Genomic DNA, 144179 nt, shown 5'->3' with positions numbered 1-144179 from the left:
ACAAATTCCTTTAACTATTGCCAGCTAAGCCATCTAGTCCATTGATTTTGTAAAAACACTCAATTTTAGTTTCCAAATTAAAAAATTTTCACCGTAAAATATTGGAGGACTAAGATAAGATCATCCCTCTCTTAATGAGGATACATCAACATAAGTCATCGTGATCTTTTACAAAAAAATGTTTAAGTCTAAGCAACCTGTCTCTGATACCAAATGTGAATTTAGGTGTATTCCCAAAAGGGGTGAATTGGAAATTTTAAAAATTCTTCGTATATCTTATCTTTAATCTCAGTATTACTCAATCAATCTCAAGTATTTTAGATATTTAGATATGACAATACTTAAAACATGCACAGCAGATCAAATAAATATAAGTGCAGAATTGTAAAGAGAGAGAGAGAGAGAGAGAGAGAGAAAGAGAAAGAGAAAGTGCAGACACCGAATTTCTAATGAGGGTCAGCCAAACCTAGCCTACGTCCTCGCCTTGGACAAAACCCCTAAGGATTCTACTATTTTGCTCCTTAAAATAGGACGGATCTTTCCATTACAATCCACTGCTTACAAGAGGCGCAGCTTCCTCCTAATCCGCTGCTTACAAAAGGCGCAGCTTCCTCCTACTCCACTGCTTATAAGAGGCACAGCTTCCTCCTCCCCAGTTCACAACCCGAACCATCAATACAATAGATTGATAATATTCCTGAACACTCATATGCTTCTCAACAAGCTAATGAGTACAATAAAATCCTAAACACATTTACAAGATATAATTTGAAGCTCAATGAAGTGTATGTGATGCGTTCAATAAAATCTTTTGCAATAACAAATGTATGATCTTTGTATAGAAATATATATGATAAATTTGCTCCAAAGACCTAAACCAAATATACGATATTTGTAAATAAAAATGTATATGTGATAAGTTTTTTCAAAGATCTAAACCCAATGCAATATTTCTCCAAAAATTTATTTTTCAAATAAAATGTGTGCTGGAGATTTAGGGTTTGCTCTCAAATAACTTTTACAAAGATAATAGGATATGAAATATTTGAATAAAAAATATGAACATGAGTGCTTCAAAGATCTAAGCTCTAGAATAAACTTTTCCCAAAAGATTTATCAAATAATGGATATATGGAAAAGTTAGGGTTCTTGCTCTCAATAAAATATTAAATAAAAATATGAGAGAAGAAAAAAATTTTACAATGAAGATTAAATGCCCAAATATAAAACCTTGTATACCAAACCTCAATATCAAAACGTGCTTGTAAGATGTGTGCGTGAATGCTCTTGAAAAGCTGAGAGAATGCCCAAAAGATGTATGAACATGATAGAGTGTTAGCAAGGTATGGAAAATTTATTCAACTAGGGTTTAGGGTTTGACATTTATAAGTATTTTCGGCATCTAAAATAATTTTGGCCGTTGAATCAATCACATATATTTTTAATTAAAAAAATCTACCCGTTTCAGCGTTGGAGCATCAATCCACCCGTTGGACTCGTCGACGAGTGGATACATTTGTCAACGATGAGTGTTCAACACTCGTTCATAAAGTTCGTCACCGAGTGGCCTATCTGGGAAAAATATTGTCCCGATCATTACTAGTCGACGAGGACATACATTTGTCGCTGAGTGGCCTTTATGAATTCGTCGACAAGGACATACATTCGTCACCGAGTGGCCTTTATGAATTCGTCGACAAGGCCAAGAGATTAGTCGACCAGGCCTCTGTTTTCAATCCTATTTTGCCTCTATAATGCAAATTTGTTGGAATTGTGTGATCCCAAGAGGGGGTGAATTAGGTTTTAAAAACTTTTCAACTAATTTAAACATGTCATCAATTCACCATAAATCATATCCCATTCAAAATATACACGTGTATGAAAGACAATTTAACAATGAATACATACATACACGAGTGGTGCAACTCTCATTTAAATTAAATATGTGTCATTGCAAAATAGTTATAATCATGTATGAACATGCATACACAAACTGTATTTAAAGTGCAGAAACTTAAAGAAGATAGGGAGAGAGTGACACAAGATATTTTTTATTGAGGTTCGGCCAACCCAACCTACGTCCCCGCCTTGGGCATACCCCCCAAGGATTACACTATCCCTGCTCACTTAAACGGGTAGAGCAGAAGTCGTTTACATCCTCTCCTTACGAGGCGAGAAAAACTCCAATTCAATTTCCAGACTGAACCAAACCGGTCTTACTTACGGGAGTTAAGACTCCCTAATCCAATTTTCGGGTTGAACCGAACCAGTCTCACTTATATGGCTGAGACTCCCCAGTTCAATTACGAACTGAACCCAACCGATACATGAATAATACTTTTTTACAAAATAATGCTTCTAAATACAAGCAGAGATGTACAACATTAAAGTTCTAAAAGATGTCCTCTAATATGATATGAATCATGCTCAGTAGAGTAAGGGTGCTTTCAAAATCATTTTGCAATCTTTGAATATAATGTGTATGATAGAGACCTCAAAGATTTAAACCCTATATCAAATATATCTCCAAAAATATTTTCAATAAAGAAGTAGGAGAACCTAGGGTCTCGGTGTCTCAAATGATCTTTGCAATGTAAAGGTTTATCAATGAAAGCATGGATGCAAAAATATGTTTCTCCAACAACATATTTACCATGGAAATATTTAGAGAAATCTCAAAGCTTTACTCTAAAACATGTTTTTCAAATATGCAAGCAAGAGAGAGTAAAACACTTGAAAATAAATGCCTAAATAAAAAATGCTCTCTTGTAAAAATGATTTTCAAGAAATAATAAAGAGAGTCGGAGAGTGTAAAAATTTACCCCAAGTAAAAGATTTTTTTAATGAAATCAGTTTGAGGGAACTTTGATTAAGAAATAATTTGAGAGGTTTTTAAAGTTAATCAAAGTTTCTAATCTAGAGTAATGAGGGGGTATTTATAGATTTTCTAAACATTATGACCGTTGGGGACACGCTCGGTATTTTGGAAAAGATTTATTAAAAATTAATGACGTTTTAGCCCTTAAAAAGATTTCCAACCCGAGAGGTTTGGTCGACCAGATTTGAGGTTCGATCGACCATCTCACTATGTTCGGTCGACCGGAAGATTTTTGAACTACAGATTCGGTCGACTGTCTAAAGGCAATTCTGAACCCTCCAAGGTTCGATCAACCAGACTGAGTTCGGTTAACCGAACATTATGAACTTCTGTCGACCAAGTCCTATCGAACTTAGTGGTTTGGTCGACCATGGTGTTGGAACATCCTACGTGTCTGTTTGGTCGACCAGGGCGTTGCTTTACATTTTCAGTCGGTCGATCGAAGGGTCAAAATGTTGACCCTAGGGAGGTTCGGTCGACCGAAGGGCCATGAGTATTAGGGTTCGATCGACCGAACATGCCAATTTGGGCATTTCTTTCTTTTTCTTCTTATAAGCTTGTTCCTTTTCACATGATACTTGAGTCTAAGACAATAGGGGACTTTTTTCATGCATAATTATGGGTCCTAAGGTCAATCTAAGGTTTTGAGAAATAACCCCAAAAATCCGGCATCGGTCGACTTGCCCTATGGTCATTTGGTTCCCTATGGTCAATTTAAAGTTTATTTGAGCATACAAAATATATCATGCTGATGCATGCATTATTACAGACCAAATATAAAAATAAATACATATACAAGTAAAAACAAATGTCTTCTTTATCTTCTTTGCTCTTTAACTCCATGGAATACACCAAATTTATGCTTTAAGACCTGCCTTGGCTTCCATGTTCTCATGATCTTATGCGTGACCTGAATAATACATGTTCATGCACTAAAACACACACATAAGAAACTTGCGGTTTGTCATTATCAAAACCAGGGATCGAACTTAAAAAGTCAACAAAATCCAATCCTAGGATAAAAGTATGTAGATTTTTCATGAAATGCATGAGTCCTAGGGTCAGTCTATTGATCATTTTGAGCTCCCAATTATATCTTATGAAATATGTCAATACAATTGAGGTTAAACACACATTACAACTAAAAATCTGAAGTATTATCATCCTTTTACTATTTTAATTTCATAGAATGTGTCAGGTCGTATGCACTTCAAGTTCCTTATGGCTTCCATAGCATTCGTACCATCCGTGCATGCTAAATAATGATCCTGCTAAAAGGTTCAATGCACAGATGAGATAATTGTGTTTTGTCATTATCAAAACGGGATTGAACTCAAAAATTCAATAAGGATAATGCCCTAGATTCCGGGAAGTCTATAAAAAAAAAAGAAGTTAGCGTTCGCTTATGCACACACATTGAATTAGGAGGGGAGACATATTTAAGATTACATTTAATTAGAGGAGAGAGAAATAGAGCTATGATTAAGCTTGGGAGAACTCAAGTTCAAGGAGAGGAAGAGCCTTTCACATTGAGGAGAAGAAAGCATATTAAGTTCCACACTAGATGTTTTGGTTGTCATGAATCTATCTTATTTTTCTTATTCGACTTGATCAAAAGAAGATTTAAAAGGTATGATTTTTCATCTCTCTTTATGCTTTAGAAATCTTGTTTTGTTGAGATCTAACGCTTTCCTAACTTCAAATTCTAATGAATATCAGGTCCATGTTGATACCCTTGCTACTAGTGAATCTCTAGTTCTAAAAAAAATGAAGGATCCAAGAACAACTTTTCCAATCCTATTGCCAATATTTGCAACTGAGAGAGCCTTTAACCAAGATTCTATAGAAGTAGCTTGGCTTAAGGTGAAGCTCAAAGCCATAAAGGATTGTTTTATGGATCCTCTAAGTTATCCAAATTCTATAAGTTACCTAAGGTTCTAAAGGTAACATATCATCCACAAGCAAAGATTTAAAAAATGTACTTTCTACTACTGAGAGAGTAGAGATTGTCAAATTTAATTATAAGAAGACTCTGCAAGGCTATTGCACTTGGTTGTGGTGGATCAAGCTATACAAAATCTCTGAAAACCATAGCTTGGTTTTCTGTCTTTCCCCTTTTCGTTTTGTCTGAGTTGTATGCCTTGGCCACCTTTTGTAACTCTTCTATATATACCACATAAAGAAGTTTCTCTATTTTTTTTTTCTTTTTTTGGTTTAATGTCGTTCCTTATATGTACTAAATCGCATCGTTCACTTAATTAAAATGGTTTGCTTCGCTCACCTCAAAAAACTGGTAAAGAGTAATGCATCCCTTTATGGGCATCCAGATTAATCGATTAGGGTTCTTTAATGTTAAATAAGATGCAATGCATGTGAATAAGTTATTAAACTGCTCCTAAACTCAAATTTGAATGCTTTAAACCCTATTCAACTTCACCTTACTATTAAACACCATCCTAATTAAATTCTACTAACTCTTTCATCCTAAGACAAAATCGCTTCCTAAGTCACTCAATTTTATCTTCTTAAGATAGTTACGAGTTACTTCAATATAAAAGGTGATTGCATGTATCTAAAAATCCCAAATTTCCTTTCAACTCTAATAAAAATTCTCACAAAATTCAAAAATTACAAGACTTCAAACAATTCCTGAAATTTCAATAATCAAATTTGTGGGATTTGAATTTAAAGATGTATTCCCAAGAGTGGGATGAATTGGGTTAAAAATTTATTAGCGGATTTTTAGCTTAGTTTTACCCTTTTAATTTAGATTACCACAATTACACAAACACAAGAATCTAATCAGTGACTGTACTATACCAATAGCAATCCTAGTTATATATGAATGTGAAATCTGAAATTATAATGCAAACTCAAACTTCAATTAATTTAGTTGAGCAATTAACAGAATCTAATTTTTAACAACGATCAATGATTTTCTCAAGATATAATTTTAGTGATGCAACTGTTGTTTTTTGTCCCACATTGGTAGAATAGTTCCACATTAGTATAAAAAGTTGTTTTGAATTTTTTGTATTATTTGTTTAACATTGGAGAGAAGTGTTTTCTGGACTTGAGGTTGAAGCTACATAAAGAGCTCAACTCTTCATTTGTAAAATACCCCTCAAAGTTGTACTTTGTCAAGAAGTAGTGGATTGATCGTTAACGTCCGAGGACGTAGGTAATTCTATACCGAACCTCGTTAATTTCTTCTCTTGTTCTTTTTAATGTTTTATTATTAGTTTCTGCATTACTTTAGTTTCTTATATATTCAATAGTAATAGTTGTAGTATTGGTGTTTGGCACAAATGGGGTGCCCGGCACAACAATTGGTATCAGAGATAGGTTAAATAGTGTCGATATGGAGGTGTTCCTCTATTAGGATCCTTGATTCCATGTTTGATGCCTAAGAAAGACCTTATCTAAGCGAGTGCTCAGAGACCATTGCTGCTCAGTCGCTCCCTGGAAGTCGGCCTAGTCAAAGTGGAATTTCATAGGATAAAACAGAGTAGACACAGTTGGTACGTACTATTCATCCTAGGCCTTTTGCTTTGTTGCTTGCTATTGAATATATAGAAGATGGCAGAAACTAGTGCAACAGTAGAAGAAACTCTATCCACACGAACTCCAACCCCTTCGGCTTTGACATCATCATCGAAGATGACAGCTAATGTTTGGTTTGAGGTGGAGAAATTTGATGGTACCGATAATTTTGGTATGTGGTAATATGAGGTGATGGACATCTTGTATCAGCAAGAATTAGATATTACTTTGGATGATAAACCAATAGATATGGGTGATAGAGATTGGGAAAAAATCAATCGTCAAGCATGTGGTACGAATCATTCGTGTCTCGCTAAAAATAAAAAATATTGTGTTATGAGGGAGACATCTGCAAAGAAATTGTGGAAGACATTGGAAGATACATTTATGACCAAGATTCTGCAAAATCGACTCTATTTGAAAAAAAAAATTGTTTCGCTTCCAGTATCAACCAGGTATTTTGATTAATGACCACATAAATGCTTTCAATAAAATTTTGGCCAATTTGTTAAATTTGGATGAAAAGGTGAAAGATGAGGATAAAGCCATATTGTTACTGAATTCTCTCCCTGATGAGTATGAACATTTGACCACCACTTTATTCTATGGGAAAGATAAAGTTACTTATGATGTTGTTTGTACTGCATTGATTAGTACTGAATGCAAAAAGAAGGATCAGATGGTCCATAAGGAAACAGCAGAAGCACTAATAATAAGGGGACGTTCTCAGAGTCGTATGCTTGGAAGAAGGAGTAAATCTTATGGGAGAAGTAAATCTCGTGGGAGACTTGCTAAAGATGAATGCACCTTTTGTCGTGAGAGAGGGCATTAGAAGAAAGATTACCCTAAATTATAGCAGAAGAATAAGGACAAAGCACATTCTAATGCCAATTTAGCCAATGATGATGGAAGTGAGTCAGATTTTTCTCTTATTGAAACATCTTCGTCACATTATTTTGGTGAATGGATTTTGGATTCTAGTTGTTCCTATCACATGTGTCCCAATAGCGAATGGTTTTTTAATTTTGAAGAATTAGATGGTGGGGTTGTTTTTATGGGAAATGATAATACTTGTAAAACAACTGGAATAGGATCAATACAGTTGAAATGTCAAGATGGAACAATTAAGACCTTAACTAATGTTAGGTATGTTCCAAGCCTAAAGAAGAATCTGATTTCATTGGGTGCCTTAGAATCTAAAGGGTTCACTATCACTTTGAAAGATGGAATCTTAAAGATTAAATCAGGTGTGCTAGTGGTGATGAAAGGAATAAGGAAAAATAACTTGTATTATTTACAAAGTAGTCCAGTTATTGGCTCAATAGCTGTTGTTTCTGAGAAATATGCAGGTTCAGATACAACCAGGTTATGGCATATGTGATTAGCACATGCAAGAGGAAAATCTTTGCAACAATTAGCTAAGCGAGGTTTGTTAAAGGGTACAAAGGTGTGCAAACTTGAATTTTGTGAGCACTGCATTCTGGGAAAACATATTAGAGTGAAATTTGGCACTACAATCCACCAAACTAAAGGTATTTTAAACTACATCCATACAGATGTATGAGTGCCCACACAAATGGCTTCATTGAGTGGTATGCATTATTTTGTCACTTTTGTTGATGATTTTTCCAAAAGAGATTGGGTGTATTCTATGAAGCAAAAAAATGAAGTGTGTGATATTTTCCTTAAGTGGAAAAAATTAGGTGAAACTCTAACTGGCAAAAAGATTAAACGGCTCAGATCAAATAATGGTAGTGAATACACGAGTGACCCGTTTATGAAGGTATGTCAAGATGAAGGTATTGCTTGACACTTCATAGTTTAAGATACACCACAACAGAATGGGGTGGCAAAGCGCATGAATTGGACTTTACTGGAGAAATTTCGATGTATGTTGTCTAAGGCTTAGTTAGACAAAAGGTTTTGGGCTGAGACTGTTAGATATGCGTGTCATTTCATCAATCGTCTACCATCATCTGCAATAGGGGAAAAAACACTATATGAGGTATGGTTTGGAAAGCCTACTAGTGATTATGATTCTTTACATGTATTTTGTACTATGGCTTATTATCATGTTAAAGAATCTAAGTTGGATCCAAGAGCCAAGAAAGCAATATTCTTGGGGATAAGTGCAGGAGTCAAAGGATACCGTCTTTGGTGTCTAGAGACGAAAAAAAATGATTTTAAACAGGGATGTGACTTTTGATGAACTTGCGATGATGAAAACAATAATACGCAATGAGTCACGAGTTGAAGAGAAGACGAGTGGTACTCAACATCAAGTGGAGGTTAAGACAATTTTGGAAAACCCAGTGAGAAATGAGACTACACAAGGTAAACCTCCAGTTATGGTGGGGAATAGAGTACAAGAAGAGGAGATTTCAATTCGAGAATCTTCACAGCAACAAGAATCAATTGTTTCTCAGAGGCCAAGACGAGAAATTCGAAAACCTACTCGGCATACTGATATGGTGGCCTATGCACTTCCATTTGTGGATGATAATGTTCCTTACACTTTCAAAGAAGTAATGAGGAACTCTAAATCAGTGGAAAAGAGCGATGGAAGAAGAAATGCAGTCTCTTCATCAGAATCGGACTTGGGAGCTAGCCCAGCTACCCAAGGGTAAGAAAGCAATTGGTTGCAAATGGGTTTGTGTAAAGAAAGAAGGATTTCCATATGCAAATAATGTTCACTTCAAAGCTAGATTGGTAGTTAAGGGCTACGCACAAAAGGAAGGCATTGATTATAATGAGGTATTTTCTCCAATTGTTAAACACTCTTCCATTCGAATTTTGTTGGCTTTAGTAGCACAATTTGATCTTGAACTAGTTTAGCTCGATGTAAAAACTACATTTTTACATGGTGATTTGGAAAAGGAAATCTATATGACTCAACCAGATTGATTTCAGGTTGCTGAAAAAGAAAATTAAGTATGTAAACTGGGTAAATAGTTGTATGGTTTGAAACAGTCTCCAAGACAGTGGGACAAACGATTTCATCAGTTTATGATGGGTCAAAAGTACATCAAAAATAAACATGATCATTGTGTTTTTTTTCGCAAACTACAAAATGGATCTTTTTTATATTTACTCTTGTATGTTGATGATATGTTGATAGCTTCAAAGAATATGGAAGAAATCAGCAAGTTGAAAAGTTAGTTAAATCAAGAGTTTGAGATTAAAGATCTTGGTGAAGCAAAGAAGATACTTGGCATGGAGATTTGCAAAGCTAGAATGAGAGGAAGACTGAGTTTGTCTCAAAAACAGTATTTGAAGAAGGTAGTACATAGTTTTGGCATGTCTGAGCAGTTAAAACCAGTAAGCACTCCTCTTGCTCCTCATTTCAAACTTAGTGCATCTTTATCTCCTAAATCAGATGAGAAACGTAAGTATATGTCACAGGTTCCTTATGCAAGTGTTGTTGGTAGTCTGATGTATGCAATGGTTTGTACTAGACCTAATATTTCACAAGTTGTTAGTATGGTGACAGGTATATGCATAATCCGGGTAAAGGACATTGGCAAGCTGTGAAATGGATTTGAAATATATTATGAATACGATTGATGTTGGAATAGTATTTGAGAAAAATAATACTATTGATTAACATGTTGTTGGATATGTGGATTCTGATTTTGTAGGTGATTTGGATAAACGTCGATCAACTACTAGATTTGTTTTTACATTTGCTAATGGTCCAGTGAGTTGGTGGTCTAGCTTACAATCTACCATTGCCTTGTCTACAACAGAAGCAAAGTACATGGCAGCTTTAGAGGCTGTTAAGGGAGCTATTTGGTTATAGGGTTTACTTGAAAATTTGGGAGTTGTTCAGAAGCATATTGTTGTGATTTGTGATAGCCAGAGTGCTATTCATTTGGCAAAGAACCAAGTCTATCATACACAAACAAAGCACATCGACGTTTAGTTTCATTTTATGCAGGATATTATTGATAAAGGTAAGATATTTCTTTATAAGATTGCTACAACTGAAAATCTCATAGATATGTTGACCAAGATTGTGACAACAATCAAGTTCAAACATTGTTTGGACTTGATTAATATCTTGCAAGTCTGAATATTTTTTTAAGGTGCCGATGATGTGGAACTCTAGAAAATGTTGGTGATAGAAAAAAATTTTGAATTTATTGTTAAGGTAGAGATTTGTTGTTTTTTGTCCCACATTGGTAGAATAGTTACACATTAGTATAAAAAGTTATTTTGAATTTTTTTATTATTATTTGTCCCACATTGGAGAGAAGTGTTTTTTGGACTTGAGGTTGAAGATATATAAAGATATCAACTTTCATTTGTAAAACACACCTCAAAGTTATACTTTGTCAAGAAGTAGTGGATTGATCGTCGGCACCCGAGGACGTACGTAATTCTATATCGAACCTCGTTAATTTCTTGTCTTGTTCTTTTTACCGTTTTATTATTAGTTTTTGCATTGTTTTAGTTTCTTATATATTTAATAACAATAGTTGTAGTATTGGTGTTTGGTACAAGTGGGGTGCCCAGTACAATAGCAACTTGTATTATTCGAACACTTACGCTTCAATCAGATAATCAATTATATTTTACCTCAGCAACTTTGCACTTGAATTCAGAGATAATGCTTATTTGATTTTTAGTTTAACAATATAAACCAATCTCCAAGATACAACTTGGTTCAATCACAATCAATCCCAAATATTCAGCAAATTCTCAATGAATATATAAACATATATACACGCAAGTTATAATCTTGCAAGAATTTAAAAAGTAAGGGAAGAAGAGCTAAACACCGGATTTTTTACAAGGTTCGGCCAGCGGCCTACGTCCTTACCTCAAGCAACCCGCTTTGAGGATTTTCCTTTCCACTTCATTACCAGGTGAAGTATCCCTCTCTCCGTTCAAGGTGGAGACACTTCTCTAACGAGAACAACGCTCTCGCTAGGCAACAATTCAACAACCCTGAATCATCAATAACAAAACAAGAAACAATTTTGTTTGTACAAGAAATATACTCTCAGTTAAAGCAGATTTGTACACGTTAGAATTACAATATACTTCAATAAAATTAATAAAGAGATGAAGCTCGAGATTATATCACCAGTAATCTGATTATAGAGTGAGGATTGTGAACAAATCAGATTTTCGTGAGAAATCAGCAAGAACACACAACAACCCTTTTAGAAAACTTTCAGCAGTATAACACTAGATTTTGAATTCATATGTGTGTATGAGTTAACCTAATTTGCGAAAATATAATCTATATATAGAGCAAAAAGATTTCTTACTATTTTTCCCAAGTTTTCTCTAAATTTGGAAACCAATTATTCAAATGTATTATGCAAATGGTTAAGTTGACTTTTTCTTTTTTCTCTTTTTGTAGACAATATGCATAGAACTTTGTATTTAAATTATAAAACTTGATGCATGCATTATATTTTTTTAACTATTGTACAAGTGTAAGACTTATTTTATCATGAAAAAACAAAATTTATTGACTAAAAAGAGATTTGATCGTTTTGATTTTTTTTTTTTTTGTTAATTTACTCGTTGACGTGATAGCTGTCAAATAATAAGGTAGGAAGTGTATATTTTATATGGCTCAATGTTTGTTATGTCAGATTAAAATAGACAAGGAATACATGTAATGGAATAAAAATTTACATGATGAACCTATAGAACTAAAATGATCATACATAAAACTTTTACTGAATAATGAATTATTTATGCTCCAATTGTTTAGTTAAAGGTTACTTTTCAAAGTTTGTTCAAATACTTAGTCTTATTATTTTGTTATTACACATTATTTAAAAATTTTAATATCAATTATTTAATATGTTTATTTTTCAAAATAAAAATTTTAAATATGACTCAATGCAATTCTTGCACTAGATTAGAGAAACTAAAGATAGATTCAATGATTAATACATACAACAATAATTTATACTAGAGAATTTTTTTCCTTTTTTATTTTTATGAAAGGCACTTGTGGTACGCCAAAAAAATAATACTACCACTCCGCATTTATTTTTTTTATCTATTGAACGACAATTTTATCTCGTGATTTTCGTGGCCTCTCATTTTTTGCTTTTTTTTTTTGTGAAAATTTCAGACTTCCCTTGAATTTTGACGAAAATATATGTTACTCCTCTATTATTAAAAATTTTACAAACTTCATATGATGGTGATAAATAATACCAATTTAGAAATTTATTTTATAACTTATAATGTAATTGAGTTTTGCATCTTATTGTGCTTATATTAATTAGATAGTTTGTAAAATATGATTTTTCTTGTCCAAAAAAGAAAAAAAAAATATTGAATTTAGATTATGTATATTATTGCCTTTTTACATGTAAATTTATAGTTTGTAAAATATGATTTTTCTTATCAAAAAAAGAAAAAATAATAATTATATTTAGATTATGTATATTATGATTGCCTTTTTACACGTAAATTTATTTCACGTGCAATGCACATGCTTACAGCTAGTACCTTGAAGAGAGACCCACCAAATATCTATATGCAAAGTTAAAGTTAGGGTTTCATTAAGGCAAGAAAAAAAAATCGTGTCAAATACTTACACCAATTTACTAAAGGGTTCTATTTTCTTACTTTGCAAGACTATATCCTCATAATATTAAAAAGCAAAGAGAGATCCAAGTTTTATGTACCAAGGAACCCCAACCTTCTTGAATTTTTATTTTGTTCAATTTTTTCATAACTTTAACGAAATAGAAAATCCTTATATACCACAAAGGGATTCCTAAAAATTTTGAAAACCCTAGCAAATGCTCTAGAAAATTTAATAATTTTTATACAATTTTCTTGCAATTATATGGATTTTTAATCATTTTAATGATAGAAAATTTTGAAAATAAAAGACAAAAAAAAAGTCTAGAAATAATGCTAACTAAATAAAATAATTCAAAATAAGCATTAAAAAATTTATTTTTGATTTTTGGTTTTCCATTTTTCTTAGTTGTTTTTAATGAAAAATGATAATGACAACAAAAATAATAATGAAGGAGGATAATAATAATAATAATAATAATAATAATAATAATAATAATAATAATAATACTAATAAACATGCTAATAAATTTATGGGAAAAATAATCAATAAACAACTACAGTAAGATGTAGATTTTTCCTTATTTTTAAAGATTTTTTTCTACTTTTTCTTTTGAAATTTAATTAGTTTGAAACTAATTTTATAATATTTAAGAAAATATATATATTTTTTTTTTTTTTTTAAATTTAACATATGCAAGGAAAAGGCTTCGTCTTCCACATCTAAACAAAGGTTCTTAAGGGTCTATTTGATATCATTGTTGTTTTCTATTTTCTATTTCTATTTTTCCATAGTAAGAAAATAGATTATAACAATGTATTTGTTTATTTGTAGGTCCTATTTTGTTTTGTTTTGTTTGAACTTGTAACCCGATTTTTGGCTGCATGTTGGTGTTGTTCTTAGGGAGATTTTTAACGTGTTATTTTTTGTTATCTCTCATTGATTGTCTTGTAACCACGGTATTCTTCCGCCAAAAGAAAGGAGTTATCAATAAATAAATGGAGGTGCCGCTCTTCTTTAAAAAAAAAAAAAAAAACATAATGTATTTATTTATATTATTAATTTTCTATTTTTGTTGCCAGTTTTCCATTGTTTGCCAAAAAATTTAAAACTAGATTTTAAGATTTTCAATTCTTTTTGGAAAACTGTTGACTAAAATTTTAATATCTAGAAATAGTTTTTCGAATTAAATTATTCATTTTTTATACTTTTGAATTAAGATCAAAATTAAATAATCATATGAATTTTAAATATAATTAAAATAAAAATATACATAAATTTTTTAAAAATAATAATAAAGCTAATTATAAAATACTTTTACTATTTTTCATTTGTCATGTCTAATAAAATTTTTTATTATAAAGTAAATTTTGAAAGTACAACAATTAAGTAAAATAATTATAAAAAAATTTATTTTTATTATAGTAATTTTTTGAATGTCTACTATTTGTAATTTTATTTTTTTAATCATATTTTTATAATATTATTTGATTCAAAGATTAAAATGAGCATTTTTCAATTAAGTTTTTAATTTGCATTAGTTTTACAAATGTTAACTAAATAGGTTGTTGGTTTATAATTTTTAGTTTTTGTTTTTGGTTTTTGGTTTTTGGTTTTCTTTTCTTGTTTTTGTTTATCTAAATTTTAACAGTGATACCAAACTATCCCTAAGGAATTCTAGCTATATGTCGATTTAACCTCCATCTCCACCACCACAAGCACCTTCTCAACTGCCAATTCGCCATCGTCGGCACGTCCCTACGATCCACCATGACTAGACAACAACATCAGAGAATCCACCAAAAAAAAAAGGACTTCCATTAACCTCTCAATTCCCATCTCTAATCCTTATCTTTCCCTTTATGCATAACCATTGTTGTAGGTTGGTACGACAATGTTTGTTGCTACCCTCAATTGTTGTAGATTGCCACCTTCATCTGAATCCTCGCTGGTGAACCTTGTGCCCAAGAAAACTCTTAGTGCATCAATTGTGCTTCTTCTTCTTCTTCTTCTTCTTCTTCTTCTTCTTCTTCTTCTTCTCTCTCTCTCTCTCTCTCACCCCTTTATCTATCTCTCTCCCTTTTCCACTTTCTATTAATCGCTAGCTAGTTTGGCCTCCTTTTATGTCATTAGCAGTGGTGCAAGCCAACTATGGATGTTGCCCTTAAATCTTACCTATCTTCGACTTCACTTATACTATAAAATTTAAAGAGAATCTATCCTAGTTCACTTTTTCTTCTTCTTCTTCTCCTTCTTCTTCTTCTTCTTCTTCTTCTTCTCTCTCTCTCTCTCTCTCTCACACACACACACACATACTCACATATATTTGAGTGAATCAAAGAATGATAATCAGGATGATGATAATGGGCATGAGAATGATGATGCTAATGATAGATGGTTCATGAATAATGGGAGTTAAGCATGATGGAGAGAAGATGATTGTCCAAGCTATGCATGAATAGGGTATGGGGAAAATAATAAGCCCAATGACTATGTAGATGGATAAATGAAAGGATACATCATATTCATTAAAGAAGGAAGATAAAAGATGATCTTATGCATACCTCTGTAGAAGAAAAAACATACCTTCTCTAGTTCTTTTGCTCTCAATGTGGTCTCCTCTCTATAAGATTTTTCCTCTCCTCACCTTTGAACGTGTGCTTCCCCTAGGGATTTTTTTAACCTCTCCTAATATCTCAATGTGAATGTGTTTATTCTCCAATATGTTGAACATAAGTATGTCCTTATTGGGAGACTTAGCTTCCTTTTTATGGAGAAAAAGGATCTAAGGTGCTGCTTTTAATTGCCTCCATTCCAAAATAGCCCTTAATATACAAGGGATTTCCTTCTCTTGTCCTAAAAAGGTGATTGGGAACACTTTTTTTTTTTTTCCTATTCTTGATGTAAGGAGGCTATTCCAATCAAGGATATCCTTTTATCTTAGTAATAAGAGTGTTAAAGAGCTCTAAAACATGAAATTGAAACTTTAAAAAGTTCCAAACTCATAACATGATTTGAAAGAAATGGAAGATCCTTATTTAATCGTTCTTGATTTACTTTTTACTCCTTATTTGCATAATTAACTAGGAATCAAACCAAATTTTGGTTAAATTGACCCTGAACAAATAGAGTATCTATAAGAACCCCTCTTTACTTATTTCCTACCATGAATAGTTAGAAGCTTCCTTCCTTATATTCATAAAATAGGAAGCATATAAAAGAAGAAGACCACTATTTTGTTCGTAGGGGCAATTTCACCAATCACAAAGTCAAACAAGAATAAATATTAAAAGAAAATATGAGCTACGAAGGACGAATCATACAAAGATTTAGGAATTAACCTAGCTTTAGCTAGAGTAGAGAGTAAAGGACCATTAGTAGGGAATGAATGATTTAACTAGGGTTATGGAGAAAAAAGCCACTAGAGGGATTGAACAGCTTAGCCACGGTTAAAGATAATGCCACTAGCAAGGACTAAATCACTTAGCTGCCATCAAGATAAATGTGACCACTAATAGGGATTGAGTCACTTAGTCATGGTTAAAGAAAATGGATATTAGTAGGGATTAAATCACTTAGCAAGGTTAAACAATAAGGGTACCATTGATAGGGACTAAACCTCTTAGTTGCGATTGAAGACAAGGCCACCAGCAAATATTCAATTGCTTAGCCAGGCTTCAAGGATGAGGGATCACTAACAAGGACTGAACTGGTTAGTTAAGGTTGAAGAAAAGGCCACTGGCTTAGGCTAAACAACTTAGCCAGGGTTAAAGGATAAGGGAACCACTAGTGTGGACTAAACCGCTTAGTAATAGTTGAATAAAAGGTCACTAGTAAGGATAGAACAACTTAGATATAGTTAGAGGATAAGGAGACCACAAACAAGGATTAAATTCCATAGCAAGGTTAAAGAAAAGGCCTCTGGAAAGGATTGAACTACTTTTTCCATGGTTATAGATAAGAGCACTAATAAGTACTAAACAACTTTTCCATGGTTATAGATAAGAGTACTAATAGTGACCGAACTACTTAGTTAGGATTGAATAAAAGGTCCATTGGTAGGGACTGAACCACCTAGCCAAGGTTAATGGATACAGAAACCACTAATAGGGAATGAACCAACTTAGTCAAGGTTGAAGAAAAGGTTATTGGCATGGACTAAACCGCTTAGCTAGGGTTAAGATAAAAGGGGCCATTGATAAGGATTGAACTGCACAGTTAGGGTTCAAAAAAAGGGTCATTGGCAAGGGTTGAACTTACCATAAGCAGGGACTATACTGCTTAGCTAGGGTCAAGATAAAGGGGACAACTAATAGGGATTGAACCGCTTAGTTGATGTATAATGGGGGTGTGATTATGTGTCAAAGTTGCGTAATTAGGTATTTAAAATCATGAATTAAAGATTGCAATTTCATTTAAATGACTAATTATGTCCAATATTTTAATATTAAGCTCAATTTATAATATTTGAATTCTTTTATCCTATACTTGCCTTAAGTTTATGAGTTTTTATATTTAATTATTGTAAGGTATTTTGGGAATTAAAGAAGTGAAGTTGTCCATGCAAAATGATGCAAAAGGAGTCGTTAAGTGCAAAATGAAGCTAATTGGGCGATTATGGACAGTTTCAACATGCTTTGTAATTTGGGAGTAACTCTCTCATCCGAGCTTTGACTGAGATGATTCAAGATGCTATGGAATGCCAAGAAAAAGATCTAACACTTTCATATTTTGAGTTTTGAGAGATACTAGCTGCATCAAGGTCAAAATCAAGCTTGAAGTTGCTGTACTTGCTATGGCAACCATGCCATGAAGCAAAAGGGGAATCTTGGGCCACCAAAGCACCACATGGCTAGGGCAAAAAGTGGAGAGGAGAATAAGGTATTTTATTGGGGGAAGAGGGAATCCGCACAAGGGAGTTAGAGCAGCAACTCGAAAGAACCATTCAGCCATCTTCTCTCTCTCTCTCTCTCTCTCTCTCTCTCTCTCTCCCTCTTTAACTTTTCCCTTGTTTATTATTTTTTTTTTCTTTACTTTCTTGGTATTACAATAATTTGTTTGAGTTTATTTTCATTTTAGCTTTTGTTTGAGTTTAGTTTATTTTGTTTAAGCTCATGTTGGATTGTTTTTATTTAAGTTAACGATTGGGTTGGAAATTTCAAGGTTGAATATTTATTAAATAAATGTTTTTTTATGCTTTACTTTAAGGTTAATTATTTAAATGTCTTGTTAGATTAATGAAATTGGATTGAGTTATTTTTTATTATTATTTAAGATATTGTTAGACTTATTTTTTGTTTAAGTTATTTTTATTGTGTTAGGTTTATTTTAGTATTAAATGGTTTTTGTTAGATTAATGAAATTCTTATTTTTTTGATTTGTCTGAATATTTAAAGCTTTGGTTTTTTTTTCTTCCATTTACTTGTTGTCATTTAGTTATCGTTATCCTTTTCTTGTCATTTACTTTATACGTGTTAGGTTTGTAGTCTATGTTTTGCGCTGTTTTAATTTCGTCACAAACTCTCAAAAACCCCAGGAAATTGAATCTGAACTATCAGTAAATTTTATTTTATTTTTTTCCGTTTCTTTTACGTGAGTTTGAAATTAATCCACATTCCTTGAGGAGACGATCTAGCCTTTTTTGGGCTTATTATTACACGATAGAACTTTTATACTTGGGATAGCCTTTGCGCTGCTCATTTTAGAGTGAGTCAAGTTTTTGGCACCATTGTTGGAGATTGTCAAATTTAGTTTCAAACTAGTATTTTTCCTTTATTTTGATTTTTTTTCATGAAAAAAAAAAGAGTTTTGAAGAAACTATGGTTGCACCTGCACCACGCACTCTTAAATATTTTTTTCAGCCTACACGAAGCACTACACTATCATGCATTGCTTTACCTAATGATGCACCTAATTTTATAATTGAGCATGAGATGTTGTCAATGATACCTTAGTTCCATGTAATGGATTTTGAGAGTCCTTACCAGCACTTGACCGATTTTGAGTTGGCTTGCACTACTTTTATTACTAAAGATGGCACTAATGAGTTTGTTAAACTTCGTTTGTTTCCTTTCTCTTTAAAGGATAAAGCAAAGATTTGGTTTAATTCTTTGAGACCTAATTCTTTCTCTAGTTGGACTGATATGCAACATGAATTCTTACATAATTTTTTTCCTTTTTATAGAACCCAATTTCTAAAAGAGTAAATAAGTCAATTTATGCAGAAAAGGTGATGAGAATTTCCAAGCTTGTTAGGAAGGTTTAAGGAGTTGATGAACATTTGTCCACGTCATGGGTTTGAGTCTTGGAGGCTAGCCAATTATTTTTACACAGCCCCCATTTCTAAATGGAAACAATTTGTGCAAACCATGTGCAATGGGGAATTCTTTAGCAAGGAACCGGATTAAGCACTCTTATTTTTTGATTACCTAGCTGAAAGTGCCCAACAATGGAATATATGATCTGATCCAGCACCATTAGCAATTCAAGCTCTCAGAGCAATTGGTCATAGAGGAATGATCAGCTTGGTCAATTCTCTTCGCATTTTCAGCAACCTCCCCATACCTATACACCTCCTTCTCAACCGACATATCATCAAACTATTCCTTAGCATCAGTATTAGCCGCATCAGATTTCTCATATATATTCTTTAGCAGCACCCGCTCCACTAAAGAAGTCTCTTGATGATAGCATGGCACAGATGTGTGAGTGTATGTATATGTGAGAGTTCAACCTTTAATTCAAGACAAGATATTCAACACACAATTGATCAAATGAAGTTTAACACAATCCAAATCAAATATCTCAAGGATATTCTAAATGCAAAGCACAATAGATATTTTGGATTGAAGCTGGCAAAAACAATATCAAAGATAATATGCAAGCTTGTGTAAAATAATATTTTTGCAAATCAAAATCCACAAGCTTGATGAGTCTTACAATCAAGATGCAAAGACTCACTAGCTATAAGGGTATTCCCGCTCAAAGATTTATTGTTTAAATCGGGGGGAAAACCCTAACTAAGAACTCTCAATGAAAATAATATACCAATAAGCAAGGAAAGTTTTAGCAATGTAAAACACTCAATAGCACTCTTGGTAACTTGATCCGTCAAGGGAATAGAAAAATAGGGAGTGTATGGAAGTAGTATGGGTTAAATGGGATTTGAAAATTTGAGAGAGTTTTTCCTTAATGATCTTGCTAATCAACCATTAATTTTGCAAATGAGAAGATATATATAGGCAAGGGAAAAATTATGACTGTTGGGGACTCAATGGGCATTATTAGAAAATTTTAAAATAGGTTTAGAAAATTAACCCAATTTACCCCATTAAAAAATCGGTAAAAATTATTTTAACCCGCGAGATCCAAGTGCTCGACTTAAGGTTAGGGCGCCCGAACAGATTCAGTCAAAAATCCAAGTTTTAATGGTTCTGGTGCTCGAAGAAATGGTCAGTCGGTTAAACAAAAGACAGAATGTTTCTGTTCGCGGTTTGGGTGCCCAAAGTTAAGTTTGGTAGCCTGAACTTGCCACTTCGGTCACCCGGGGCATATTTGAATGTGGGATTCGGGCGCCCGAGTTGGTGAAAAGGTGTCAAGTCAGGGATTCGGTCGCCCGTGGAAGATGCGGTCAAAAAGTGTTTGGTCGCCCGAAGCATAGTCAAACTGCTGACTTCTCAACAGTTCGGGCACCCGAGGTGAACTGAACCCCTGGGGTTCGGTTGCCCGAGCTCTCTCAATTGTTTCCTATTAAGTCCATTTTTTTAATTTAATTATTTCCCCTGATAATATACGTGATATTGGGACTATTTTGTGCATTTGTGTAGGGACCTAGGGTCTTTTCAAGTATGCCCAAAAACCTGGCGTAAGTCGAACAAAGGGTGCCCTAAGGTCATTCGGTCCCTATGGTCTTATTGAGCATTTAAATCCTCTCATGCATGCAGATGCATTATTATAGACCATATAAATTATTACAGACCAATTAAAAAAGAATGCAAATACAATAGAGAATAGGTTTTCATTCTTTTGATTCTTCAAACGCCATACATAAAGCTTGATCTTCGTAGGTCGTATGGCTTACTTAAGTTCCTACCAACAATGCATGCTAAGGATAGACCTATTCAAGAAGCTCAGTGCACAGGTGAGTCAACAAAGGGTTTGTACAATATAAAGCAAAGGTTTACAATCAAATATGGCTTAAAAGGATTACAACCTTACCAAATGAAAATCTTTGGATGACTTGAGATTATCCAACACAAGATTAGATCATACCGTAAGTTCTTCGTGCAAGCTTTGAAACCCCGTGACAAACGCAACAATGTAATGGAGAGGAAGTGGTTGTGTGCATGCTAGATGGGATGTCGTGAGAATGAGTGGGGAGGATGATGATAGCGTTGGATAGGATAGTGGTCTCTCACCACCTGATCTCCAAAGAAAATGCGTGGCCACACTACACAATCGAAATGATTGGACAAAGCTATACAAGTTTTAACAAAGAAAATTTTTTTCAATTTAATATCAATACTTAGCTTCTTTTTTGAGTGCTTACAATGGAAGATATAAGCTAACATTGGGGGAAAGGGGTACAAGACATTAAATAGCTAAGCTAGCATGGGGGGACAATACAATAAACACTTAACAATTCCCACACAATCATAGGAGACAAGAAAATTAAAGACTCACAACTTACTAGCACATTAAATGCATTCACAACTTACTAAACTCACACATTAAATACTCTTACAAGTTACTAAGCACACACACACATGCTTATACTTAGTTGACTTAGACTTATTACAAATTAAATTGGAGACTCAAGCATGTGACCAAATGGAGGCCCAATACCGTGTGGAGCTAGTGGAGCCATATGGGGCCCACATGGGTCTTCTTGCTCCAACACTTCCCTTTGAGTCTTCAAACACCTAATAACCTTGACATAAAATATCCAAGCACAATATAAAGTCAAAAAACTAACAAAGTCTTCCATCCAAATCGTAGATGGTCTTCAAATATAATCTTCAATTAACCTCATATGTTGCTGCAAAACAAATTTAATGATAGTGGACATCTGGAGGTCATCCATGTGTCACCATATCAGCAAAGGAGTGGACATCAGAAGGACATCCACATGTCACCAGATCGACAAAGGAGATGGGTAAGGCATGTTGATCCCCATCATTAGTTAGGATTGAAGAAAAGGGCTACTAGTAGGGATTAAACTGCTTAGTAAGGTCAAGGTAATAAATATGGAGTGCTAAGGAGGATAACCCTTCATATCTATGGATGAGAGGATTTAGTAGCCAGAGGATTTACCTATTATATCTTCCTAATGGTGTCGATGATATGTGTTATGAGAGTGTGATGTAGATGTAGATGGTAGGCCATTCTTAAACTAAATGATGCAAATGTTGAGCTTGATGATGATAGGAGATCTATTGGATGGAATAATGGACGCAAATGCAATGTTTAATTTTATACCTTTTTTCCCTCTTAACATTATAAGAATTATATAAATTTGATTCCTGTAAGGATATTGATGAAGAGGAAGCCTTGGTAGGATCTAATGAATTGAATGGGAAATCTATTATAGTATATAAGATGCCCAATGCAAATGACATTTTTTTTTCTCCTTTTTTTTGGAGTGACATAAAACATATGCAAATGAAGATGACAAAAAACATCGATTATTGACTTAAATATGTTGATTATCTTCTTTAAGTCTATCAATCATATTCCACATACAAGGATGGTATTTCATATGAAATATGTCATTAATTGCCTTTGCATGTTTTTTCCATTCAATATCTTGAAACCAATAGGACCCACCTTTCCACACCTTGTGTGAACAACAAATGATTTTACCTAATTAGGCAACTACTTCCCTAATTGTGGGTCTTTAATATGAAGAATATCTCATGAAAAACCTTGGCTTTAACTTTCTTATTGTATGATCTCTCAATGGTTTTGTTTTGTGCAACTACATGTTCAAATACCTTGAGCCTTTCCTCATTTAGGTCTTCCAATTAAACTGGTATGACATGACTATAGTATACTTTACTTGTGCCTCCTTGTTCGCCCCTTCACAAAAAATGCACTCTCGCTTCTAGCAACATATAGCTTGTGTCTAGTAAAGGGTTAAATGTGCAAGGCGTAGTCCATACACTCTAGCAAATGTCTTTACCTTAACTACCATGAAAATGTATGCATAATAAACTATTATGGTTTCCATAAACCAATGTATGGATTATGTGTTTCTTAAAAGGTATAACTACCAACTATTGGTTTACCTCCTTCGCCAACATAGCTTCCACCCACATAGTGAACTATTCCTTAGACAACAAAAAAATAAGGTTATTTGTGACGATTTAAAACCGTCACAAAAAATAAAAAAACCATCGCTAATACTATTAGTCACAGTTTGATCAGTGCTAGGGACGGCTTTAAACTAGTCACCATATCTGTAGCAACAAGTACTTATTAGTGATGAATTATACAAACCGTCACTAATAGTTGAGTATTTGTAACGCTTCGACCCGACATGTGGGCCCGGGGTACTAATTTAGTGACGTCTGTGTACCTGATACCATCTCAACATACAAAATATGCAGCGGAATAAAGAACAATCTCAACATACTATTACCAGAGTCTAAATCGACATATATACCAAGGTTCTTTCCATACTCATTGTTGACCTTATTGGTCACGCCCGGTTTTGATTATGACAAATACTCATTGTATCTAATGAGTAGTTGAGCTTTTGTGCAGGAATCAAGAATGATAAAATCAAGATGTGCACAAAGCAAGAAAGGCTTGAAGACAGTTTCATAAACTCTTAATTGAAATATTTTCCAGTGAAATTGTCTGTAATAGTAATTAGGGTTTTTCGGTTTGTAATAAGCTCACACACATCACATGAATGATTTACTTTGTAAGCTCAAACCGAACCATAGAAAGACCTTAGAGTGTACCTTCGGGCGACCGAAGGTCGACCGACACCAGACTTTTTCGGTGTCTTCAAAATTGGACCCCAAGTGGCCTTATGACACACACATATGCACATATGTTTATTAGGCACTTAAAATTGATTGAGTTGGGTCAATTCGGGACCGAAATGCACACTTGGTGCACTTTTGGTCGACCGAGCCAAACAGTTCAAATTGGCCCGGTCGACCGAAACCGGTCCGGGTCAACTATTTGACCCGGTCCCGGTCGACCGACCCCTTACAGGTCATTTGACCTCGGTCGACCGAACCACCTGGGAGTCAACTATTTGACCCCCCGGTCGACCGACCACTTTTGTACTCCAACAACTAGGTCGACCGAAGCGCCTCGGGAGAATTCCCAACAACTCGGTCGACCGAGCCGTGCAGTTCAAAAAGGCCTCGGTCGACCGAAACTCGGAGATTTCAAAAATCGCCCTACCCGGTCGACCGACCCCTTAGTTCAAAATGCCCTCGGTCGACCGAGCTACTTGAGTCCCGGTCGACCGAGCTACTTGAGTCCCGGTCGACCGAGCTACTTTTGGTCGACCGAACCTCTCGGGTTGTTCCCATTTTTACCGTGGTTAATATTTTTCTAAACAGGGTTAAAATGCATTAAACTCCATTAAACTTTTCTAATAATACCCTATAAGTCCCCAACGGTCATATTTTCTCCCTTGCCTATATATATGCCTTCACTTGCAAAGATTAAGACAGGATTAGCCACTTTGATCAGGGAAAATTCTTTGAAAATCCAAAACCCTATAATACTCATTCTTAAGCCTCCTACACTCATACTTACCTTCTCATACAAATTAAACTCTTTGTAAGTTGATTGAGTGCTAGTCTAAGTAGGTTTGCTCTCCCATTCATATTTGATTGTTCTATTATCCTTGAGAGCTAAACCTTGAGTATTCTTAGGGGACTTTATTAATAAGTCTATCCTAAGAAAACTTTGATAGATCTTCTAAGATTTGCACCTCCATTGCAACATCTTAAGAAGATGGTATTTGTATTTTGGTTGCAAAACATTTTCAAATATCTACTGTGTTATTAATCTTGAAAATATTTGATGAGATATTTGATAGTGTGATAAAATCTTTGTTGCAATATCTTTTGCTGAATACAAAGATTGAATATCCTTTTGCAAACCAAACTTATACGTTGTTAGAGCTTCATATATATATGTGTATTGAGAAAACTTGTTGATTGAAATATATGAAGTCTGTATGATATCTTTGTTTGAGCACTTAGATTAAATATCTTGTGATACAAAGATCATTTAGGTTTGCACTCTCACGCACTCATTACAACGATAGTAAATCTATTTGAGAGTTGACATCTTAGACCACACTGAGCTTACAAATTATTTCATACTTGTGGTGTATATTATTGCGCGAATTTGGGTACATATTTGCTTTACTTGAAAGCACAATCACTGTACCATTTCATTATAATACACTTTGGTTGTATTTCCAGGCACGGGCCTGAAGAGGGAGACTAGCCCTGGAATAGTCCCGGATTGGCTTAGACCCGGTTAGGAAAGCTAGGTGCGTCGTCCTGTTAAGGCGTGTAGGTTGAGGTCAGCCCCGCTAATTGACCTGGTTAAGGTTGAGGTCAGCCCTGTGTTAATTTGACCTGGTTGTAAACGGTGCCGCTCCACCCTTAAGTGAGCTATTAGTGGAATCCTCTAACTTGCGAGCTTGAGGCGGGGACGTAGGCACGGTTGGCCGAACCCCGATAACATATCGTGTGTTCATTTTTATTTCCGCACTTTATATTTACCGCACATGTATGTTATGGGTGAATGATGCGTATGACTTAATTTTCACATTATATTTATCTACGCATTTGGAAATTGAATAGGCATACCCTAGGTTGTGTATATATTGCTATTTATCCAGTTCAACCTAGGTGATAAATTTTAAAATTCCAATTCACCCCCCCTCTTGGGAATATACCAATTCTAACAATTGGTATCAGAGACTCGTTGCACTTGACTTAAACGTTTTTGTAAAAGATCGCAATGGCTCACATTGGTGTATCCCCATTCGTTGAGGGACAGTCACTTTCCAGCCCTCCAGTATTTTGTGGTGTCAACTATACCATGTGGAAAGTTAAAATGACCATTTTCTTGAAATCTATTGACTGGAGGGTCTGGCTTGTAACTGCCAAAGGAAGATGTGCACAAATACATGAAAATGATTTTAATATGATTAGTTCTAATGCCATGAACATGTTACATCTTGCTTTAGATTCTGATATCTTTGTTGAGTTTGTGGCATATCAAAGTGCACAGGAAATCTGGGATAAACTGGAAAAGAAATACGGAAAATCCCAGGAATTAGAAATGGTAACTCCTCTAGATGCTCCAAGTTTAAATGATCAAGAGGAGGTAATTCATGAGCTAGACATCAAAGATGAGGTATATGATTTTTACTCTAGCCCTCCTGATGATTTATGTAATGAATGCTGTATTGGGTCATATACTGAATCATCTGTTGATAATGCTGTAAATGGTTCATGCGATGTTTACTATGAAAAATTCTGCGATGAATCATATGTTTGTCTTTGTGACATATCAAATGCTGGACCATCTGTTGAATATCATGATAAGTTTGATAATGATGTTTGTGATGATTCATATATTAAATGTTGTAGTTTATTAAGGAATGAATCATCGGTTGTACTTCATGATAGCCCTATTGAGCATGCATGCAATGATTCGCATGAAAATGATTGTGATAACCCTTGTGGTGAATCATGTGCTGATTTGAATAGTAAAAGCATGCTATCATATGAAGAACTAGAAAAGACTTTGTTGAAAATCCACAAGTTTCTAGTTATAATCTCTAAGCATGAAATACGCCTAAAGAATGAGAACAAAAGAATAGCAAAACAATTAAAGGGGCTGAAAAATTTAAATGCGATTCTTGAAAAGAAAAAGGTTAAGAAAATATTGAATATTGCATGCTTGAATGAAGAAAGAAATGAGTATTCGAAAATTGCTCTTGAGATTAAAAATGATACGAATAATCATAATCAACCCTTCGGATCTAAAGAGAAAACTTTTTTCAAAAAGGGTTCGGGTTGCTCACATAAAACCAATGATCCAGTCTCACTAAAGAAATATGAATTAAATAAGCACAATCCTTCACGTATATTCTATACTTGCTTATTTTGCAAATTTGTGCGGCATATGTGGTTTAAATGCCTACTAAGAAGCGAGAAAGGACTAGAAAAGGAAATGAGGTGGATAATCAGTGAAGCAAACCTTGTAGGACTTAAAGAAAAGCATACTCAAACTGAAAATGCATTCTTGCTATCCTTTCTTTATTCCTAGGATTAGGAGTTGAGACGATTGTAGTGTCAGGAAGTGAATGTTGTTTAAAACGAAACTCTTAGTACGCAGACTCACTAAACTATCTTGTTATACTAAGAACCTTTATTCCACTTCCAAATGGACATGGCATGTACGCCCGGTATTTAGGTCTAATTGCTTAACCCATGCCATCACATCTGTAGGACACTATCCAATCACCACAGAGCTTAAGTTTAGAAAGGCCACACATTCCTTAGTGCCTGGTGCCTGAAATAGATTGATAAGTCAATTCTCGGTACGCACCTCACTTGAGCAATATTTCTTCACCAAGAACCCCTAAGAATCATGGTTATGCTATTACACATCAAATCTGGACCTTAGGGAGAACTCTGGATCAAAAATCAAGAAAAACTGGGAAATTTAACTGCGCTCGGTCGACCGAGCACTGTAGTTATAAAATGCCTCGGTCGACCGGACCATGTTGACTTTGACCCTTCACGGTCGACCGAACCTTCATGAACAAAATGTCTCTGTCGACCGAAAGTCTTGGTTTCCCCCTGGTCGACCGAAACCTGGCACAATACACCCTTACGGTCGACCGACCATTCTAGTTCATTTTTGCCTCGGTCGACCGAAAGGTGTCGGTACCTGGGGAATTTCAAGCGTCGGTCGACCGTATCTACTCCTGGTCGACCGAGCTGCGATATATATGTTAAATCTCTTCGTTTTCAGCCCATTTGCGCGAGATCCTTGAGAGACTTTACATTCCCTTCTTGTATTTCCTTATATTCTAGCCTCATATCATCATTCCCATGGCACATATTGAAGCCCACGATCTTGCACATGCCGAGGATGAGTACTTTCTCTCTGACAGATGCAAGATGCGGTACATACGGGAGTTCCGTCCCAAGGAGGTCATACTTGGTAAGATACTCGACTTAGTCTTTATGGGTCAATACTTTCAGAATATATTAGACTTGTTCGAGTATCAGGGGTGGAGATCATTTATCTCCTACCAACCTGGGGGACATTACCCAACATTCGTTAGGATGTTTTATGCCAACCTTGGCAATGATGAGAATGGGTACTTCTCCCGTGTGTTGAGGACAGATGTGCGGTTTAACGCACAATATATCTCTGAAGTCCTTGACATTGGCCGTGGCGATTTTCAGTGCCCCGAGGTGGGTAACACCTGGATCCTTGATCAGGGATTTACTGTAGCCACATTCGCCAATTTGACCATGTCTGACCCTGGCACTGCTAGCCAGATCCATCCTCCCCAGTACAGACAGTTCAGCCTAGAGGCTAAGATCGTGCACCATTTGATCACATACAATATCCTGCCCAAGGCGGGATCTAGAGTGCACGTCTCCTTTTTGGATTGCTTTGTCATGTGGTGCCTCTTTGCTCGGAAGAAATTGGACCTGCCAAGTTTGATTATCCGATGGATGATGGCCAAGACGATTGGCCACCGAGTGATCATGCCATATGGAGGTATCCTGAACAAATTGTTCAGAAACATTGGAGTCACGAGGACGAATGTAGCTTCACTGAAGAGGAGACGACCGGCGGACACCTTCTCTGGAGTGACCCTTAGACTAATGGGGTATGAGCTCGTGGGGAACGTTTGGGCGTCCTCTAGACTAGCACATGTTGGGGCCCCACAGGAGCCACCACAGCCTCCACAGCCATCGATGACAGATCTTATGACTGCGATCTCTGGCTTGTCAGACATGTTTGTACAGTTTAGAGGATCGGTTCAGTCTGACTTACAGGATCTTGCATCATCATCCACTGCACTTAGGCAGGAGCTCCAGCAGCACTCCATCTCCACTGATAGCCGCCTTACAGACTTGGAGCAGACTATGACAGCCGGCTTCAGTGAGCTGAGTGATCGCATTCAGGAGATGCAGGATGAGAGAGATCGGATGACGATGGATTTTGACTTTGATGCCGCCGATGGTGGTGATGGAGGAGAGGATGGAGGAGATGATGGAGGGGAGATCTAGACTCCAGAGTTGTCCACAGATCAGATAGCGTGGCCTTGATTCTTTTTTTTGTCTTGTTATATCATCTGATCTGTATTAAATAAAACAGCTCTTTCGCTTTATCTTGTACTCTTATGACATTATTGACATACTATCTTGGTTATTTATGATATATACATATATGCGTCTGAAGTATCTTGACTTGCATGCTCTTGTGATTAATTGTGTATGGTATTGAAATGCAGTTGTTAAGAATTGCCTGCTGGTAGATGATAGGTTCTCGTGTGCCTTACGTTTACAATACTGGTTGTTTGAGAACATTTTTGTGCAGGTAAAATCTGGGAAATGTCCTGTTTACAGCCGGCATGCTGCCGAATTTTCTGTGGATATTTGCCCAAATGATTGAAACATTACTTGTGTGTGCCAAATGTATATATACATGTGAAGTATTTGTTTCATAGTTTGCATACATTTAGGGGGAGCATCTAAAAACAAATATCCATCCTGTCTTGCTCACAAAATATACTGGGATTGGGTGTACTTTAAATCAAGTGTGGCTTGTGCTTAAATGGAATGTCTTAAATTGAAATATGTTCATGTTGCCACTGCTACTTGATTTGCCATATGATCATGCATGTAAATCCAAAAATTTTGGATCACTATGGTTATGATTTTTCTGGATATAAATGAGTATGCGCATAATTGACAAACCAGAAAAAGTTCTCTTCTTTTCAAGCAACTTCCCCCAACTCCTTTTGCACATATTTAAGGGGAATATATATATATATATGCATATCTATATCTAGCTATAAAAGCAAAAACAGAACTCATATTGGATATATTATATGTCTTGCTAGTGTGCTTACTTGTCTACATGACTTGTTCTTTCCATGCATTAAAATTTTACGTCATATCTTAAGGGTGGTGCGTTATATAACTGGCTCATTGATAATATGTGAAAATGCATGTGAATTAGTTAGACTACATTTACGCTCAAACCTTCTTTCTAGTATCATATGCCGTGTGATCCTAACTCAAATCTTCCACGGGTTTTATGATATGTTTCATTGTTAAAGAATTTTGTATATTTCTGGTTTAATCTTGTTTGCTATGTCATCTACATCTTAGAATCACCAGTTATATTGATTGTGTGCACACGTTATACCTTTATTGCACAACCCGTCCAATTCATGCTTAATATTTCACTTGCTAAAATTGGACCATGCTGAATTGTTTGAGTAGTTGTGGATAAACTGTTAGGAAATATAAACTCAAACAGGTTACATTTATACAGGTTTACTTTTGGAAAGTCCAATTTACAAACGGCACTCTGCCAAAATTTTTCCAACATCTTTCCAAGATTCATCATGTATAAGTACACTCATCACTTATTGCCTAGGTTTTTAAATTCAAATGACCCTTTTTGCTGTTGCCAAAAGGGGGAAATGAAAAAGGGCAAAAATAATGGGTTAATGGTTTTATTTAAATACATTAGATGCATATTGTGAGGGGGAGCCTTATTAGGCCTAACCCTATATTTTCGCTTGTCGTATTTGTCATCATCAAAAAGGGGGAGATTGTTGACCTTATTGGTCACGCCCGGTTTTGATTATGACAAATACTCATTGTATCTAATGAGTAGTTGAGCTTTTGTGCAGGAATCAAGAATGATAAAATCAAGATGTGCACAAAGCAAGAAAGGCTTGAAGACAGTTTCATAAACTCTTAATTGAAATATTTTCCAGTGAAATTGTCTGTAATAGTAATTAGGGTTTTTCGGTTTGTAATAAGCTCACACACATCACATGAATGATTTACTTTGTAAGCTCAAACCGAACCATAGAAAGACCTTAGAGTGTACCTTCGGGCGACCGAAGGTCGACCGACACCAGACTTTTTCGGTGTCTTCAAAATTGGACCCCAAGTGGCCTTATGACACACACATATGCACATATGTTTATTAGGCACTTAAAATTGATTGAGTTGGGTCAATTCGGGACCGAAATGCACACTTGGTGCACTTTTGGTCGACCGAGCCAAACAGTTCAAATTGGCCCGGTCGACCGAAACCGGTCCGGGTCAACTATTTGACCCGGTCCCGGTCGACCGACCCCTTACAGGTCATTTGACCTCGGTCGACCGAACCACCTGGGAGTCAACTATTTGACCCCCCGGTCGACCGACCACTTTTGTACTCCAACAACTAGGTCGACCGAAGCGCCTCGGGAGAATTCCCAACAACTCGGTCGACCGAGCCGTGCAGTTCAAAAAGGCCTCGGTCGACCGAAACTCGGAGATTTCAAAAATCGCCCTACCCGGTCGACCGACCCCTTAGTTCAAAATGCCCTCGGTCGACCGAGCTACTTGAGTCCCGGTCGACCGAGCTACTTGAGTCCCGGTCGACCGAGCTACTTTTGGTCGACCGGACCTCTCGGGTTGTTCCCATTTTTACCGTGGTTAATATTTTTCTAAACAGGGTTAAAATGCATTAAACTCTATTAAACTTTTCTAATAATACCCTATAAGTCCCCAACGGTCATATTTTCTCCCTTGCCTATATATATGCCTTCACTTGCAAAGATTAACGCAGGATTAGCCACTTTGATCAGGGAAAATTCTTTGAAAATCCAAAACCCTATAATACTCATTCTTAAGCCTCCTACACTCATACTTACCTTCTCATACAAATTAAATTCTTTGTAAGTTGATTGAGTGCTAGTCTAAGTAGGTTTGCTCTCCCATTCATATTTGATTGTTCTATTATCCTTGAGAGCTAAACCTTGAGTATTCTTAGGGGACTTTATTAATAAGTCTATCCTAAGAAAACTTTGATAGATCTTCTAAGATTTGCACCTCCATTGCAACATCTTAAGAAGATGGTATTTGTATTTTGGTTGCAAAACATTTTCAAATATCTACTGTGTTATTAATCTTGAAAATATTTGATGAGATATTTGATAGTGTGATAAAATCTTTGTTGCAATATCTTTTGCTGAATACAAAGATTGAATATCCTTTTGCAAACCAAACTTATACGTTGTTAGAGCTTCATATATATATGTGTATTGAGAAAACTTGTTGATTGAAATATATGAAGTCTGTATGATATCTTTGTTTGAGCACTTAGATTAAATATCTTGTGATACAAAGATCATTTAGGTTTGCACTCTCACGCACTCATTACAACGATAGTAAATCTATTTGAGAGTTGACATCTTAGACCACACTGAGCTTACAAATTATTTCATACTTGTGGTGTATATTATTGCGCGAATTTGGGTACATATTTGCTTTACTTGAAAGCACAATCACTGTACCATTTCATTGTAATACACTTTGGTTGTATTTCCAGGCACGGGCCTGAAGAGGGAGACTAGCCCTGGAATAGTCCCGGATTGGCTTAGACCCGGTTAGGAAAGCTAGGTGCGTCGTCCTGTTAAGGCGTGTAGGTTGAGGTCAGCCCCGCTAATTGACCTGGTTAAGGTTGAGGTCAGCCCTGTGTTAATTTGATCTGGTTGTAAACGGTGCCGCTCCACCCTTAAGTGAGCTATTAGTGGAATCCTCTAGCTTGCGAGCTTGAGGCGGGGACGTAGGCACGGTTGGCCGAACCCCGATAACATATCGTGTGTTCATTTTTATTTCCGCACTTTATATTTACCGCACATGTATGTTATGGGTGAATGATGCGTATGACTTAATTTTCACATTATATTTATCTACGCATTTGGAAATTGAATAGGCATACCCTAGGTTGTGTATATATTGCTATTTATCCAGTTCAACCTAGGTGATAAATTTTAAAATTCCAATTCACCCCCCCTCTTGGGAATATACCAATTCTAACACTCATATTACATCTCAATCTAGTAAGTCCACAAACTCGGTCCACACGAACATAAATACAAGCCCAAATACATACTAAAATAACTACTCACATTTGAGTTCTTGAAGACACTCACAAAAAGTAACTAAACTAGTCTCCACCCCTTGGATCCCGCTAAACTCGATCTCTGGGATTCCCTATAAAGATATGTTGTACAATAGGGTGAGACACCTCTCAGTAAGGAAGATTAAGTTAATGATAGTGTGTGGCAGCATGCTTTTCAGTGTATACTAGAATCATGCCTCTTTCTTTTACTGAACATAGTATGTATACTCATTTCTTATTTCTCATAACATACATAAATACTGGAAAAATATTTACATTATTACATAAATATACAAATAGGCATAAAAGATACACCCTAGAACTACTCGCCATGTATAAACCCCTGTGGTTAGGGTTGTGCAACCCGAAGGCTGGACAAAAACCCGGGGGATCAACCCAATCCAAGTCAACTCCCTGCTATATATGTCAGCAGGCTTCCGCAAGCTCACTTACGGGTTCGATTGCATCTCGATCAATCGTCTAGGACCACCCAACACCACACGCTCGTAGATGTGGGTGTACGCGGTCAAATGGTGAAACTCTCTCTAGCAACGGTACCACGCTCGCAACACTAGGTTCATAGGTTTCCGAAATCATATTGTGTAATTTAAGTAAATAAAACTATACTTTAAAACTCATTTCATAAAACTCGAGCACTCGTCATTTAACACCACTTGGGCCTCTGCCCTCTCATAAAGTACAATTTCGGGCCTCAGCCCCTTTATTACAACTCGGCCGTTTAATACAAACTCCAACCTCAAAATAAACTTTGTTACTTATAAAACCCGACCACGGTTATTAATACAAACTCGACCTCAACCCTCTCGTAAGTTCCTACATTTCTCAAAACAATTCTAGTATTTCCACAAATAGTTCAGTATTACAAAAACATTTCCTCCCTGGTATTTCCATCATTCTAAAACTAATATTCGCATGCCACGCAATTTTCCATATTTAAAACATAGCTCATAGGCAACCACTGAAAATACTAAATAAATGGTTTGTAGGATCAAACCGAACCTTTTACTATTCATTTCTACTCAAAATATCATATCGTATATCATAAGTTTAGAAACAAGACTTTTGAACGATTGGTTTTCAAAAGAACGACTGAAAACATAAACATACTCACACCATAAATATATCCACCGGTCAAAAACGATAAAACACTATATTAAACATAATCCTCTTACCTAATTTCGAAATAGAAACCGAAACGCTCGAAAACCAAATCCCAACCCTTTTCACCAAATCAAAAATCTAATCCTTTAGAACTATAGATCCTAGCTCCCTGATCCTCGTAGTATCTCTCGATTTTCAAAACGGGCAATGAACGGTGAAGAACTATAGAAAGAGAGAGTGTGTGAACTCGCTAGTTCTAAAGAGAGAAAGCTTTTGGGATTTCTTAGCCCTTAAGCAACGAACATTGATATTTATAGGCCTTTTGACCCAGTCAAACTCATTGACTAATTGGTCCCTCGTCAACGAGCCATAAAAGGTTGTTCGTCGTCGAACCTCCTCCCTCGTTGATGAACCCAAACCTGATATTTTTCTTGTTGATCGGGATCTCTTCATCGACAAGACTCTAAATTCAGCGATGAAGCACTGAAGGGCATTCGTCGACAAGAACGTTGGCTTCGTCGATGAAGCCTACAAAATCCCCTTTTTATACATTTCTTATTTTTACAGGTTTGGGTCTCTACAATCTCCCCTCCTTATAAGAATTTCATCCTCGAAATTTGCAAACTAATACCGAACGTACTCTAACTTACAACTCAGCTCTACAGAAAAGTTAGCAGCCACTCACATAGCGACTCCGACCCAAGTTTATTACATACCCTCACTTATGGTAGAGGAATACTGTGGATACAACATAAGGTCTTATTATATCACACTCTTATACTAACCTCTCTCTCAAATACATGAAAGTAATTAGTAACCACACAACCTACCTTACCTGTCTGGAGCTAACCCTCTCCGAAGAGCCGTGGGTACTTTTGATGTATCTCAGCCTCTAACTCCTAAGAAGCCTCCTCTACTATGTGGTTCCGCCACAGTACTTTCACTAAAGGTGTCTCCTTAGTACGCATCTACTGTACCTTCTGGTCCAGAATCTGAACCGGTACCTCCTTATATGATAATGCGTCTCCGATCTCCAAAGGTTCATAACTGAGCACGTGCGAAGGGTCTAGCACGTACTTCCTCAACACAGATACGTGAAACACGTCATGAACTCTAGATAGTGCTGGGGGCAACGCTACCCGGTAAGTAACTGGACCTATCCTCTCCAGGATCTCAAATGGCCCGATGTACCGAGGGCTCAACTTCCTTTTTTCCCAAACCTCATCACCCCTTTCATCGAGGCAATCTGCAAGAATATCTTATCCCCGATCTCAAACTTCAACTCCCATCGACGATTATCCGCATAACTCTTCTATTGACTCTAAGCTGCTCTAACCCTTTCTATGATAAGCTTAACCTTTGCGGAGGCCTTCTGGATCAGTTCTGATTCCAACACCTGCCGCTTTCCTACCTCATCCCAGTATAACAAAGATCGACATCAGCGACCATACAATGCTTCATATGGTACCATCTCTATACTGGCCTGGTAGTTGTTACTATATGCAAACTCCACGAGCGGTAGATACTGAATCCAACTAATTGTACACAATTTTTTGGCCTGCTTTATGCCCTTTAGAGTACCTAATGCAATCATTGATTATCACAAGCTAAAAATACCCATACCTCTATAAAAAGCCATCTCATGGGGATATATGCTTGGTTCATCCTACAAATTCCTAGATGAATTGTGATAATGGCTAATAATACTTCCTTCAAGCTCAAATGTTTTAGAAAAAGGCTATTTATGCTTCTTTTTTATTTTTTTTAATTGTTTACCTAACATGACATACCTAATAGATTTAATTGGAACCTCATTTTGACCAACAACAAGGGTCTTTTAAATATTGAATGAACTCAATTCTCCATCAACCTATTGACTTGTACTACCAATAAAACTAACTCATTGGTGCAAGTTGGCTCATCTTTATAAGTGGCTATACAAACAATTTACCCTTTTGCATAAGATGGTTATAGGATGACTAGTGGAGTAACTTGAATGCTAAACAAACTCATTTTGTAGGGATGATGATTGGTTTGCTTGTTGGACATCCTCTTGACATACTCCAATATAATTTCATCTAATTTCACAATTAAGTTCTATACAATTGAGAGATAACGCCAAAGCTTTAGACTATTACTGATATATTCCCCTTCCACTTGACTCATCACTAGAAAAGAATCTCTGATTACTTATCGATCTCACCCCATGTGTAGCAAGGTATAAAGTCCTACTATCAAGACTTCATACTCAACATGGTTGTTAATACTCAACATGGTTATAGACATGGTGACCTTTGTCCCCAATAGAAAGGTTATGGTTATTCTAGCTCCAACCCATATTTGGTTCTTGTACATTAGACTGCATACCATTGGGCTTGGATGATCATCCCAATGACAACTTAAGGATATTCAATTTCAACACATAGATAATGAGCTAAGGAGTCGGCCAATACTTGTCCTTTTACTACTTTAAGCCTTTAGACTTCCAGTGCTCAAATTAGATGATAGAACTTAAAAAAGGAAGTGAGAGAAAAGATTAAATCCGGAAAAAATAGAATGAATGTGAGATCCACTTTTGTTCCCTTTCTCCCCTTTATATAATTGGCTTAGGGGTGTATGATAAAATTAAGGATTAAGCACAAAATTCTAAGTATGGTTTTGAATATGCAAATCAAATTTAGAGCTTTATTAAACCCTTGATCACCGAAAGTTTATGTTGTTTGGAAAAAATCTCAATATGTTTTAAAAAACCTAAACAATAAAAAAAATAAATTAAAATTATTCAAACTTTTGTTTCTCTACAACCTCAAAAACCATGATAAGAAACTCAAAAAATCTTCAACTTTTTTCCATCAAATCCAAACTAGAAAGGACAAAAATCCAACAACGAGTTATTTAATTGGATATTTCTTCTATTTTTCAAGTAACCCCAACAATCAAAATACATATTTGCAATCATCAAACAAAAGCTAAAAGAATTCCAATTTTTATGGTTAATCCTGAAGGGAAAAATAGAAATCCCATATCAAGACATATTTGTTTGTTCAGTTCTTTTATTAACAATCCAAAATGTGTATAGGTTGGCAAGCTACAAAGCCAACACCCCTATGGCCCTTTGCTACTTCTTCCTCTTATTATTTTTGAATAGTTGAGCACCAGAGATAGTGGGTGGTGTGTGGTGGTTCTCATTTTGGAGTTTTTTCCAGTTTTATTATTAAAATAAAATAAAATATTAAATAATACTTTAATTGAGAAAAAATTTCCCAAACTGATACTCACGTAATCTTGCAGCTTGATACTGCGAGATTTAAAGTTCCAGCGAGCGGGAAGATGACACGTGGCAGAGCAAATCTCACAGGACCAAGCTGCAAGATTTGCTTCTTATCCAATTAAATCTCGCATGTTCTTCCTGCTAGATTTACCAACTATATATATATATATATATATATATATTTTTAAATTAAAAATGTTTTATATCCAATTAAAAGAAAAAAAATTTTAATTCGACATTAATAACACAAAATGTGTTTTAATTTATAATTGTAAAAAAAATTATAAAATATTTTCCAAGGAAGGCTTTTGAATGTACTCAATTTTTTTGAAAACTGAATTAGTAATTATTTGAAAAAAAATTCAAAAAAATAAGTATTCTTTAAAAATAAATATACTAAAAATACTTATAGTAGATAAAATTATTTTTAGATAAATATTTTTGTAGATAATTATTTTTTGTAAAAAGTTCTTTTCGTTGGGGGCATAAATTATTTAAATCTCAAGGAGTTAATTTTTAAAAAAATTCCTATTTAATTTATAAAATTTGAATTTTTTGAATTATTTATTCATAATTACAAACTATTATCGTAAAATTGAAGTATTAATCAAAAGAACTTGATATTTACAAACATTTTTAGAAAAAAATTAGAAGATATTGATATATTTATGAATCTAATTTTACTTACTTAAAAATTGGCCCCTAGTTAAATAAAAATGAAAAAGTTTTATTTCGACTTATCTTAGTGGGTAAAATCCTTAAAAATCATACTTCACTCGATGTAATATATAGCTACATATATATAACTCATACTCCTATTATTTTGAAAATAATTTTTTATCTATTATTTGTCATAAATTCCTAAAAAGCTCACATTATTATTATTTTTATATTGTCAAGATAAATTAAAACCGAATTTATAATTAGTTTACAAACCAATCAACAAATAGTAATTAAGTGATCTAAATACACTTAGGAAAATAATAGATGTTGTGATACCATTCAAAGTTAAAATAACAAAAAAATTCTATCCATTATCATTTTGGGTTAAGGCTTCCGCACTTTGCATGTTGCAACATATAATTGTTATGTGTCATTTTTAACATTTTGTAGGATTTAGTTCTTTGGAGTAAAGGTCTAATCTTTCACTATTTAGTTAAATAAAAGTTATTTTATTCATCTCAATTTAATTTGATTTTTATATTCACTTGAGTTAATTTTGAAATCCATTAATTTGTACGGTAGTTGGTAAGTCAAATATCGTGCCACAGAAATTTTTTTATTGGACCCAAATAATAACTAGTCACACAAAAAGAAACAAACAACTAAGCAGACAAATTAAATAAATAAATAAACTCAAAGACCAAGTTCAAGAGTATGAAGTGCGCATAAGACACATGACTATATAAATGAAATGAAAATAATCAAATGATATACAAGTCAAATGAAAATAATCAAATCATATACAAGTGAAATAAAAATAATCAATGATATACAAATAAAATAAAAATAATCAATACTATACAAATGAAATAAAAATAATCAATGATATACATACAAATGAAATGCAATGAAAATAATGCTAAACTACTCGGTGCCGCAGCGAGGTCGTCTCCGGGGTCGTGGTGGCTACCGTCTGTGTCTGCCCTCTCCCTGTTGGTCATTTGCATCAGATGTCCTGTCCCGTCGTCCTGGATGTAAATCATCTCCGCCAAGAGGTACTGTGTAATCATCATCCATGCGAAGCGCACGCGATAAGAACTAATATGATGTCTCAGGACGAGAACGAGGCGGCATAGCGGGTGCATCGACCTCCTCCTCCGCTTCAACCACATGCTCAACAGAGGTTCCCGTCTGCCTATCCGCAGCAACACTTATGTAAGAAATGGTTTCAACATATAACTGCACAGTTAAATATGTCGTCCCTACGCAGTGTGCATCCAACACAATGCATTGAGCCGTAGACCATAATCGTCAGTTACGGGAACAGCCTCATGGAGGACTGTATCATGATGCCCTTGCATAGGGAATCTTGCGGTTACCCGCAATGCATATTGATTTGGATCAATATGCAAATACTTGTATATCTTCATATACAATTTAGTTAATTTACACCTATGGCCAATTCGAATAGATCGAACTGACGGAATTCTATAATTAACACCAGTTGGTCCGATTATAATGTCCCCCTCTATGTACAACAATATCGTCACCGGAGTACTGTTTGAAATTCCTGCCATTTAGATCGATACTCGGGAAAGAAAAAAGACCTACGGAAAATAACAATTGTATGTATAAGTGATATGCAAAGTCAATAGTAATCAAGAATTAATTTCTATACGCTCATGAGCATGCAATCTTCCTTAATGTTTCACTCGTCACTTCGAAACAATTTTTGCATGCATGTAATACTTTTTTGGGAAAAGTCCTACAGAAATTTTGCCAACATATCGTCTATAATTTGAACATTTTCTCATTTTTACCATACCCCTGAAACGTTTGCAAACAATGTAATAATCGAATCTGAGCATGCGAGAACCTATAATATCTACCAGTATGCAATTCATATCACTGTATCAGTCATGCAAGAGGCATTCAAATCAATATGTCACTCAAATTTATTATTAATTTTTTGTTGGATTAAGAATTAAATAAGTTATATTAAACATGAGTTGCTTGATTTTTAATTTTTAAATAAAAGCTCTAAACTAAATAAATAATTTTCACCCTTTCACTTTATCACCTAAATACCAACAATGATATGTAACTTAAATAGATGAGAAATAGAATCTTGACAAACTTACATATAAATACAATTTAATTTAAAATAATTAAACTTACATTGCCACGTATTTCTATGTATTCTTCATTAAATTTTGGTAAACAATTTTGTATGTAATAAAGCTTATTTTTAATTTCTTCAGAAATTCTTATTAACTACAATTTGAGAAGTTTTAAGCCATTTATATAAACTCATTTTGAAAAATATAATTCAATTAGCACTTTATCACTTTAATTTACCATAGGATTAAATAACTCAATTGATTTTAAAAAATTATTATCTCAATGCATGCTTCTTATTGTCCTATCCCCCCACAGGTACCATATTTTTATATAATTTATTACTACCACTATGCACAATATGACCTAGAATTATGAATAAATAAAATAAATAAGTTTTTTAGAAAATTAAAAACATATATATTATGAAAATATCCAGCATTTGATTTCAAGTGCTAATTTAGGAAGTAAATTATAACAAAATTTAAATGATATTTAAGGGATCAATGGAACAACTGAATCTTCAGTTTCAAAACTTGAAGTGGAATACAATTTTGGACAAGTTGACTAATTTGAAGAGTACAAAAGATCACAAGGTAAAAGTTATACGAGCAGCTATTGTCTATAATATATGAAAAATGAGGAATTTGGTTATGATCAAAGGAGACACTAAAAATATGAAACATAAGATCAAACAAGCTATTCAAGAAACAAAAATTCATTGGAAATGTAATTCCTACATTATGTTGTTTTGAGAAGTTCTTGTAAGAATTTGGTCATTTTCCTAGTATTAAATATTAATGAAATGGTCTTGATTGTTTTCTTAAAAAACATAATATTAATGGAAGTGATGTATGATCATTTTTAATGAATTTATTTCACTGATTATATGTTAAGTTTTAACAACACTGGTCCTTTAATTATATGCACATGTGCACCAATGCATAGTAGAAGAGCTAAATGGGCTCAAAACCATTAAGCTTTCATTTGGGAACACTTAAAAAAGGTGTTCATAACACTTATTATTTACAAAAGATGCTTTGCCAAAAATCAATATTTAAAAATTTTTAAAGTGAATTTTTTTAAAAAAAATAAAAATACATTTTTGGCGTTGTCCATAAGCAGGGTCGGTTTTATAAATAAAATAAATTTTAGTGAATTTTATAAATCTAATATATATATATATATATGAGAAAAAATATGAGTAATATTATTAATTTAAATTAACATAAAATAAATTAAAATTATTAATTTAATTAGTAATATTATTTTAATACAAACAAATATGACAATCACATGTTATATATATACATCAAGAATAAGATTGTTTTTTATTACAAAATAATTTATTTATTATTATCATTTAATAAAAACATTTCAATGTTAGTTAAAATAATAAGAACATAATTATCAATTAAAATTTTAATTAAAAATATTTTAAATTTTAGTGTAAAACATATTAGAAACTAATCATATATTATAACATATTAATTATTGACGCAATATAATTCAATTTTAAAATTAAGAAAAAAAAATCATCTATTAATTATTGGATCTAAAATTATCAATATATCATCTCATGATTGTTGAACTATATGAATTGGATCATCTCATGATTGTTAAATATATATATTTAAATTTTCAATACACTTATAATAAATATTGCAATAAAAAAATTAAATGGAAAACTAAATAAAATTAAAATACATACCTCAAATTTGGGCGTTTCAAATAAAAACCTTCAATCAACGAATTGAAGGTAATACGGACTAAATAATGCACACACCCACGATCTTATCAGTCACACTAACAAACCAACCAATCAAAGAATACGTATTTTCAATTCAAAAAATAATGAGCTTAGGGTTTCAAAGACCTTACCCCATCTCCCCCTTTTATAAGCTTCTTCCTCAAGCAACTCCTGCCAGCAACGTTCACAAGTAGCAACGTTCGCCAACGGTAACCTGCAAAGCGTCCGACCTCTACTCTCTGTTGCACTGATGCTAGCTGCTCTGTAATGCGAAGAAAATTGAAGGAGAAAGGGGCAAAAGAATGAGCGAAGCCAATCTCGCAAGACCAACTTGCGAGATTTGCCACGTATCATCTCACGTATTTTCTATGCAACAAATCTCGTATCTTAGTCCTACGAGATTTGCTCTGTCACGCGTCATCTTCCTACTCGCTGGAGTTTTAAATCTCGCAACTTGATGTTACAATTACGTGAGCATCAGTTTGAAAATTTTTTTCTCAATTAGAGTATTATTTAATATTTTATTTTATTTTAAAAATAAAATGAGAAAAACTCTCTCATTTTGGGTGGCAAAAAGGGCTTAAGGCTGAATCTAGACAAATTATAAACGAGTCATAAACGAATTGCTACCATGCAAATCCTGGGTTAGCTGTTTAAAAATATAATTTTTTTATTTTTAAATTTTTTACAAATTTCACATAAAATGGCATTATTTTATATAAAATATAAAATGACAGATTGGAGGTGGAAGTGGAACTGTGGAAGCTGGAAGGAGACGCAGACGCTGTGCGATCAGCGAAGCATCCTCGCGAGGGTGAGGGCGTTGGCGGAGATGGCGACGACGACCCACTGATGCTGATCTAAGGAGCTTGCAAGCCCTCGAAGCTCTCAAAGAGTATTTTGCCGAACAGAACCAGGTCATCGCCGACGATCAACCCTGCGATACCTTTGGAGAATTCCTGCCCAAATTTGTGGATCTCGTCGGAGAAATCGAAATGGGTGGTGAGCTATCGATCTTCACTCAAATTTTCGAGGGAGAAACAAGGGTGTTTGCCGATTTCTTCCGATCATCGGCGACCTGGTTTTGCTGAACTTGGGTTGAGCTGAAGGATCACGCAAGGGCGCACAGGCACGGCAGTGGAGCTGTGGAGTGGAGACATTGGAGCTGGGACCTGTGGAGGAGACGAGGACTCAAGGAGCAGCAGGAGGCAGCCGCGGCGCCCGCAAGAGGAATTAGGATTTAGGGTTTTATGTTCTCCCATAGGGCATGAGGAATTAGGATTTAGTGGGTTAAATAAATGGGTCACCCAACCCGAACCCGAGTTGACCTGTTTATAGACAGGTGGGTCACAGATTGACCCACTTATAAACGAGTTAACTTGTATAAACCCGAATCCATTTTAAACAGACGAGTCATGGGTCATTCGTCGGGTTTTGACCCGTTTTGACATTCTTAGTTCTTAATAAACCGAAACACATTGAAGATGAAAGAGGAGGGATCTAAAAATTAGATTAAAAAAGAAATCAAGAACGTAGAAGTAGGTTTAGGACTATATTTAAAAGAATGGTCGATAATATTAAAAATAAGAGAGAAATAGAGAGAAAGAAAGAGTCGAACCTTGCTGTTAAGATCTTGGTTCACACAATAAAGCACCAGTGATGATGGTAACACATGGTGGTTCTCAAAGAGAGAAAAAATAAGAGAGAGAGAGAGAGAGAGAGAGAGAGACTGATATGTTATACCACAAATGATGCTTGTGTTGTGTCGTAGAGAGATCGGTATGGTTCATTTGTTGGTCTACCATCATGAGAGGGAAAAGGAGAGGAGGACGAAATAGTGGTATGCTCTAGGGTGAGGTTGAGAGAAGAAGAGGAGGTGGGAGAAGATAAAAGATGTTTTTCTTCTTGTGAAGAGAGCAAAAAGGAGAGGGGGAAGACGAGAAGAAGTTGTTAAATAACATTAAGCATCATTTTCATTGCTAGTCGAGATAATAAGAAGATATTTAACAACACATCTAAACACCAATAATCTTTTAATCAATAAAGTTATTTAATGAATTGCTCCATTAAGAGACTACTTAGTACAAAAAAATTGCCCCTTAATTTTTGTAGCTTTAATCACATTAATTTCCTTCTATATTTTAGCATGGGGGTAGGAATTTTTCCGTCGCATTGGTGCTAATGGTGGCCTTTGGATGGTTAGTCACCAATTGTTTATATTTTCTAGTGAGATTGCCCCTATTATAGCCATACACTTAAGCTAACTTGATTTGTCTTTCTTTGGGGGCTCTTAGCCAACACATGTTGACCTACATTCCTTTGACTAATCTTCTATTTGCATAATTAGTACACGATTAACCTTACTTGCATTCCCAGTAGCCCTTATGTTTGCATGGTCAACATGTGATTGATTTTATGTGCCTTTGCTTGGGGGTTTTTTTGATTATGTGGTCAACATGTGGCTTCCTTGACCTTCTTGTGTGGGAGCTCTTAGGTCAAATGGACAACATATGACTCATTTGTCACATGGTTAACACATGGATGACTTGACCTAACTTGCCTCTACATAGGAGTTCTCATGGTTAAGTGATCAACAAGTGACTAACCTAATGTATCCTTAGTATTTGTAAGTGATAATTGGGTCACACATTTATGCCAGATTGACTTGCCTTCCTTTGAGGCTATTCTAATCATGGGGCCTACATATATAGACCAGACTTAGCTCTTTTTGTGTGCTATTCTAGTCATGTGGTCAGCACATGGTTAACCTGACTTGTCTTTCTTTGGGCCCTTATGATCATGTTGGCAGCAAATAATTTATTTGATTTGCTTTTACTTGGAGACCTTCTTGATCATGTAGTCAACACGTGGTTGCATTGACCTACCTCTATGTTAGAGCTCTCTTAGCCAAGTGGTCAAATACGACTGACTTGATCTACCTCTAAAGGCTCTTCAAGTTATTTAGTCAACACATGGATGACTTGATTTCACCTGTCTCTCCTAATCGTGATTAGTAGACATGGTTGACTTGACATGCTCTCTTATAGACTTTTTTGGTCACATGGTCAACATATGTAATCTAACTTACCTTTCTTTAGGAGGTTTTCAAGTCACATGGTTAGCACATGGTTTATTTGGCTTGATCCCTACATCTCCTCAAGTCTCTTCAAGTCACCTCAAGTCACATGGCCAATATGTGACTAATCGAACTCGCCTCTACTAGTTATGAAGTATGCACATGATTAACATGATCACAAGGAATTGTTCTTTTGAACAAGTGTTAAGTGAATTTATTTTGCACTTAAAGCGAAAAAAAAATTTATTTGCACACCAACTCCATGATTGTAAACTTGATTTTGTCTATATTTATTTAGATAAAAAAATTAAAATTTTAGCCAACCTTGTCTAAAATCTTAACAATTTAAAAGTTAAATTTGGGGAGTAGAATTCATTCACGACCTCATTCTTTGTCCAAATATGTTTCTTGGTCCGACGTCCGGTTATGACTTTTGAGCCCTTTTTTAATTCAAGACTTCCTCGCTTGTTGCCGGTTGACATTACATCGTCGTCGTGCGCCCCAAAGTTTCTACAGCAAGTGCTCAAATGCAGCACGCACTATCGCACTTTTGAACATTCAAAAAATAGACCGTGATTAATGGAGGAGCGGGGCAAGCACGGCTCTCCAACTTTAGCATTTTTCTTCTGAGAAACAAATATTATAATAATTATATTACGACATACACAAAGAAATTCAAAATGAAATGATTCGTACATCAGGCAAAATGTAAATCTTAGTTAAAGCTAACATTGAATTGAAAAATCAACTCAATGAACCCAACTATTCTCCCAATCTTACAGCCAGTCGTAGCCACGTGGTTATATGCCCACCACTCCACCACCATGGCGCGCTGCTGTCCTCTCTCTGGTCTCGTCTCGTCTCCTGCGTCGCTGTGTGCATCCTCCGTCGTCTTTGAATCTTCAAAAGCTAGGTGACGACAGGGGGTGGGTGACTGCGGCTATTTCCAATAAACAAATCACAGAACGCAGACTTACTGCTGTAATCCTAATTTTAACAATTGCATTCCACTCGGAAGTCGGATCCAGTTTCCCCTCTATTTTATATTCATTTTTGTCAACTCATTGCCCGTTCCTTGTAGCGACCTTTCCGGATTCTCTCTCCGTCTAAAAAACATATGGCTTTGAAGTGCCTTGATATTTACAGGCAATACCCATTTCGCGAAGGTACTGACACAACACCCGCGCTCTTCCGTTTTTGGGGAAAAAAAACGAACACCCTCTTATTTTATTTATTTAGTTTATTTGTGGGTTTTCTGGGTTTATTTGTACTTTTTCTTTTCCGTTGAGATTTTTATGGGATGCCCATTTGGCGAGAGTAATTATGCAACACAGTCTCTCTTGATTTACAAAAACAAATTTCTGTTTTTTTCACCCCTTCGTGTTTTCTGGGATTTCAGCTCATATATACGTTTGAAACAAATCAGGTTTTAGGATAAGGAGGAAGAAGAAGGGTGGAGTGATGGCGCCTCCGGTGAAATTCAAGGGGATTAGTGAGGAACTGCAGAGCATTTTGGATGCCAACATGGACGAAGCGCCCGCGAGACGGCGCGCCCGCGAAGCATTTAAGGAAATTCAGCTGGGAATCGACCATTACTTGATGAAGGTACTGCAATGAATTTATTTATTAATGGCAGTGTTCATTCCTTAGGTTAGAATTAAATACGGCTATGTCTCAATGCGCACGTTGCTCTGTTTTTTTGTTTTATGATTTTTTTTTTTCTGGGAAATTGGTTTTAATTAGAGGGGCATGATTGGTCATAGGGTTTTGATTTTTACATCTCAATAAATTGTGGTTGATATTGGGATCGTGTGCAGTGTCTTATTTACATGGTGGTATTAAATGTGGATCTTGAAATCATACATTTTGAAAAGGGATTTCCCTTGCTGCCTTTTAAGAGATTGGTATTGTTATAAAAATGCAGAAAATAAATAAAAAATAAATAGAGATGAGATAAAAATTTTACGTGATTCGCTTAAGCTTACTCTATGGGCGGATGTGATCAAAACTTTACTATTACGAAAAAATTTATAATAGGATATGAAACCGGCCTTATACAAGATATCTCTATCTCCTCTTTATCTCTTCTTCACTTAATCTCTCCTCTCCTCTCCTCTTATCCTCACTATATATCTACTTACATGAAAGCATTGAATGTGTCCCAAATGAGAAGGGGAAGGTCCCTTTTATAGGGTAATATGGATAGTTAAACATTTATTAGAGGGAAAATCAAGGGGATGGAAGATGGGGTGACATACACTTTATAAGTACAAACATATAAGGCAAGTTCACATGGGACATGAATTAGTGTAGATATATAGGATAGATTCATAGTTGACATTGGGGACATCCACCTATATTTCATAACACTCTCCCTTTGATGTCACCCATATATTAACTCTTTCTACTAAGATCTTTAAGGTATCTCATTCCGATGAGATAAGTCAATTTCTTGAATGTTGTAGTAGGCAAAGTTTTGGTGAACAAATCTGTAAAATTATCACTTGATCGGATCTGCTGAACATCTATATCACCATTCTTTTGGAGTTTATGCATATAAAAGAATTTTGAAGTGATATGCTTTATTTTGTCACCTTTTATATATCCTCCTCTTAGTTGAGCTATACATGCAGCGTTGTCTTCATATAAAACTGTTGGAATATTCTTGATTGATTGAAGATCACAATTTTCTTGGATATGAGAAATCATTGATCTAAGCCACAAGCATTCTTTTATCTTCATGGATAGCTAGTATTTCAGAATGATTGGAGCATGTTGCTGTAATTGTCTGTTTTACTGATCTCCAGGATATAGCAGTTTTTTGGTAAAGAAGTACGTATCCAATTGGAGATTTAGCATTGTAAGGATCAGATAGATGTCCAGCATCTGCATATCCTATTAATTGAAATTTGAAATCAAATGAGTAGAATAGACTCAAATCAGATGTACCTCTAAAATAGCGTAGAATGTGCTTAATTCCATTCCAGTACCGACGAGTAGGAGCAGAGTTGTATCTTGCTAGTAGATTTACAGCAAATGTAATGTTAGGTCTTGTACAATTGGCCACATACATTAGAAAGTCGATAGCACTTAAATATGCTACTTCAGGATCAAGTAATTTCTTCCCCTCATCATGAGGTCGAAATTGATCCTTCTTAACATCAAGTGATTGCACCATCATTGGAGATCCCAAATGATGAACTCTGTCCATATAGAATTGCCTTAATACCTTCTCGGTATATTTAGATTGATGAACAAAAATTTTGCCATTTACATGTTCAATCTATAGGCCATGAAAATATTTTGTCTTGCCTAAATCTTTCATTTCAAATTCAGCCATTAAACAATTATTAGCTGTAGTGAGCTGTTTAGGAGTTCTAACTAAATTCAAATCATCAACATAAACAGCAATTATAGCAAATCCAGATTCTAATCTTTTAATAAAAATGCATGGACAAATTGGATCATTTATAAAACCTTCTTTCACAAGGTACTCACTTAATCGATTGTACCACATGCATCTAGATTGCTTTAGTCCATATAAAGAACATTGAAATTTAATTGAATATAAATTTTTGGGCTTTGTTTTAGGCAATTTAAATCCTTCCGGGATTTTAATATAAATTTCATTATCCAACGATCCATATAGGTATGCTGTTACTACGTTTATAAGACGCATGCTTAGTCGTTCAGCAACTGCTAGTCCAATTAAGAATCTGAATGTGATTCCATCCATTACAGGAGAATATGTCTTTTCATAATCAATTTCGGGTTTCTGTGAGAAACCTTGTGCCACAAGCCTTGCTTTATAACGAGTAATTTCATTATTTTCATTTCGCTAGCGCACAAATACCCATTTGTATCCAATGGGTTGGACATCTTCTGGTGTTTGGACTACAAGAACATTATTTTTATTTTTCTCAATTTGTACTCTTTAGGAGTACGATTTCAATTTATAATATTAAATTGAATAATAATTTAACATTTCTTCCGGAGGTTAAATATACTATTTCATATGGAGAATAAATGTTTCACCTCTTCAGGATGTTGAATTTAACTTCTCTTCGTGAGGTTAAAAATATAGACGAGAAATTTAAATATATTGCCTCTTCAAGAGGACTATCTCTTCGGGAGATTTAAATATATAAATGAGAAATTTAAATATATTGCCTTTTCAGGAGGACTATCTTTTCGGGGGATATATATATATATATATATATATGGAAGATTTAAATATATATATAGGAGGTACAAAAATAAAACTGACCATTAAGGCGGTATAAACATAAATAAAACAGTCCATTAAGGCTGTATATAGAAATATATTAGTCGGTTAGAATCTCGTGAATTAAATAAGAATTAAAGAAATATGTCAGGTGGTTAGAGTCTCGTGCTAATAACGTGTTATAAAAATGTAGAAAATAAATAGAGAGGAGACCGAAATTTTACGTGGTTCGGCCATGCCTACTCTACGGGCAGATGGGATCAAAACTTTACTATCACGGGAGGAATTACAATAGGATATGAAAAATGCTTTGTACAAGATATCTCTATCTCCTCTTTATCCCTTCTTCACTTTATCTCTCCTCTTCTCTTATCCTTACTATATGTCTACTTACATGGAAGCATCAAATGTGTCCCAAATGAGAAGGGGAGGGTGCCCTTTTATAGGGCAATATGGATAGTTAAGCATTTATTAGGGGGAAAATCAAAGGGGTGGAAGATGGGGTGACATACACTTTATACGTACAAACATATGAGGTAGGTTCACATGGGACATGAATTAATGTAGATATATAGGGTAGGTTCATAGTTGACATGGGGGACATCCACCTATATTTCATAACAGGTCAATAGTTATTGATTCTATATGAGGGCACGGGTTTTGGGCCTTTTCAATTTTATTTTTTTTCATTTTTGAATGCCTTTTTTTTTTGGTGAGGTGGGTGGGTGCGTTATTGCATATTAAAAGTTATTTATTCCAAGGGGTGCTACTTCAGTTGAGATGGACCTTGATTGTTTTGTCAGTCTTCATCGATGACATTATATTTGGTATAATTTGAAGTATGCATGACTCACGCGTATACACATAAATTAAGGTAAGTAGAACCAAGCCAAAATATATGGGATTTAACATGTGAAATTTTGCAGTGAAATGAGCAAATACATACTAAATGGGCGTGTCCCCCAATTTTTGATTTCATTATTCACAAAGAAAAGGAGAGGTTGTTTCAATTTTTTTTTTTTTCCTTGCTAGAATTAACCTAGGATAGATGAAATGGAAATATCTTTTTGAAGATGGGTATGAATATGGAGTACTTGGAGAAATTTGATAAAACAAAAATGAGCATGGTTTCCGTCCATCGAATTAATTGGAATGAGAATATCAAGGTAGATTATGGAATTGAAGATATGAAAAAGTGATAGAATGAGCCATGTTTGTGAGTTTATGGAGAGGTAAATCCAGCCAAGGACTGGATGAGGAAAGTTCTCTTGATTGATTAGGTCATGTGTGAAGAAGATAGATTGGTTGATGCTTGGTGACAATGAGTGATTTGATTCAAGTTGAAAGTGCCACGGAGACGAAAGGGTGATCAGAGAGAACATAAGTTGAAGCAGTTAAAAAAAAAAATTGGAAGACACAATGGCATAAGATTTTATGGGAATTATTGCTTTAGAATTGAAGAAAAAAGGAGGATTATTGTGGCCTCAATTTATTTGTATTTGTACATTATTGTTTTGGTTAATATCAATAATGTCCGGTCAATATATTGTTTACACAGCTATAGAATGTTCATTTACAAATTTTTCCATTACACTCTTCAAAATGAGAAGTTGTATCTTTTTCTGTTTTGAGTGTGTCAATGTTCGACCACTGTGCACTTCTTCACATGAGTTTTTGAGGACATTTTTGCCATTTTTTTTCTCTCTTTGCTAAATTATGGTGGTCAAGTTTCTCTCTCTCTAAACATTTTTTTTTTGGAATAATTACTGGTGTGATTATTTTGTTTGTTTACTGTGTTGCAGATGCCATGTGATGAATTGAAAATGAATGAGGTAAAGAACTCCTGACTATTTATGCAGTTTTTTAAGGAGATTTTGTCTGCGCCTATGAAAAGAACTGAGTAGATTGCATTATTGGAATTCTATTTTACCTAATGGAGAAACAAACATCTTGTTAAATCTATCAGTTGCACTTTCCGTTGTATCCTGTTGTTCATATCTTGTCAATTAAACATCTTTAAGTCTGCCTCATGATAAAATCTGTGGGTTGGGGGTGGTTGTAAGTATTTGTTTTTCCCGCTTAACTTCCTCTTATAAAAGTATACTAGCTTATGCATGCTTTTTGGAAGCATTCCATGTCCAAAATTTGCTTTAGCATATCAAGTAGTAGCTAGTAGAATATTAATGCCACCAACAATAAAGCCTTAGGAGGGTGGGCCTTGGATCAACGGTAAAGTTGCTCCTTTGTGACCAGTTGATCACATGTTCGAGTCCAAGGAAATAGTCTCTCTGCATAAAAGAAGGAGTAAGGCTGTGTACACTGTGAGCGACTCTCCTCCTATCCTCGCAAAGTGGGGAGCCTTGTGGCTCGAGGATGCCAACAATAAAGCCTTAAGTCCCACTAGGTGGATCAGCACCATCTGGTCTATGTTGCAAATTGCTTTATTTTCTACAAATGCCAATAGTAGCTTACTATGAGCATATTCATTCTTTGCTTTGTGTTTTGGAGTCATGCTGCTCATGCTTTTGGATATATTGTTTCTTAGTTGTGCAACATTTCTTACCCATATAACATAGATCATCTTATAGCCATTTTATAAAAATTTCCTTTTAATTTTAGAGGTATCTTTTAGTTCCATAGCATGTCAGACGCACTTTCCATTTTAATGAACTTGGATTAACTGTAAATATCTTATCTACATTGATTTCTTTTCCTTGCATAATTAATCCATATGAGTAATTAATCCAAGATAATAGAATCTGGTACTTCGAAATTTTTTGTCTATTAAATTTAAATTTCATTTTGCCTCTTACAGTTACCCTTTTTTTTTGTGTAGGATTTGATCTCCGGATCTCCTACACCCACCCCAACCCTCTACCACCTGAGCTAGGCCTCAATTATTAAATTTAAATTTAATGTTTTTTTTTTTTAATAAAACTGTTCATGCTTAAATTTATGTCATGAGAATCTATTGATGTTAATATTTGTAACTGAAAAAGACAGAATTAAACTTTTTTTGCCGCTGTCATGAACTCTCGTTGCTGGATCCTCCTGAGTTTTTGGATTTATTTTTTGGTTCCATACGCCTCTATTACTATACATACTATGATGCGTAGACATACCATGTATGTCATATCTTCGTATATTTTTTATATATCTGTCCGGCATTTTGTAACCCTGTTTCTTCATATTTATGTAAGGGTATGCCTTTCAATACAATAGTTATATGACAAGTGGGTTCTTTTGTTGGATAACTACATAATTTTTTCTACTATTATTTTTTCTTCAAGCTCAAAGGTGTTTTGGTTGGTCCATCAAAACCAATCAGCGACCAAAGAATCGTTTAACATTTGAACAAAGCTTTAGCCTTTTTATCTTTGGGTTAGCGATTGAATCCTTATTATGCCAGCATTTTTCATGACTATAGTTGCATCTACATGCAAAACTCGCTATAGGGCCTCTACCTACACACATACACATATAATGCTATAGGTTGATTATTAAAATGAGAGAAATAATTATATGATATTCTGTCATACAGTCGTATGAGGTGAACTCTAGAGGTTTGGGAGTTTTCTCAAAAAATTGGCTTCCAAAGACGTCTTCTCCCAAAGCAGTGGTTTGTTTCTGTCATGGTTATGGAGACACTTGCACTTTTTTCTTTGAAGGCATGTTTGCTCATGACAGAATTTATGACTGTTAATTACTACTTTTGAGACATTTTGATGATTGATCTTATTTATTTCATTGAATTTTGATGCAGGAATCGCTAGAAGATTAGCATCATCTGGATATGGAGTTTTTGCGATGGATTACCCAGGGTTTGGTCTTTCTGAAGGTCTTCATGGCTATATTCCAAGCTTTGACCTACTTGTTACTGATGCTATCGAGCATTTCTCCAAAGTCAAAGGTGCACTAAGCTCTGTCTTACCTCTTTGTGGTTCCTTTATGTAAAAATTCATAAGTAGTTAAATATGTGATTATTCAAATTCCTTCTAATCTTGCCGTTAGCCAACTTATGAAAAAAAAAAATTAATTTAATTGCAATTACACTCCTGAACCTATTTAAATTTTGTTTTCTTCCCTCCAACTCCTCATTTCCCCAAAGATCACCTCCAACCCATTTTTCATTGACACCCTCTTGATTGCCTCTTGTTGTAATATGTGGCTCATATGATTGAGTGGAAGACATGTACAAAGAGAAAACCTAAAGAAAACAGGAATGCTGACATGTAGGAGGAAACCGTCAACGGTTTCCCTGTAACCGTTGATGGTTTGGTCCCAGTGCAATGAAACAGTCGATGGTTCTGAACCTGTTAGAATGACTGTTTGCTCCCGGTATTAAACCGTCGACGATGTCTTTGCAAACCGTCAACGGTTTGCCTCGGTTACTCAGCATTTGTTTTCAAATTTTGAATTAGGATGTTAGACAGGTTGGGTTTTGGAGGGAAAGCCTCCGGGAAACTTATATATACATGGTTTATGTTGTACCTATATAATGTTCAAGTCTTTGAACACAAGATAGTAGGAATTACATTGCCGATTGCTCCCGTGGATGTAGGCATTGCCTAACCATGTAATTCTTTGTATCATTGTTATTGCTTTCATTTTAATCTGCATGATTGTTGTTCTGTATATTTCATTGTTGATTGCTGCATTTGTAAGATCGTTTTATTCCGTTGTGCATTCAATTTTCGCAACACCTCTCACTTCAAAAGGCTCTCTTCTTCCTTTTTCCTATCCAACAGATCAGCTTACCTACAATGCTAGTATTGTTAGCCAGCTAGCCAAAACGCTTCCAAGATCTTCAATATTGCACTACTTCAACACCTCTTTAAGACACTTGAGCTTTTTCATCATCCAAAATCCTTCCCAACCCCTCTCAAAACCTTCTCTCCAAGTATTTTTAACCAATGAAAAAAAATAATGTTCAAGCCACATGTTTTCAAACCTGAATGGAGTACGACTCCAATATAGGAAAATGATCGAGACGAACCAGCTTGAGAACAATTGGGAAACTCATCTCCTCTCTGTCTACAAAAAAGAACCTATCTAAATGACTGGCAACTGCTCCCCCTACCCATTGACCTAGAGAATTTCCATAGTCCACACTCCCTAATAAACCTATCAAAATTCTGCATAGTCAAAGTAAATCTACTCTCCTCCCTCCTTTTTCCCTAGGAAATCTCACCTATCTCTAACTTCCAACAAAGCAGACAGGGAAAAAAACCTACAAGACTGTCAATTTTACAAATAGCACGACTATGCCACACAATAAGGACCCCCACCTGCATCTCGACAAGTGAGAGCCTCGTATAGCCCCAATCCTTGTACCTGCACTCCCAAATAGCGCGAGTATGCCACACAATAAGGACCCCCAGCTGCATCTCGACAAGTGAGAGCCTCGTATAGCCCCAATCCTTGTACCTACACTCCCAAATACCTACCTACCTACACCAAACAACAAACCCCCCCCCCCCCCCGGCGGCGGACACCATATCCAAACATTAAAGTTTAGCTTCTTGGAAAAAAAAAAACAATACCAAGAGAGATTCTTTTCATATCTTACTTAATCAGCCCCATCTTCCTCATGCCCCCAAAAAAAACACTAATGGTTATGAATCTCTCTCATTAATATCAGTAACTTTAGGCAAGTTAGGAGTGGGTAAGATAACGTTTTGGAACTCAAGCCCCCTTGGTCCTCCTAAGTAGGCTCATGCACAGGACTAACTCTATATAAAGCATACTGAATCAAGACATCATTAGGACTACACTCAACAGAAAGAATAATGGCCAAAGACCCCTCTTCCATTAGAATTTCCTACTAAATCATGTGTGTTCAACAACTGAGCGCCAACCTGTGCCTGTTCAGAGGAGCTCCTAGGGACATCATTCCCCACTCTTACTGCATAAACAACGAGCATTCAGCCAATTCCACTTTACAATCTGTGGTCCCTTCATATTTTGACTATGAAAGTGAGAGAGAATCAAACTTATCCTCCATCTCATTTCCTGCAATTGACTGAACAAGTAACAATCCCTTGCCAGACTCACAGACTCCCCATCATCATCTGACTATAAAAATTCTTTATCGAATTCTGTCCAAGCTCTGGCTTCTCAGCAAGCTGCTTCACCCTTCTGAGGGAAGACAGCAAAGAAGAAAGAGCTTGCTGCGCAGTAGCAATGGGCTCTGTACTGTTAGAATCTGTTTGATCACCTAGAGCACAATCTGCTAATTATCTCCTTTGAAACCAAATTATTGCTTTGAGAACAGTTTTTATCTTTACTCCCTCCAACTGACACACCCCTTGCAAATCCTGCACCCCTTTACAGATGGCCTCCATGACCATACCATCCCCTTCATTGTCTTTTGAAACTGATCTAGGAAGATGCCCACCTGCCTGGCTTCTTTCGAGGAAGAGCCCGACCAATTTGTGAACTTAATCTGCTCCCGAACAACCCATTGCTTAGTGCCCCATATCCAGACTTGCATAACTTAAAAAATCAGGCCCATCCATCTTTTTATTAACATTTTCAATATCCAACTTGTTTCCAAGCCATCTACCCTGTCAGCTGTTAAGCTTGCTACCCTTAATCCCCATATCTGCAAGACCCAGTGATGTAGGACAAAAACTAAGACCTTGGGAAGATCCTTGCTGGAAAATAATTAAGAAGAGTTGGGTTAAGGAATTGTGGGGTTAAGTTGGTAGTTTATTATGTGTGTTTAGCATTAATTCTTCTCTCCTTCCTTCCTCTCTTCTAATTTCTTCGTGGCTGCAGAACCTTGATGCTGCCCCTGCATCATCCAGTATTTTTAAAGTCGAAGTTACTAAGGAGACTCCAATAGCAGATTGTTTTTCCCCAGATTGTTTTTCCCCAGGTACTGTGGCCCCACTACTAAAACTATGCTTGCATAAGGAATGTAGCCCCACACAAGCTTACATGTCACAGTTTTAGTGGAGGGAGCACCAACTAAGCATTTTTCTATCAGATATTCTACCCCTCAAATCAGGACTTCTACTTTGTTTTTTTCTTGCAAGAGAATCCCAGCTGTTAAGAAGCTAATGCTACTGCTGCAACTCCTGATTCTACACCCATTTCTTTAGAAGTTGGAACATAGAACCCCGCCTGTACCTGAGAATGAATATTCTAAGTTTCAACAGTACAGTGCTTTTTGGCAGGCATATGTTCTTGTTGCATCTGTTTCTCAGTTTGACAACCTACAACATGTCTTAGATCCAGTACCTCTTTTAAATCATGGATTATAGATTCTGCAACCATATATTATGTGACAAGCATACCTCGTCTCTTCTCCAAATTTCACTAGTCTAATGCATTGCCTACTTTTACCTTGCTAATTTGTTAGTTGTTTGTGGCACAGGGACAGCAAAATCTGCTTATTCTATTTCCTGTCCTCTATTTTCAATATTCATATCTCTCCTTTTAACCTATCATCTGCTAGCAGGCTTACGAAATCCTTGAATAGTTCAATTACCTTTTTCCTTGATCCTGTTGTAATTTGGAATTTTTAGATGAGGAAGACAATTGGCAAAAGGAAAAGAAGCTGGAGATCTCTACTACTTTGATTTGTTATCTTCTACTGCCTACAACAACAAAAACAACAACAACAAGCCTTTAGTCGTACTACGTAGGGTCGGTTACATGAATCCTTTTCCGCCAATTCAACTGATAGAGAGCATTTTCCTCTATTAGATTAAGGGCTATAAATCCTTCCTCAGTACCTCATTCTAAGTTATTTTAGGCCTACCCCAACCCCTTTTCACGCTAGAAACAATAACTAACTCACTCCTCCTCATAGGTGCTCTATTATGCCTGCAATCTCATATGCCCAAACCATCTAAGCCACTCCTCCCATATCTTGTCTTCAATAGGTGTTATGCCTAAATTATTGTGTATATTCTCATTTTTTACTTTATCTTTTAATGTTATATCACTCATCCACCTTAACATTTGAATTTCAGCAACTTTAATTTTTGTACATGTTTTTTAGTGGCCCAACTCCACCTGTGATGCATTGAATGTCCTAATTTTTTCACACACAGCCAGTCCCAAGCCTGGGTTAAGGAGGAGGGTTGCGTTAGGTAGTTGATAGCCAGCGTAAAATTTGTCAGATCACTATGATATGAATCCTTACCGAATATTTACTGGGGCGTCCCCTACGAGCAATGCGTTGCACTTGAACCACCCGGGTGTAGCGAAAAGTGGTCGAGGGTGGGCTAGGTCGTCGCCCCGAAGCAATGCGCCGTGTCAGCGCCCGGGTACGGTGTCAAATATGCGAGGGTTCCTGCATCATTCTGGACGTACGCAGGTAAAGACGTTAGTTCAGGAAATTAGGATTAGATTAGCAACTTGGAATATAGGGACACTTACGGGTAAAAGCACGAAAATTGTGGATACAATGATTAGAAGAAGAATTAATATAATTTGCCTTCAAGAAATTGAGTGGGTGGGAGAGAAAACTAGAGAAATTGATAAATTAGGATTTAAACTTTGGTACACTGGAAAAGAAAAACATAAGAATGGAGCTAGCATTATTATAGACAAAAACTTAATATATAGCGTTGTGGATGTAACTAGAGTAAGGCATAGAATTATAAAAATCAAGATGGTATTAGAACAAGAGATAATAAATATCATTAGTACTTATGCTCCTCAAGTTGGCTTAGCAGAAAATCTTAAGAGACAATTTTGGGAAGATATGGATAGTATTATACAAGGCATACTAGGGACTGAGAAAATATTTATAGGAGGAGATCTGAATGGACACGTTGGAAGAGATAATAAAAATTATGAGAGGATACATAGAGGATATGGATATGGAGACAAAAATGAGTCTGGGGAGATGATCTTAGACTTTGCTATGTCATATGATTTTAGTATAATTCATACTTGCTTTAAGAAGAGAGAAGAACACTTAATAATCTTTAAAAGTGGACAAAATAAAATTCAAATAGATTTTTTTTTAACTAGGAGGGTAGATCATTTATCAAGCAAGGATTGTTAAGTTATTGCAAGTGAAAGCCTAACCACACAACATAGAATCTTAGTGTTAGATATATGTATTAAAAAATGGAGGAAAAATGATAAAATAAACTAGTGTAGGAGAACTAGATGGTGGAATCTAAAAGAAGAAAATATAATAAAAGTTAAAGATAAAATGATCAAAGATGGAAATTGGATCTTAGAGAATGGGATAGATACAAATACTCTTTGGAATAGATTAGCTAACTCTATTAAAAAGATAGCAAAAGAGATTTTAGGTGAATCAAGAGGAAGATTCCCAAATAGCAAAGAAAGTTGGTGGTGGGATAAAGATGTACAAAAAATCATAAATACAAAAAGAATTTGGTATAAAACATGGCAAAAATGTAGAAATAGAGATAACTTTGAAAAATATAAGGAAGCAAGAAAAGATGCAAAAAGGGCCATTAGTGAAGCTAAATATAGATCATTTAATAGTTTGTATGATAAATTAGGTACAAAAGAAGGGAAAAGAGATATATTTAAACTTGCTAAAGTTAGAGAAAGGAAGAGTAAGGGCTTAGGAAATGTAAAATGTATAAAAGGTGAGGATGATATTGTCTTAGTTAAGGACAAAGATATTAAAGAAAGACGGTGAAGTTACTTTAGTAAGTTGTTTAACGAAAACCAAATAGAAGGCTTAAACTTAGAATTGTCAAATGAGGAAAAGACTAAAAATATAAGATTTATTCGCAAAATTAGAGTTAATGAAGTTAAGTTTGCACTAAAAAAGATGAAAAATGGGAAAACTATGAGACCAGATAACATCCCAATTGAAGTTTGGAAATGTTTGGGTGATAACGGAATTATATGGTTAACTAATTTATATAATACAATTATAAAAACTAAGAAAATGCCAGATGAATGGAGGAAAAACACTTTAATACCTATATACAAAAATAAAGGATATATTCAAAATTGTAATAACTATCGTGGAATTAAACTTATGAGTCATATTATGAAACTATAAGAAAGAGTAGTTGAACAAAGATTAAGATTAGAAACGAAGATCCCAGAAAATCAATTTGGTTTTATGCTTGGGAGATCTACCACAGAAGCTATTGATCTTTTAAGAAGATTAATGGAAAAGTTTAGGGAAAAGAAAAGGGACTTGCATATGATATTTATTGACCTTGAGAAAGCATATGATAGGATACCTAGAGAAGTTCAATGGTGGGTTTTAGAAAAAAAATGGTGTATGTTGTAGGTATACCGATGTCATTAAGGATATGTACGATGAAGTAATGACTAGTGTAAAGACTATAAATGGAGAAACTAGAGAATTTCCAATTACCATAGGCGTACATCAAGGATCTGCTTTGAGTCCTTATCTTTTTGCTTTAGTGATGGACCAATTGACTAAGAGTATTCAAAAGGAGGTTCCATGGTGTATGTTGTTTGCAGATGATATTGTATTAATTGACGAAACTAGGGACGGATTAGAGACTGAATTAGAATTATGGAGAGAAGCTTTGGATTCTAGAGGCTTTAGGATAAGTAGAAATAAAACAGAATATATGAAATGTAATTTTAGTAATGATAGGAGGAATATTGGAGATAAAGTTAAACTTGATGATGAAGAAATAAATAGCACTTGTAGATTTCAATACCTTGGATCTATTATGCAAGCTGAAGAAGAAATTGAAGATGATGTAATGCATAAAGTTAAAGCAAGTTGGGTAAAATGGATAAGTGCTTTAAGTGTGCTATGTGATTGTAGAATACCCTTAAAATTGAAAGGGAAGTTTTATAGGACAGCTATAAGACCAGCTATGCTATATGGATTGGAATGTTGGGCGATGAAGAAACATAATATCCAAAAAGTAAAAGTTGCCGAGATGAGAATGCTTAGATAAATGAGTGGTATAACATTGAAAGATAAATTAAGGAATGAACATATTCATGGTAAGTTAGGTATAACTCCTATAGAAGATAAGACAAGCGAGGGACGACTCATGGTATGGACATTTGCAACGTAGACCTTATAGTGCACCTGTGAGGAAGAGTGACTTAGTTACTGTGGGGGGTAGTAGAAGGGGTAGGGTTAGACCTAAAATAACTCGGGAGGAGATAGTGAGTAAGGATTTTAATATCCTTGAATCTATCAGAAATGGTCCATGATCGCATAAATTGATGGAAAAAGATTCATATAGCCGACCTCCCTTAGTGGGACTAAGGCTTGATTTTGTTGTTGTTGTTGTTGTTTTTTAGTGGCCCAACATTCTGAACCATAGTATAGCTGACCTTATAGTCGTCTTATAAAACATTTCTTTTAATTTTAAGGGTATTCTATGATCACACAACACACCTGACACACTCCTCCATTTTACCCAACTTGTTTTAATTCTAATACTATGTCTTCTTCAATTTCCCCCTTTGCTTGCATGATAGATTCAAGATATCTAAATCTATTAGTTCTATTAATATCTTGATTATCAATTTTAATCTTCTCTCCACTACTACTCTCCTTACATTATTGAAATTACACTTCATGTAGTGACCCGAAAAATTTCGCTTAAATTTCTCTGATACCACTTGTAATAATCCGAATATTTCATATTATAATAATCACTGATAAAGATAGAGGAAGTCCTCAAATGCTAATTACCAAAGTACTAAACTATCCCAATACAACAACAATATCATTTCCAGCATCACAGTTTACATATCCCTAAAAGAATAGTCTGAATACATAAAAAAACATGATTTAATTAAATATCTATTCTAAATAAAACCTTCTATCCCACCCACGCTTCTACTGTGCTACTCTGATTACTATTATGCTCCTCATGACATCTGAAAAATATTTGATAATCATGGGGTGAGACACCTCTCAGTAAGATGGAATAAATTATTTTTAGTATATGACAACATGAGTTTTAGAGTAATACACATATTTATCAATTTATCAACTTTAACTGAGAAATCATGTAAATTTATACTCACACCTATATATTTAGAAAATACATACTTTTCTCAAAGCATGCTCTGTCGTAATAAATTTCTTTGTGTACGTAAATTCACATATATATAAAAGAACCTTCCTGAATGGATAATCATATAATATCATGTAATCACCACACTTGATCGGGTTGTACGGCTCGAAGGCGAGACTTAGCCTTGGCTAGCCTACAACCAAGCTAAATCAAAATTCCTTGTCTGCAGTACGATTTGCCTACCGCAGCCTGGTCCGAACTCCAGGGGCGGTCCACAACACTTTGCAGGCTAAATCGACTTCCATTACCAACACTTTTTTTGAGCAGTTTGGTTGCACTGACATATCTTTATAGCTACGGTACCGAGCTTATCTCTGGTCTATTAGGGTTCTTAAGCCATATAATACAATTTATAAAATAGAAACAATAATATAATCTCATTTTCATAGGTTTGTATAAAATCTGACATATTCTCAATTCTGTATAAAATATGTCATATCATTTTTCTGTATAAAACTATTATTTCATAACTTGGCATAAAGCCGTCTGAACTCGATATAAAGCCGGCAGAACTATCATTTCATATTGAACTCAACATAAAATTGGTTGAACTGTCATTTCATACTGAACTCGGCATAAAGCCGGCTGAACTGTCATTTCATAATTGTATAAAAACCATCAATGTTTAATCATACAATAATAACTATTCTTATGCTACACGATTTAACTGATAAATCATACTATAATAAACTGCCCGAGGAAAATATATATTTTGTTGAAAACTAGGGTATGATTAATTTCACCTATTTAATTTAATTCCATTATATTCCAAGAAAACTCGATATACTCAAATCCCTGTAGTTTAATTTAATTCCAAAATATTTCCAAAAATCTAATTTAATTAAATCCCTGTAGTTTAAGTTAATTTCGGCATATTTTTAAAATAAAAACTAAACATAGATATAATTAATTTCACATACTCAATTTAAATCAGACGTATTTTAATTAATATAAATTTAATTAAATTCACATACTCAAATTTAATTGGGAATATTTTTAAAATAAACCTGACATAATCTATTCTCCTTACCTTAGCCTTGGAGTTGTGCCTACGATATCCCAACGACGAATCCACTTCGGTTAAAACGTTCAGGAGCAGAGTTAGGACCCGAATATAGTGTTCATTTTTCAATTCGGCAGAGAGACGGAGAGAAATTGAAGAGAGAGAGAGAGAGAGAGAGAGAGAGTTTTCGTGAGAAGGGGGGTTAAAGGAAATTGATTTCCTGAAGGATCCTTCCGTATATATATGTGATGCCCCGATTTTCATACCATTATTTTTTCAATCAATAATAAATATTAATCAAACATACTCAAACATTGGCCATGTCAGAAACCCTGATACCATTAAACATAATCCGACCCAAAGTGGGTACCGGGTAAGCAGTCATCATATAAATATATATACCTAACAGCGGAAGTCCATATACACATACCATCTAGAATACAAATAACCATAGTACTAAACATCCATATCCTATATATATATATCTAACATATCCTTAAAAATCAACCAAAAACTCTAGGGGAAACATACATCCCTAGATCAAAACACTCACCTTGTCTAGCCATTTCTGCCATCACCTGCTACGCTACGTAGTATTGCATCAAGATCTCCGCCACCCATACTGGAAGGTCCTGCATCATCACCTTCAGTATGTGCACTACTACTCCCTAGATCCATCCTGAAAATAATATTAAAACAGTCTTAGAACTGTATCATCTCAACATCACTAAATATACTCAACAAACTAAACTCATAAAATATTCCTCTACAATCATCCATCTCCAATATCCTCATATTGCCTCCAGGTCGCAAGATAGAATCTTAAATTCTCAATCTCATCCTCTAACAGTAACTGACTCATATCTCAATCTACCCATCCTCTATTCTTATCAAAATTCATTCCTATACTCTGGCATTGTATTCTTCTGTTTATTAAAGTCTGCAAAACCTAACAACTTAGGCTCTAATACCAAACTGTGACGCCCCGATTTTCATACCATTTTTTTTTCAATCAATAATAAATATTAATCAAACATACTCAAACATCGGGCATGTCAGAAAACCTAATACCATTAAACATAACCCAACCCAAAGTGGGTACCGAGTAAGTAGTCATCATATAAATATATATACCTAACAGCGGAAGTCCATATACACATACCTTCTAGAATACAAATAATCAGAGTAATAAACATCCATATCCAATATATATACATGTCTGACACATCCCCAAAAATCAACTGAAAAATCTAGGGGAAAATACATCCTTAGGTCAAAACACTCGCCCTATCTATTAGGGTGTAGGCTCCCCTCTAACTCGGAGCTCTATCTCTGGTCTGTCACGATTTCCTAAAATATTTAGATATTTGGGTGAGACACATCTCAGTAAGACAGAATAAATTATTTACAGTGTCTGGCAATAAAAGTTTCGTTATATCATAATATTCTCTTTTCAGTGATAATACCATCTAATAAAAATATACCATTTATACTCACAATCATATAGATATAAAACACAAGTTTTTATAAGCTTTAATTCCATTTTTCCCATCATTCACATGTAACCTATATTTATCAGCGAAAGTCCTCGAGGATAGGAGAGATTACACATCCATACATGTAACTCCCCTCTACTCTGATATCGTTTGTAACCCTGCTCGATTAACTCAGGTACGACTACAACTGATACTTATTAGGGCACTCAACTTACTCAGTAAGCCCTTAGGCGGAGAGTTTTACTTCGCCTTATTTATTTATGTTATTAAACTCACTCTTTCTTTTCTCTTTCATTTCCATTTCATCATCTAGCACATGAGTGTCCTCAGGAACCAATACATCCACCTTTGTAACTCATGGCTGCCTTGAGGATATTCTCTCCACGCCATGCTTTCCCCCATGGTCGAGGTTGTGCGACTTGAAGGCTGGATCTAAACCGCGGTTGGCCGACCCGGTTTGATCAAAATAAGAACTCTCCCTATTTGTCTGTAGTACGATTGGTTTACCGCAGCCTGGTCTGGACCCAGGGGCGGTCAACATCTCTCCGAAGGCCCAATCAACTGTCACGCCACACTCTCCACGAGACCGTGTGGTTGCACTAACACCTCACTAGTAATGGTGCTCTTTATTAGCAACTGTCCATCAAGGTTCTCATTTCCACATTTTATCATTCACATTGCAATATTCACATTTTCAGTATTTACATTTCACATTCACATTGCAATATTCACATTGTTATATTCATATTCCAGTATTCACATTTCACATTACAGTATTCACATTTTCACATTCACGTTTCGGTATTCACATTTCATATCCATATTGCAGTATTCACATTTTCATATTCACATTTGAACATTCTCATTGCCATATTCATATTTTCAGTATTCATATCTCATCTCATAATGGTACATATCACATTTCAATATTCTCCTCATTTTCTGTTTCTTTCCCATCTTTTCAATACACTTTTCACTCTCATAATAGTATATATCTCATTTTGCGAATTTTCACATTTCTCAATAAAACATATCATATTCTCAAATTCCCCCCCATTTATCATGGAAAACATTTCTGTATTCATTTTTCACATTCCATCATTTCCCAGTAAAATGCACATTGATATAACATAATTCATCATTTCATATATTCAAATTCCAAAACATCATAATTTGGTATTACTCATGTCACACAATTTTATCTGATATCCGTATTATAATATTTTCAGAAAAAATATTATATTCTCATTTTCACGTATTAATTCAACCAGTAGTTCTCAAAATACTCTTATAATTTATTACCCTTACATGGCTTACTGAGAAGTTCGTTAAACGCTCAAATCCTACGCCTATGGCATCCGAAACTTAAAACCCTATAAATCACATTTTTCCTAGATTAATGAACTCATCTCCCAGAATAATTCTCATTCAACTCTTCCTAGGCCCTATATACTCCAAATAAATACTTAAACCCCAAAAATCCTTACTTACCCTGATTTTGGAGTGGTGCCCAAAGACTCCAAATCAACAATCTGCTCTGACTAAGTTGTAGAGAATCTTTTCACGAATTTCGTGGTGACTTCTGATCGTTAATTCGGGCTATAACGAAGCCGAAATTGAAGAGACGGAGAGAGAAAGAGAGAGAAAACCGTAGGGTAGAGAGAGAGAGCGAGAGGAGAGAGAAAATACTCATTGAAAATGAGGGTTTGCCTATTTATAGGTTGACGTTCATTGACAAGCCCATGAAGGCACTTCGTCAATGAGGAGACTAGTTCGTCGATGAACTTGAAATTCCCTGACTCTCGGTATCTTCTTGTCGATGAGACACGCGTACTTCGTCGACGAGACCTATAAGGACATTTGTCGACGAAAACTCTGGGTTCGTCGACGAATCTCTATTGATCCCCCTTTTTCCCTTTTCCCTTCTCTTTCATTTCTCTTCTTTTATTACTTTCATTAATTAAATTTTTCGAGTCTCTACAATATATATATGTATATAATAATATTATAACATTATTATATTATATTAATATATTATATTATTTAATTAATAATTAATTATTTTAATTATTTTTTAATTTTTTAATTTTTTAATTTTTTTTAAGATCACTACATCTTACTGTCTTCCTTTCTTACAATATACATAATGCTTCTCCATTAAAGGGAATTAATTTTTAAACATTGTTTAGTAAATTTTCGACTTTCACGTATACTAATTATGTTAATATACACTTATATGTATATTATTTTCTGGGACGTTGCACTTCATATATTCTATCTTATTCCTACTTATCGTAAACCCTTTAGACTCTAATTTGGGTCTCCAAAGCTCTAGCTCAGATTCCACTTTGCTCCTACTATCATTAGTCAACACGATATCATCTGCAAACAACATACACCATAAGGGATCTCACTTTGAATATTTCTGGTAAGTTCATCAATCACTAAAAGATAAAAAGATAAGGGCTAAAGTAGAACCTTGATATACACTTATTGCAATTAGAAAATCTCTAGTTTCCCCTCCCGTAGTTCAAATGCTACTTACTACTCCATCATACATATCCTTAATGATCTCAATTTATCTACTACAAACTCCCTTCTTTTCTAAAGCCCACCAAAATACTTCCTTAGGTACTCTATCATAAGCTTTCTCTAGGTCAATAAAGACCTACTTATCTTCTACTGCCTGCTCTACTATAATTACACCTTTTTTTATTCATAATTTCAGCCTGGTTGTCCCTCTTTGGAAAAGCATCATCATGCCCCTTCTGCTTCTTTAGTCAATAAACAGGTTGTACGTCCTTCTTTGTTAGTCCAATGTTTGGGGTCTAGTCATGTTCTCTTTAGGTTGGTTTTGTTATTGTTAATTTTGTTTATGATGATTCAAGGATGACTTGGTTTTATTTAATCAACGATCATTCTAAATTGTTAATTATATTTTTGTGCCCATTGTTCTGGGTTTAAAAATTAGTTTAGTCTACTTTCACGTTCTGCATATTGACAATGGGAAAGAATATTTCAGTACTGTTACTAGTTATTTTGTCTTACTATTGTGTGTTATTGCTGTGTTAGTAACCATGAGTTAGTGCGTGAATTAGTAAGGGCAACACCATAGCCACCCACAGACATTGCCAATATCCCAATCACTGTAGGCCTGAAAAGCAGCCAGCAGCTGCTAGAAGCCGTAGCAGTCGCCAGAAATTTCCTGGACGACACTCTGCTAGCTCAGGAACACAAAAAGCTCCTTCAGATTTTGGAGAACCAACACCATAGCCACCCACAGACATTGCTGATATTCCAACCACTGAAATCCCATTGCTGGAGCTCCTCCCATGCGCCCTCATGCCAGTGGAGGCAGGCAAGGTCAACCCTGTGTGTTGGCGCGTGAAGGTTCTGACAAGCATGCTTCTGGCCTGAGTTGCTCCTGCACTGTTCCAATCCCTCTATAAACATATTATTGAAGCTTCTGGTGATGGTTTTTATCCAAAAATCTCACCTTTTTAGTTGCTCATGCGCAGCACTCAGGGAATGATTGTTTGGTGCTGCTCGAAGCTGTTTGTCAATGTTTATTGAGTTCATTGGGGCCTGAAACAGTGGCGTTTCGTGTGTTTGTGAGTCTTTTTATCTTGTTCCTGATGTTCTTGTGATTTTCTCCGATTGTTGTTCGCCGTGTATTTCTGATTTGTTGCTGTATTGAGGTCGTGTTTGTGTTGAGATCGAGTTCCTAAATCCCAAAAATGTGTTTGCTTCATCAGTCATTTATTTGGTCAGTGGTGGACAATGCACTATCATTGTCTCAAAGGAAGAGTATTCAAGATTACTACAATACCAAGCATTCTCATAAGCATCTCCTTACATTATTTCTTTTGCTCATAAAGATAATCCTACACCCTGCATGTCGGCCTGGTTTCTCTTCCACTAGCCCATGGGTTATCGATTCTACTGGCACTGGGTTATATGATAGTTGTAACCAACTTCTTTTTTGCCCTCCACTATCCTGAACATCTACCTCAGGTTACTTTTGTTGATGGGTCCATTGCCATAGTTAAGGGGATATAACTAGTAAATCCTACACCCTCCATCTCTCTCTCTTCTATTTTGTACATTCCTAAAAGCCCCTCCAATCTCATGTCTGTTATTAAGATTACGAAGTCACTATATTGTTTTGTAACCTTCTTTCATAAATTCTTTCTTATAGAAGATTTGAAGACAAGGAAGATGATTAGCGCTCGACATGAGGGGCTTGTGGGCTTTACCACTTTGAATCTCTCTCTCCTCCTAATGCTTGCAGCATTGCCACTACACCACTTCAAATCCATTGTCGCTTTGGTCATCCTTTGTTATACAAGTTAAAAATAGCTAGTTCATATCTTGAATTTTTGTTTAATCTTGAATGAGTCTTGTCAATTAGGAAAGCATCATCCTTCCCAAGTTAATAAACGGGTGGTCTGCCCTTTCATGTTAGTCAATGCTGATGTTTGAGGTCCTAGTCATGCCACCCCAAAGTTGTGGTTTCAGTACTTTGTTACATTTGTCAATGACTACTCCAGAATGGCTTGGTTGTATTTAATGAAAGATTGTTATTAGTTGTTCAATATAATTTGTGTCTTTTGTTGTAATGTACTAGGATACTATGTAGTGATAATGCTAAGGAGTATTTAGGTACTTGTTGACTACTGGTATGACTAACTTTGGTATAATCCATTAGTCTTCTGATGCCCATACTCCATAACAAAATGGTGTTACAGAGGGGAAACATAGACATATTCTCGAATTCACTCATACCCTTTTGTATCAAATGAATGTCCCCAAAGTTTTTTAGAGTGACATTGTGCTCACGGTTTGCTCTCTCTTAAATAAATTGCCATCCTTTGTCCTTGGTGGTAAAATCCCTAAAATTATCTTCCTATAGGCTCCTTTCTTCTTACTTCCTGCCATGATTTTAAATAACGGCCGCGACTGTTACATAACAGCATTACATAACGATTTTTTGAGTTACTGATACCATTACATACCGCGAAATCTGTGGGAAGAAAAATGACGGCTGTAGCGGTCGTTACGGGCCGCGATCGTTACATAAAGGCTGCTACGGCTATTAAGCACACATAAATATTATCGAGGTTCGGCCAATTACCTACGTTCTTGCCTTGGCTAACAAGCACAAGGATTATCACTATCACTTGCTCACTTAACAGGATGGAGCGGCACCTATACAAATCAGGTCAATTAGCACAGGGCTAACCTCAACCTATACACCAATCCTTACTAGGCTGGATTGCTGCCCCCTTAGGCTACACCTGGAATCACTCAGATTTACAATCAAATGCTACAATGAAATAGTGCTTTCACGTAAAGCAGATTTGTACCCAAATGATACGCTCAATCACATACGCATCAAAAGCAAGGATATAGTGTAAGCTCAGTGATGCAAGGTTTATTCTATCAATACTCAACACAGTATAGTTAATATGAAACTCAAGAGTATTCAACACAATACAATCAATATGATGCTCAAGAATAATCGACACAAGCAATGACTTGGAATCTAAACAAGATATTTTAACAATACATCAATATTCCAAGTACATTATACAGATAATCAAACTAGTTTTTAAATGATTTTCTTCATTGAAATGAGCACAGAGCTAGTTTGAAAAAGGTTGCTTGCTTGTTAGAAAATCTTTGCACACCAAAAGCAAAGCTATTGGACACTTGCAATGAAATGCAAATATCCCAAGCTTCCTTGGTTTAATCCCACACTAGATTTATAAGTAAGAAATCCGTGGGTTAAACCTAAGCTAAAACTCCTCAAGAAAAATATATATAACAATCATACAAATGGGAGAATCTAGCACTGTATAACAATCACGATAACACACGAACAACTCTCACAATCTCAGATTTTATCAAAGGAGGCAAGTTTGAGAGTTTTTGGACGAAGAAAGGTTTTTCAAGATAGAGAGAGTATTTTGCTAATCACTTTTTCTTAATCACCTCCTAATCATGCAAATAAGAACATGTTTATAGTTAGGTGAAAAACTATAACCGTTTGGGACATGATGGGTATTATTAAAAAAGTCTCAAAGGATTAAAATTCAATTAGCCTGAAATAACCCTGTTTTACCGTGGTTAAAATAATTTTAATCGGGTGAGGTTCAGGTGGCTAAACCTTGGTTCGGTCGCCTGATAAGACAGTTAAAAAAGTTCTTCAATCAAGTTCGGTTGCCCGGATAAATGTTCGGTAGCCCGAAACAAAGTTAGTAGTCAAACTTAGTGACTTTGGGTGCCCGATCATACTTTCGATGGCCCGAACTTAGGAGTTCGGTCACCCGGGGATACATTCGAACTAAAATCGTAGGGCGCCCGAGTTGGTGAATAGTCCCTTTCGAAGGGTTCGGTCACCCGAAGAAGGTATGTGTATTTGAGGTTCAGTCACTCGAGGGCTGGTCAACATTCTTGACTTTCAAAGTTCGGGCGCCCGAGGAGTTTTATACTCTAAAGGTTCAGTCGCCCAACTCCTCTTAACTTGCTTAGATTTAACAATTTTAAGCACAATTATAACACACTCATATATTTTATGCTATGTGTGTGAGTGTTGGAGCCTAGTGTCTTTGCTATGGTTTTATTGAGCTTACCCTATATCCTGTGTGCATGATGTGCATGTGATAGGCATACAATCACATCCTAGATTACTATTACAGAACTTATTACATAAATGCCTAATATATTACAATGTAAATTTCAAAACTTCACGAATCTTCTTGTTTCTTCAAGTGCCGTCAAGGAAGTTTGATTTGAACCTGCACAAGCACTTAGCAAACATCAAATATCAACATTTGTCATTATCAAAATTGGATGCGACCAATAAGGTCAACATCACTAGAGTTGAGCCCAAGACCATCACACCTACTTTTCATCGGTTCTTTTCTCTATTATTGTAACATTCTTCGAGTCAACACCATATTATTCTAATTCTTTGACATATGTTGACCTTGATGTGTCCTTTCCATTGTCTGCCCTTCCAAATCCTAATATTTTATCTATGCCCAATCCTTTGGCATCTTTATTCAATTTGAGTCATTCTCATCACTTGCATTTTCCAATTTGCAAGTGCACACATGTGACTCAAGGGACTAGAGCCTTCTCCTGCTCCTATTTCTATGCCTTTAGTTCTCTCACCTATTGATCCAATTTCCTAAAAGATGTTGATCTTCCTATTGTTCAAAAAGGTAAATGCACTTGAAGCTAACGTCCAATCTTTAGTTTTGTTTGTTATGATTTCTTGTTACCCTAATATTATTGTTTTGTTATTACTCTATCTTTTGTTGCTCGTCCGAAATCTATTTCTAAAGCCTATCCCATTATGGGTGGAGGACTGCAATGGTTGAAAAGATGTGTGCATTATGAGATAATGATCCTTAGCCACCACGTGTCATAGACTTCTGCATTTGTTAGATGTAAATAATGTCTTCCTACATGATGATATGGAGCAACCACTAAGGTTTGTTGCTTAGGGGGTGTCACAATTATGGTGTCGATTCAAGAAATCCTTGTATAATTTGAAGCATTCTCCTAAGCATGGATTGGTTGATTTAGTGCCATAGTACTAGAGTTTGAGTTGCTATGACTCTGTATTTTATTGTCATACTTCTGTTAAGATTCTGCTCATTGTGTATATGGATGGATGTTATGATTACAAGTGATGATGATTGAGGTATCCAAGTTTTGAAGCATTTTCTACAAACTAAATTTTAGACCAAGGATTTAGGATCATTGAAATACTTCTTGGGTATATAAGTGTTCGAATCTCATATAAGGACTGGGTTGTCTGTTGATATGCCTATGGATCCTAGCAACAAGTTAGCGCTAGATGTGGGTGATTTGTTGGTTGACCCTGGAAGATATTAGAAAAACTTTTTGGAAAGTTGAATTATCTCACACTCACTCAACCCGATATATCTTTTACAACAAGTGTTTTGAGCTTGTTGCTTAATTGTCCAAAAACAAGTCACTGGGATGCAATCATTCATGTCTGAAGATATGTCAACAGTGTCTGAGAGAGTTTTCTTATATAAAAATTGGGGTCACACTTATGTTCAAGGATATACATATTTAGATTAGGCTAAGTCATCGGAAGATCCATAATTGGATATTTTACCCAATTCTTCAACAAGTACCAAATTCACTACATAAATGGCTAACTCTAGCATACTCCATTAGTTGACTTATACACACTCCACAACAAAATGGAGTTGCTAAAAGAAAGAAAGAGCATATCCTATTATTTCAAATGAATGTGCCTAATTTTTTTGGGTTGATGTAGCAGTTAAATCTTGTTATCTTATCAACAGAATTCCATTATAGGTTCTTTGAAGTAAAACTCCATATTCAATCCTTTTTTCTCATGAAGCTCTACATTCTTTACCATCTCACGTATTTGGTTGTCTCTTGCTCATAACTAATGGCTTTGATAAACTAAATCTTCGAGTTCTTAAATGTGTTTTTCTATCCAGCCTTGCATCATTATTCTATGTCTGTAGATATTAATTTCTTTGAGTTCATTCTAAAACACTTAAGAGTCTTTGAACCCTAATGACCTTGATGGCTCCTTTTTTCCTAGTCTTATTCTACTTTGATTTGGGGTTGCTAACTTAGCATAGCCCTTGTCCATCTAAGTCTTCACCATTGCTTAATCCTTCTAGTCAGGTTGAGAATTGCTAGATTCATGTGCTATGTCTTCATTTCCCTTGCATGTAGATCCCATCTCTTTTGACTTAAACCATCCTATTGTTGTTCAAAAAGGTAAGCATACTTGTACTCAACACCCTACTCTCTAACTTTATGCCTTATATAATTTTTTGCCCCCCACCTACTATTGTTTTGATACTGCATTATTGTCCATCTCTGTTCCAAGATCTATATATAGGTTTATCTTACTCTAATGTGGAGAGCTACAAGGGAAGATGGGATGTATACTACTTAGGGCATAGAACCTTTAAAGCATTTCTTGCAGATAAAGTGCAAAACTAAAGATTGGGGCCATCGGAGAACTGTTTGGGAATTTTTTAGAATTTTGGATGTTAGGGTTTGCTGCCTAGGGGAAGTTAGCATTGATATTTTCTTTGGAAAAGTAAATGCAACCCCAGTGCACATACTCCCACATCATTAGGGATCTGTGGAGGGCCAAATGTACGTTGTCTTTCCTCTATGCTCGGGGAGACTTTTTTGTGATTTGAACTTGTCACCTTTAAGTTTGGATGTCTTCATATGTATTAAAGTAGTGTCTTGGAGCGTAATTTCGGTCTTTGACAGGGCGAGGTAGATGATTTTATTCTCCAGTTGATGCTAAAAAAATTTACTGAATGTTTTTGTTGATGGTATAGTAACCACAAGTGATAATTGTCAGGCCTAGAGCATCTAAAGTAGTTGCATAATGTTCTAGACTAAAGATTTGGAACCACTGAAGTACTTTTTGGGAATTTTTTAGAATTGTGATAGTTATATCTTTTTCAAGAATTGTTCTATCATAAAGAAATAGCGTTCTTCATTTGTTGGATGAGACATGTTTTTTGGGATCTAAACCTAATGATACTCTATGGGTAGTAAATTAATAATGGGGGTGAAATATTGCCTAAACTAGCATGACATTGGAGACTAGTTGGAAAGTTGAATTATCTTATAGTGACCAAGCCAGATATTTGTTTTGCAACTTATTTTGTTACTCAATCCCTACACCGTCTTCAAACTAGTAATTGAGGTGCTGTCACCCACATTTTGAGATCTCTCAAAGGTCTCATAGGTGCACTAGTATAGGTCTTTTATGCTAAGGTCATGGTCATACTCTCATCTAGGGATATAGATGGAGACTCAAAAGATTGCACTGTGTGTTTGTTGGTGGCAACTTGCTATCTTGGAAGAGTAAGAAGCAAACTATAGTTTTAAGGTCAAGTGCAAAATCTAAATGTGGATATCCTATTTTTTCCAAAGTCAATTTAGCCAGATTTTTGGATCAATCCTTTTAATTGGGCAATTAGTAACAAATAAAGGATCTGGGGTTTAGTCAGAGTCTGTCCACCCTCTTTGGACATCATGCTTCTAAATTTGTCAATCCGGGGTACTTTGGAGTTTCAATTTCGAAAGTAAGGATCTTTATTGATTAATCAGGGGCTTGTCCTTAATCTAATTAAGAAAGGATTCTAGTTTGAGAAAAAAAAAACTTGCACCCAAACACCCTTATAGGAGATTCCTCATCTCATAAGGGCAATTTTGTAATGTTAAAGTTGGGGCATGCTAGCATCCTTTTTCTCTATAAAAAGGAAGCTATGCTTTCACCTTGGTCCTTGGTGAGGAGGAGATTGAGGCACAAGGGAGAGATTGCATTCAAAAGATGCGACGAGGGTAGAAAATTGGTGCTCAAGCCTTCCAAGCCTCAGTTTTCTGAACGCCTAAGAAGAAAGGTATAGGTGTCTCTGATGTATTTTCTTGAATGCTATGATATTTTGTTGCACAAATCATTGTTGTTTGAGAACCTTTGAATGTTTGGATGGCTAGATTTTGATGTTGAAATTCGTGTTTAGGTGAGTACCCTCAAAAGCTCGAATTTTTATTGTTGATTTCACAGAAAAAATGAGTTTTTTTTTTTTAAAAAAAAATTATTATATTTGAAGTATTGAAACTTGCATCTTGGCCTGCATGGAAGGCTAAGGAAGCAAAAAAGAAAAGAAAAAAAAAAAAAAAAAGCATAAATCGGGGGTTATAGGGGTTTCAAACAAGCAAAAAAATGGCTTAGAGTGGCTAGGAAGACCCCAAACCAGAGCCGTTGCCATTAATGCTGGCGACGGCGGGGGTGACCGGATTTTATGGGTGTTATGAAAGTTGGAGGAGGAGAAGAGGGTGTCAAGGTGGTCAGGAGGTCCTTGGGTGTTGAATGTTGGTGGGAACCGCCAATATCTATTGTCAGAATGGCTGGGGGCGGAAGGGAGAATAGCTCCAGCAGAGTCACTAGAGGTCCCAAAGAAGATGATTGGACCTGCGTCCCTCTCTGCGTGCCTGCGCGTGCATCTTGCATGTGTCCGTCCATATTGGTCAGCTAGTTTAGGTAGACCGGTCGACTGGTTTTCTTTTTTATTCTGTTTTTTATAAATAGATTAAAAATATATACTTTTTGAGAAAAATACCCAACAAATAGGAAAATCTGAAAAAAAAAAAACAAAACAAAAAAAAAACTTTTTTTTTTTTTTTTTAATTCCTGGACAATTTTTACAAATTTTGAAATTAAATTCATTTTTTTTTCTCTCTATTTGAAAATACTAATTTAAATATATTTTTTTTAAAACTAAAAATGTCCTAGGCTTTTTCCCACTTTTCTAGGACTTTTCATTGTTTTTTCTTTTTATGAGCTAGTTATTTTTATTTTCTTAGATTTTGTTCTTTTTTTGTTAATTATTATTAATTCACTTAACAATCCACAAAATGGTAGAAAGTTTTTTTAAAAAAATTACAGTTAAACAATTCCAGTGTCCTTTCCACTATTTTATTCGAGTTCCAAGGATGTTTTCGGCATTGATTTGATGTTAGAATTGGTTCAAAGTTAGAAAAATACAGAAAGAAATATGGATTTTTGGTTGTTTTGCTTAAGTGGCATGTATGTTTTCTATGTTGCCCCATGTATGTATGGGATGCTAGGATTGGGACATAATGAACTCTAAGACTTTATTTGAATTGTGAATGGATTGTAGAGAATGGAATTAAATACTTGAATCAATAATTCCCAGACCCTAAAGTGACATGATATTGTTATTCTCGTGGTTCTTGAGATGAGGGAAGCCTTACAATTTGATGGGGTACCCAGTGATTGTAAGGTGAAACAATATTTGAAGGAAAAGTAAGCAAATTCACTAAATAGCATTCACTTCATTTTGAGACTATGCAATATATTGTGTTATGTCATATGTCAAGCATGGATCTACTTTTGTGTATACTGAGAACATGGTGTGAGTTGTATACTAAGGAAGTCCTGAAACAAACCACAACTAGTGTATTTTAAAATTATATTATTTTAGAGACATGAGATTGAAACGCACAGAATGAAATCAATATGTTAATTAATGAATTCGATGATGGGGTTACCCCGAAGCGGCATGATGCTGCTCTTCAGAGGAATTCTTAAGGTGGGGGAAGCCTTACAACTTTGACGGGTACCCGATGGTTGTAAGGTGAAACAATACGTGAAGGAATGGTAACTTAAATCACAAAGTAATCGAAGACCATTTTTTACTACTGTTTGAACATCCCAAGTTTATCATGGGACCTTTCGAATGAATGAATGTGTAGGGGGATGCTAGTACCTTCCCCTCACATAATTTAACTCCTGAATTTGGCTCTAGTATTGTAGACCATAGATAGTTGGTTCCTTTGGTCTTAGGATTACTTAGAGACCAATTAATTGATAGTAATTAGGTAAACTTAACCACACCTAGGTTGAAAAAGAGTTAGTGGTGACTTTGTGAACCTAAAAGGTGCAAGATAAAGGTCAATTAACACATTTTTGGATAGCCATACCCGTTGAGGTTTTAGATCCTAGTTCTCGCATGTACAAGGCCATAAACTTGGGTTTTAGCATTCCTAGCATATGTGTGATAATTAAGTACTTATTCATATTGCTTCAAATATGATTTTTCTATGAGAGGATTATGCACATTGAAGTTGATTGTCACTTTGTGAAAGAAAAGCTTGTGTGGAAGCTAACCATAACCACTCATATGAAATCCAAGTATCAAATAGTAGATTTGTTTATTAAATCCTTAAGTGTGCCTTAAACTTATTTATAACAATTTTTAGGTGCATACAATATATGCTTTAGCATGAGGGAGAATGTTATGGTATTGCATGCATAAAAGGTTTTGTTTTTAAAGAACTGGAAGCCACCCACATAGCGGCTTCATCCCAAGTTTATTAATAACCCTCACATATAGTAGAGGAATACTGTGGAAACAAAAGGACACTTGGGACTTACATAATAACTAATAAAACACCCCATGCTTCAAACCAAATAAAAGAAGAAAACAAGTCTATACCAATACCAAAAGGAAACCAACTAAACATACCTCATATAAGGTGTACCCATCTTATCTAATCTATACAAATGTTTAATAACTCTAAGAAGTTAACTACTATTTGTAAACAAACTATTCCTCCCCATGGCATCTTGTTGAACCAAAACTTCTGCCACTTTATTCCCTTCTCTATACCAATGATTTATAGAAAAATCTACTCTCTCCAATAAACCAATAAACTGCTCCCAAAAATCCCACAAATACCATCAAAAGCATTTACTGGATCTTATCCAATGTACTACAATATTCGAATCACATTCAATGTCAATACTAGTATAACTCAATTGTTTGCAAAACTTTATTCCTTCCATCACTGTTCTCAATTCAGCTTCATTATTATAATAAGAACCAAAATATTTTAAAAAATCAAAAATAAAAGAACCTTTACAGTCCTCTAAGGATGCCATCACCACCCGTCGGCCTTGGGTTTCCCAGTTTGCTCCCATCCAAATTTAGTTTCAACCTCTCTTGCCTCGGTTTTAGCCATCTCACACCTTGCATAGCTTTATTCTTTTTATTCATAATTTGCACTTCTAGATTCTGCAATATCCGAACATCAACATCATTTAAATGAGCCATAGCTGTCATGTTCTTACTCAAAACCCCCACCCAATTCTTAATGGACAGCCACACATATGTACTACTTCTCCAATTTCTCCTTCATTCTAGCCACACATCTCATTCTCCACAACTCCCAAACTACTAAATAGGGAATCAAGCCTATCAATGTTCCCAATTGAGAGTATTAGGAAGCCCTATTAAATCACATTTGGACTCTTTTTTTTTTTTCCAATTTTGGTGCCTAAGGAAAGGTACACCTACCTCCATCGAAATCTTCCTCCATACATCATCAGCAAGATCCCTTTTATTCAAAACATGCTCCACATCTTCTGATTGCCTCATCTCACAACAATCACATGCCGAAGCAAGTGATGCCCCCACCTTTCTTACATTTTCATCAACGCTTAAGCACTCAAAAGTAGCATTCCACATATAGATAGCAATTTTCTTCGGTAACCATTTGTTCCAAACCCACTTTGCCTATTCAAACTTTGGAACTCTAACTCTGATAGCATCTCATGCCGACTTTGTATTAAAGCAACCATTCTTTTCCGGGAGCCATAGCAGGATGTCCGAAGAGTTTCTAAGTTTTCCAACTCTTTTCATCACTTCTTCTGTTTTATTAAAACTCAAAATCCTTTGCAAATTTTCCACATCCCACACATTATTAATAACCAAATCTTTTAATCGTGAATGTGCACAATCTGGAAATTTTGAAAACAAAGGTCCCGAATCGAAAAACTTATCATACCACAATTTTACATCTCCTTCTCTAACCTTCCACTTAGATTTACTTAACAGTTCAGGCATACACTGTAGAATTTTCTTTCAAAAAGAAGAATCTGATCCATGTGGCATGCAAAGAGCAATATGTCCTCCTTTAACATATTTAGCTTTAAAAAATCTAGCCCATAAAAAATTGTGTTAATAACTGACAACCAAACTTTATAAACAACGACTGTTGCACTTCCGAAATGTCCCTTACTCATATGCTCCCTTCCTCCACAGGAACACACAATTTCTTCCAAACCCTCCATTTCATATTTTCTTTTCCATCCTTAAATCCCCAGAAAAAAGAGGCAAACATACCTTATATCTTTTTATCACCAGCTTCAGGGCATTTATAACAGCTAACAGATGTAGTGACATGCTCGAAAGCACATGTTTCAACAAAACTAGATGACCTCCTTGAGACAACAGTCTACTTTTCTAACCCTCAATTTTCGTACTGATTTTTTGAATTAAAGGGTCAAAATGATAGTCCTTCAATTTACCATCCACGATCAGCACTCCCAAATACGTAAAAGGAAATTTACTTTCAATAAAACCAGTCTCTTGTAGAATTTCTCCCTTCCTCTGAGCACCCAACTTTGAGAAAAAAAATAGCTAATTTATCATTATTCACCATTTGGCCAGTCTAACTTTCATACTCCTTGATGACCTCCATTAACTGTCTAACAGATTTTTTACCTGCATTAACAAATATAACAATATCATCCATGTACATTAAATGTGATATAATAAGTACACCACTCGGATGCACAAACGGTAAAATCTGCTTTTCAGTCATTTTTTTTTTAATTAATCTAAAAAGAACTTCTTCCATGATAATGAAAATATATGGGGACAACGGACCCCTCTGCTTCAAACCGCTTTTTGACTTGAAGATACCCCTGTAAATGCCATGCATCATAATAGAAAACCATGAAGTAGAAATACAATTCTGAATCAACTTACGAAAACAATTTGAAAAACCAAGAGCATGGAAAATCTGATCTATCACCTGCCACTCCACTCGATTATACACTTTGCTCATGTCAAGTTTTAGTATCATATTATCTCCTCTCACTAGCCTATGTAATAATTTTGTCATCTCTTGAGCAAACGTTATATTTTCAAAAATACTCCTCCCTTTCACAAAAGCATCTTGCTTAAGAGATATTAAATCACCTATCACCAACGATAGCTTGTCAACAAGGATTTTGGAGAAAATTTTATAGATTACGTTACAAAAGCTTATCGGGCGAAATTTATCAAAAGACTGAGGATCCTTTACTTTTGGAATAAGAACTATATAAGAGGAACAAAAATACCGAGATAATATATCACTTTTGAAGAACGCCCTTACCGCTTCCATCACATTTTTTTTTTTTAATAGTCTTCCAGCAGGTAAGATAGAAAGAAGACTCAAAACCATCCAGTCCTGGGCTACTGTCCACAAAAATAGAAGAAATAGCTGCATATACCTCTTCCTCAGTCAGATCTTCCTTCAGCCGTCTTATAGAAACCTCAGAAACCACTGATTGGATAATACAGTCCAGATTTGGCCTTTGCACTAAATTATTCTATCCCAAGAATTGTTCAAAATAATTCACAGTTTCATCATGAACCATCTGCATATTTTCCAGCAACGAACCATCAGGAAGCACCATTGAATTCACACAAGAGTTACGCCTTCTTTGCACAATCACTGCATAGAAAAATTTTGAACTTTGGTCACCATCAGTTAACTATTTCTTCTTTACTTGCTGTGTTAGCCTTGTCTCTTCCCTTCTATACCATACCTCCAATTCAGTCTTAGAAACAAGGAACTCTTCTTCAACTGATTCTGAGTACTCTGCCTGCAGTAAATTCTTATATTTTTCCACCATTTCCTCAAACTCTTGTATGATATCACCAACACGACCAAAAGTCTGTTTATTCCAACCCCTAAGCCTTTGTTTTAGTCTTTTCAATTTACCCGCTAATTTACAAAACCTTGAATCCGCCACTATATGTTCTTTTCAAGATGTTTCAACCATTTTCAAAAAATCTCCATGCGACGTCCACATGTTCTGAAATCTAAAAGGCGTCGGCCCATACCTATCTATACTCACACTCAGCTGTAATATGATAGGAGAATGATCTGAAGCATTTCTTTTCAACAATAATGTTTTAGCTTCACCATATTTTACAGAAAAAGCATTATTAATCAGCACCCAATCAAGTTTCGCCCAACTTCTCGTCAATCCTTAATAGCCATTACACTAGGAAAATTGACTTCCTTCGAATCTGAGATCCAATAATCCACATCTATTAATACAACTATTGAATTCAGCCATAGACGAACCCAAGCAAGGTTGACCTCACACCCTTTTCTTATATGACTGAATTACATTAAAATCTCTCATAACAACTCAAGCCACATCAAAACTTGAAATCCCCTGAAGTTGTTCCCATAATTTTCTTCTCTCAATATGATAACATTTAGCATATACAAAAGTAAAAAACAAAGAGCCTCCATCTGCTGTTAACAAAATTGTCAAACATTGATCTGAAGCACCCACCCAATCAACCCGAACATCATCTTTCCAGAACAGTCAAATCTTCCCACCTTCCTCTACATTAAAACAAAAATTACTAAATTGCAAATACACCGGCCACCTTCGTATCTTCTCCACATCTTGAAAAGGTTCGAAAACAGCCAAAATCAAAACTTTCTGATCTTTCACGACTTGTTTCAATCTTCGCTTCAACGTGTCCAACCCTCTTATATTCCAAAACATAACTTTGTCAATCATAAGTTCAATTTTTGAGGCACTGCCTTAGCCCTCTTAGACTTTTTCACTTGCATATCTTCTTTATTTCTTCCTTCCGATACACCCACTAGCACATTACCTGGATCAAAACAATATTCTTTTTGAGTATTAATGCAAACCTCCATATCTTCCTCAGATAACACATCATAATTATTCCTACACACCACACTCTCCTCTTCCCCCTCTCTCTCATCCACCTCCTCCACAAGAAACTCCTCCCCATTCTTATCATTTTCAACTCCCCCCCCCCCTCCCCTTTAATAAAAAACTTTGATTTCCTGGGCAGTCCTAGAACAACCACCCAATTCTACCTGTACCCCTAACACCCCTGACTTACGATTTTGAAAAAATTCGGCTTCCTCTCTACTATTCTTCTCTACCAAGTTCACTTCATCCACTTTCTGTATACCCGTATTACTAACCTCATTCACAACTTCTTTATTTTTCTCATTCACATTCAAATGACCACTTACATCTTCATTCTTTTTCTCCTCCACCCTCTGATCCTGAATCCGCAAAACATGACCTTCCTCTTCTACTATCACATTTTCTTTTTTACCCACTTCTTTCCAAACCATCTCATCTCTCTCCTTCCTCATACCTATTTTCCTTTTATCCTTAGGCTTTACTCCAATCCGGCATACCACATCAGTGTGACATTGCCTACAACATTTATTACAATAGAAACCTCTCTTCTCGTATATTACCCTTTGCCAACTCGGCTTTTGTCATACCACCAATGGAAAACCCTCCACAGGATCCTTCTGCAAATCCACTTCAACACACAATCTTGTACCAGTGGCTCGTGTTCTATATAATGTGGCATTATCCATACCTAAAAATCTACCGAATCTAGTGACAAAACTCTATAAACAGTCCAGTCTATATAAATGTAAAGGCAAACCTGGCAAGAAAATTCATTGTGGTGCGATCAATGGCTCCTTGTTGACATCAAAATTCACGGACCAGTTAAATAGCCGAAATTGGCACCCTACCACCCATCTTCCTTCTCATACTCATGCATGAATGTAGTCATTTTCATTTACCAAATGCAACAAAACATGATAGTTGTCTACAAAACTTATCATTGAAACTTCAGAAAGACCCCAAGATTGGATAATATGCCTCTGAAGGACATCAATAAATGGCCTTGTAGAGAGAAATTTAAGTACCAATGCAAACTTCAGATCCCCAGCAGCCCTTTCCATCTTCACATTCTAGAAAACAAAACCTAACTCTTCATTAATCGGTTCCGGCTTTCTCAAAGGGATTTTGAATTTCGAAGATGAAATTGGCTTCTTCAATGCTTCCGCAAACGATTTTCCACCAGCGAAAACTTCCCCCTTTCTGACCATATCATCCTCCGAACCACTCTTTGCAACCTGTGAACCACCGTCGACACCTCCCCTTAACCCTTCGATAACAGCTACCGGAGGCGGCGTGGCTATCTGTTTTCCATATTGAAAACCTAAATAAAAGACCAACCCTTTGTGGAGAGAGTAAATGGAACCAAAAATCCACTGTGGTGCGACGGCGAACCTGTGACAGCGACATAGTTTCACAGTGACGACGACGACGTATGAAGCACTTCGATGGCCAAGCACCTGCAACAGCGACGTCCAAACCTCAGTAGCTGCAACAGCGACTTCGTTAGTGCATAAGGGTTGTTATTGACCTTTTATGTATATGAGAGGTGTGCACTTATGTGTAGGGGTGAGCATAATTCTGTTAAAACAGAATTAATCGAATTAACCGAGTAAATTCGGTCGGTTCAATTTTCACTTTTGTTGAATTTCGATTTTTGACATTTGGTTCGGTTTTTGAGTTTAATATATTCAGTTAATCAAATTAATTGAATAGTATAAATTAATAATTAATAACTTTATATATTATATATATCAAAATATTTTATATATACTGAATTTATATATATTTTTATATAATATATATATTAAAATTTTATAAATATTATTTATATTTTGTATATATATTAAAATATTGAATCGGTTAACAGATTTAACCGAAATTTAGTTTGGTCGGTTTTGAGTTCGGTTAAGATGGAATCTCTGTTCAGTTTGATTAATCATATTTTTTAACCAATTTTTTTTTTTTTTTTGTTAATTTAGTTAATTAACCGTACCGACTGAATGCTCACCCCTACTTGGTTGTGTATGGAAAAAGTAACTTTATTATGAGAAGAAAAGATGTGCAAGGAGGATAAAAAATCCTCCAAACTAAAGAATAAAACCAAAAAAATAAAATAAAATAAATACAATGAAGAAAAAATCAATTGCTAGAAGTTAACTAAGATGGTGGATATTGGGAAAAACCTAAAGTCCCAGAGCAACTTGACAAATATACCCATAGCGAAGAAAAAAAAATTATCCCATGTTAAATCAATAGTTAAAATCTGATATAAGAAAATATAAGCATTTCTGTGCAGCCAAAGCCCCCACAAAACAGACAAAACTGCACACCATCATAATGTCCTTGCATCCACTCACCTCCCAATCCCGTTGAAAGTAGCCAATGAGAAATCCTCCAAAGATCTATAACACACACAATGCTCTCCGAGCAGACTAGAAAGTTTGTTCCACAAGGTACAAGCCACAAAACAATGAAGAATGATATGAGCATGCGTTTCACCACTAGCGTACAACATAGACACATTAGGATAAAGAAACGTATTTATTTTTTGTAACCGATAGTTGTTGTCTACTTAGTTAAGAATGGAAGGGACCTTCACTTTCCATAAACTATTAGCAAGAGGGAAAAAATGCGAAGTCCGAGTCAAGTGGATATGAAAACAAGTACAAAAAACACTAGAAGTATCCAAAGTTCAAACCGAGCAATAAAAGACATCCAACAACATAAGAAATGAAGAATAGAAAATATGACGACAAATAAGGGTGGAGGTGCTACTTTGTTTCAAACCAAAATACCTTAAAATTTGTGACAGAGTACTGATAAGAAATGGACACTTGCTTGATTCTTACAACTAATAGGAGAGGAGACTGTTTATCTTGTAAGGATTGCAAAGTTATACCAAGGGAAAGCTTGACTTCAAAACATAAAATTTAAGTAGTAGATATTTGTACAAAGAAATGGAAAAAACAAAGTAATAGAAACCAATGCAAGAGAACTAGGTGGTGGAGTCTAAAGGGAGAAAATATTGCAAAATTTAAAGATAATATGATCAAAGAGGGTGACTGGATGATAGAGGGTAAAGTAGATTAGAACACTGTGGAATAGTATGGCTAACTCTATTAAAAAGATAATGAAGGAAATTTTAGATGAATCCAAGGGAAAAGTATCAAACAACAAAGAAATTTGGTGGTAGAATTAAGAAAAATTCCAAAATGCAGGAAAGTAAAAAAGAACCTGGTATAAAACTTGGAAAAATTTGAGAAATATATAAAATTTTGAAAAGTATAAAGAGGCTAGAAATAAGACAATGAAAAAGTCATTAATGAAGCTGGAGATAGAGCTTATGATAATTTATATGCTAGACTAGATATGAAAGAAGAGGAAAGAGACATAAACTAGAGAAAGAAAGTGTAAAGATTTAGATAATGTAAAATGTATAAAGGATGAGTGCAACAATGTTTTGGTAAAAGAAGAAGACATACAAAAAGGTGGCAAAGTTACTTTAATAAGCTACTGTAAGTCTAGACCTAGAAGTGACAAGTGAGGGAAAGACTAAGATTTATCCAGAGAATTAGAGCCACTAAAGTTAACACAGTCAAAAAGATGAAAAGTGGGAAATGTATAGGACCGGATAATATCCCAATTGAAGTTTAGAAATGTCTAGTGAATAAGGAATTATATACTTAACTAATTTATTTAACATTATTATAAAAACCAAGAAAACGTCGAAGGTATGGAAGGAAAACACATTGATACATATAGACAAAAACAAAGGTGATATTCAAAACTGCAATAACTATCATGGAATTGAACTTATGAGTCATATGATGAAACTATGGGACAAAGAGTAATTGAATAAAGAATAAGAATAGAAATGAGGGTCTCAAAGAATCAATTTGGTTTTATGCCTGGGAGATTGACAACAAAAGCCATCTATCTACTGAGAAGATTAATGGAGAAGTTCAAGAAAAAGAAGTGGAACTTGCACATTTTTTTTTTATTAACCTAGAGAAAGCATAAGATATTCACCTAGGGAAGTTCTTTGGTGGGCTTTAGAAAAGAATGGAATATTCAGCAAGTATACTAAGGTTATTAAGGTTATCTATGATAGAGTAATGACTAGCGTCAGGACTATAGGAGGAGAGTCTAGAGAATTTCCATCACAATAGTTGTATATCAAGGCTTCCACTTTAAGCTCCTATTTGTTTGCTTTAGTGATTGATGAACTTAGGAGGAATATGTAAGACGAAATCCCATAGTGTGTGATGTTTGTAGATGATATTGCTTTGATTGATGAAAGAAAGAGCAGGTAGAATCTAGGTTAGAAATTTGGAGAAAGGTGTTAGTCTAAAGTTTTAGGATAAGTAGAAACAAAACAAAATATATGAAATGTAATTTCAGCCATGTAAAGAGTAATATTGAAGATAAGATTAAACTTGATGATCAAAATCAATAACATTAGTAGATTTCGATATCTTGGATCTGTTATGCAAGCGAAGGGAGAAATTGAAGAGGTTGTAGAACATGGACTTGAAGCAAACTGGGTAAAATGGAGAAGGCTTCAAGTGTGATGTCTGGTTGTAGAATAACACTAAAATTAAATTGAAAGTTTTATAGGACGACTATAAGACCAGTTATGCTATATGGATCAGAATGTTAGGCAACTATGAAACAACATATTCAAAAATTAAAAGTGACGAAATGTGCATGCTGAGATGAATGAGTGGTACAACATTGGAAGATAAATTAAGAAACAAACATGTTTGCAATAAGTTAGGCAGAGCAGCGATAGAAGATAAGATAAGAGAGGAGTGACTTAAATAGTTTGGACATTTGAAATGCAGGCCAAGTAATGCACCAATGAGGAGGAGCAAGCAAATTACTATTAAAGGCACTAGAAGAGGCCGTAGACCTAAAATAACTTGGAATGAGGTGGTGAAAAAAGATGTAATAGCTTTTGAGTTAGTCAAAGAAAATACCCTAAATCAAGTGAATTGGCAGAAAATCATTCATATAGCTACCCCACTTTGTGGGACTTAAGACTTGCTATTGTTGTTGTATATGTTGTATCCTATTGAAAGTATTTGAAAGGACTGGGGAAGAACGAAAACTGGGATGATTTTGATGTAAAATCATGCTTAAATTGTTAAATAATAACTGTCTGATGTGTAATTAGCTATTCCATTGCATATGACATGTTGCATTAGGTTGTACATTTGTGCACTCATTCAAAGTTTGATCCGAGTATAATGGAGATAACCATCGCATGACTACTGATCAGTGCTCAGTTTTGGGTGATAAATGACAGAGAAGCCTGAATATCGCAGTCTTCCAAGCTTCCTATTTGGAGAGTCTATGGGTGGAGCAGTCGCTCTAAAGATACACCTTAAACAGCCTAATGTATGGAGCGGTGCCATTCTTGCTGCACCCATGTGTAAAGTATTTTTCTGAACTTGATTCAATTACATATACACCTGTCCATGATTCGTGCATTTGATTAACTAAAAGCTGTTTTTATAGATTGCTGATGACATGGTTCCACCTCGGATACTGACACAAATGCTAATTGGCATGGCTAAGTTCTTGCCAAAGGAGAAGTTAGTTCCACAAAAGGATATGGCTGATGTGGCATTCAGAGACTTGAAGAAGAAAGAACAGGTCTCTCTCTCTCTCTCTCTCTCTCTCTCTCTCTATTATGACAAGTTTTCGTCAACTGTGATAATTTAGCATCATTGTGTTCCTGCAATCTTCCTTTTATGATTAGATGTTTTTAAATGTGACCAAGTTGTTTATGTTTCTGATGCAGACAAACTATAATGTCATTGCTTACAAGGATAAACCACGCCTAAGGACTGCTGTAGAGTTACTCAGAACCACACAAGAGATAGAACGCTGCTTGGAAGATGTATGTCAATTTGTTTACATATTTAAAAAAAAAAAAATTTAAATTTTCATTGCTTCTTTTCATTTTCTATTTTTTGATTTTTCTTTTTTGCCCTAACTAGACCCATTCAGCCCTACTCTGCATGCTCCCCCCCTGGTACATTAACAGGCAATTCCCAGATCCATCTTTCTGGTGTTGCATTAGTGTGGGTGTCAATTTACCCTGGGCACTTGTCTTGTCAAAGTAAAATTTGAAATTTACAACATTTCTGCTTCTTTTATTTTCTTTTTTGTGCAAACTGGACCCATTCAGCTATGCTCTGGATGCTTCCCCCTCATACATTAGCAGGCGGTTCCCTATCCATCTTTCTGCTTGCGTTAATATGGGATCAGGTTACCCTAGCCACTTGTCTTGAGAGCTGGAGAGTAGTATTAGTATTAAGAGATAAACCACTAAAGCTACCAAGTCTCTATCTGACCTCTATGTTACACTGTCATTTTCATTAGATAAAGAAAGAATGTACAATCAGGAGAGAAGACATTTCCTTAACGAAATCTGAGAATCCCCAGAAAAAAACAAAACAAAAAAAGGAAAACACAAAAGATACAGCAAACTCAAATCTCTGCTGAACATCTGTCAAACACATGCCCTTAAAATTTCCATTGCTCACACACCACAAAGAAGCCGTAAAAAGCATTTTTCCCACACCAACCAATATGGAATCTTCTTCCCTGAAAAAATACGTAGATTACGTTCCTTCCACAAGCCCCATAGCACTGCAAATACAGCACAATTCCATGAAGCAATACCTTCCTTTCTTCTTCCAAACTGCACAAAAGATATAGGCGAGACACGTCCACTGCTCTTGAACAAACCCCAGCTTTGTCCAAAATAATTAAATAACTTATTCCAAACCTTCCATGCAAAATTGCAATGCAAGAAAAATGAAAAACAGATTCTAAACAATCAAAACAAAGCATACATATATCAGTGAATAGAGCCTTTAAAGGTCTCCTAATCTACAAGTCATTAGTATTTATTATATTACACGCACAACTAACCAAAGAAAGGCTTTGATTTTATGGGGGATTTTGACCTTCCAGAATACTTTGTAGAGTGGAAAGAAATGATTGGTACCAACCAAGAAATCAAAGAAAGATTTACACGGAAAAACACCTGAGGAATCCAACAACTAAGATCAACTATCATCCTCGGAAGACATCGTACAATTGTTCAACATAACCAACAGATAGGATAATTTAATGGTTTCCCTATCATTCAAGGCTTTCCAAAAAAGAAAACGAATGTTGCAACCCTTACCCATCACAAATCTGGTGTTGGGGAATAAAGAGAAGATAAATATGGGAAATAGCTTTCCACAAGTTTTCCGAAGAACATCTAGAACCTAAATTAGTATCCCATCCATTCCCATCAAAGTTCAAATTTACTTTTGGTAACTTGATGCCACAAGGAGGAAACCTCTAACAGAAACTGCAAAAGTCATTTTGCAAAAAGGGTTGTGTTCTTGGACACCAAATTTCCAAGACCCAAACCACCCTCTCTCTTAGTCCTACACACCACTTCTCAATTCACTAAGTGATCCTTAAAACCCCCTACCCCTGACCACAAAAAAATCTCTCATAATTCTCTCAATCTTACTAGCAAGTCCCATTGGGATTTCAAAAATAGACAGAAAATACAACATTATTAGAAAGACAACCCTGAATTAGAGTTTTCCTCCGTCCCAGACAAAAAAGGGCTCCGTTCCACCGGTCTAACCGCTTGGACACTCTCCACCACCCGATCCCAAAAAGTAGCTACTCTAGGATGGCCCTCCAAAAGAACCCCTAAATAGGACATCGACCACCCCAACTCTTCACACACAACTTCCAAGGTTAATTTTATAACACTCCCTATAGGCATGTTAATAGCTGCAATTCCACTCTTTTCCATATTAATCTTCAACCCCAATACCCTTTCAAAAATATGAAGAAGCCCCACTATATTTAGAATAGAAGACTTTTGGTCCTCCACGAAAAAAAGTAGTATCATTTGCAAATTGAAGGTGAGAAACCATAATTTCCTCCCTGCCCACTTTAAGACCTTTCACTAAACCTCTATCCACCGTCCTATCAACCAACCTACTCAAAAAACATCAGCCACTAAAACAAAAACGGAGAAAGAGGATCCCTTGTCTAATCCCCTTCGTGGCCATAAACCAAGATATAGATTTAGGCTCACCATTCACTATCACTGCAAAATTCATATTAGATATACACCTTTTCATCCATTTACACCATCTTTCTCCAAACCCCTCCCTCACTAAAATCTTATCCAAAAAATTCCAACTCAATCTGTCATTAGTTTTTCCAAAATCCAACATAAAAATAAGCCCCTTCTTCCTTCTCCTAATATCCTCAACGGTTTCATTCGCAATCAAAATTGCATCCACAAGCTGTCTTCCCCCCACAAATGCACTTTGGGACTTAGAAATAGTCCTATCAAGCACCACACATAACCTATTAGCTAGCACTTTAGTGTGATTATTTTATAAACACTATAAGCTAAGATAATCGGTCTATAATCAAAAATCTTGATGGACCTATTTTTCTTAGGCACAAAAGTGATAAAAGTAGAATTAATACTTTTGCTAAGAACCCCATTCAAATAAAATTCATTAAAAACCCTCATAAGGTCATTCTTTGCAACTGTCCAACAATCTTGATAAAAAGCTAAATTAAAAAAACTATCTAACCCAGGAGCTTTATCCCTCTCCATCCCAAAAAACTGTGCCCTAACTTCCTCTTCCTCAAAAAGTCTCTAGCTAGGCTATCTTATCCATAGGCAAAGGATCCCACTGTAATCCTTCCACCGTTGGTCTATCTCATCCTCCTCAGAATACATATTATAATAAAAATTTGTGATCTCCGAAGCAATTCTATTAGAGTCCATGATTATAACCCCCCTTTCCACCTATATCTCCATAATCAATTTTTTTTTATTTTTCCATTAGCAATCGTATGAAAAAAAATTAGAATTACACTCTCCATCTCTAACCCACTTAAATTTCATCTTTTGCCTCCAACTTCTCGTTCCTTAAAGATTAGCTCTTCCAATTCATTTTTTAGAGAACTTCTTTTAGCCTCTTCTTCCCTCGAAAGGGTCACTCCTTTCTTCTTCTTTTTTTTCCCTGTCCAACTCTTCCAAATCTCCTATAATAGTGTGGACTTCTTAACCTCAATATCTCTGAACACCTCCTTGTTCTATACTTTAAGTTTTTCTTTCAAACTCTTCAACATCTTCATAAATCTAAACCCCTCCCAAACCCCTTTCCATGTCCTCACTCCACAAATCCCCATAGTTGTCAAATTGAGAATCAAAATTCCAATTTTGGAAATCGAGAATCAAATCGAATCAAACCGTAAGATTCAATATAAATTTCCAAAATCAATTCTAAATGACATGCATACATTGATATACAAACAACAAGAAAAATAGAAAAATACATTTAAGTTTTGACAACAAAAAACTCATATTTCATTTGTATGCTTTCCCTAAACACATGAAAGTAAGAGAATGAGTCAAGAAATATTAAAAAAAAAAAGAACTTTTGTGTTGTTTAATGGAGGGAATCAAGAAAAAAAAATAATGTTTAATTTTTGGTATTTATCTACATTTAAAATAATAATAATAATATTGCATGCATATTCTTTCTTGGATTAAAAGAAAAAAAAGAAACAATTGACCTAAAAAATTATAATAATTGAACAAACTATTGAAAACCAACTAAATCTTAACAACACAACAAAACAAGACTACCTCCATAGCCAGTAAGTGTTATGCCGCTTCTTTTCAATGACAGAACACTATACTCCTAGAGTGAAGAATATTTTGTGAAGACAACATAAGACCTAAGATTCTATTTTCTCCTCTTTTTTAGTTCAAAACTAACATAGATAAGCAATGGTGAAGGTAATTGTGGAAAAGTAAAAGCAATAAATAAAGAAATATTTTGTTTTGGGGGTTTCAAACTAGTTGGACTTGTCAGGATATGATAGGTCCAAAATTGTGTGAATCGATAGATTCAGATAAAATCGTTAGATTCATGAGTTGAATCAATAGATTTGGCAATGATTTAGCTGTTTTTAGATTCGCCAGTATGTTTAGAATCGATTTGGTGTAGAAGTGATTCGAATCCTATAAGAATCGTGAATCATAAGATTCTAATAACCATGTGAATGCCTAACCAAGGATTGAAAAGAGCCATGGTCTAACCACATATTCTTGAACCTAAATGGGGTGGGGCCTTAAGGAACTTTCCTAGATTCCAATAGTATAAGAAAATGATCAGACGTGGGTCTAGATAATACTACTTGAGAAAGATTAGGAAACTCCTCCTCCCATTCATTAGAAAACAAGAAACTATCAATTCTACTAACCACCTCCCTAGCCCCACCCATTGACCATGTAAACTTGGCGTTACCTGAGGGAAGATCCCTCAACCCCCACTCCCTAATAACCAAATCAAACTTTTGCATAGATGCACAAACCCTACCATTCCCCTTCTTTTCCTGAGGGAACCTGACTGCATTAAAATCCCTACCCACAATCCACCACGGTGAGCAAAAACCAGAAACAAAATAAAGCTTATCCCGAAAAGAATCCCTAAGATCAAACCTAGAAGGACCGTACACAGAGGAAATCCACCATTGACCCCTATCTCTAATTTCAAGGACCAAAAGAGATAAAAAAAAAAAACCCACTAAACTATCCACTCTAGTTATAGACCGAGTATTTCATAAAACTGGAATGCCGCCACTGCAGCCCGAGGGTACAAAAACCCAATCCTTACACCGTCCTTCCCAAATCCCTCTAACAACCTCCCCGTATACTAACCCAGGCTTAGTCTCCTAAATTAAAACAATATCGAGAGAGTTCCTAAGTAAAACCTCCCTAATCAAACACCTTCTCCTAGCATCCCCTATTCCAACTTCATAATCTTAACACGCTTACCACCTCTTCCTATCCCCATCCTTCCCGCATAATTAATGCAAGAAACCAGATATTTTTTAATTTTTTTTCCACCTTTTTTTTCCCCTCATAAGTTTTTGGACTCAACCCCAACTTGACCTTAACACCTACAGGATTCACTAGCTTTAACCCCATATCATGTAATAGCTCGTTTGGGTCTTTGTAGTCCCTCTCACTAACACCAAAGTCACTCCCCCCATTAATTCCCTCACTGTGGCATAAAGACTCAGCAAAAAAAACAAAAAAAACAAGACTGAACAGGAATAGGGAGAATACCTTTTCTAGGTTCCGAAGAATTCAGATCGCCCACTGGATCCACTGTTTCCTCATCCTTACCTCTCCCGGCACCTGGAGAACTAACACCAACAACGACCTTTTCAAGAATAGGCTCAGTAGCTAGGTGCAAAAGCCCCTCATCAAACAAAGTTTTACTCTGATAAGGCCTGTGCTTAACAAGACCTTCTAACACTTGCTCGATATCAGAGGACAGTAAAGGCCTCTCTTCCTGTGTAAGATGATGTGTAAGTGATTGTTTCTTACTCCATATTATCTCTTCCATTCTTTTGTTCAAGCACAAATCCCCATCAAGTTCTTCCCAATTGTCTTCTCCTCCCATATATATCCCACTTCTCAGCTGATTAACTAATAAGCCAGAATCAGAATCACAAAAGCTGCTGAGATCATCATCTACTTCTGAACACCTCTCATCATCATCATCATCTATTTGAGTACCTTCACATTCAACAGAAAACAACCTCTTACTACAACTTGGATCAGCTTCGAAAAAGGTACTGCCCTGTTTCTATTGAGCTTATTTTTGTATGTGATCCTCTAAAGTGTTCCTTTGCAAAAGCATGTTCTCTGAACTACATCCCTTTCAGCTGAATCACCCTTCTCCCCCCTAATTCTGCCTATAGGCTGCTCAATCTTCTCCATAGGGATTGCAATGTTCTGAGTATGCTCCCTGAACCCTTCTACCTCTGGGCTTGCTTCTTTAATTTCTGTCTCAGTTCTGCCCTCACTACCTTCCTCATTTTTCTCCTAGGGTTGTCTTGGGACTCAGTATAAGCTTGTTATGATGACAGGAAAGCTGCATTAGTTGCTTCAAAAAGATTTCTCCAACCTTCACCGTTCTTACTCTCAGGAACACATAAAATGCTGCATTTTCCTCCAGCGCTTCCCTTCTCTATACAAAGGAATATACCTCTGTCATTGAATCGCAATTTAAGTATAAGCCTCCTCGGTTAAGTTCGTCAACACCTTGTTTTCCTTCACATATTATCCCCAATATCTTCACAATCCAAATAAATTCCTCTTTATTTAGAGCAATATATGAAAACTTTCTCCCTGGGAACTCCAAAATCCTGGAAGCTGAGGGCTCAAGACCATTAGCACGGGAGGTTTTGTGATCTATCTGCACTAATGAATGACCTCCCCCTCAAACAGCTTCTTACCTGATAAGCCGTTGGTCCCCCGCCCCCATTCTTCCAAAATAAAACCTCCAATGAAGCCGAGACGAAATAATCAGATCATACTCGTCCACCAATACTGAGAATCAGAATCGCAGACGAGAGTTCTCGGCAGGCCGAAAAAGGGTACACCGATCGCCTCTGGAAACCAAACATGATCTGCGGAAGGGGTGTTCTGCTTGAAAGCTCGCGTGAGGCGACTGTATGGGGATGTTCTGCTTGTATGCTCTTGTATGACAACTGTACTAAGATCGGTTTCTGGGAGAGAGATTCCCCTGACGGTCGAACACGGGGTCTTCGAGAAGAAAGATTTTCAGGGAAGATTCGTCTTTGTTAACTGGTCAGTCTTCATTAAATGGTCATTCAACTAGGTTGAGAATTGATCGACTAGGTTAAGAATCAATCAGTCACTCGCTGTCGCTGGTGGAACTTAGTGAACCCGGGAGCCAAGGATGGCTTGCCGCAGGCATCGCAAGAGGCTGTGCAAGGCAACGGAGGGTCTAAATGGAGAATATAGGGTTTGAAAACTAAGGAGGCGTCGAGTCTATGATTCGATCCCAGGTCTAGGTTAGCAGAGAAGATAGGTTTCAGAGTAGAAAATGTGGGAGAAAGATGTTCGGTGGTGTTCACCATTCTCGCGGTTGCAAAGGAGGGCAGCGTTGGGGAGAGAGCATTCTTTCTTCCGTAGTTTCATTTGACCTCTTAAATGTTTTCCATACAACATTTGGACCAGTGGTGTTTTGGATGCATGAGTTTGTGCATATGCTCGCATAATATTTTATAGAGAAAACTGCTGGGGAAACATAACAGGGATAAACATTTGGTTCCTGCTTCAACTAGTATAATTTACACTGTCATTTTTTTCACAAGAAAATGAATTATGCATTCTATCATAGACTCAGAATATTCAGTGTCCAACCAAAATCTCTCAAATTTCTAAACAGCAAGTCAACAACATATTTCTGCGCAAGCGCACCTATGTGTGTGGAGAACAATGTACACTACAGTATCGAAGAGTTCACTCCATGGCCTCTGTTCACACTAAAAAGCAATGATAGACAGGACATTAGGAGCACTAATAAGTTGGCATTTTTGGTTCATTATTCTGAAGTGACTGCCAGATTGACAGCAGCACAATCAGATTTGAAATCTGTAAACTTTGTTTAAGAGAAAAGGAAGCATCCAGAGTTCTGAGTGAAGAATGTTCTTAAGAGGTATGAGGGTGGCATATTTTTTCTGTGGAAAGTCATTTGGATGCAATGAAAACTACAACAACAACAAAACCAAGCCTTAAGTTTCACTAGGTGGGGTCAGCTAGGATGCAACAAAAGACTCTAGGGATAATAATGTTAAAGGTGGTGATTTGTATATGAAAAGGAAGGTGTATTCCCAAGAGGGGAGGGTGAATTGGGTTTTTAAAAGTTTCTTTAAAATCTTTTTACAAATTTCCAACCTTTTTGTAAACTTAGCAAACAAGAATGATTTTGTTTTATAATGCTTTAGTTAAATCAACCACAATCCACACAAACCAAATACTTTCAACAATGACAATCCAATCAACCAATCAATCAAATATAAAATACTTAACCAACACAAAAGTTGCAGCAGTGCTTCCTTGAATCAATGTTTGCAAAACTCAGCGTAAAGTTTGATTATAGCCCTATATTTATGAATCTTATATGCTTCATTTTAACCAAGGTTTCCGCACCGCAAACGATTGATCAACATGCTCCCTTTAAGGTTTCCGCAAACGATCAATCAACGTACTTCCTTAAATTAAAAGTTTTTCTCAATCTCAATTATCTCAGCAACCTGCACTTAGATACACAATCATACAATTTATATAGGCATAAAAATTAAAGAGTAAAGGTTGAGAGGGAGACTGAGTTTTTTACGAGATTCGGCTTATACCCAGCTTACGTCCTCGCCTTAGGTAAGACCACCTAAAGATTCCACTATAGCATTCCTTTACGGATGGAACAAACCGTTACAATCTCTCCTTCAATAGGCTAGAGTACACCTCTCCAAACGATACCCCACGCTTGGTACAACGATCCAATGACCCTGAATCGTCAAAGAAAATAAGGAAACAAGAGAAGATTCTTGTGTGCAAGAGATGCTCTCAGATAGAGCTGGTTAGTACAAATATAGCTCATCTAATACTTCAAATTAAATATCAAATAGAAATTGAATTGAAGCTCAAAGAAGTATTTCAACGGGTTTCTTCTTTCGATTTGTATCAAACCTCAGAAGATTAGCTTTTAGATCAGTGGTTGGAGACTCAGTTTATCTCAGGAAATTCTTAGCAAAAGTATGAGTGCAAGAGAGCTTTGAGAGAGAATGAGCAATGGAGCTTTGAAAACTGATTTTCAATTTCTTGGTAATAATTTAATTTGAGAAAGCTTGTATTTATAGGCTCAAAAAGTGTTAAATTCGTGTTGCCCAAGTTACTTGGAGTGTTTCCCAAGTTTATATGAAATTTGTTGCACAAGTAACATAAATTTGAATTTAAAAACTTTTAAAATAATAGTCGTTAACGAAGGTCAGGCACGTGAAGCTTCGGGGTCAGTCACCTGATCCTTCTAAACACAATGTAATTTTTCAACTTGAAACGGGGTCAGGCACCTGAGGATTCGGGGGTCAGTCGCCTAGACCTACCTCGCCTGTTCAAATTCAGTTCAGAAAAATCTTTAGGTGCCTGAGGTCTAAAGCTCAGTCGCCTGAACAGTTATAAATATTGTTTTTTTCAAGTTAGTTTTAAAACTCTTAGTCATCTTGCTTTGTTACTTTAAAAAGCTTTTTTCAGGGTTTTCAAAATAAGGTCTCCAAGTCCATATCAGCCCCTAATGAGCTTCAAAGCATTTTAAAATGATATTTATAATGAAGTACTTACATAAGTAATCCTAAAGACATAACAACTCTCTAAGCTTAAAGTCTTCATATATCTTTGCTTTGAATCCTCTCAGACTTAAGCTTCAATATTCTTTAAGCTTCCACATGTTTTGAACATCTTGGTCCTCTTGAGCTTTCTTTTGATCACTTTGTTGATGGAGTATTATGGTACTTGTGATCTTGAACTTCCATTTCTTTGATCTTTTTGAACTTTGTTATACAAGGTTTCCTGAAATATCATCACTTAAACAATAACTTGTTAAATTAACCTTTATTTTTTATCATAAAAAAAGATTCGAAAGTCATGGTAGGCCAACAATCTGCCTCTTTTTGATGATGACAAATAAGGAGTAAAGATGAGAGAACCTCAATAAGGCTCCCCTTTACAATAAGCATGTCTTTTAACAATTATGAAAAATGATGATTTCAAATATAAGTAAGTTCAAAACTCAATAAGTCACAATTAAGTATATTATGTTTTAATGCATTATAGCTCATGTCTACATACTTATGTCTCATTTTTCTCGTTATGCTCATTTTTTGCTTTTACTCCCCCATGCTATATCTCATGTCTAGAATATGTATTTTACATATTTGCCACACGCTCTCATGTTCTCATGGTTGCTCTCTAAGATATTCTCTTCTTATGTTTGCTCTCTAAAATATCTCTCTCCCTTTGACATCAATCAAAAAAAAATGAGGAGCATAGTCACAAAGAGTCTTAGGATAGCACATAAAAAGCATAGTCATATAGTCATTAAAAATTACACAAAGTCATAAGCAAGGGAGTCACAAGCCAAACTAAAAGAAAAGAACAACAAACAAAGCAACACAAAGACTAAGCCAATACATAGGTACAACACAAAATAGATCAAGCATCAGCAGCATCGTCATCATTATCATCATCAGTTTCAGCTTCCTCTTCATCATCCTCCTCACTTCCTTCCTCAGATTCTTTATCAGATGAAGCATTACTCCGAGGGACAGAACTGGTATCCATGGGATCAACACTACGAGATGAGGTAGCCCTATACTGCTTTATGCGAGTAAGGCACTGGTCAAGTGAAGAGTAGGTAGTGTGGAGTGAGGATACGTTCTCCTGAACTGATTGGAGGCCTGAACGCATATCTCTACAGAATGTAGTGAATTCATGATGGAAGGGGAGAAACCAAGAAGGAGTGTCAGCTGGAGGTCCTTGTTCCTGATCTTGAGGTGGAGGAGGTACAACTGCTGGCCTTTGTGGTCATCCTCCTTTTAAAAACCAACTCTGATCATGCTTTTCATATCCCATTTGTTTCAGGGTTGTGGAAGTGAAAAGATCATATCTAGAAAGCTTGATGAACAATTCGGTGGGAGTAGTGACACTAAGATGAGCAAAGAGAAGGTTTAGAGCACCACCATAAGGAAGAGTGACTTGATTAGCTAACAATTTAGCTCACATCCATTTCAAAATTAGGCTAGAGAGATCAAGTTTCTTCCCTTTTAGAAAACAATCGACGTAGGAGAGGTGATCATATGAACCAGCTTTTGGTAGGATGTTATTTGTGATAATTTTCTGAAATATTTGAGTTTAAAGATTCAGCTGTTTGTACATAGAAGGATGACCAAAGTAAACAGGTTCCTTTACCATAATTAGTGGCAAGAATTCCTCAGGAGTGAATCCTTGCTCTAGAATCCATGTTTGAGCAAATGCTGGACACTCAAATTCACCTGGGCTAATATGCAAAATAGTAGCCAAAGTTTGTGGAGATAAAACTATCTTCTTTCCCCTAACCTCAGTGGTTAGCACATTTTCCCCATGTATCATATTTGCATAGAAGATCTTCACTAGGTTTGGATACAGACCTTTGGATTGATAAGCTACAAAATTCTTCCAACCAATATTCCGAAATATTTGCAGGATTTTCAAAAATTTTGAATCAAAGAAGGTGGTATCTATGACCTTACCAAAAATTGGTTTCGTAGAACGGAGATGAGTTCGATATCGATGCTTCAATTGAGGAGTGACGAGCCATCGTTCGATGTTATTATCATCTCTCCCGGAAGAAGAACCTCGATTTGTCGTAGTTTTGGTGTGAGGCATCTTTGATTATGGAGGAATCAGCCGAACTACCAATGTGAAACCCTAGAAACCGTAGGAAAAGATGTAGGAGAGTGATTGGGAGGCTTTGATTTGAGGGATTTGAAGCTATGAATCAAGGGAGACCAAGAGTTGGAGCTTTGGGTGAATAATGGAACAGAGGTCTGTAGCCTGGAGTCTGAAGAGTTAGGATTTTTGCACTTAAAAATATATAGGACCCATCAGATCAGGCGCTTGAAGTTTTGGCTTAGTCGCCTTACATTTTATAGAAATTAAATTTCAGCAGGCAGTAGCACATCAGTCGCCTAACGTCTGATGGCTCAGGCACCCGATCCTCCAATTTACATTGCTCAGGTGCCTGAGCTTCCAAGTTCAGTCGCCTGACTTCCTTAATCATTTAAAATTTCTTTTTTTACTCAACATTAACTCTTCTTAAACAACTTCCTTACTATGTAACAAACCTAGTTCTCTTCTTATGGATATAAATCTCTCTTCGAGAAGGGGTTTTGTGAAAATGTCCGCCCATTGGTCGTTTGTATTTATAAATTCAAGTAATACATGATCTCTAAAAAAATGGAGTCTTATGTCAATGTGTTTAGTTCTTGAGTGTGATATTGGATTTTTAGAGATGTTTATTGCACTTGTGTTATCACACTTAATTGGCATGGTTGAATATTCTAGATTATAGTACTTTAATTGTTGTTTCATGTACAGTATTTGTGCACAGCAACTACCGACTACCACATACTCAGCTTTAGTGGTTGATAAAGCTACGGAAATTTGTTTATTGGAAAACCAAGAGACAAGAGACGGTCCTAGAAAGTGACAAGTCCCGCTTGTACTTTTTCTATCAATCTTACAACCCGCATAATCCTCATCTGAATAACTAATCATTTCAAAACCAGTGCCCTTAGGATACCATAGTCCTAAATCAATTGTTCCTATTAAGTATCTTAGGATTATTTTAACGGATATTTGGTGAGATTCTTTAGGTGCTGATTGAAATCATGCACACATCCATACACTAAATATTATATCCGGTCTACTAGCTGTCAAGTATAATAGGCTTCCTATCATACTTCAATAATATTTCATATCTACTGGTTATCCTTTTTTCATCTTTGTCAAGGCTTATGGAAGTACTCAAAGGAGTTCCTATCGGCTTGCTACTTTCCATGTCAAATTTCTTAAGCATGTCTTTTATATATTTGGATTGATTTATAAAAGTCCCATTCTTGGCTTGTTTAATTTGTAATCCTAGGAAGTAGTTTAATTCTCTTATCATACTCATTTCAAATTCTTCTTGCTTACATTTAGTAAATTCCTTACATAGATCATCATTAGTTGCACCAAATATGATATCATCTACATAAATTTGGATTTTAAGCATGTCATCTTTCTTAGTTTTGATAAATAAGGTACTATCAACCTTTCCTCTAGAAAACTCATTTTCTAGTAAGAATCCACTAAGTCTTTCATACCAAGCCCTAGGGGCTTGTTTCAAACCATATAAAGCCTTAGTTAACTTGTACACATAATCAAGTTTTTGAATGTCCTCAAAGTCCGGTGGTTGTGCTACATATACCTCTTCATTTATAAAACCATTTAAAAAGGCACTCTTTGCATCCATTTGATACAATTTGAATTCCTTATGAGATGCATAAGCTAAAAGCATTCTTATTGCTTCCATTCTAGTTATGGGAACAATGTCTCATCACATTCTATTCTTTTTTCTTGGTTGTATCCTTGAGCTACAAGTTTAGCTTTATTTCTTGCCACAATTCCCTTTTCATCCTTTTTATTTCTAGATACCCACTTAGTTCCAATGATTGAATGGTTATCCGGTTTGGGAACTAAGTTTCATACTTTATTTCTTTCAAATTGATTTAATTCTTCTTGCATGACTATTATCCATGAGTCATTACTTAGAGTTTCTTCAACATTCTTCGGTTCATCTTGAGATAAGAAAGTATAATGATTACATAGATTTTTCAAAGAAGATCTTGTAGTTATACCTTGTGATGGTTCTCCTATTATTTGATCTTTCGGATGATTTCTTACATATTTCCATTCTTTGCGTAATTCAATATTTTCTATAGCATCATCATTTGAATTTAATTCATTTTCTTCTTCTTTTGCTTCTACAATTTCTAAGTCTTCTTCTGATTTTTGAGTATTTTGAACTTCTTCAACAATTATTGTTTTACTAAATGGATTTTCTTCATCAAATGTTACATGAATTGATTCCAAAATTGTAAGAGTTCTTTTATTGTATATTCTAAAAGTTTTGCTCTTTAATGCATACCCTAAGAATATACCTTCATTAGCTTTTGCATCAAATTTACCTAAATCTTCTTTATCATTTAATACAAAGCATTTACATCCAAAAACATGGAGGTAAGAAATGTTAGGCCTTCTACCTTTTCAAAGTTCATAGGGAATTTTATTTAAATTTGATCTTATTGAAACTCTATTTATCACATAGCATGTGGTATTTACCACTTCAGTCCAAAAATATTTTGGTAGCTTATGTTCATTTAGCATTGTTCTTTCCATTTTTTGAAGAGTTCTATTCTTTCTTTCAATAACTCCATTTTGTTGTAGAGTTCTAGGTGCTGAAAAATTATGATTAATTTCATATTCATTGCAAAATTTTTCAACTTCTTTGTTGTTGAATTTTCTTCCTTGATCACTTCTTATATTTGAAACACTATATCTTTTTTCATTTTGAAGTTTCTTGCATAAATTTATTAACATGTTACAAGCTTCATCCTTGGAGGCTAAAAATAATACCCAAGTAAACCTAGAGTAGTCATCAACTATGACAAAGGCATATTGCTTACCTCCTATGCTTTGAGTTCTAGTAGGACCAAACAAATCTAAATGAATAAGTTCTAAGGGTCTACTAGCAGAGATATGTTTCTTCTTTTTAAAACTTGTTTTAATTTGCTTTCCAAGTTGGCAAGCATGACAAATTTTATCTTTTATGAATATTGTATTTGGTAAACCTTTGACTAACTTCTTTCTAGATAAGTTTGATAATAGATCCATGCTTGCATGTCCTAGTCTTCTATGCCAAAGCCAACTAGCTTCATTCATGGCAGCTAAGCATGTTACATCTTGAGAGATTAAGTTTTCAAGGTTTATACAATATACATTATATACTCTATAAGTTGTGAATAGAATTTCATGTTTTCTTGGATTTTGAACTATGCACTTATCTTGCTTAAAGATTATGTCACCCTTTGTCACTAAGTTGACTTATGCTTAAAAGGTTATGCTTTAATCCATCAACTAACAAAACATCATCAATTGTAAGAGAGGGTTCTTTACCTATTTTACCAATCCCGACGATTTTACCTTTAGCGTTGTCACCGAAGGCCACATACTCTCCATCTTTTTGAACTAGGGTGGTGAACTTTATTTTATCCCTGGTTATATGTCTTGAATACCCGCTGTCCAAATACCATTTTTTCTTTGATGGAGTGGTCCTAAAGCATATCTACAAGGAAGGATTTACGGTGTTACTTTTGAAACCCAAACCTTCTTAATTCTTTTTAAGTCATATCTATTTTAGTGTTCACTTTCCATTCATTTTTTATTTTGACATACTTCTTTTTAAGTGGACAATTAAACTTTATGTTTCCCTTATTCCGACACAAGAAGCAAGTAGTGTGTTCATGAATATTTGTAGATGATGTACTAGCATAGTATTTTGCTTCTTTTACAAAATATCCCTTGAATAAGTTCTTCTTTTTTTTGTTTTCAATTCCATTGTAACCAATTCCTTCTTTGTTACTAATCATCCTTTGTTGTCCAACCATCTTTTCAAAATTCTTTTTTCCTCTAGTAAAGTTGTAAATGGTTTTATCTTTATTTTCAATTTTACTTTTAAGATTACTTATTTTTAAGTCTTTCTTGCTTTCCCCATTTACTTGTAGTTTTACTAACTTTTGAGACATGCTGTTGATTTTCTTCATTAAATCATCAATATGAGATTCTTTTTCTTTTTCAGCTATTTTAGAACTTTCTAGTTGATTCTTAAGATATTCATTTTGTTCTTTCAACGCTATGTTCCTTTTAGATACTTTAATGAACCTATTGTGTAAGGCGAATAATTCAGCTTGGATTTCCTTATATGAAGGCATACTATCACATGAATCATTACAAGACTCTCCACTAGATTCTTCCGATGAACTATAGTAAGAGTTTACCTCAGCATTGTGCGCCATAAAGCACATGTTGGCAACTTCTTGTTCATTTGATTCATTCTCCGATTCGTTTGAGCTTGTATCGTCCCCTGCAGCTTTCATTGCCTTCTTTTTCTTCTTCTTGTCTTTCTTCAGTTATGGACAATCAGGTTTAATGTGTCCGACCTTCTTGCAGTTATAACATGTAGGTGGCTCATTCTTAGTTTCCTTTGTGTTTGTTTCTCCTTTGTTAGTTTTTTATCCTTTAAACTTCCTAGGGAATTTCCTATTCTTCTGAAAAATTTTCCAAGTCTTTTAGTAATAAAGGCTAGTTTTTCATCATCTAATTTGTCGTCTTCATCTTCATCACTAGAACTTTCTTTGGCAGCCTTAAGGGCTATTGATTTCTTATTTTTATTATTGTTCTCTGAATTTCTTTCGTTCATTGCCATCTCATATGTGGGAAGGGATCTGATTAACTCATCAAGGGAGATATTTTTCAAGTTTCTTCCTTCCGTGATTGCTGTGGCCTTAGGTTCCCATATCGGAGGAAGTCCTCTAAGGATTTTTCGAATCATTTCATATGTTGAATAATTTTTCCCTAAAGCATTTAAGGAATTTATTATGTGAGTAAACCTAGTATACATGCTAGTGATAGTTTCATCAGGATTCATCTTAAAGGCTTCATACAGGCTTCATACTCGCTAGTGAGTATGTCGATTCTATTATCTCTAACATCCATCGTTCCTTTATAAGTTACCTCTAGTTTATCTCATATTTCTTTAGCTGATTTACATGTCATAACCGTATTGAATTCATTAACGTCTAAAGCACAATATAGTGCATTCATGACACTTGAGTTTACTTGCATCATTTTATAGTCATTATTAGTTAAATCTTGTTCTTCTTTAGGCACTTCTTTACCATATACTAATTTAGTAGGAATAAAGTCACCATGTGTGACAACTTTCCATGCTTTCCAATCCATAGTTTGAATATATATTTGCATTCTTTGTTTCCAAAAGGTGTAGTTTACACCGCAGAAAATTGGGGGTCTAGTTAAGGATTGTCCTTTGGCAAAAGGGGATTCACCTATGTGTGCCATTTAGACCTTTATATAGCTTCTAATTAAGATTTGCTATAACTTAGCTTTGATACCAATTGAAAAGGAAGGTGTATTCCCAAGAGGGGGGGTGAATTGAGTTTTTAAAAGTTTCTTTAAATCTTTTTACAAATTCCCAAACTTTTGTAAACTTAGCAAACCAGAATGATTTTGATTTTTAATGTTTTAATTAAATCAACCACAATCCACACAAACCAAAAACTTTCAACAATGACAATCCAATCAACCAATCAATCAAATATAAAATACTTAACCAACACAAAAGTTGCAGCAGTGCTTCCTTAAATCAGTGTTTGCAAAACTTAGCGTAGAGTTTGATTATAGCCTTGTATTTACGAATCTTATTCGCTTCTTTTTAACCAAGGTTTCCGCGAACGATTGATCAACGTACTCCCTTTAAGGTTTCCGCAAATGATCAATCAACGTACTTTCTTAAATTAAAAGTTTTTCTCAATCTCAATTGTCTCAGCAACCTGCACTTAGATACACAATCATACAATTTATATAGGCAGAAAAATTAAAGAGTAAAGGTTGAGAGCGAGACCGAGTTTTTTACAAGGTTCGGCTTATACCCAGCCTACGTCCTCGCCTTAGGCAAGACCACCTAAGGATTCCACTATAGCGTTCCTTTATGGGCGGAACAAACCTTTACAATCTCTTCTTCAATAGGCTAGAGTACACCTCTCCAAATGATACCCCACGCTTGGTACAACGATCCAATGACCCTGAATCGTCAAAGAAAATAAGGAAACAAGAGAAGATTCTTGTGTACAAGAGATACTCTCAGATAGAGTTGGTTAGTACAAATATAGCTCAGCTAATACTTCAAATTAAATATCAAATAGAAATTGAATTGAAGCTCAAAGAAGTATTTCAACGGGTTTCTTCTTTCGATTTGTATCAAACCTCAGAAGATTAGCTTTTAGATCAGTGGTTGGAGACTCAGTTTATCTCAGGAAATTCTTAGCAAAAGTATGAGTGCAAGAGAGCTTTGAGAGAGAATGAGCAATGGAGCTTTGAAAACTGATTTTCAATTTCTTGGTAATAATTTAATTTGAGAAAGCTTGTATTTATAGGCTCAAAAAGTGTTAAATTCGTGTTGCCCAAGTTACTTGGAGTGTTTCCCAAGTTTATACGAAATTTGTAGCACAAGTAACATAAATTTGAATTTAAAGACTTTTAAAATAATAGTCGTTAACGAGGGTCAGGCACTTGAAGCTTCGGGGTCAATTGCCTGATCCTTTTGAACACTATAATTTTTCAACTTGAAACGGGGTCAGGCACCTGAGGATTCAGGGGTCAGTCGCCTAGACCTACACTGCCTGTTCAAAATCAGTTCAGAAAAATCTTCAGCCGCCTAAGGTCTAAAGTTCAGTCGCCTAAAGAGTTATAAATACTGTTTTTTTTAGGTTAGTTTCAAAACTCTTAGTCATCTTACTTTGTTACTTTAAAAAGCTTTTTCCGGGGTTTTCAAAATAAGGTCTCTAAGTCCATATCAACTCCTAATGAGCTTCAAAGCATTTCAAAATGATATTTATAATGAAATACTTACATAAGTCATCCTAAAGACATAACAACTCTCTAAGCTTGAAGCTTGATATGCATTGTAGGCCCAGAACCTAACAACTTAAGCTTTTAGGTAAAGTAGTAATCTAACAATAAAGGATTGCATATATTTGGGGGTAGCACCGACAAAGATATAATGATAAAATTGGCTAAGATGGTGTAGGCATGTTGGAAGATTAAGGAGGAGCAACTTGATTGAAGTGGAGGTAGATTTTTGAAGGCTAGGAGGAAGTTTAAGAATGACTCTGATTGAGGCAGTGTCTTAACTGAGTTGAATGACGCAAAAGAATTTATGTAGCTGACCTTTGTTGTAATAAAGGCTTCTTTGTTGTTCAAACTTGTGTAGACATCACTATCATGAATTTCTTGAATTAATGCTGGAGCAAAGATGGAAATGATGGGATGGATTTGCCCCTATTGAACATTATTTCTGCTTTTGATTTGTTACTCTATCCAAAAGAGTACCTGCTCTCTCTTTTTTTTGTGCAAGACTTCAGACTATTCAAGAAAGAAACTGCTTCCACGGCAAAATCTCATGAGGATGGGCTTTGCCCCCAAGAGCCAATAAGAAATGAAAAAAGGGTGGGAAAAGAATGATTTCCTGGATGCTGACTCTTGTGAAGGCTATCTCAATACTGAATGGCACAACTTTACATCTCTTGTTGATGACTGTACACTGTAAGAACTCTACTGGGAACAGCTGGCTAAAAGGCCACTTCATTTGGTATCTTTGTTTGATCTGCCTCATGGGGAATCCCTGAGCCTGTGTTATTGATTGGAGTGTGGCTGGTAAATAAATTTCAAGTGAGGTTTCCTTCTTGATCCCTTCGCCCCTGTGTACATCCTCTTTTAAGGTGCATATTCTTGCGTCATCAATTGTTTGATCAACAAATGTCAAATCCTGTTTTAGGGGACATTCCACTTCTTACTATAACAATCCTTTAAACTTTCTGCTTGACATTTATTTATTTTGTTATCTTCTAGTGAGTGTTACTTTTTTTTTTGGAAAGGATCCTGATTAGATCCTTGTTATCCTGGTTATCAAGCTGGAAATCAAATTGGTTTAGCTGAAGTAAATGGGAGTTTTCTTCCTTGTGCTTAGGTGGGCAGGCTGAGGATGTGTACAACTTACGAAATATATGTGGACACCAAATATGACGTTCCATGCCTTAGAAGGAGCTTCAACTCATAAGGCAACTCTACTGGTTCCGCTTGTTTCTAGATATTAGTTCTAGAATTATTATCTTGCTAGAAAAGTGATGGGTGTTTGAATGAATTTGACAGTTGCACTGGCCTTTCAGCTCTTATAGTTCAAAAGTTTTTTGTATGTAAAAATTTAGAAATTGTTGTGTGATAGGTATGTCTCCTGCCTTTGTGGGCAGAACCCTTGCCATTTAAGAAAATGGCTCATTGATATAGAATGCCCTGCCTTGTGGATGCAACCCTTGCTGTTGAATAAATGTCGCATTATTATAGAATTTGGACACTGGAAGATATCTCTCTCTTTTCCCTGGACTCCGGAAACAAAGACAAGCTCTGTCAAACAGAACTAGCATTTACTTTATTAGGAAGTGGGGAATTGAGGAACCTTATCTTTTTTCTTGGGGATAGTGGTGCAACATGCAAACTACAATAGTATCAGCAGAAACTGCACTTGAGACGTCTGTCTGACCCAATCACTGATATTTTTTTTTTTTATCCAAATGTTATCTCTCTCCCCAGTTGTAATTTGCTCCTTCAATCAATGATTTGCATAAAGCCTCAAATAAGCTTACATAGTTTGGAGCAGCACTAGATCTTGGGGAAATCAATTCCCAGATGCCAAGAATGGAGCATTTACTTGTACTATTCTTCGATTACTGTTGAGTTTTATTGATTTTTAAGAAGACAATCCAATCACCTCAAGGGCATCCCTGACACTTAATGTTGGCATGAGCAGCTGATGGAGCTGCAGGTGTCACTTGATCAATGTCATTGTTCTACTCCATTGCTTGCTAGTATATTTGTTTTTTAACGGTTTTAATCAGGAATAAGCACAGGTGAAACGGTAACTGTGGAAACATGATCTGCAATTTTTGGGCTTCGACATATTCTTACATCGGGCACTATCCTATAATCTATACTTTATTGTCCTATAATTTGAGCTGCCCTTTCTTGAAGTTGGTTCAGTGCAATAACTGTGGACATGATCTGCACTTTTTAGAAATTGACATATTCTTAGATCAGGCCCAATCCAACAATTTACACAGTTCTTTTTTGTCCAATTTGAGCTGCCCATTCTCTATTTTGATTTAGTGCATATCATTGAATATTAAATGCTTTTAAGCATGCATTGCAAGAAAGACAGTAACTACCTCATCCTAAGTTCCTAAGTATTTGAATGTGGTTAAACAAACCATCACGCCCTCCTTTAAGCATATAATGTTCATTCATAAATCGTTGTCTTTACTCATTGCCCAAATCAAATTCTTTCTAGCCTTATTTTTTGCATCCAGCATCACTTGTATCTCCTGCTAGTGCACGTAACTGACTATGCACGAGAACAAAAATGAGTCTCTCAGCAATATCTCTTGGCCACAACACTTATCATCCTTCCAACATTTCTTTTCCTAGTTTTGGTGAATTTTATTTCCCATATATTTCGTCACACTCTTATCTAAAGAATTTGAGTATTCCTCTGAGGTTGTCATTTTGGTTTCCATTCCCTAGTTTTGTTAGTGAAATCTATGTTGCAAGCAAACAACAGCTGCTGGGGGACCTCATCATTACCTATTGATCCATTAGCTTCTGCTAGCTGGCAAAATAAAAGAATAGGTAGAAACTCAGATGACAGGGACCTATATTTATTCTTCATTTATTTTGTTATGATTGGTAATTTTCCAGGCCCTTCATTCAATTTAGTTCTACAATGTCATTGTGTACAATTTCGTGCTTCTTTGACTTCCAAGTCGAATAGTTGTATTTGACGTGTGCGTCACATCCCTACTTCCTTCATGTGGCCAAAGTATTCCACCTGTTGTATATGTTATTTCAATTTCAGTCAGGAAGCAGGATATTATACTAGTTTTTTTTTTTTTAAATCTGTTAGGTAATTATTTTTTACGTGTAGCATAAATTAGTGCCGAAGCAAGTGATGATGTGTTTGTGAGGATTTGTATGAAATCTGGTTTGCAGGGGCTGCTTCTTGATGGAGGGTTTGTGCCCATCGTTCATTTTTTTTATTATGATATAATATGCTAGGTTCTCCTTCATTCCTTCTCAATTTTATGTGTTTTTGTGCTTTTCTTCTTCTTCCAGGTTGTTGAGAGTAATATGGCCTCCCCTTAACACCCCAACTTCCTGAAGTGTGCAAAGCTTTTTTACACTTACATTAGTTATTTTGATGTATTGGAGTTTTTTCACAAACTGAGCTAAGCTTTGGTGAAATCTAAATCCCTCACCTTAAATGAAAAATATCTTCTTTTGACACCTAACCAAGCAAAACTTGAGTTTATTGCAATATCCTTGGAAAGGTAGAAGGATCTTGAATATTCATTCACTACCTCTAAGTTATATTAGGTCTACCACCTGTTCCCATAGCACTTAATGTCTACTAAATCTCTCTCGCTTGAATGTTGTTTGGTCACTTCAATCAATGAGTCTTCAAGGCATCGCTTTAGGTTGTTCAATTTATCTCAAGGCACCTAAGATGGCTCCTTTGTTACAGGTTTCGTTGCCATTATTGATCTTGCATGGTGAGGCTGATGTTGTCACTGATCCATCTGTAAGCAAGGCTTTGCATGGGAAAGCAAAAAGTGCAGACAAGAAGCTTATGCTTTATGAGGATGCTTCTCATTCTCTTCTCGAAGGTGAGCCAGATGAGACGATAATTCGAGTTCTTGAAGATATCATTTCTTGGCTTGATGAGCATAGCATCAAAAGCAGCTGCAGCTAATCAATTGTACCTCACATAATCCTGCAACAGAAATAAGCCTGCTTCACTGTAAATACAAGAGGGAAAGGACAAAAAGAGGGTAATAAAATATTCTTGTGCTTTACGTTGGAATTTAAAATTTTATTTTTTTTATTTCAATCCCTTGTATATCTGTTACTGTGATCATTAGTTTATTTATTTGGCAATGGAGGTTTTGGGTTGTTGGAACCTTTTTTTTGTTTGAAATTGCATGTATACTCTTGGCAAGTTGAATGGATATTTGGTTTCTTACAGCAAACAACGCATGGTGCGACTCATGGGTGTGCATATATAGGCATGTCTCTGGCCTTTGAAATGCCAATTTTATTTTTTAGATATTGAGTAAAAAAAATTAATTCATTTTATTTGAATTTGAACAAATAAATGTTAGTCTTTGAATTTTAATGAATTTCATTTCAATACGAGTAATCCACTTATTCAATACATCATGTATTTTAAATAAAAATGATTTTGTAGTATATTTTTGAAGGAAAGTGAAATAGGTTAGTATGCTTTTTAAGAAATGGAAGCATATGCTTTTATGTTCTTGAAGAAAAAGGGGGGTGCCTATTAGAAATTTACCAACATTTTAATGTTAATTTTGAGTGTGAAGACTCAAGAATGTTCTAAAAGAAATGTTAATTTTAGTTTTTGTTTTTGAACTTCAGCAATTGAATTTATGTGGATTAGTAAATAATTTTACTCCAAAATTTAAATGATTATTTAAAATAAAAGGAAAATATGTTTGACAAATCATTTGTTTTTATTTCATTTTATAGGACTTTTGTGAAGGAAACACATTTATTATTATTATTATTATTATTATTATTATTATTTTAAAATGAGGTCCACAAATTTTTGCTATTCGTTATTCTCAATTATGTAATATTTTATTGGAGTAAAAAATTAACATGTACTTATTGTAATTTTTTATTAAAAATAATGTGTTGTTTGTAATAAAGTTAGTAAATTAATCACAATTTATTTATTTAAATAGTCAAATTAGTTCATTTTTTTTTTCTAATTTTATGTTATTGTACTATACTAATTATTTGTTCACTTGTGAAAAATAATTCTATTTCTTATTTCTAGCTTTTCAAATAATATTTAACATAAAAATATTAAGAGCCCATTTAGTTGTGAAAATTAATTTTTAGTTTCATTTTAGTTTTCTCAAAAAATTACAAAATAGTAATTTTGTATTGTTACAATATTTGTAAGAAATAAATTAACAATAATAAAATGTTTTCCCACTATTCACTTATGGAAATATTTTTATTTTCATTTGTACTTTGTCAAAAAGTTATAAAAATGCCACATTATTTTAAAATTTTTTAAATTTATATAGAAAATTTAGAAAATATCTTTTATTATTATTTTTTAAAATTTTTAAGTCTTACTTTGCTTATGGGAGCATTAATTGAAATTTTGGACTTTAATTTATATAAACTATATATTGAATTTCTTGTAAATCCATATATATCAAATGTAGATCCCAAAATTCATAATTTTAAATACTACCTTATATAATTATTGAAAAATTGAAACAACTTGTTTTTTTATAATTATTTCGAAATCTAAAAAGAAAAATGATTTTTTTTTTTTTGCACATTTAAACAAATTCTTTATTTTTGAGATTTGTTATATAATTCTAGGAAAAACTTAAAAAAATAGTTAAATTTTTTATAATTCTTGGAAAAAAAAAATAGAAAATGAAAAAATTTTCCATAACTAAACCACCCAACTTATTTCCCAATTTTTCAATATTTATGTAGAAAACTAGAAAATAACATTTTGTGCATTTCCAATTTTTCTATAATATTAACAAACAAAAACTAAAAAAGGTATAGTTTTTTGTAAATCTAAAAATGAAAAGTGATAATTATTTTCTACAACTAAAACAAGCCGTAATCTTTTCTCTTTCTTTTAGAATCGACAAAACTAGTATTTTTTCACTTTATTTATTTTTTTTTAAAAAAATACTAACATATTTTCAATTTTAAGAGATCATTTGTAACCACTTAGCATAAAGAATTTTTTAATAGTGCCAAACTTAGTAAGTACTAGCGGTAAGTGATGATGGAAAAGAATGTTGAAAGTGAGAGGAGTAATTTGTTTGTCAATAAACATAAGTATTAATTAAGTGTTGTTTAGATACTCTCTTTTATTACAAAGTGCTATATAAATTTATTATAGCAAAGTTATTATTTTGTTTCAACATATGCTTAATATATTATAATATATAACAAAATAATGCATGATTATTAAATTATGTTAATAATAATGTTAAAAAACTAATATTTTTAATTAATATTTTATAACTAATAGTTTTAATAATATTTTACAATTAAAATTATTAATATTCTATAATTAATAATTAACTAATATAAACATGTATTATTATAATTATAAAAAATATTATTATAATCCCTTAACATTATTTATATATTAACACATAATAAAAAATATAGAATTATTCATTTATGTTAAGTATGCTTTTAATAACTAAAATTAGGATTTAACTAATATTTTAATTAATAAAAGCAAGCATTATTATAATATAAATAATATTATTATAAATTCTTCATATAATTTACTATTATAATATAAATAATATTAGTATAAGTTCTTCATTAATTACATATTGTAATACATAATAAAATATTATATAATTATTACATGTTAATAGTATTATTATTAATTTAATTAACATTTCTAACTAATATAATTTATCATTACTATCTATAATTAACAACACTATATTATTAATTAGGAAATATGCAAAATTATTTTTAAATATTTTTACTATTGTGGGCATTTGCTACTGGATGAATTTCTTTTAGATCCAAAATCCTAACTTGGGCCGAAGAAGGACCAGTGTAAATGAATTGAACACTTCACAATGGAAGGGCTGTGTAGACTAGTGCGGCACACCAATTTAGAGTTTTTTACCAAAATATTAATAAAAAAAATTTAAAAACACAAAAATAGAGAAAGTGGGGAAATTTTACGAAAATATACCCAATCGACTTTTCAAAAGTCAGTTTGGGTTTTTTTTTTTTTTAAAAAAAATTCAGCCGGGTCATCATCGAAGTCGGTCGTCGTCAGTGTTGCTAGTCCTCGTTGTCAGCAATAATTAAAAAAAAAAAAAAGGGAGGCTTGTCAAGGCATTAATAAGGGATAGAGGAGAGAGGGGGGAGGGGTAGTTTATAGGGGGGCAGGAGTCTGCTTGCAAGCATTAAAAAATAAAAAATAAAATAAAAAATAAAAAGGTGAGGGACAGGTGTCAGGAGGGGGACAGAGAGAAGAAGGGGGGTCGCCTGTCAGAGGAAATGGGGAGATGGGATGGGGAGGGAGAAAGAGAGAGAGAAGACAAAAGGGGATGGGACATATTTTTGTTTTTTAAGGGATGTCAAAAATTTATTTATTTTTTTAACGGACGAGATGGTTGCATGCGTAAGTATGTGAATAGTGTCTAAACTGGATTTTGGAAAGTCGGTTTGGTATTAAAAATTTAATTTCATCCTGTCCTGCATGCATGCATGTACACCAGTCGGTTTGGTTATGCTAGTCCCCTATTGTTCATCATCCCTCAGCCATTACTCAAGCTTTCTTTTCTTTCATTTATTCTTTGATCCTCCAACCTCCTTACCACCTTGTAGATAAACTCTACTTTTGATAAGTCATAATGACGTCAAATTCGTCAGCTAACAAAGTTATGGTCTTATTATACATTGACGGTAAGATTATTCATGAATCGATCGGTATTGAGTACAACACTGGGCCAACGAAAGTCATTCGAGTTCGAAGGAGGATGAAGTTAGAAAGTTTGAAACGTAAAATATATGAAGGATTAGATATTGATCCAAAGGAGTACATGTTAGAATTGACATCGAGCTATTTGCAACGAGGGGGTGGTGGAAATTTGTTCTACATTGACATCCCAATAAAAAATGATGTAGATGTCCTAATTGCATTGGACCCACGGAGTTCTTATCCGGACGTATATGCAGTTGAGATTTTTGTTAAATGCATTCCTCGAAGCAGCAGTATGGGCAAAGCCCCAAGTTTGCAGGGGGAAGCATTCGTCCATTCTCAACCATATACCGAATATGATACTGGTGAGAGGAGCATCCCTAAGTTGAGGTAAGGTTTTTTAAGCCGAATTTGATTTAGTGGTAGTTATAGAAAATGTTGTACGTACGAAAATACTGAACTTTAATTCTGCGAGTTTTCATTTTCAGGGTGTTGAGTTGAGAACCCTACAGGTGCAGGGGAAACTTTCTTAGGGGCATTTTAGGAATCAGGTAAGGGGATAAACTAAGCTAGTTTTGTTTTGAGAAAATGTATGTACATATATATATATATATATATATATATATATATATTTAGCATCTGATTTGTGGAAAATGTATATATATTTATATATATGTTTTATATTTGCAAAATACTGTGGAAATGATCGTATGATTGAATATATGAAAATCCATTTGTGTGGCATGAGTATAAAATGTATGAAAAATTGTTTTCTGGGAATGTGATTATGGCACGAGTTTTTATGATGGGAAAATCGGCGTACGGGTCGAGATATTTTTATATGTATATGTGATTTCCCGGCGTACGGGTCGTGCTATGTGGATGAGATTTGTCAGCGTACAGGCTGTGCTATGTGATTTGCCAGCGTACGGGGCGAGCTATGTGATTTGCCAGCGTACGAGCTGTGCTATGTGATTTTTCGACGTACGGGCCGAGCAATGTGATTTGCCAGCGTACGGGTTATGCTATGTAATTTGCCGGCGTATGGGCCGAGCTATGATAAAATGTGTAATTCCGGCGTACGGGCCGATGATTTTCATGAAATATGTATATGTGAAAAATGATATAATTAATTTGATAATTATTGATATGAGATATCCATGTATCACCTTTTTTAGTATATGTATATGATATCAAAACCTGGTTGACTTGGTCTAGGCTAACACTTGCACAGTACCGTTGCTATGTGTCCATAGTCCTCGTGATCATGATATCTGTGTTAACACTCTGTACGGAGTGGTGTGAGATTAGATGGTCGATGTGGTTATTTTCAAGAAGTGTGCTGTTATCGCCCCTGGTGTACGGACCAACCTACAGACTACTGTTTGACTTGGCAGTGGTCGGCCAACCATTGTCATTTCCCACATTCGGGCCACACAACCCAGTCATGTGGGGGTAATACATGACAACAGTCAGCTAACCTACTAGGATTGTTTTATGTTATTATTATTATGAGATGAGATATGTTATGAAAATGCAATATGTTTTGCCATGTTTTGATTTATATTTAAGTTTTCCCAGATTTGATAAACAGTACTGAACATGTTATGTATAATATATGTTGAATACAGAATACTCATGTTGCCACACACTAGTATTAGTTTATTTCCCTTACTGAGAGGTGTCTCACCCCTTAATTTTACAAACTTTTCAGGAGCCCCTGATAGGCGAGCGGGAAAAGCCCTACTGACCTAGTGCTGGATATTTGCCCTTTTTGAAGGGTAAGATTCTTTTTGTAGGGACAGTTAGATTTTATGGAAAATGTCTCTAGATATGATTTTTGGGATGTATATACTGGGATACAGTGATTGTAGTAACTCTGGTGTTGTAATACACATTATGATGTATGATATAATGGAATGTATATGATTATACATTTTCTGCTGCGTAGGCTTCTGCTGTATGTTCTGATGTATCCCTGGTACCCACAGGTCCAGGTGGATTGTGACCTGCTGAGTTGGAATGTGAGATGTGTGGTATTGATTTTATGATGATATATATATATATATATATATATATATATATATATATATATATATGTGTGTGTGGAAAATGAGCAGGTCGTGACAGCTTGGTATCAGAGCTTAGGTTGTTAGGTTCTGTAGACTCTAGAATACAGCGGAAACAATACCAGAGTTTAGAAATGATTTGAGGTTGTTCTACAGTCTAGAGGCAGGACTTCTGTGGTAGTTTCTATATTTTTCCTGAAGTGACGATTTCAAGAAAACCATAGTAATCTATTATCGGGTTGTGTTCCTAGAATGTAGGACTGGGGATTAGAAATGAGTTAGAAATGTTGAGATAAGTGGTGAGGATAGGTGGGTAAATTATGAGGATAGGATTATTGAATTGCAACTGCTATTTTCCAAGATGGATTCAGAAGGAAATAGTGCCCATGCGAGTGGCAGTGATGGAGCAGGACCATCAGGTGCAGCTGGGACCGACTCTGACGCGGTATTACATAGCGTGGCTCAGCAGGTTATGGCTAAGATCACTAGGAGTTCGAGGGAGTAGAGTGGTCCATCTGCAGGCCAAGGGTGCACCATAGAGAAGTTCACGAAGATGAATCCTCCAGCGTTCTCAGGTGGAGTTGATCCTGTAGCCACAGAGAATTGGATGCAGGAGGTTAAGAAGATTTTCGCTATACTGCAATGTACTGAGGAACAGAGGGTCCTCTTTGCCACCTATAGATTAACAGGAGAGGCTGAGAGGTGGTGGACTGCGGTGAGACTAAGGTAGAAGAGTTCCTGAGTCTGAAGCAGGGACAGCTATCCGTCCAACAGTATGCATCACGTTTTATCGAGCTCTCACGTTTCACCCCTTACATTGTTCCTGATGAGGTGAAGAAGGCGAGGCAGTTTGAGAGAGGCTTGAGGTGGAGTATATTTAAGCAGGTAGTGGTGCTGCGGATCCAGGACTTTACTGAGTTAGTCGACAGGGTCATAGACCAGGCCAGTGGAGAAGAGGAAATCATGGTAGAGGACGGAGACAGGAGACAGGAGGACGCGAGGTGCAAACAGGGCAGGGTCCTCTAGTCTATCAGATTTGTGGTAGGAGGCACTGGGGAGAGTATCGAGCTCGTGGTTTAGTGTGCTATAGCTGCGATAGATTGGGGCATATAGTACGAGATTGTCCTACCCCACCAGATGCAGCTCCGGTGTGCTATCGCTGTGGTAGATCGGGGCACATGGTACAAGACTGCCCTACCCCACCAGATGCAGTTCCAGCCCTTAGACCATATCGGAGAGGTTATCAGGTGCCACGTGGGGCTAGCAAAGGAATACGGCTCTAGTCAGGGTGTTTAGTCTGACGCTGGGTGAAGCTGAGACGTAAGGTGACGTGGTGACAGGTATGGTCATTATGCTTTCTTTTAAAGTTATTGCATTATTTGATTCAGGAGCTACAAACTCGTTTGTGTCTTCGGGGTGTGTTAAATTATGTGGGGCTAAAACACAATCATTAGATGTTGAATTGTTGGTATTTACACTGACTGGGTCGGTAGTAAGATGTAGTAGGGTACTTTGAGATTGTCCAGTTGATATTCAAGGGAAGGCTTTGTCTGCCGATTTGATTGTGCTTGACATGCACGGGTTTGATGTTATATTTGGCATGGATTGGCTAGCAGCTAATTTTGCCAGCATAGATTGTCGTGCACGAGAAGTGATATTTAGATCTCCGGGGGAAGCAGAATTTAAGTTCGTAGGGTCGCAAGTACAATCCCCACCTCAGCTAGTTTTAGCTATTTAGGCCAGAAGACTATTACTGAGTGGGTGTTAGGGGTTTGTGGCTGTGGTGAAAGAGACGTCAGAAAATGAATTGAAACTTGCTAGCACGCCTGTAGTAAAGGAGTTTACAGATGTTTTCCCAGATGAGTTACCAGGCTTGCCACCCAATCGAGAGGTAGATTTTTCCATAGATCTACTTCTAGGTACATCGCCTATTTCCAAAGTACCTTATTGAATGGCGCCAATAGAGTTGACAGAATAAAAAATTAGTTGCAAGATCTGCTTGATAAGGGCTTCATACGACCCAATGTATCTCCGTGGGGAGCTCCGGTGTTATTTGTGAAGAAGAAAGACGGGACTATGAGGATGTGTATAGACTACAGGGAAATTAATAAAGTAACAATCAAGAACAAGTATCCTCTACCCCGTATTGGTGATTTGTTTGACTAGCTCCAGGGTACACGGGTGTATTCAAAGATTGGCCTTAGATCCGGATACCATCGGGTGAAAGTGAAAGCAAAAGACGTCTCGAAGACGGCCTTCAGGACCCGGTACGGGCATTACGAGTTTCTCGTTATGCCGTTTGGATTGACAAATGCTCCTGTGGTATTTATGGACTTGATGAACAGAGTATTCCACCGATACCTAGACCAGTTTTTTGTTGTTTTTATTGATGATGTACTAGTCTATTCTAGGAACTATAAGGAGCATGAGACGCACTTGAGGCAAGTTTTGTAGACACTTCAGGAAAAGAAGTTGTACGCCAAGTTCAATATATGTGAATTTTGGCTTAAGAAGGTCGTGTTCTTGGGGCATGTTATATCTGGAGATGGTATTTCTGTGGATCCTAGCAAGATTGAGGTAGTAGTGCATTGGGCTAGACTAAGAAATGTCTAGGAGATCAGGAGTTTCTTGGGCTAGCTGGATATTATCGTCATTTCATTGAGGGATTCTCAGCTTTGTCAGGACCCTTGCCACGACTGATGAGGAAGAATGTCAAATATGAGTGGGACGACTGTTGTGAGCAGAGTTTTCAATAGCTGAAGCAGAGGTTAGTCACAGCACCAATTTTGGCTATCCCATCTGGGGGTGAGGGGTATGTCATTTACAGTGATGCGTCCTTGAAAGGACTTGGCTGTGTATTGATGCAGCATGGTAGGGTAGTTGCGTATATGTCTAGGTAGTTGAAAGAATATGAGAAGAACTACCCTACACATGATCTTGAATTGGCTACAGTAGTACACGCGTTGAAAATTTGGAGGCATTACCTGTATGGCGAGCAGTGTGAGATTTTCTCCGACCACAAGAGCTTAAAGTATTTCTTCACGCTGAAGGAACTGAATATGAGGCAGAGAAGGTGGTTGGAGTTGATTAAGGATTTTGATTGTACCATCAGTTATCACCCGGGGAAAGCGAACGTGGTAGCTGATGCGTTAAGCAAGAAATCCAAGGAGCCAGTGTTGGCGACTATGGGGATCTAGCATCCGATCATGATGGATCTGGAGAGACTCGGCATAGAGTTAGTAGAGAGTGATCTCCCAGTATGTATTGCCAGCCTAGTGGTATAGCCTACTCTGCAAGAAAGAATTAAAGCCGCTTAAAAGTAAGATCCAGTATTAGTAGAGGTGATATGTAGAGTACAGATGGGTCAGGGGGAGGATTTCAGTATTGCAGATGACGGAGCTTTGCGGTTCCGTTCCAGATTATGCGTTCCTACCGATACTAAGATCAGGAAGACTATTTTAGAAGAAGCTCACAGATCTTTGTATACCGTTCATCTTGGTAGTACGAAGATGTATAGAGACTTGCATGAAATATTCTGGTGGAGTGGCATGGAGAGAGAAATCACCAAATATGTAGCCCAGTATTTGATGTGCCAGTAGGTAAAGGCTGAGCACCAAAGGCCGGCAGGGCAATTGCAGCCGTTATTCATCCCAGAGTAGAAGTGGGATCATATATCGATGGACTTTGTGTCAGGACTGCCAATGGCATTACATGTCCAGAATGCCATTTGAGTGCTTGTTGACCGTTTGACTAAGATCGCCCACTTTATACCTATCAAGATCAGCTACTCCCTCAGCTATTTATCGGAGATTTACATTCAAGAGATAGTACGTTCTCATGGGGTGCCAGTATCAATTGTGTCGGATAGAGACTCGCGATTTACATCACGATTTTGGAGGAGTTTGCAGGAGGCTCTGGGGTCATAGTTATCGTTTAGTATGGCATTCCATCCTCAGTCAGACGAGCAGACTGAGAGGACGATACAGATATTAGAGGACATGCTCAGAGCATGTATACTAGACTTTGGGGGTAGTTGGACTCAGTTCATGCCGCTGGTAGAGTTCGCGTATAATAACAGTTATCAGTCTAGCATTGGCATGGCACCATTTGAGGCTCTATACGATAGGAGATGTCGTTCTCCTTTGTTTTGGGATGAAGTGGGTGAGCGGCGAGTAGTGGGGCCAGAACTTGTGCAGCAAGCGCGTGATAAGGTTCAGCTTATCAGAGACAAGATTTGTGCAGCTCAGAGCTAACAGAAAAGTTATGCTGACCATCGCCGTAGGAATTTAGTGTTTGATGTGGGTGATCACGTATTTTTGAAGATAGCTCCAATGAAAGAGGTTATGCGCTTTGGGAAGAAGGGTAAACTTAGTCCTAGGTTTATCGGTCCATTTGAGATTCTAGATAAAGTCGGACCGGTAGCTTATAGACTAGTTTTACCTCCGGTGTTGTCCAGGATCCACGACGTATTCCATGTGGCTATGTTGAGGAAATACGTTCTAGATCCTTCACAGATCATCAGTTATGATGAGTTGGAGCTTAGTGATTCACTGGGATATAAGGAGGTACCAGTATAGATTCTGGATAGGAAAGTACAAGAGCTACGTAATAAGAAAATTCCTCGGGTAAAGGTTTTGTGGAGGAATCATGCGGTAGAAGAGGCTTCTTGAGAATCCGAGGAGCAGATAAGACAGAGATATCCGCATCTATTCCAAGAAAGTTGATGGGATAAAATGTAAGTAGTTAGGTAGTTTCTTTTGCAGGTACATGTAATGGTTTAATTAGTGCAGTATTTTAGTTTTGGGAGAATAGTTTTCTTTTGTATATGTAATCTTCGAAGACTCGAAATGTAACTACGGTATTCCTCCACCATAAGTAATGGTAGGTAATAAAATGAGTAGACCCTTTCTCCTGGTTAATGGATGGCGAGTTACCGGAACAGTAAATTTCGAGGACGAAATTCTTTTAAGGAGGGAGGAATGTAGTAACTAGAGAAAAATAAAATTAAAAAAAAAATAATAATAATAATAATAAAATAAATTAATTAAATTAACAAGTAAAATGAATAGTATGATAAGGATATATATATATATATATATATTGAAACATATATATATATATATATATATATATATAAGCAAAGCTTCTCCAAGAAGCTTTGGTTTAATTAGTAATTATTATTATATTAATATATATATATATATATATATATATATATGATTGCACAAGCTTCTCCATGAAGCTTGCTTTAATTTTGAACAATTCTCTCTCTCACTCCTCTCTCTCTCTCCTACGACTCTCTTTTTCTCTCTCTTCGATTCCGGGCTAGTTTTACATCGGATCGACAAACCGAAGCCACCACGACGCTCCTGGGGAAATTCTCTACAAATCTGCCAGAGCGGATTGTCAAGGAAACAAAGTTTGATTTCATCCCAAATCTAGGGTAAGGCTTTATACTTAATATTTGGATTTTTGACAGTTGAAGAAAGTGATATACGCGTTGAAATATTAAAGTTTAACATTAGGAGTTTTCGTTTCTAAGGGTGTTGATTGGGAACGTTAGAAATCATCCCTAATTTGAGGTAAGGCTTTTTAAGCCGAATTTGACTTAGTGGTAGTTATAGAAAATGTTGTACGTACGAAAATACTGAACTTTAATTCTATGAGTTTTCATTTTCAGGGTGTTGCGTTGAGAACCCTGTAGGTGTAGAGGAAATTTTTTTAGGGGCATTTTAGGAATCGGGTAACGGGATAAACTAAGCTAGTTTTGTTTTGAGAAAATGTATGTGTGTGTATATATATATATATATATATATATTTAGCATATGATTTGCAGAAAATGTATGTATATTTATATATATGTTTTATATTTGCAAAATACTGTGAAAATGATATTATAATTGAATATGTGAAAATCCATTTGTGTGGCATGAGTATAAAATGTATGAAAAATTGTTTTCTAGGAATGTGATTATGGCACGGGTTTTTATGATGGGAAAACCGGCGTACGGGCCGAGATATTTTTATATGTATATGTGATTTTCCGGCTTACAGGCCGTGCTATGTGGATGAGATTTGTCAGCGTATAGGCTGTGCTATGTGATTTGCCGGCATACGGGTCGAGCTATGTGATTTGCCAGCGTACGGGCTGTGCTATGTAATTTGCCGGCGTACGAGCCGAACTATGATAAAATGTGTAATTCCGGTGTACGGGCTAATGATTTTCATGAAATATGTATATGTGGAAAATGATATGATTGATTTGATAATTATTGATATGAGATATCCATGTATCACGTTTTTTAGTATATGTATATGATATCAGAACCTAGTTGGCTTGGTCTAGGCTAACACTTGCATGGTACTGTTGCTATGTGTCCATGGTCCTCGTGATCGTGATATCTGTGTTAACGCCGTTGTACGGAGTGGTGTGAGATTGGATGGTCGATGTGGATATTTTCAAGAAGTGTGCTATTATCGCCCCTAGTGTACAGACCAGTCTGGGTAGACCCATCGGACCTATAGAATTTGACTTGACAATGGTCGACCAACCATTATTAGGTCCCGCCTTCAAGCCACACAAACCAATCATGTGGGGGTAATACATGACAATAGTTAGCTAACCTACCAGGATTGTTTTATGTTATTATTATTATGAGATGAGATATGTTATGAAAATGCAGTATGTTCTACCATGTTTTGATTTATATATAAGTTTTCCTATATTTGATAAACATTACTGAACATGTTATGTATGATATATGTTGAACACAGAATACTCATGTTGCCACACACTAGTATTAGTTTATTTCCCATACTGAGAGGTGTCTCACCCCTAAATTTTACAAACTTTTCAGGAGCCTCTGATAGGCGAGCGGAAAAAGCCCCGCTGACCTAGTGCTGGATATTTGCTCTTTTTGAAGGGTAAGATTCTTTTTGTAGGGACAGTTAGATTTTGTGGAAAATGTCCTTAGATATGATTTTTGGGATGTATATACTGGGATACAGTGATTGTGGTAACTCTGGTGTTGTAATACACATTGTGATGTATGATATGATGGAATGTATATAATTATACATTTTCTACTGCGTAGGCTTCTGCTGTATGTTCTGATGTATCCCTGGTACCCACGGGTCCAGATGAATTGTGACCTGTTGAACTGGAATGTGAGATGTGTGGTATTGATTTTATGATGATATTATTAAATATATATTTATATATATATATATATATATGGAAAATGAGCAGGTCGTGACAACAACCATCAACAGAGTATAGGCATGATCAAAGTTCAAATAAAGTTGTCCCCATACCAAACTTCCAAACGATTCCATCAATTGTCATGAATAAGAGGGGGGGCAAACACGGTCCAGCCAATGCAACCTGATATGGCCTGTGACTGTGAATTAGAGGAAGAAGAGGATTTTGGAAAGGCAGATCGAGGGGTAGATAAATCTGGTGCACAAGATGATTATAAGGTTCACCATGAAGAAGTTGTCATGCCTCCTCAGAACACACCTGTCGGGCACAGGAGGGTACGCGATGTGCCGCCGTTAGTATACATGGTCGATGTCGAAGCTGGTCATATCAGAATTGAAGTTGAAAGTTCACTCGAGGGCAGACGATGGGATGATGTCTCAAAATTTGGGAAAGGTATGATTTTCAACACGAAGGATGACCTAATGCACTCTGTGCACATCCACCATGCACAAACACACCAGAACTTTTGAGGTGGTGCAATCTGTTGGCCTTATAAGGCTTAAAAACTTGTTTTGATGATAACAAACAAGAAGAACTTAACATATTTTGTTAAGTAATGATATTTCAGGATTTAAGTATGTGAACACAAGATCAAATGCTCACAAGGATCATTCAAAGCTTATGTTCAAAAGAAGGATGATCAAATGAAGGTTAAAGAGTCAAAGCATGGATTTAAAGATGATCTAATAATGTTTGAAGATTATGAGAACATGGATGTTAAAGAGGACTTGCTTAAAGGTTATTAGGACATGATGTAGAGACCCAAAGAATTATGGTAATTAAATAATAAAAGAAAGGAAAGAAAAGGAATTTTATAAGAGGGTGCAGCAGGGCCTCGTCGACGAGTGTAGAAGTGCTCATTGATGAGCAAACTCTGGTATAATGTACTTTATGGTTTGGTGAATGAAATTTATATTTACTGCTGCTTAAGTTTCCGCTGTGTATGACAGGTGTGTCCTTGTTACCCATGAGTTCAGGTTGACTTTGTTTTGTTTTAAGTTAATGATAATTAATATGGTTAATTATGTAGTAAATTAGGCAAGTCGTTATAGTTTGGTATCAGAACCTAGGATGCTAGGTTCTGTTGACTTTAGAATGTAGCAGTAATAATACCAGAGTATAGGATAAGACAATTTTAGGTTTAGTTCGTAGTCTAGATGCAAGACTTCCTTAATGGTTTGTGTGTCTTTCCTGAGGTGATGATTTCAGGAAAGTCATGGTAAACTATTGTCGGATTAGGTATCCAGGTTGCAGGATTGAACATTGAACTAAGATCAGGGATGATGAAATAGTTAAGGATATAATATACTAGTTAGATGATATGTTATGGTAATAGGGTCCTAAGTTAAGTTTATTGTCTTTTCAGGATGGACCTTGGAGGTTATAGCGCCCATGCCAGTGGTAATGAGGGTGCTGGACCCTTAGGCGCTGCAGATGGTGATTCAGATGCAATACTGTGCAATGTGGCACAACAAGTCATGACTGAAATTGCCATGAACTATAGAGAACAAGGTGGTCCGTCTGCAGGCCATGGTAGTTTGATTGAGAAGTTCATTAAGATGAATCCTCCGGCTTTCTCAAGAGGAACTGATCCTGCAGTCGCTAAAAACTGGATGCAAGAGATTGAAAAAGTATTTGCAGTACTACAGTGTACCGAGGAGCAGAGGGTGTTGTTCGCTACATATAAACTGACTGGAGAAGCCGACGGCAGTGAAACTCCTGAAGCAGTAGAGGACAGTGCCTATAGAGATGATATGGGAGCGATTTAAGGAGATATTTTTTTATAGATATTTTCTAGCCTCGTCCAGGGAAGCCAAGATTTAGGAGTTCTTGAACCTGAAGCAGGGACAGCAAACAGTGCAGCAGTACACGGCGAGGTTCATTGAGTTATCTTGCTTCACCTTGTACATTATTCCAGATGAGACGAAGAAGGTACGATAGTTTGAAAGAGGTCTGATGAGAGAATTATATAAGCAAGTGTCGATACTAAAATTGTAAGATTTTGCCGAGTTGGTAGACAAAGCAACTATGGCAGAAGTTAAGGAGCGGTTAGAGGCTGAGGAGCAGAGACAGAGGAAGAGATCCACACTTTCTGGTTCCTAGCAGGGGTCTAGTAGGGGTTTGTGGAAGAGAAGTGGCTACTACAGGGATCGGAGGCAAGAGACAGGGAATCGTGGTTTCTAGGGTATGCATTTTTTCCTAGCTTGCTTGACTTGTGGGAAGAAACACTCGGGTGAGTGTCGTGCCGGGCGAGGTATGTGCTACCAATGTGGGGATCCAAGACATATGATGAGAGACTGTTAGACCCAGATTGGAGCTGCTCCCACTTTTAGACCTACTTGGGGAGGCTATCAGGCACCACGTGGAGGCCAGTAGAGGAATATGACTCTAGCTAGAGTTTTTGCTTTGACGTCAGGTGATGTTGAGACAGCTGATGATGTGGTGATAGGTATGGTTAGCATGATTTTATTTAAAGTTATTGTATTATTTGATTCAGGAGCCACACACTCGTTCGTGTCTATGAAGTACACTAGATTATATGGGGCAAAAACACAGTTATTAGACACTGAACTGTTAGTAACCACACTAAACAGGTCAGCAGTGAGGTATAGTAGGATGCTCCAAGGCTATCCAGGAAAGAATTTTGTCTGCTGATTTGATAGTACTGAACATGCATAGGTTTGATGTCATATTCGGCATGGATTGTCTAGCATCTAACTTCGCCAGTATAGATTGCCATTCAAGAGAAGTGATATTCAGACCTCCAGGAAGACCATAATTCAGGTTTATAGGGTCGCGAGTGCAATCCCTACCTTAGTTAGTTTCAGCTATTCAGGCGAGGAAACTGCTCCTGAATGGTTGTCAAGGATTCGTGGCCTTTGTGAAGAAAATGACAGGGAATGAATTGAAGCTCACAAGTACACCAGTAGTAAAAGAGTTTACAGATGTGTTTTTAGATGAGCTACCAGGCTTGCCACCTGATCTTGAGGTAGATTTTCCTATTGATCTACTTCTAGGAATAGCGCCGATCTCTAAAGCACCTTATCGAATGATGCCAGCAGAGTTGATAGAATTAAAGAATTAGTTGCAAGATTTTCTTGATAAGGGTTTTATACGACCTAGTATATCTCTGTGGGGAGCTCCAGTGTTTTTTTGAAGAAGAAAGACGAGACCATGAGGATGTGTATAGATTATAGGGAAATTAATAAGGTGACAATCAAAAATAAGTATCCTCCACCTCGTATAGATGATTTATTTGACCAACTTCAGGGTACACGGGTGTATTCTAAGATTGATCTTAGATCGAGTTATCATCAAGTGAAAGTAAGGGCAGAAGACGTATGAAAGACGGCCTTTAGGACCAGGTATAGGCATTATGAGTTTCTTGTTATGCCTTTTGGTCTGACGAATGCTCCTGCAATATTCATGGATTTGATGAGTAGAATTTTCCACCAATATTTAGACTAGTTTTTTGTTGTTTTTATTGATGATGTACTGGTCTATTCGAGGAGCTATGAGGAGCATGAGACGCATTTGAGGCAGGTCTTACAGATGCTCAAGGAAAAGAAGTTGTATGCTAAGTTCAATAAATGTGAATTCTAGATCGAGAAGGTTGTGTTTTTAAGGCATGTCATCTCAAGGGATGGAATTGTTATGGATCCTAGTAAAATTGATGCGATAGTGAATTGGGCTAGACCGAGGAACACCCAAGAGATCAGGAGTTTCTTGGGGTTGACTGGTTATTACCATCGTTTCGTTGAGGGATTTTCAGCGTTATCAGGGCCTCTGACACAATTGACTACAAAGAATACCACATTTGAATAGGATGATAAGTGTGAGCAGAGCTTCCAAGAATTGAAGCAAAGGCTTGTCACGGGACCAGTGCTGATCATCCCGTCAGGGGGTGAGGGATATGTTATCTACAGTGATGTGTCCTTGAAAGGACTTGGTTGTGTATTAATGCAGCATGATAGGGTGGTAGTGTATGCTTCCAGACAATTAAAAGAGTATGAAAAGAATTACCCTACCCATGATCTTGAATAGGCTGCAATAGTACATGCGTTGAAGATTTGGAGGCATTACCTGTATGGCGAGCGATGTGAAATCTTCTCTGACCATAAGAGTTTAAAGTATTTTTTCACTCAGAAGGAACTGAATATAAGGCAAAGAAGGTGGTTGGAGTTTATTAAATATTTTGATTGCATATTATTTACCACCCAAGAAAACAAACGTGGTAGCTGATGCGTTAAGCAGGAAGTCAGTGGGACCAGTGCTGGCAGTTATGGAGATTCAGTATCCAATTATGATGGATCTAGAGAGATTTGGCATAGAGTTAGTTGAGAGTGACCCTCAGGCATGTATTGCCAGTTTAGTGGTGCAACCTACTCTGTAGGAAAGGATTAAAGCTGCTCATAAATATGATCCAGAATTAGCAGAGGTAATGGTTAGAATATAGGGTGGTCAAGGAGAGGAGTTTTGTATTGCAGATGATGGAGCTTTGTGGTTCCGTTCTCAATTGTGTGTTCCTGCTGATGTTGATATCATAAAGACCATCCTAGAGGAGGCTCAAAGATCTTTGTACACAGTTCATCCCGACAGCATGAAAATGTATAGGAATCTGCGAGAGTCTTATTAGTGGAGTGGTATGAAGAAGAAGATTTCCGAGTATGTAACACAGTGTTTGACGTGCCAGTAGGTAAAGGTTGAGCACCAGAGGCCGGCAGGTCAGTTGCAGCCACTTTTTATCCCATACTGGAAATGGGATCATATATCTATGGATTTTTTTTAGGGTTGCCATCAGCATTGCATGGCCAAAATGCAATCTAGGTGATTGTAGATCGTTTGACTAAAACCGCCCATTTCCTTCCTATCAAGATCAGCTACTCCCTTAACTGACTGGCAAAGATTTATATTCAGGAGATAGTCCATTCTCACGGTGTGCCAATGTCTATAGTGTCAGATCGAGACCTGTGTTTCACGTCACGATTTTGGAGGAACTTGCAGGAGGCTTTAGGGTGTCAGTAATCTTTCAGCACAACATTCCATCCTCAATCAGATGGGCAGACTGAGAGGACGATTCAGATATTAGAATCTCAGTTATCTCTAAGGTGGCTTAACCTTCATGTCTTAAGTAAGCTACAAGACCAAGATTTATATCTCCCCACTTGATGTCACCTCTAAGCTAGTAAATTCAAGAGCAAAGATTAGCTGACAAAGGAAATCAAACAAAAGAAGGAAGGTGTCAATAGTACCTCACAAGGTGTCATAGTCGCCACAATTGTTCTCTTAATGTTCTCAAAGAACCTTAAGTTCTACAAATCATGTGTAAGTGTGTTTTTAGCCCTGTGAAGTACCATTTAAATAGAAGAGTTTACACTAATTTATTAACCCAAATAAACCACTAGTCAACTACCTAGAGTAATATCAAGTTGTTGGCTATGTTATGCGAATTTTACACAACTAATTCACTACATTGTTAGTGAATCTAATGAAATCATGCAGCAGAGAAGCCTATGCATGTAACACTAGGTTATATAGGTGTATGTAGAGGGTATAAAATATATGTTAGTATGGTTCACTAAAAATGTTCAAAAATTCTAAACTATGTCATTTTTGTGCATAAAATGAGCCATGCAGTGTGCCACTCCCTACCCCCAACTTAGAACTTCAGTGTCCTCACTGAAGTGTAGAAAGAAAAATAGAACTCGGGCATGGGATAGGACAGTGCATGGTGCCAGTAATAACAAACAGTGGTTTGTATATTATAAAATCTAGAAATAGAATTCATGCAATAATATACTACAGCACAAAAGACATGTAGTGGACATAAGCACCATGAAAGTTTTCATTACTTTGCAAAAACTGCATTACAAAGTAGGAAGGTCATTACAATCATAGTGAAAGAATAAAAAGGAGACAAAAGTGTGCCTAAGAAGCACATTACAGAACGATTTATACAAAAAGGAGCTGAACAGGTCATCCCCATCCTATCCTAATCATGCCTAGATTGCCGACCGGAATCATTGTCACCGGCATCACCAGGCATTGTAGGATGAGTATGCAGTGCATGCTCTAGTCTTACGAAGGCATTGGAACCTAATGATACAAATGAATGGGTGGCACTTGTGTCAAACAAAATGATAACTTTATATGATAAAGCTGTAAAAGTACCTGTCACAACGTCTGCGGTAATCTCGGCGTCTCCCGGTGTCAACGCATAAACCCTTACCAGGGCTACATTCCTCTGTTGGCCACCACCCCTGGGTGCCTGATTATGTCTCTAGATTTGTCTAGGGGCTGATGCTCTATTCAATGACCACTAACACTCCCGTGCTATGTGTCCAAGTCTTCCACAACTATAGCAAACATTACTCCCTAACCAACATGCTCTTGTATGCCTCCTACCACAAATAGGGCAAATAGGGTATGCCTACTCACCCCGATACCCATGATCTCCTCTCTCCTATCCTTGAACTTTGCCAGATTTATCTCCCCTCCAAAGGCCTCGTCTAGAACTCGTCTGAAATCCCGAAGATGCAGGTCTCTTCCTCTGACTCGAGGTCCCCACATCCCATTGGCTTGGTGCTCTGCATCTTTCTGATCACTCTCATCTGCCATAGTGGCCCTGTCAACCAGCTCAGAGAAGTCCTACAACTTTAAAACCACCACTAGCTTATAAATATCCCATCTCAAACCTCTCTCAAACATCCTAACCTTTTTCACCTCATCTAGAACAATATAAGGGGCGAAGTGTGACAGCTCAATAAACTTTGCTGCATACTGTTGAACTGTAAGATTCCCCTAAGTCAATCCCATAAATTCTACTACCTTCGCCTCCCTGACGGTGGTGGGAAAATAGTAATCAAAGAAGATTTCTTTAAATCGACACCAGGTCATAGCTACTGGGACCTATCTATGTTCCTCCAGTAATTTCGTAGTCATCCACCACCTTCCAGCCTCACCTGTAAGTTTATAGGCAGCATAAAGAACCCTCTGCTCATCGGTGTAATGGACTATAAGTATTTTCTCAATCTTTTGCATCCAATTCTCAGCCACCGCAGGATCGGCTCCTTCTGAAAATGCTGGAGGATTCATCTTCGTGAACTTTTCAATAGTATAGCCTCTCGATTTGTCGATGGTCCTCCCTACTCTCTGGAGCTACGTGCAATCTCAGCCATAACCTGCTAAGCCACACTACGTAATACTGTGTCTGAATCCCCACCACCTACACTAGAGGGGCCTGCCCCATTATCCCTATTGGCATGAGCGCTATTCCCTCTAGGGTCCATCCTGAAAAGGAAAATAAACATAATCTGAGGACCCTGTCTGTATAACATAACTAACATATTCATCTACTTGAAATCGCATATCACCAATTAATCTATTGTTCTTACTCTCAATTTAAGGTTCAGTCCAGCAATTGAGAAACACAACCCAACAATAGTTTACTATGACTTTCCTGAAATCGTCACCCTAGGAAAGACACAGAAACCACAACGGTAATTCTGCTTCCTAATCACGGAACAAAACCTTAAATACTTATCTACATTCCCCAACATTGATTCATTAAATTCTTAATCTATTCCTATACTCTGGTATTGTTTCCGCTGCACTCTATAGTCTAGAAAACCTAGCAACCTAGGCTCTGATACCAAATTGTAACGACCAAAAATTTTCATCCATTTTTTCCCTTCTATATTAATATATAATTTCCGATATCTTACATGAGCATATCTAACATCATCACAACCCAAAGTGGGACCGTGGTATCCTATACATTTCATATAACACCTAAGCAGCAGAAGCACATACATATCCAACATATTCCAAAATAAAATACCAGAGTACTATATACCTAGTTGTATATATACACACATATACATAACACTTCCTAAAAATCCTAAAATATTGGGGGCTCCACAAACCAGCCCAAAACTCACCCCAAAAACTACACCGATTCAACACCACCTCTACCTCTAAGCTGGCCCTGCTCACCTCTCTAGATTACCTGAAACGTTTAATAATGTTGGGGTGAGACACCTTTTGGTAAGAAGAAACATGTTATTACTAGTGTGTGGCTTATGAGTTAGTTGGCAACATATCATTTAATCAAAACTGTGTACAGTAAACATTGAGAAAAACATGTAACGACCTGCTAAATTAATTGAGATTTTTTGTTATAATAATAAATACTATGAAATTCCATTGCTCTGATACCTTCACATTTAAAACTAACCATCCACCTAAGCATCAGGAAGCTAAAATCATATAACCACAACCATATATATACATATATATGTACAATACTAGAGTGCTAGAATATTCCCAAAATACACATATACAACTGAACTAGAGCTACACAAAAATACTCCTTTCCTCAAAACACACACCCGACTGATAGGGCAGCACCGTAGCTCCCTCTATCTGCGAGTCTGATCTACTCGCCTAGATGGATCACCTAAAAAATATTAATTTAATGGGATGAGACGATGATCAGTAAGATGAAATATGTTATTGCTAGTGTGTGGTAAGTGAGCTACATGCTAGTAAAATCTGACTTAGAAAATAAATAACAAAGTTGAGTCAAATCGGTAAACCTGTTGCAATATAAATCATACCTATGTTGCTTAACATAAACTGATTTTCCTGAATATTTATCCATAATACTGCTAATATCTATAGATATGACTATTTTCTGAAAATATGATCATACACATATATAATAACTGAAAAGATTGTCTGGATGGATAACTGAAAGTCATGATTTAACCCCTCATGATAGGGTTGTGTGGCCTGAAGGCGGGACCTAACCTAGCTAGCCGAGCAGGGCAAGTCAACTGAACTCTGACAGGTAGATCGGCCCCCTCAACCCATATCTGATGGGGAGCTTGTTCACAACATAGGCACGATCCACATACTATCTGAGTAGTGGTTGCACTCTGAACTGAATATAGCTACGATACCGTGCTCTGCTGGCTGAATATGGTCCATCAGGGTCTAATACTATATATAAATAACTGATATTTCTGAAATACTGCTTTTACCATGATTTTATAACAAATTAAATAATCATAACATTATATAAACTAATCTGAATAAACTGTAATAACTGAATATCTGAAATATCTACATAGCTGAATAACTAAAATTTCTGATCAACTATCATAATTGAATGTTATGGTTCTGAAATTGGTACATCATAATATTCTCAAAATGTTGTAAAATACAAGTTTCTGTACGTAAACTATAAATCATGGTATTCTGAAAATTGTATAAACTCTGTGCTAATATAATATTAAACTCATGGCACACAACAAAGTATCAACATTGTCAAGCTCTGAAAACTGTAAATATAGTCTAAATAATAATTTACTAAAAACATATGTTTGGTACTAATCATAACAGAATTGCCTAGCATTGCATATTTCCCTTACCGAATTCCTGCTAAAGTCTCATACTTTGACGGGTCCTACACCCGCAAGGTTCCCTACTCAACACCCTGAAAACAACATTTTTCAGAAAAAAAAATATCACTATTTCTTCGACTACTACATTTCCTACAACTACTAGAAAGCCAAATATTACATAAAAAATATCTTACCCTGAATTTGGGATGAAATTCAACTTCGTCCCACCAACGATCCGCTCTAGCAGACTTGGAGAGAACTTTCCCAGGAGCGTCGTGGTGGCCTCAGATCGTCGATCCGGACTAATGGGGCCGAAATAGAAGAAAGAGGAGGGAGGAACCGTAGAGGAGACAGAGAGAGAGAGGGAGAGAGAGAGAGAGAGAGAGAGAGAGAGAGAGAGTGTGTGTGTGTGTGTGTGTGTGTGTGTTTTCGTTGAATTTTCTGTGAAAAAAACCGAGTTTAACACTATTTATACCCTGAGCTTCGTCGATGAGCCACATCATCTCGTCGACGAGGTAAAGAAGGAGGTTCGTCGACGAATGCTATTTCCTCGTTGACAAAATTCAAAACTTGGAAAAACAGTATCTCGGTATCTTCTCATCGACGAAACGTGCCCTCGTCAACGAGATCCTCATGTACCCTCGTCAACGAATCCCATGTGTTCGTCGACGAGGCCCTAAATAATTTCCTTGGTTTATTACAAAACATCTATATAATAATATATGCTTATGTCATATAGAATATGAAAATTTCTAAATTATCCATTCAAAAGTACATCTATTTATAATACGTAATCTTTACTTTCTGTGTGTACTATACATAACCATATATCTATAAACTTCCCCCTAGATGGCTATATGTCATAACTTACCCCCTCATGACTGGGTTGTGTGGCTCGTAGGCAGGGCTAAACAATGGTTGGCCCTCCAGTGCTAGCCTAACTGTATACATATCTAGATGCCTATAGCATGAAAGGCCTGCTCCACCTGGTCCGGACACCAGGGAGCTCACAACTCTACCTGAGGCATAATCAGCTGTACCATACTCTATTTGAGATGTATGGTTGCACTGTCTATATTGTATCGCAATGGTACCGTGCTCTGTAAACTGTTGTATTCCATCAGGGTCTGATACTGTATAATAATATTTATATATAAATCTAGCAATTTTACCATGATTCTGTGTTTCTATAATAACCATGATTCTATATCAATTGTATAGCCATAACGCTGTAATAACTGTATATCTGTATATCTGTAATTCTATAACTGTAATTCTGTATTCTATATGTCATGGCTCTCTATTCAGTAAAATTTGTATTTCTGTATATCATGGTTCTGTATATTTATGTATAATCATGGTAATAAAAACACTATATAATCAACTCTGTAAAACACTATATAATCGTGTTCTGAAATATACTACGTAATCGTAATTCTGTAAAATACTGTATAAGCATGATTCTGTAAAATATTGTATATCATATAAACTGTATTTTTGTATAATTTTGTATAGTCGTAGCTCTGTATATAAACTGTATAAGTTATGTTTCATAACTTTGTAGGCTATATAATCATGCTTCTGTAAAACTGTATAACATATTCTATAATATTCCAGTATTTCTCATGCCACACAATTCAATAAAACTCTATAAATATGTTCTATAAAGCCGTATAATTTTCATGCTCTGATAAAATACTATATTATACTGGTAAAATGTCTAATAATGCTGGCATAACATGTATTCCCCTTACCTAACTATCTAGGCTCTAAATACTATTTATAATTTCATGCATGCAGCATTTATAATTTTCAACATCCTAAAATAACAACCGTATAATTCCTAGTCAAATAACTGAATTTACCATAATAATTATCGCATTTATATTTTCCCCAACAACCACATATCCAGCATTTCTAAACTATAATTTACCTGAGCTCCTAGAAATATACCTGCTGGGGTCCTCAACCCATATCTGCTGGGTCCTAAAAATACCTTAATCCTGAAAACATAATACCCTAGTTTTACTCCACAAAATACAAGTATATTCCCATACAACATAGAATCTAAACTCAGATAAGCCTGGTAATACTAAAAATATCCAAATAATCAACTTACCCTGATTTTGGGATGGTATCCAAGTTGGCCTAACCAACAATCTACTCTAACAAACTTGAAGAGAATCTTTCCGAGAGTAGCGTGGCGGCTTTTGATCATTGAACGGGCGAAGAACGAAGTCGAAATCATAGAGAGAAGGAGAGAGAGCCGAGCAGGAGAGAGAGAGAGAGAGAGAGAGAGAGAACTGAGAAAGGATGAAATTCCTCGCTGAACCGTCATTTTCTGCTATTTATAGACCTTTGGCCATGTGGCCTCGTTGACGAGCCACGTCATCTCGTCAACGAGTCCAAAAAGTGAGATCATCGACAAACTCCCTCGTCAACAAAATTCAAGCCCTGAAATCACCCCTCTTGGTATATTTTCGTCGACGAGACATATGTCCTCGTCTACAAGCCCAAGGAAACTGTTTGTCGATGAACTTTCTTTGTTCGTCAACGAGCCCCTGCAGAACCTTCTAGAAAAATTATTTTCTCTCTCCTTTCTTTATTATTTAATTACTATAATTCTTTGGATCTCTACATGTGCATATCCAGTTTTACTAAATTAGTTGACTGTGGTCGGCAGTCTCTTATTATATGACCAGGTCGATCACAACAATAACAAATCACTTTCCTGACCCAGTAGTCACCTGGGTGCCTCATGTGGCACCTAGGGCAGAGAGGGTGCAATGGTCTGCCCTGTACAGCTTTGTCTCCCATTCACTTCCTTTGACCTCCTCTGCCACCATGCCTTCTCCAAGTCCCCTGGCTAGTTTCTACCTAAAAATATGGAGGCGTGGGCCTTTTTCTCTGGCTCAGTACCCCAACACCTCTCTGTAAACTGGTTTCATTCACTATGGCTTTATCAACTAGTTTTGAAAGTATCTGGACCTGAAAACCCACTACATGCTCATATAAACTCTGCCTCATGTTGCTCTCAAACTTTCTCGCTTTCTTTTCCTCGTTTAACACTAGGTATGGGGCAAAATAAGGCAATTTAATGAATCTGGCAGTGTACTGTTGTATTGTCATATGTCCCTGAGTCAGATTCAAGAATTCTACCACTTTTGCATTCCCAGTAGTAGTGGGGAAATACCCCCAAAAAATAACTCCCTGAAGCAGCTCTATGTTATAACTATAGGCTCAGGCCTCTATTCCTCTAATATTCTCGCTAATCTTAACTAGCATTTTGCCTCTTCTGTAAACTTGGACGTAGCAAAAGATACTTTCTGCTCCTCGGTACAAGGGAGCACTACCATTATATCCTCTATATCCTGGACCCAATTCTCAACCACGAGTGGGTCAACCCCTCCAGAAAACGAGGGGGATTCATTTTAGAAAACTTCTCTATAGTGCAGCCTTAGTCTGCTGCTGATCCTCCCTGCACCCCAGAGTTTCTTGCAATCTCAGCCATAACCTGCTGATTCACACTATGCAGAATTGCTTCTAAATCGCCGCCACCCGCACCAGAGGGGCCTACACCCTCATCTCCACTAGCGTGGGCACTGCTACCCCCAGGGTCTATCCTGAAAAAAAGATAAACATAGTCTGGGAACCTTGTCTGCATAACATAACTAACATATTTATCTAACTAAAATCTTATATCCTTAATTAACCTAACGTTCTTGTTCTCAATTTAAGATTCAATCCAGCAATTGAGAAACATGACCCGACAATAATTTACTATGACTTTCCTGAAATCGTCACCTCAGGAAAAACACAGAAACCACTACGAAAATTTTGCTTCCCGATCACTAAACAAAACCCTAAATACTCATCTTAATTTCCCCAGCATTGACTTACTAAATTCTTGATCTATTCCTATACTTTGGTGTTGTTTCCACTGCACAATAAAGTCTACAGAACCTAGCAACCTAGGCTTTAATACCAAAATATAACGCCCTGATTTTTGAACCATTTTTTTTTTCTCATAAAATATTACTACTTTGATAAAACTCTAATACCATAATCTATAGTCAAAGTCAACCCGAACCCATAGGTACCGGGGATTTACCTGTTTATACATACATATCACCTAAGCAGCGGAACCAAAATACACTTAAGTTATATACAATAACCATTGTTACTCTATTTCTACATATAAACATATAAATCCCATGTTCCCGACTCATCTACTTACCTTGCTACTAGGTAAAACCAACGAACTCCTCAGTCACGAAACTCACTTCACTTGTCTGTCGGGATTTCCTGAAATATTTGCAATGCTAGGGTAAGACACCTCTCAGTAAGGGAAATATACTAATATCAATGTGTGGCAACATAAGTTTGTCATATAATAAATATATATTTGGAAAATAATTTTCATTGAAGAGTAACTTAAGTTGTAGCTGATAATGTATGGAAATTTGTACTTGTAATATAATCATAATGTATTTACGTAACATTTAAATCGTCTGCTAAATCTGTATAATACTGAAACTATACCCTGGAGGTTTGTGTATAATAAATTCACCCCTCATGATCTGGGTTGTGCCGCCCGAAGGCTGGACCTATTCTGACTAGCCTACCAAGTTAAATTAAACATAACATACTATGCATGATTGCCCACCCAACCTAGCCTGCCCATCCTACTACACTGCACGCACTTCTAGTAGGTCAATAACACAATGGGTATCCTACTACACCGACTCACTTCGGGGCTAATCCGCCACCGACCCACACTTCCTTACTAGTGTGGTTGCACTGTCGGTTATACCCAATCTGGTCTGCCCAACCTACTACACCATCAAAACCACTGGGGTCGGCACTCAGTGGGTATACCTACTACACCCATCTGACTAGCTAGTTACGGTACCGTGCTCTTAACGTAAGTAACCATCTGGGTTCTGATACTATATAATACTTTTCACAATATATATTTTTATTTATAAATAACATTTTCATATTCTTGAAATAAAATCCGACTTTTACATATTTTTGAATAAAACTGCTATTTCATAATTTCTGATTCATAACATCATACTAATACTAATCACGGCATCTGCGCCGGCTATCATATCTTGGCATTTGCGCTAACTATTATATCTCGGCATCTGCACCGACTATCATATCTCAGCATCTGCACTGACTATTATATCTCGGTATCTGTGCCAGCTATCATATCATAATATACTGAAAATATTCTTTAATTTCTGTACTAATTATCATTGTTCTAAAATCACTGTAATATTATGCTTATTCCATGAAATAAAAAACATATTCTGACACACTGTTAATACATTCAATTTATACTCATGCCACACGTGTGAGTAATTTATATATAATATTATTTGGCTTGGAAAACATAATTTTAGATAAAATATTATTAAATATAAAATCATGATTTACTTAGTTCAACATCAATATTTCCCAAAACTAATTATATTATACAAATAATTTCTAAAACATATATTGAATAAAATAATAAACATTAAATTTCCTAAAAAAACCTAACTTAATTTATTCCTTTACCTGTTTCCTGAGAAGCCCATAAAAATGCTAAATTTATGCCCCTACGGCGTCCGAAACTCAAATCCCTGAAATTATGTTTTTCCCCAAATTAATCAGCTCAATCTCTAGAATATTATCATTTTGTATTTTCTAGGCTCTAAATACTCCAAATAAACCATAAAAACCAATATTTAACACTCTTACCTCAGTTTTGGGATGGTGCCCCAGAACCACAAACTGAAATTCTACTCCACCCACGTTGTAGAAAATCTTCCCAAGAACCTTGTGGTGGTTCCTGATCGTTCATTTGACTTAGGATTTAAGAAAAATTAAGATATTAGTAGGAATTTACCTTACCCTAGGGGATATGCCTATGTTGCTCCCACAACAAATCCGTTCTGGTCGAATTGTTGGTGGCGGAGGATGGAGCCCAGTGGTATTTTTCGACTTTCGATAGGCTGAATATTTATCGAGAAATTAAGGATAGTGGGAGAGAGGAAAGGAAAGGGGTGGAGGATAGAGAGAGAGAGAAGAAGAAGCTCACGGGAGTGCACAAGAAGATTTCAATTTGAAATCACCTTTCCTGAAGATTCAGGAAAGGTGTATACTTAGGTTTATATATAATCTATTATATTATATTAATATTTTATATATATATATATATATATATATCTTATTACATTAGTTATTTAATTAATTCTATTTTAATAATATTAATTAATTAATTAATTAATTATTTTTATTTTTATTTTTTAATTTAATTTAATTTAATTTTTTTTCTTTTTTTACATTCCCAAGCATATCATTTTTTTGGGGCATTACACATAGCTCATACATCCTTTAGCTCCAAAAATTGGGATCCATGGCGAAGTATCACACTACAATAGGATGGATTTGATTAGAATACGTTTAACTACCAATCTAACCACCTTCTTCTCTAGCTTCTCTAGCACTACATCTCTATTGATATTTTGATGTCCTAAAACACAATCCAATAGTGGATTCGTATTTACCATGAAAGAACTCTTGAACAAGTGAGGAGCAACATGTCCAAGGAACCAAATATAAAGCAACCCAGAGTAGCAAAGCAAGGAACCCTTCCCCTTTTCCTCGAAGAAGTTAAGAGAGGAAAAATTCTTAGCTATGATAGCAGGTATAAGTGCAAGTCCCTTATGCTCCATCTCAACATTAACCATAGTAGCTCCATGGTCTACAATATAAACAACTAATGGCCAATACCAATCCATACACATCCAGAGATAGAATCCAAAGTTTGAAGCTAGGATTTAGATCACCCAAATGCCCTCTAAAGATCTTCTCCATCTTATTTCAATGCCAACCTTTAGTTTCTCCTTTCTTCTAAACCTGACTAGTTACCTTATTAGCTTTAACTCCTATACCTTTGATCAATTCTCGAGTAGGAATACCATATGGGTCAAAGATATAGACTTGGTCTCAAGCTAGCTTAGGAATCTAAAGAAGCTTCTCATACTCCTCAATAAGATGAACCATGTCAATTAGACCAAATGTGAAGCATTTGTAAAATGGGTCCTAATGATGTATCATAAAGTCCAACGCCTTCTAATCAACATCCACCCTAAAAAAATCTATGATACAACCATAGTCAACTCTAAACTTCTTTTGATCACTGTTGGATAGGTAATTCCAATAATTCAATAGCCCACTGATATCATGTTTCTTCACCCATAGCCTCATCTTGTCTAGTAGGGAACTCTGATATTTGGCTGGAATAGTGTCTCTCTCATTGGCTTGATGCCACTTTGGCTAGTATGCCTCCTCCAACACTTTAATTGTCTCAATTGGCGTGTTGTATACCCATGCAATCAAATTCTAAGAAGATATGGACAAAACACACATGATGAAAGGATAGCATGCCACTAAAGATCATGTCTACAACTCCATGTGTCTTAAGTTGTCATCTATTTCCAAGCACTGGGTAAGGCTCTAATCCTAATGGTAAAGGATATAGTTGTTTCTTGTATGATTGGACTATAATCAACACAACATCTAAAGGCTCTGGGATTGCCTTTTAAGAACACAAATCAGTGATGGAATTTTCATGAAACCTACACAAAAGACAAAGCCCCCCATGGAGGCCCTATTACTTCTTCCCTCTACTATATCCTAAAAGGTGAGAGCCCAAGTATAGGAGTCGTGTTGTGTATTGACTCATGTGTGAATAGGAGCAACATGAAATGCAAATATATAAGCATGACATAACATACACAAATAGCATGACGTAAATTCATAACATACATACGTTACACATACCAAAAAAAAATGTACAACTAACACATATAAACATGAAACATTAACTTGTAAGCATACCAACTAACATATAAACACACAAAAGAGGAAGCTCGACTCTCACAAGTCCTCATTAGAGTTAAAAAGTTATCAACACCAGACTTGGGTAGCCCATTTATTGCCAACTAGTTTGGTGACCACACGAGAGTCGGGAGCCCCTTTGACCTTCCTTAGGAAAGCAACCAATTTAAGATCACATCTCCAACATAGGCCTTCCCATGGCCACTCAAACAGAGAACTCAGGTCTTTCAACTAATGCTTTACTAGAGAATATCAATGGGGATCGTAAAGTATTCCCTCATAATATCATGGAAGATATTACAAGCTCATAGAAGTGGAAGATAGAAGCTCTTTGGACAAATAGTCTTTAGGGAGAGAGAATTTAGAGAGTCATGGATAAAACACACGAAAGGATTTAAATTTCTTTTCCAAACATGTTCTATCTTACTAATGGGAAGATAGTCCCTTATATAGAGGTTTAAGACCCCAAGCTTACACGCTAAGCAAACATTGAGAGGGACATAAAGGTGGACAAAGACTTAAAGTAGATGGAGACATAAAGCTAAGTGGGTGAAGACTTTTATGGCGACAACTGACTACTGATAGAGACGACCTAACAACTGACACGACAAAGGTGACAGCATATGGGTGGTTGCATTTTTGCAGGAGTGACCCACCACCTTTAATCACGTCAACAACTTTTGACTAAGGCCAATAACTTTTTTGACTCACACGCAAACTTACAAATTACATATTATCAGAGGCATTGGATGCCGAATAACTTTATACACATAGTGGGGAACATGTGGGGCTAGATGCGATGTGACGAAGAGAGGTTGAGGTTGATGTAATCCTCATTCGTGATTTCTCCATAGATCGGATGGTGGTAAGTTGGAAAATCCTAAGGATAATCTTCATCAGTGTCCATAGGATCATGATCAGTGTGTTCCTTGCCAGCTGGTGGCTTAGGAGCTAGAATCTCTTCTGGAATAGCATGGACGAGTTCAAAGCAGAACTGCAGATTGTTCATTTCGTAGAGGTGATTTAGTAGTGAAGGCTTGTAGCTGGGCCATGTACTAGGGAAGTTGTACAGTGTATCCCATTCGTAGACTTGATTCTGGGACCATAAGAGATTTATGTTCGAATTGTAGAAATACGGTCTATGTAGAATGAAGATACTGTGTACTAAGGCTGCTTCAGCTGGGTCCATCTTCCAAAGGTTATGATTACCCATGAGAGTAGTCAATTTCTTTCTCCAGGTGAAAAGAGGGTCAAACAATTGGAGGAAAGTCCAAAACAAAGAGTTCTGTTTAGCTGGATCATTGAGATTTGCATACGTCTCTTGTAGTGGAAGGAATACAACATGTACTTGCAAAACAGAGATATAACATATATACCATAGTACATTAGTATTAAAGGATGATGGCTTGATGATGTAAGGATTGAGGAAAGGGTAAGATGGGAAGGTCAGGTGATGGTTTATCAGATTGACATAGTAGCCATAGAAGGTCTTGGCATAGGATTTGATTTTGGATGCATCATTGGTCTGAGGAAGTATTTCTGGAGGGAACTGTATCTGGGTATAGGCACCATGATAAAGGATATCTGGAGGTGAAGAGGAGAAGGATGAGGCCATGAGGATTAGTGGAATGGCTCGATGTTTGGAGATAAGGAAGGAAGTTTTCCGAGGGCGAGATAACATGTCGGAAAAAACATTGTGGTCGCCTTTTATATGCTTCACAGAGAAGTCATATATGGAAAACCAATGATTCAGTCTAAGAATCTGTGGATCAGGGAGAATCTTGTTCCAGAATTCAAGCATCTTAGGGAAGGACAAATTGTCCATTTCAATGGTGAACTGTTTTGGTCTGACATAGAAGTCAAACTTCTGAATTCCATTTTTCACTGCAATAATCTCTTTAAACACAGTGTGATAATGCTTCTAGAAATCCTTGAATTCTCCACTTGCGTGTCCAAAACAGGATCTCTTTTTGTCCTTTTCTTCAAGGAGAAGAGCACCCCAATAATGGTCACTAGCATTTGACTAGAGGATAAGATTTCCTATGGATGGAATAGTATAGGCGGTGGATCCTTTGCAGCTTTCTTGAGGTGTCTGAAAGCCTATGTCTAGTCAGGGCCCCATGGGGGAGGTTTCTTTTTCAAAAGCTGTGACAAGGCACTAGTGAAACGACTTTCATACAAGATAAAGTCTCTGGTGTAATTAGTGATGCCAGGAAATTATTGTATTTTTTTGACAGAGAGATTATCATCAGGAAATTTTAATAATTGTTCAGAAAAAAGAGGACCTGGATAGATGGTTCTAATAGATATTTTCATTCCCAATAAATCAATTTCGTGTTGACCAATCATGCTTTTCTTTTCTGACAGCATTATCCCGAACTGTGATGCTAGCTGGCGAAAGTGTTCAAGAAGGTGATAATGATATGCATGACTCTTGAAAAATAGTAAAATATCATCAATGTAAATCAAGGTACTGTAAAGGATATGATTGAAAATCCTAGTCATTGCCTTTTGGAACAATGATGGCGCAATCTTCAGTCCGAAGGGTAAAACAGTCCATTGGAACTGTTCATTTGGGATACAGAAGGCTGTTTTGAATCTATCATTCGGATGAATTCCAAGTTGCCAAAAAGTTCCTTTTAAATCGAACTTAGAAAATATCATAGCTTCAGTAAGATGGATTAATTGCGTCATGGCCTTTGGAATAGGAAACTTATCATCCCTAATGAACATATTTAATGGCTTGTAATCAATAACCAATCTTTTCTTTCCTATGATCTTTTCTAATCTTTTTTCAACGTAAAATGCTTGGCATGCCCAAGAGGAACTGGTTGGTTCAATTAAACCTTGCTTTAACAAAAGATGACATTCTTCTCTAGCAAGCTTAAAATCTGAGGGGGACATCCCCGGATGAGTAGCTTTGGTAGGACTGACATCTTCATTTAGCTTAAACGGGATGTGAATGAAAAAATTTGGGTTTTCCAGAGGGGATGGTTATGGATGAACTGGTCATGACTTTCAGCACATAGTTTCAACAACTATTTTTGAATGGGAAGGAAATCAGAGGAGGAATGGGAAAGAGAATAGATCTTGTTTATGGGGGTAAAGGCTTTAAATTCTCTTTTGCATCGAATTCTTATGGGAAGAATCCTCAGGGATTTTGAAAGACAGTAAACATCCCATCATAATAAAACATCCTTTAGAGGAAGTGGACTTCCAATGACATGAGTCCAAATGATGCAATTAGGAAGGAGTTTAATCCCAATTTTCCTTTTTGAAATCAAGGTGGTAGTGAAAATCTGATCATTCGCAGCTCTAAAGAATTAAGTATGGGAAGACCAACAATCCGAAGGTAGGACTTTTGGATTAACCATGGTCTTATGGGATCCCGTATCAATGAATGCAACAGTAGGTATGGATTTACCATACTTTTTAGGAAGAAGCTGGATTTGAATATAAGGACTTATCTGAGAATCTTTAAAGGAGAGAACAGGCTGGATATTGAATATTTCCTCTAATTGGGAATCATCTTTTGAATTGGAATTTTCCGAGTCAGTAAGGACGAGAATTGTTTCTCTAGTCATTTCTTCTTGTTCTGATAGGACAGACTCAGCGCATGCATCAAGATTTTCTGTTTGTAACTATTGGGCGAGTTTTGCAGACTTTGTCCTATTCATCGGGCACTGTTTGGCATAGTGTCCTTTCTTTTTGCAAATGAAACATCGAAGAGATTTGTCATGTCCTCGTTGATCCTTTTTCTTGAGGAATCTAAATTTCTTTCTTTTTTTGGAATTTTTCCTGAGATGTTTGTCAGAACCATAGTCTTTGAAGTGTTTCTTCTTTTTAGGACTACAAATGCAATCCTTTTCTTTGCATTTGATTTGAAGATACAGCTTATTGCACTGTTTAGTGAACTTGTGGTTCTGTTTCATCATCTTCGAGAATAATTGATGAGTGTCACATAATTTCTCAAGAGAGGCTAAAGCAAGCTGATGAATTTCTCCAAGAGAGATGTCTCTCAAAGATCTTTGAAGAGCAGAGATCTTTCTTTGAAGTTCAGGTTGAATGTCTTCTGGAAGAGAATTAACATAGACCTGTCTGAGGTTTTCATCATTCATACCGCCAAGGAGATAATAACGTCTGGACATTCTTTGATAATGAAAATCAAGATCTTTTCTTTTTAGAGAAAAACATCTCATTTCAAAGAATTCTTGTCTGACTTTATTGGCATGAGCATCAG

General features: G+C 36.0%; 3 protein-coding genes across 8 annotated transcripts; 1 reads left to right on the top strand and 2 right to left on the bottom strand.

Annotated features, from left to right (window-relative positions):
* Nucleotides 1-38968: 38968 nt before the first annotated feature.
* On the bottom strand, nucleotides 38969-43568 carry LOC131163919 (uncharacterized). Of its 2 annotated transcripts, none has more exons than XR_009139180.1 (2): nucleotides 42256-43568; nucleotides 38969-39863 (listed from the first exon to the last, which is right to left on the bottom strand). XR_009139180.1 is itself a non-coding variant. In XM_058120748.1 (2 exons), exons 1-2 carry the CDS (start codon nucleotides 42476-42478, stop codon nucleotides 39078-39080), a joined length of 597 nt encoding a protein of 198 aa, XP_057976731.1. In that variant the 5' UTR covers nucleotides 42479-43568; the 3' UTR covers nucleotides 38969-39077. The 2 variants fall into 2 exon arrangements, 1 of the variants encoding a protein (XP_057976731.1); XM_058120748.1 differs by having other exon boundaries at nucleotides 38969-39451.
* Nucleotides 43569-45844: 2276 nt separating this feature from the next.
* On the top strand, nucleotides 45845-109809 carry LOC131162198 (caffeoylshikimate esterase-like). Of its 2 annotated transcripts, none has more exons than XM_058118421.1 (9): nucleotides 45845-46366; nucleotides 46627-46805; nucleotides 51228-51257; nucleotides 52967-53093; nucleotides 53189-53335; nucleotides 86672-86802; nucleotides 86884-87021; nucleotides 87170-87268; nucleotides 109305-109809. In XM_058118421.1, the coding sequence occupies exons 1-9, from the start codon at nucleotides 46318-46320 to the stop codon at nucleotides 109530-109532; spliced, it is 1128 nt and encodes a 375-aa protein (XP_057974404.1). In that variant the 5' UTR covers nucleotides 45845-46317; the 3' UTR covers nucleotides 109533-109809. The 2 variants fall into 2 exon arrangements, with proteins under 2 accessions (XP_057974404.1, XP_057974414.1); XM_058118431.1 differs by lacking the exon at nucleotides 45845-46366 and adding an exon at nucleotides 46373-46517.
* LOC131162207 (uncharacterized) lies at nucleotides 87722-94675 on the bottom strand. Of its 4 annotated transcripts, none has more exons than XM_058118470.1 (2): nucleotides 92555-94675; nucleotides 87722-88162 (listed from the first exon to the last, which is right to left on the bottom strand). In XM_058118470.1, exons 1-2 carry the CDS (start codon nucleotides 92892-92894, stop codon nucleotides 88152-88154), a joined length of 351 nt encoding a protein of 116 aa, XP_057974453.1. In that variant the 5' UTR covers nucleotides 92895-94675; the 3' UTR covers nucleotides 87722-88151. The 4 variants fall into 4 exon arrangements, with proteins under 4 accessions (XP_057974453.1, XP_057974425.1, XP_057974444.1 ...); XM_058118442.1 differs by having other exon boundaries at nucleotides 87722-88127; nucleotides 92555-94498; XM_058118461.1 differs by having other exon boundaries at nucleotides 87722-88075; nucleotides 92555-94497.
* Nucleotides 109810-144179: the final 34370 nt, after the last annotated feature.

Source organism: Malania oleifera, chromosome 1 (assembly GCF_029873635.1).
Source record: "Malania oleifera isolate guangnan ecotype guangnan chromosome 1, ASM2987363v1, whole genome shotgun sequence".
Lineage (NCBI taxonomy): Eukaryota > Viridiplantae > Streptophyta > Magnoliopsida > Santalales > Ximeniaceae > Malania > Malania oleifera.
Note: the sequence above shows the minus strand (reverse complement) of the source record. Positions and strands in the feature narration are given on the sequence as shown.

Bases quoted from the DNA above. Each gene is read 5' to 3' on its own strand.
- LOC131162207 (XM_058118442.1), bottom strand. From the start codon at position 92,894: ATGGGAGGAGAAGACAATTGGGAAGAACTTGATGGGGATTTGTGCTTG. The intron at 88,128-92,554 runs GTATTCTCCCTA...TTTTGGACAAAG, and splicing joins TTCTTCGGAACCTAGAAAAG to CTGGGGTTTGTTCAAGAGCA.
- LOC131163919 (XM_058120748.1), bottom strand. From the start codon at position 42,478: ATGATACGTGGCAAATCTCGCAAGTTGGTCTTGCGAGATTGGCTTCGC. The intron at 39,452-42,255 runs GTAAGGTCTTTG...TGCTGCGGATAG, and splicing joins TTATAAAAGGGGGAGATGGG to GCAGACGGGAACCTCTGTTG.
- LOC131162198 (XM_058118421.1), top strand. From the start codon at position 46,318: ATGGCTTTGAAGTGCCTTGATATTTACAGGCAATACCCATTTCGCGAA. The intron at 53,094-53,188 runs GCATGTTTGCTC...ATTTTGATGCAG, and splicing joins TTGCACTTTTTTCTTTGAAG to GAATCGCTAGAAGATTAGCA. The intron at 87,022-87,169 runs GTCTCTCTCTCT...TTTCTGATGCAG, and splicing joins ACTTGAAGAAGAAAGAACAG to ACAAACTATAATGTCATTGC.